The following is a 140,549-nucleotide window of genomic DNA, read 5'->3' on the forward strand; positions in this document are numbered from 1 at the left end:
GCAAACAGGACCAGTGCACTTGTTTGAATAGCAGTTGGCATGCCTTTGTTCCTTTGGGTGATGGATGGGGCCAATTGCTTTTTCAGTCTTGGCCAATGAACCGTTTGGGGGATCTGAATGTTCCTTTTGGCAGTGAGAGGCCCAGCAAGTGGCTTGCAGTTGCTCCTCTGCTGGCTCTTAGAAGGGGGCTTGGTCTGGCCACTTAAGGCATTGCCAAAAGGACACAAAGGAGGACGTGATCCTCTACAAAACCTGCATGTGCTTAATTTCTATGTATAGATTTGATTTGATTTGTTTTAATTTAAATATTTATGTGTTCAAGTATTTATAGCCCGGCCTCTGTTTCAAGATCTCAGAGCACCATATAATAAAATCAGCTTAAAACCATGTAAACAATGATATAATTTTTAAAGTCTGAAGCCACATGAAACAATTCAACAAGTTAAAAGCAGATTAAAATAGGTTATAATAAATTAAAACTTTTTAAAGCCATGCCTATTTGTGGATTTGTATTAAAACCAATTAGGCTTGAAAAACTGCAGTAGAATCAGATGCGAATTTAGCAATAGCCATTCTAATTTAAATAACAGCATCATACCTCTCACACCAATGGGATGAGGTGACACATGCCTGCCTGTTAAGTCTACAGTCAGCCCTTGTTGTCAAACATAGACCCCCCCCCCTCCAAAGGATTTAGAGTTTTCGAAGGACATTAAGCCAGAATGAAATAAAGCTGTGTCCTTTCTTTTGCACGAAGTCTTCCCAGCCCTGCAGTGGAACTGCAGCAGCTAATCTTTCTCAAGAAGTCAATTTTCCACCTTCACACTTTTTGACACAGTTCATTAACCTGCGCCAGTCTGGATCAGCATATAACTCAGGGAGCCCAGTCTCTGTCAGTTTAAAGGAGAAAATGACTCGCTCGCAGGATACTAGATTTTAAAACACCAATGTTTTAATAGTAAGTTAACTGAACTGATTTCAGTCTCTGCATGCATGCAAGATAGACAATTGCTAGTCTTTCACTTCTTGTTATATCTAAATCTCTATGTAGATTGTTGTGCTAAGGCTTTCCTTCCTCCTTTCTCAGCAGTTTCCTCCTCCAGTTAGAGAGAGGCAGTCACACTTGAGCTGAATGTTGTCTGAGCAAAGCAGCATGTGTTAAAGCCAACTTTAAGGGCTCCTGACACAATGCTTAGGTTACTATTTTGTCATGAATTTTTAATTTTACCTTGATATGAGCATTCATAGAAGTTATTCCTCTTTTTAAAAAAAGAAACACCATGCTAATAATGTTAGTTCTCTGTATTATACTAGTACAACATCAAATATGATTTCTATCAGTGCTCTAATATATTTGAGAATATATCCTGATTGTAAGGCATACTTTTTAGAGGCAATAACATAACATAACAAGATAACATTTTCAGCCAACACAAGTTTTTTTTTAGTTTCTCAAAGTTGTTTGGCTTTCAGCCAACACTGTAAAAGCCCCAGGGTTTTTTTTCCAGTTTGCCAGAGTTGGTTGGCTGTCATGTGTATTAAATATTTACCAATTCTGCATATTCTATATTGCTTTCTGAAAAGGCATAAAAGAGCATAACATTAGGAAAATTTCCAATAGAATAAGATGTTGAAGTGAACAGGAATGACAGAAGAGCCTAGATTCTTCAGGGACCAGTCTCTTCTCATTGAGATGAAAATAAATTAAGTCGAGACAGCAATATTATTTAATTGCTCCTTTGACATACAACAGACACTAAGCTTTCTGAAAGTATCATGTTTCCAACTTTATGTCGCTGGACATCTGTTATATGCAACCTTTTCAGTAAGGCATTTCAAAAAGCTGACTTGATTCATCACTAAGCATGACAATCCTGGCTGGTTTCACTCAGTGCATCCTTGTGTTAGTCTCCTCTGGCCCAGAGCCTGTGTGCTGCACCTGCTCTCTGCTTCGTGTCTGACGCACTAAGGCTAAGCTGCCAAGATCCTGCCACCATGTGAAGACTGCCCAGTTGTACTGCAAAGGAGCTGAATGCAGGCTTTCAGCCGAGAGACAGCTAGTCTGGCTGTCATCACCTGGGCACGGCCCATTTGTGCTCTTCCCTCCTCCCCAGCAGCTACAAAGCCATGTTTTTACCTGCCTACTAGATGCTAACACCAGGTATTCTAGGAAGATAATCAAAATTACCTTTGTGGACCGTAGCTTCTAGAATTCCCCCACCAGCACAGCCAAAGGGATGTGGTTCTTACAGTCTAAAATGTAATTTTTCAAAGCTTAATGTATGGGGTACGAGACTGGGTTAGACCAGTTACTATATAGTAAGAGTGGGCAGGGCAGTTCCATCCTGATTGGGAAAAGGTGGGAATTTCTTTTTGAGTTTATGAATGAAAACAAACTTCTAGGATTTTTTATTATGCATCCTTGTATGTCTGAGAACGGTCAATCTGGTGGTTTCCAAAGGGACTCTAAGTCCCATAATCCTGGCTATTAACGATAGCGATTGGGTTTTAATGGAGTTGTAATCCAACTCATCGAGAGATAGCAAGGCTAGTAAACTGAAGATGAGGAAGAGATAACTGAGAGCTGAGTGGTAAGATGATCTCGAATAAATATACTCCCCTTAATATAGCCAAGAGTGTGAGTTATTTTGCCCAGTTTAGACTCTTGACATTACTGTACTTTGCTCAGTGTCCTTGAGATATGGAAAGTTTTCAATCAAAGCAAACATGATTATGCAACTTTAGACATCCACTTAATGAACTACTGTAAAACTGGAAAGTGAGAATTTCTCATGAAACTCCTTTGAAAGCATGGAGGAGTCAACAGATGGGGACTGAGAATCTCCTTGCAAGTCAAGCATACTGTGCTAATCTGCCCTGACCTCTAGGGTATTTTAGGGCCTTGGCACAGCTAGCTTTGACACTGAGTAACTGAAGAAAGTACTAAAGCTGAGGACGCACTAATATTTCAGGTTCAGTTCTTGGCACAACTTGCACTAAAGCATCTCACATAGCATAGCTTGGATGGGCCTTTGCCGGCTTCTATCAATCAGCATAGTTTGGTGGAAGTGTTGGTTTGATGCAGTGCAAGGCAGCTGTGGATATATTTACATTGGAATTTGGAATTCTTTAGGTAAAAAACTTTTCTCTTGGCAAGGAGTTCTGCCCCTGAGTATTGCTAACATGCACCTTTGTAGAATGTGATTTTGAGGACACTAAGTTGGTTTCTTTCTTTGTGTAACATGGCAGGCATAGACACCAAAATTTCCTTGATTCCATGTGTGTTGGGAATTTTTGGAAACGGAAGTCTTTCTGTGATACAACACTGGTAGGATATTGAGTAACACTAAATGGCGACCATGTAGTAACACTATTGCAGCACTCATTCCCTCCTTCTCACTTAAAAGAAAAGCCAGAAAGAGTAGTTAAAATTTTACAACCCACAGCATTTGAGAGAGCAATAAATCACACCAAAGCCAGCTGTATTGGGGCATGACAGAATGACTGATGATTTAATGCTTCTTGAAGTTTTTTTCTTTTTTTGGTTTCCTTCCACAGGGCATGGCTTGAAAAATAACAAAATGAGGTAAAATAAATTAATTTTATGTACACTTTACATACACTCAGTGTCACATGGCATCTGCAGCAACGGTTACAAAGACATTGTTACAAAATAGAACGTTAACATGGCCACTGCAGGTGTTCAACACCCTGCAAATCACAATGTCGTCATCCTGAGAGTAGTTAGCACGTAATAATAATGGTGATCCTTTCTGTAAACAGGTTTAGAAGCATTTACGGTGGACAATGGATGGGCCGGCTTCATCGTATTCTTGTTTTGTGATCCACATCTGCTGGAAGGTGGACAGGGAAGCCAAGATGGAGCCACCGATCCAGACGGAGTACTTACGCTCTGGTGGGGCAATGATCTGTTGGAAGGCAGAAAGGAAGGTCAAGTTGGAAAGTGTGTGGCAGCAGGAGGAAGAGAGAATACAAAGAGAGCTGCTCAGTGACAATGGAATTCCCTAGAAGGAATTCTGAACCTTTTAACTAACGATTAAAGAACATCAGAGCTGTAAAGCAGTAAATCATATGCAACATACTCAGCTGTAAAAGATTATTCTTCTTTGTAGAAAAACCCAATAAGGAGGGTAAACATTTCACTACAAGATGAACAAACTGGCTACTTTAAAGAAGTATTTTAAAAAGAATATGTGAGGAATTGTCCACGTTTTACATCATTCTATAATCAATTATAGCATGGCTTTTAAAAATGAAAAAAGAAGCAGTAGCACAAGTTACTTTTAAAAAGTAATTTCTTGAGCTCTGATCAATACCTTTCTTATCACTAGAGAAGTAATTACTTGAATAAGTTTAAGAGAGAAATATGTGAAAAGTGCCCAGGAACACGCATCCACCCAGCTCCCTACAATAAAGCCCCCTCCTCCATCCTTTATTACCATAACTGATGGTTGCCACTAGTACTGTATTACAGTCCCATAGGAAATTAGGTGATATCACTTGGATTATGTTATTTTCCAAAGAGAGAGCATGTAAAATGAGCTCTCCCAGAGGAAAATTATATTTTGTAAAACATAAGGTGGTGGCTTGGGAACTCGTTAATTATTCAAAATAAATCCTGGTAAATTCAAAAACTAAAGTAGAAAACAATGGAGCCAGTCTAGAAACATAGAATTTAAATTGAGATCTCACAAAAAGCAATGGAATTGGTCAGAGTTAAGTTCCAAAGATTTTAGTGAGGCTTAGGTATCAGTATCATTGGCTTATTTGGGTTGGTTTCAGATTTAGTTAAACTGTATTTGTATTGATTTTGTTGGGTCTACAGTCTAGAAAATAGAACTCTTTAATGTTAGAAAGAATGAAACGGCTGTGTTCTCTTATTTTCCATATCTGGAGATTCCTTGAAACATAAAGACTGGCTGCATGTTGTTGCCTTAAGTTTTAAGTCTTAGTCATAATCCATAGGATGTCCAATGCCATTTATATAGATATCATGGAATGAAACTCACCTTGATCTTCATTGTGCTGGGAGCCAGAGCAGTGATTTCCTTCTGCATGCGGTCAGCAATACCGGGATACATGGTGGTACCACCAGACATGACATTGTTGGCATACAGGTCCTTCCTGATGTCAATATCGCACTTCATGATGCTGTTGTATGTTGTCTCATGAATACCAGCTGATTCCATACCTGGTGACATTAGAAAGATAAAACAGTAGAGATGAATGAAACTACCTGCAGCACATTTCTGCAGAAAAGTCCATAGAAAAGAGATCTTTGAGTGAGTGGAGGAAAGGCTTGAGAGGAACATACCAATGAAAGATGGCTGGAAGAGGGTCTCTGGGCAACGGAAACGTTCATTACCAATGGTGATGACCTGCCCATCAGGCAATTCATAGCTCTTTTCCAAGGAAGAGGAGGAGGCAGCGGTAGCCATCTCATTCTCGAAGTCCAGAGCCACGTAGCACAGCTTTTCCTTGATGTCACGGACAATCTCACGCTCAGCTGTCAGAGGGTAAAAGAAGAAGAATTTAGCAGTCTGCCAGAAGAGGAGCCTTCCCCTGAGCATCTAGTTGGGAGTGAAAAGATAGATGGATACAAATACCACTAGAGGGAGAATGAAGTCAACAGCGTGATCTGGGCTTTCTGTGAGTTTTGATTTTATGGTTCCATTGAGTAGCTAGCCACCAAGTGGAGATATGTTCAGACCCGGAGGCATGAGATTCCAGACTCATCTTGTGTTTGATAGCAGAGCCAAATGACTGCCTTAAAATACTCTATAGACACCCATTAAAGTCTAGGTTTAATTCTATTTTAGTGTTTAGAAGCTTTATGTTTTAAATTATCCATTCTATTTAGGACTGTTTGCCACTTTTAGACCTTTTTAAGAGAGAAAAAGTGGCTAATAATAATAATAATAACAACAACAACAACAACAACAACAATAATAATTTCTCCGAGAAACAAATACCAATTACAGGGTAGAATGACCTGTCTAAATCAATGCAAGGGAGAGCAAGGCCACCTGATAAAGATGGTGGAGGCTGCATTAATTACCAGTGGTGACGAAAGAGTAGCCTCTCTCAGTCAGGATCTTCATCAGGTAGTCAGTGAGATCCCGACCAGCCAAGTCCAAGCGCATGATGGCATGTGGGAGAGCATAACCCTCATAGATGGGCACATTGTGGGTAACACCATCACCAGAGTCCAGCACAATACCTACAGAAGGTAAAATGAAATTGACACAAATGTTAATGACAGAAGCAACAGACCTCTGGCACTCTCAGATGTACACACAACAAATGCAGCAATGAGGAGGATAATTGCTGATACATGAATTAGGCAAAATACAGACCGTGCCAACAGGCAACTTTTCTTTTTCTTTAGTGAGTGTTTCAGCTAATAATTAAGTGTATATATGTGTGTGGAGGGCTCCTTACACTGTATTAGAGATTGTTTTTCTTCATCTGATTGGTGGGCTATAATAGTCAGATAGTAGTGGAGGTGTGTAGGAGACATAGCGGCAGTCTGTATAAGAGTATGAACAATTCTTAACGTAGTGGGCAAAGCTGTCAACGATTACTATCTGAAATTCCCGAGAGTAACTGCCAGTCAATGTAGTTAATAAAAAGCTAGCTAGGCATTTGCACTAAGGCATTTTTATCTAGCTAAAATCCTCATTGGTGTGCATGTGTATGAGCCTTCAATTTGCCCATTGAAATATGGAGACCCCCATGACTTTCATAGGATTTTCTTAGGCCTAGGGAATATTCAGAGGTGTTTTGTCGTTTCCTTGGTGATTAGATCCCTCCTATTATGGTGGGACTGTGAGTGGTTCATCCTGTATGAGAGTAATGCTAACTTGTGGGGCTCCCTTGACACTCATACTTCTTCCTCCTTCCCTTCCTGATAATGGCACTCACCGGTGGTACGGCCAGAGGCATAGAGGGACAGCACAGCCTGGATGGCCACATACATGGCAGGGACGTTGAAGGTCTCAAACATGATCTGGGTCATCTTTTCACGGTTGGCCTTGGGGTTGAGAGGGGCCTCAGTGAGCAGGGTGGGGTGCTCCTCAGGGGCCACACGGAGCTCATTGTAGAAGGTGTGGTGCCAGATCTTCTCCATGTCATCCCAGTTGGTGATGATGCCATGCTCAATGGGGTACTTCAGGGTCAGGATACCTCTTTTGCTCTGAGCTTCATCCCCTACGTAGGAGTCTTTTTGACCCATACCCACCATGACACCCTGGGAAGGAAGTAGGAAAAGGTTCAGCCTTTCCCAAGGGGATGAGAAAGTGGCCAGTCTACTATCTGCACTATCTGGCTACTATCTGCACTGAGCTGTCAGGCTATTCTTGTTACGGCTCTGAGAACTTTCTTTCACTCTGAAGGAAACCACAAACAGAAGCTACACTGGACACATTTAGGAGGGCAGTTCACTAACCTCTCTAAAGCTAACCTTTCTAGAGAAGGGGTTGGAGAGCCTGGGAGCAGCTACAGAAAAGGTCTTCTACAAGGTATCTAACTCCTGGGGTACATTGTGACAGTCCATCTATGGAACCTGATGGTCCCTTTTTATCCAAAACAATATAAATGCATGAACTAGGATGGACTTTCCTGCCCAAGGAATGCCACTTAACAAAAATCACAGCTCTGCTGAACAGGACTAATTCAAGATATTTTGCAACCAGAGGCAAAATAAAAGACCATATTTTGCCTCTGTGTGTGTGTTTCTTTTAAATTTAGGATTTCAAAAGAAAAAAGGGAAAGAAAGTGGAATGCTATCGCTCAGCTAGCATATTCATTCCTTTATCCGAGTCAGAGTTCAGGCTCTCTAGGGAAACAAGAGCTCAAATGACATAAGCTGCACCTGTTGGCCTGTCTACCACTGGAGAGGGGCACAGCTGGCAGAAGGGTCAAAATACCTGATGACGGGGGCGGCCAACAATGGAGGGGAATACAGCTCTGGGGGCATCGTCCCCGGCGAAGCCAGCCTTCACAAGGCCGGAGCCGTTGTCGCATACGAGCGCGGTGGTCTCATCCTCATCACACATGGTGTCGGCTTTCTGGAGGGAGAATAGAAGCAAGAAGAAGAGTTCACAAGGGGCAACAGGCACCAGCCATGGAAGTTTATGAGCCAGAGGCGACTGGGAGAATTTTAATCGACAGAAGTCTGGCAGCCGTCTGCTGTAGCCAGAAAGGGCAGCCAAGGACAGAGGCACTGTGATTTGCCACTGCTTTTTCCTTTAACAGGCAAGGTAACCCCAGGGAATGCATTCCATGTGGGATACCAAATAAACCTTCCTTTGCTTCACCTTTCATTTATTTATTCTATTGATCATGAAACCTGGCAAACTCAAATACCACAAAACAGCTGAATCCTTAGCTCAGGCAGATTAAAATACTTGGGCTTGAGTAGCTTAAGCATCTTTATTCATAATTAAGTCCAATTTACTTCAATAGGGATAACTTCCAAAGTCAATAGGCTTAAAGATGCAGCTTTATAGTGCAAAGCAATGCACGTCCACTCAGGACTAAGTTATGCTCAGTTCAACAGGACTTATTTTTAAGCAAGTTTCAGATTTCAACTGAGGCGAAAGGCTGCTTGTGGGATCAGATTAAAATCCAATTTCCTTTTTAGAGTTGGATAGACCACTCATTTTTCCTAGATTCCTATATTATTTGGCCAACATGCAAATACCACATGTATATACCTAGATGTGTTTTCAAATACATTGCCTATACTTTCAAGGATGATCCAATGGTGATATAATTTGGTCCATGTTTGTAGCTTCACACCCAGTACAAAAAACACCGGAAGGTTCTCAGTCACCACATATCTATGTTATATAAGTTCGCAAAATACAGATAGATCTTTAATAACTTTACCATTCAATTGTAAACATCAGTGGAACGAAGATGTCTCAAATGATGAGATAACTTGTTAATTCCAGGGATTTACAATTTGCTTACATTCAATTCTAGCTCTTCCTCCTCTCACAAGACATTTCCTACATCAGGGTGGGGAGACCCGTTGGCCCTCTAAATGGTACCAGACTGCAGGTCCCAGCATTCAACCCCTATTAGTTATGCAGGTGAGGTCAGTTGGGACGTGGGCGTTCAGTCACATCTGGAGGTCTCAGGGCTTGGAACCCCTTCTGAATAAAGTTTAAGTTTTGAATGACTAAATGAAATATTCCTTTCAAAGACTTTTCACTGGTTACTTGGAGCCCTTGATGGCGCAATGGGTCAGACCCTTGTGCAGGCAGGACTGCTGACTGACAGGTCGGCGGTTAGAATCCAGGGAGAGCGGGGTGAGCTCCCATCTGTCAGCTCCAGCTCCTCATGCAGGACATGAGAGAAGCCTCCCACAGGATGGTAAAACATCAAACATCCAAACGTCCCCTGGGCAACACCTTTGCAGACTGCCAAGTCTCTTCACACCAGAAATGACTTGCAGTTTCTCAAGTTGTTTCTGACATGAAAAAAAAAAAAACCTGGCTACTTAAACTCTTCTGTGTAACTTAAAAAATAATTTTAGTGGGCTTGTTTTCATAATTGTAAGTTCTATTTATTTGGGGTGGAGGCCCAGACATAAATATTAAAATTTATTTTAATATTTCTTTGACTGAGGGCTTCAAACTTTTTAATGTTGTGAGCTGCTTTGGGCCTCGATCAAGAGAAGGAAAAAACAGAGTATAAGCACATATTAATAATTTGAAAAAGCGTTTCCCCACTTTAAGAAAATACCCCTTCGAAAAATAGTTGTAATAGCTCTGTGTCTAGTTTATTTATTTCATTTAAATACCGCATTTCTCACCCCTGTGGGGCATTCACAACATAGTAAATGGCAAAGATTCAATGCCTCACATCGTTATTTAATGTGTGTCTTAGGTGAGTGGGTTTGTTTTAGATTTACTTTTGTTTGATGTAATACGTTTAGAGTTAAATATTATTTTTTAAAAATGCTTGAATTGTCTTTGTTTTTGTCTGTTTGTTTTTTATCTTTGAATCAATTAAACAAAACAAAACAAAAACCAGAGCAGCTCCACGACAGAGATGGGCCGGGCAGCTGATTATCACTTCCTACGGAAAAGAGGCTGGGCTCTGTTCCCGCCTTTGGGATGGGTGGGTTGCTGGTTGGTCCTCTAGCCGTTTTGGACTACAACTCCCAGAATTCCAAGCTGTTGCTTCATTCGACCGCGGCTCCTGGGAGCAGAAGTCCAGAACACCTGGAGGGCTGCCGCTTGGCACTCCCCTCTGAGCGGCATTGGTGTCGCCCTCGCGGCCCATCTTCCTGTCCTCCCCTGCGGCGCCGGAAGGTTCCATCCCGCTGAGCGGCGGGGGAGTCACTCACCTTTTAGGTTCCTGCTCCGGCTTCTACTGCTGTGGCTTCTTCTCCCGGCGAGCTCGGCTGCACGGTGGGCTTCCCAGCCGGGCCGGCGGGTTTTATATAGGCTCTTCCCGGAGGGCCCCGTCCTCCCGGCCGGCGACCCACAGGAATGTCTCCATATTTGGGTGTGGGTCATCGCGCGGGGCCCGGGAGCCCCCAAGGCCAAAGAAGGAGCGCCTGGCCGGAGCCCAGGTAACGCGGGCCCGGCCGTATAAGGCGCGTCTGCCGAGAGGGACCGCCCACGACCCTCAGCGCCAGGCCCGGAAAGGAGAACCCAGGGAGAGGGAAGGAAGGAGGGAAGGAAGGCGGCCCTCTTGCCCTCCCTCCTTCCCTCGGGCTCAGCCTCACCTGGGCGCCTCCAAGGGGAAGCCCACCTTGTCAGGTGAGGCCCGTCCTACCTGGGAAGACCTACCAGCCACAACCTGCCCGCGTCCCTTCATTGAGAGGCACCTGGGCGCCGCAAAGGGGAAGCAAAGATGGAGAGGGTCCCCCCAGAGCTGCTTTAAGGCAGGGCTTTTCAGCCCCTTTTCCTCCTGATACATTTGTATGTGACCCCTTCACCACAGGTAGGGGTAAAGGTAGGTAAAGGTTTTCCCCTGACATTAAGTCCAGTCGTGTCCGACTCGGAATTACTGCTCATCTCCATTTCTAAACCGAAGAGCCGGCGTTGTCCGTAGACACCTCCAAGGTCATGCGGCCGGCATGACTTTATGGAGCGCCGTTACCTTCCCGCTGGAGTGGTACCTATTGATCTACTCACATTTGTATGTTTTCAAACTGCTAGGTTGGCAGAAACTGGGGCTAACAGCGGGGCGCTCATCTTGCTCCCTGGATTCGAACCTGTGATCTTTCGGTCCACAAGTTCAGCAGCTCAGCGCTTTAACATGCTGCACCATCGGGGGCTTCCCAGTACAGTAAGGTAAAGGTAAAGGTTTTCCCTGACATTAAGTCCAGTCATGTCTGACTCTGGGGGTTGGTGCTCATCTCCATTTCTAAGCCGATGAGCCGGTGTTGTCCGTAGACACCTCTAAGGTCATGTGGCCAGCATGACTGCATGGAGTGCCCTTACCTTCCCGTCGGAGCGGTACCTATTGATCTACTCACATGTGTATGTTTTCGAACTGCTAGGTTGGCAGAAGCTGGAGATAACAGCAGGCGCTCAGTCTGATCCCCGGATTTGAACCTGGGACCTTTCAGTCTGCAAGTTCAGCAGCTCAGTGCTTTAACACACTTTGCCACTGGGGCTCTGTACAGTAGAGTCTTCCAATACAGTAGAGTCTCACTTATCCAAGACTCGCTTATCCAAAGTTCTGGATTATCCAATGCATTTTTGTATTATTATTATTATTATTATTATTATTAAACTTTATTTGTACCCCGCTAGCATCTCCCGAAGGACTCGATGCGGCTTACAACGGCCAAGGCCTCAACACACAATATAACAATACAAAACAAAAGGCAAATTAAAACAGTATAAACAACAAGCAGTAAACAATACGCTAAAACACAATAAAACTGGGCCGGGCCAGAGTAATGGGTACAAGATTAAAAGTGCTGATGTGACAGGTGAAATATAAGGCTTATAGGGCAAGTGCAGAGTGCGATATGCAATCTAAGTTCTAATAAAGTGCTTATAGGACTTGGTATTGGAGGTTTCCTATTAATCTGGGAAGGCACATTGGAACAGCCAGGTCTTCAAGTTCTTTTTGTAGTCAATGTTTTCAATATATTGTGATATTTTGGTGCTAAATTCGTAAATACAGTAATTACAACATAACATTACTGCGTATTGAATTACTCTTTCTGTCAAATTTGTTGAATAACAAGATGTTTTGGTGCTTAATTTGTAAAATCATAACCTAATTTGATGTTTAATAGGCTTTTCCTTAATCCCTCCTTATTATCCAAGATATTCACTTATCCAAGGTTCTGCCAGCCCATTTAGCTTGGATAAGTGAGACTCTACTGTACATACAATACCACAGGTATATAGGTAAAGGTAAAGGTTTCCCCTGACGTTAGTCCAGTCATGTCTGACTCTGGGAGTTTGTGCTCATCTCCATTTCATAACCGAAGAGCTGGCATTGTCCGTAGACACCTCCAAGGTCATGTGGCCGGCATAACTGCATGGAGCGCCGTTACCTTCCCGCGGGAGCGGTACCTATTGATCTACTCACATGTGTATGTTTTTGAACTGCTAGGTTGGCAGGAGCTGGAGCTAACAGCGGGCGCTCAAGCCGCTCCCGGGATTTGAACCTGGGACCTTTCAGTCTGCAAGTTCAGCAGCTCAGTGCTTTAATGCACTTCGCCACCGGGGCTCCCACCACAGGTATATATTAGTCTATTAATACATATACTGTTGTACACCCCCCCCCCACCCCCAATGTGCAACGGGAAGTTGCTGCTAACTGTGAAAGAAATAAGGTTGAACGCTGTGAAAGCATGGCTATCAGCCTCCTCCCAGTAGACTCAATATTAACAACAATAATAATAACAACAACTACTACTACTTTATTCTTATATCCTGCCTCCATTTCCCCGAAAGAACTCTGGCGGCTTACATGGGGACAAGCCCGATCCAACAAAAATTAAAACCAAACATAGATTAAAACATATCTCAATAAAATCAGCATCATCAGCTGCCAATAGTCTGAGAACTAATAGGTACTGAAATTCCGGGGGAAGGGAATTGTGCAACAGAATTTCAGAACACGGCTGGTGGACAAAAATGCAAGTGCCAATCATAAATTAGAAGTAAAAGAGCAATGTCAATTTAAAACGCTAAATCTATAGGAGGAAGAACTAGGATAAAGTGTGGGAACTCCTGGTAGATATAGTCAGGGGCTGATTATCTTGTGAACTTCTTAATTGGAAGCAGTTCTTTAATTCCGCAAGTCAAGGAAAAGCTTCAAGAGAACCACCACTCCTCTTAATGTTCCTCCAGCAACAGCAAGAGTATCCCTCTGGGCGGCTAAACCAGGAAATTCCAATTGAATCCCCCCCCCCCCACATGAGGGTCTGCCTCCAGGGGCAAACCAAAAATGGGCAACTTGGAAGCCCCTAAACTCAGAAGCGCAGTGGGCAGATCAAAAGACAACCTGGCAAGGTGGCACTACCTGGATGAATCCTCCACCTTGTACGACTGTGGAGCAGAACAGACAACTCTGCATCTATATGCTTGTCCGCAGTGTCCTATCTCATGTACAGAGGAAGAATGCTTTGAGGCTACAGACAAGGCCTTCAACAAAGTCCCCCATGACCTTCTGGCAAACAAACTAGTAAAATGTGGGCTAGACAAAACTACAGTTGGGTGGATCTGTAATTGGCTAAGTGAACGAACCCAAAGGGTGCTCACCAATGCGTCTTCTTCATCTTGGAAAGAAGTGACGAGTGGAGTGCAGCAGGATTCCGTCCTGGGCCCGGTTCTGTTCAACATCTTTATTAACGACTTAGACGAAGGGTTAGAAGGCACGATCATCAAGTTTGCAGATGACACCAAACTGGTTGGGTTAGCCAACACTCCAGAAGAAAGGAGCAGAATTCAAAACAATCTTAACAGACTAGAGAGGTGGGCTGAAACTAACAAAATGAAGTTCAACAGGGACAAATGCAAGATCCTCCACTTAGGCAGAAAAAATGGAATGTAAAGATACAGAATGGAGGACGCCTGGCTCGACAGCAGTACGTGTGAAAAAGATCTTGGAGTCCTTGTGGACAGCAAGTTAAACATGAACCTACAATGTGATGCGGCAGCTAAAATAGCCAACAGGATTTTGGCCTGCATCAATAGGAGCCTAGTGTCTAGATCCAGGGAAGTCATTCTCCCCCTCTATTCTGCCTTGGTCAGACCACACCTGGAATACTGTGTCCAATTCTGGGCACCGCAATTGAAGGGAGATGTTGACAAGCTGGAATGTGTCCAGAGGAGGGCAACTAAAATGATCAAGGGTCTGGAGAACAAGCCCTATGAGGAGCAGCTTAAAGAGCTGGGCATGTTTAGCCTGCAGAAGAGAAGGCTGCGAGTAGAAATGATAGCCATGTATAAATATGTGAGGGGAAGTCATAGGGAGGAGGGAGCAAGCATGTTTTCTGCTGCTCTGGAGGAAGGGAGATTCCACCTGAACATCAGGAAGAACTTCTTCACTGTGAGAGCTGTTCGGCAGTGGAACTCTCTCCCCCAGACTGTGGTGGAGGCTCCTTCTTTGGAGGCTTTTAAGCAGAGGCTGGATGGCCATCTGTCGGGGGTTCTTTAATGCACTTCCTGCTTCTTGGCAGGGGGTTGGACTGGATGGCCCATGAGGTCTCTTCCAACTCTATTATTCTATGATTCTAGGTCGGTAATGCCTGGTTTTGGTCAAAAGATATTTAGTCGCTTGTGCTCCTTCTATTTTTGTGTTTTATACTAATTTATGTGATGTTTTTGATATGAAATAAATAAAGTATATTAAAAAGGTATTAAAATCAAGAATTAACTGGATTGTCAAGGTGATGCATGCCATATGCCTGCAAATATGGAAAACACAAGAACTGCCATCAGATTGGAAAAAAATCAACTCATATCCCCATACCAAAAAAGAATGCTCAAACTTTCATATAGTGGTACTTATTTCACATGCCAGTAAGGTAATGCTCAAGATCTTGCATGGTAGACTCCAGTAATACATGGAGTAAGAGTTGCCAGATGTACAAACTGGGTTTAGAAAAGGCAGATGAATGAGTGACCAAATTGCCAATATCTGCTGGATAATGCTAGCGAGTTTCAGAAAAACAGAAAAACATCTATTGACTATTCTAAAGCATTCAACTGTGTGGATCATAATAAACTGTGGCAGGTTCTTGGTGGTTTAGGGATTCCAAGTCATCTTGTCTGTCTCCTGAGGAATACATATAATGACCAAGTAGCAACAGTAAGAACAAAACATGGAACAACAGACTGTTCAAGATTGGGAAAGGAGTGGGTCAGGGCTGTATACTCACCTTACCTATTCAACTTGTACGCAGAACACATCATGCAACATGCGGGACTTGATGAATCCAAGGCCCGAGTAAAAATTGCTGGAATAAACCTTAACAACCTTAGATTTGCATATGATACCACTTTGATAGCTGAAAGTGAGGAGGAACTGGGGAGCCTTATAACCAAGATGAAAGAAGAAAGTGCAAAAACTGAGTTGCAGTTAAACTTCAAGAAAACCAAGATTATGGCAACTACACCTATTGATAACTGGCAAATAGAGGGAGAAAATGTGGAAGCAGTGACAGACTTTATATTTCTAGGCACAAAGATTACTGAAGATAGACTGCAGCCAGGAAATGTTTACTTCTTGGGAGGAGAGCAATGACTAATCTGCTACATGCAATGATGTCACTCTCCAGTTGTTACACTGCAATGCCCAAGAACTCCAACCAGAATTGTCTGGTGTGAGGATTGTTGGGAATTGTAGTTCATCACTGGAAGACTATGAGTGTTACTCCCTTACATATTACCATTTGCCTCCAAAACGAACCTATTATAGGGTTTTCTGGCATTGTGTGTAATTCATCCAAGGTTACCCAGTGGGTTTCAAGAGAGGGTAATCATCATTCAGTATTCAAACCACACTGAGCGCCCTTCCACACTGCCCTTTATCTCAGGATCTGATCCCAGATTACCTGCTTTAAACTGGAATATATGAGTCCCCACTGCCAGATAACTGGGGATAAACAGATACTTTGGGATCTGATCCTGGTATAAAGGGGCAATGTGGAAGGGCTCTGAGTCTCTCTTTACATATACTTTAATATTTTCAGTTCCCGTTTTCCTGCCAGAGTTCATTGGGAAATCAGGGAGCCCCCCCCCCCCCCCCAAGGCTGCCTTAGGTCACCATTTCATCGCAATGCAGGGGCATCATCTGTGCACCTTGAAGGGGAAACAAAGGTTTGTGGGGCAGGCTCAGTTCAGAGCCTATACAATCCGAGGAAGATTTGAAATCAACAATCCACCCATCTTTAAATATGCCACATACAGCATGTGGAAATGATGTGGTTTTCCAGATATTAGACAACAGTGCCCATGTGCCCAACCAGCATAGCCTGGTGTGAGGATTGTTGGGAGTTGTTTGCCCCTTTACTACTATTACTATTACTACTACTACTACTACTTATTGCTGTGTGCCTCCAAGGCAACCCTAAGGTGAACCTTTTGCAGGGTTTCCTGGGGCGGACAGTGTGTGACTCACCCAAGGTCAGCCAGTGTGTTTCAGCTGGTCAGGAGGGGAATCACGCCCTCGTCTCCAGAGTCGTCATCCAGAACTCAACCCATACCGATTCTCTCCTTACATATACAATATTTTTAGTCACTGCTTTCCTTGCCTCAAAACAAATCTTGTGAAGTTCAATGGGGTGCCCTCTCAGGTGCATGTGTCTACTACTGCAACTTAAAGAAGTTTTAAAAACCCACCCCATCCATCTTTAAATCTCCCACATACAACCACGCAGCTCTGCCATTGGACTACGATACCCAGGAGCCCCAGCAAGAAAAGTCCAGTGTGAGAAATGCTGGGAGTTGTAGCTCAACATCTGAAGGAAGATATGGGTCGACGATTTCCATGTTGTTTCTGTTTGCCTTTAAGGCTACTCTAAGGTGAATCATGAGGTTTTCTGTGAGTGTGATTCACTTCAGGAAAACCGGTAGGTTTCAGTTGATCAATAGGAGAACTGAACCCTGATTTCTAGAGTCGTAGTCCAACACACTAATATTACACCATACTGGCTTGTCTCGTACATATACATTAATATTTGTTTGTTTGTCTCAATCATACTAATTTTATTGCATTACAACGAATCAGTTAATCCTATCTAGGGTTCATGTTTTCAATTTTAATCCAGTTTAGGACACATCCATAACCTCATCAGTCACTGGAGTTAGTTGAGCTTGTTTAAAGTCAATAAATGTAGTCGACATTGCATTAGGGTACATATATCAAATCAAGCTTTGTTGGGTCTATTCTAGCAACTCCAGAACAAGCAGCATATTTAGTTACAGAAGTGGGTACAAAACATCTCTTCATCTAGGTTTGAAGATTCAGTGTTGATAAGTACATCTAAAAGGAGAAGCCTTAACTAAGATTGAAGTGATTTGCTTCCCCTTGTTTAGTAATGGAGACTTTAACGGGATGGTCATTAATCATACTGATGACAAGGATGGCTCAAGTTGGCTAGAAATTGTCAGAGACTGATGTAGTTGGATTGTGTTCCTAATAGCTGTGTCTATAAGCAGGCATGAGAGATTTTAAATTTTACAAGTTGATTTCTACAGAGTATAAGTGACTTTTTAGTCTATTATTTTTGCTTTGGAAAGTCTGCCCTCATCAATCATGGCTGAACTGGAATTACTAACTGTGGCCTGTTCTTCCTGCCCTCTACACCAGTTATGAAAATATTTGCCTGTTAAAGGGGCCATCAGGTAGGCTGGAGCCTGGCGAGTTTTACTAATGAAGAATATTCCTATCATCATGAAGGTTACTGAAGGGCTTGCAATAGCAAATCAGGACTGACTTCAAAGGAATGTGGTTTGGTGGTGGGTGGGAACTGCTCGCTACTAGAAAGGTACTTTTGAAGTACAATTTAAAATGCTGTGCAAAATCAGTTTTATATATAGATGATGATAAATATCTAAGGGGCTGGCTGGCTGCCAGACTGCACTGAAGAGTTATCTACACCATGGGACTGCCATACTTTCATGCTATTTATACTGCTTGGGTACGCCAACTTAAAAAAAACATGCTAAAGAGATTCACATCTAGTTATGGGCATGGAGGAGGTTAATGGCAGTTTTGGGATGAGGGGGAGCATTGGTCTCTCATAGGATAGGCAGAGGCAGCAGCTCCTTTTGGAGAGAGAAGACCCAACTGAATTGATACCTTAGGAGGAGAGCACCAATGCACTGCCAAGAGAGAGAGGAAGTAACAGCTACATTTGCAGCCGTTCCAATAGGTATGGATTATTTTCAATATGAGCAGGGCCAAGCAAATTAGGGACTGCAAACCTGTTTATGCAAATATAAATTAATCCACTTCCTCTCACCCTGGACAATAAATAATGGAAACTACTGAGCCTCAACTTCTCCTCTCAACTACTTAACTCCCTTTACAGCTCTTTGATATTTTGGCAAACCTAGTCCATGCAGATTTTCCTACCCAGTCAAAGATTAGAGAAGGCTTTAAAAAGTAATCACACCACAGGAAACAAGCAGGTACTTCTCCAGGTGTAAAGTGTTAGGTCCACTTGTATGTTTTCATTTCAGGTTAAACAACTCCACAGAGTGATAAAAAGAGTAAGTGTAATATTGATCTTCCATGTATCTATGATCTTCGGCTGAAATACTGCTGAATTCAATTAACATGTATATATTGCCTGAAAAAGAACTTTGGACTTCTGAGTCTTATCTTGAGGTTATAGATCACTCCTCTGCAGCATCCAGACTTGTCTCTTCCTTTCTGAAGACATTGCTTGGGAAACACCCTGAACTGAAAATTATAGTTTCATGGGACTTGCAAATGTGAATAGAATCACCGTTCACTGGTCATATTTCCAATAAGTAATGCAGAAATCAGATTTATAGTCTGTAGGATTTTATAAAGTCACACAATCTTCATAAGACATAGTGCCCGTAATTCCCATTTTCTTTAATACATATCTAAGGCAACAATAATATAAATGATATTGTAAAAAACAAACATAACTATATACATTTTTGAAGTCACTCTAAACCAGGGGTTAGTTTTCCTATAAACATTCCCAAAGACTATGATGCAGGAAGGCAGGCGTGAAGGACTAAATCAATATTTTGCTAGTACTCAGCCACAACAGAGACAAGTCAGGTCAAATTCCAGCAATGAGAGATGGGCATGAGTAAAGCCGATCTCCATAGGAGAAATTGCTGTAATTTCTCAAGTCTGTCTTGATATTTGTAACAACTTTACACCCCTGCCTATTTCAATCATGTTATGTTTTCAGGATTGCTTGGAAGCTGCAACATTCTTTTTTGGAAAAACAAATGGATATATTTCATCACTGCATCTGATAAAAACAACATTTTTAAGCGGAAGGTTTGCAAAATGCTGTAGAAGTACACATTTGTTCACGATACTGGCAGTAGTCATCGGCCTATTACTTGTTGCACATATTGCCCATTTTGTACATTCCTAAAACCAGGTTCAATGTGATTGTCAGCTGCTTTTTTTTTTTTTTAAACTCTAGAACACAGTTTAATCTCGGCTTCAACTACACAATTCAATATGTAGTCCTGATATGAGCACACACTCTTAATATATATATGCAATAGAATAAAATGGAATTAAAATTTAGCTGTGGTTGTATGTGAATAGATGGATATAAAACAGTTGTCTTGATCTTTATTCTTACCCATCTTAAATGCACACTGGTATTTCAATTATGTGTTTCTATGATAAGTACATATTTTGTTACATCAACAGCTTTTAGGGTTAAAGCAATAAACTGAAGTTCAGAAGTAATGGAAATGACACATTTAAGTGGCTGCTTTAAGTTAAGTTTTTATATTGTAATCCTATGCACATCTACTTGGTGGTAAACTCTTTGAGTCTATATTTTAGATTAACTTCATAATAAGATAGAACAGGGCAATGGTTCTCAACCTGTGGGTCCCCAGATGTTTTGGCCTTCAACTCCCAGAAATCCTAAGAGCTGGTAAATTGGCTGGGATTTCTGGGAGTTGTAGGCCAAAGAAAAAAAACAAAACAAAAAAAAACAAAAACAAAAAAACACCTGGGGACTCACAGGTTGAAAGCTTACCTCGTTCTGGCCCATATACAGACCCTGAGTAAATAATGATACAAGGGAAAACCCACTGGATGTAGAGAAAACGAATAGCAGTGTGTAATACTTTTTAATGTTAAATACAGCAACGTAAATCTGACAAAAATGTAGATCAAAGACTCCCACCTCCAGTCCATAATATTGGATGCAGTTATATGGCAGGAGGTTGGACTAGATGACCCTTGTGATCTATTCCAATTATATTATTTTGATTCTATAAAAGGTAGATAATACTTCAAAATGAAAGCTGATGATGCACTTCTCCTCTTTAAAAAAGTTGCATCAGTTGTAAAAATATCTAGTAATTTATTGATCCCAAGATGCTTGCTATCTTTACTGAATCAGAGCTATCTAGTATACTGAACTTCTGTTTGATACTCCTTAATTAAAATCTATTTCCAGAGGGGCATGTTTTTTTTTCTAAGTTGGTGTGAACATTTCCAGATAAGTCTATTCTTCCTAACAGATTCAGCTCTTCCACTCTTAGAGCCATATTAGCATAGCAAGAAGGGAAGCTATGGAATGGTAGCTGTACTTTTAAAACTAGAAATTGGATTCTCTTCAACTGATTTAACTTATGACCTTCTCAGCTGTTGGATCAAGTTCTTTTTATCAGGCATCCAGCCAAGAATAAAAGCAAAATGTTAAGGTAATGCAAACTGCTTTGCAGTCCATCTGTGCAGCCTGTAGGAAAGTGTCGCCTTCAATGCGTCAGATTAAACCAAGTAATTCTTAAAAGAATTTGAAATTACAATTGTATGGATTGTACAGCAAGCCATTAACCAGAACCAACTTGATCTCAAACGGAGAAGAGGAGATTCTTCCAGGAAAAGCTTTCCAAGGAGAACTACTTTCTAGATCTCACATCATTACTTAGCTTATAGTAAACCGTATTTTCAGTTATGTGGTGAGAACTTAAATGTCTAATTATTTATATATACGCATTTTAATATGTATTGTGTTTGTAACATGGGTATATTATTTAAGGTAAGATGCAAAATTGCATGACTGATTATATTTATTTAGATATAGAAGAGGTAGACATCAGAAGTGGGACAGTAAATGCCAGGACAGACAATATATTTTAAAATTCACTTGCATAAAACATTTTTCACAAGCATTAGAATGTTTGTTGGTGGAAGAGGCATGCCATGTAGTATTGTGTAGATATAAGCTCACCCAGTTCATTATCATTTAGAGACAAAAAGGTTTTAGAGTAAATATTTTATTGCAAAACACCATGTAAAAAATGAAAATGGTTTAAATTTACATTCAGAATTCTCATGCCTCCCTGTAGACATAAAGCTCATAGTTTGCTTTTAGTACAAATTCAAAATAAGTATTGGATTTTAAATGTTCAAGTTCATCTGCTTCCAGCAAGTCTTTCACATCAGGCAGATATTCACTGAGCTGAACACCTAACAGCAAATAGAAAGAAAGTTGTATTAGCTATGTTATTTTTTTGTGATTATGGAAATGCTATATACATTGCAGAATAACTTGTTATGAGTTCTGATACAATATATATCAAATGTGTAAGTTATATTCAAACCACATTTGCCAATTTCTTTTATAACTCTAGCCTTTCTTAAATGTTATCAGCTATATTTAAGTCTTGCTAGTTATGCTGTTGTTCTGACAACAGAAATACTGTTTGAAAGCACTGTGAAGCAAGAGGATTAAAGAGCAATGTATTTCTCACCATAATTTATATAAAAATATACCTTCTTTTAAGATCTTTTGTAGTATTTTCACAAATATGCTGTCTTTAGATGCTTCAATTGGATCATCATTACCTTCTGAACTTGACCACCTGTAATCCAAAAGTAAAGCGTCTAGTTGAATATAATATGACATTATAAGTAAGAACTCCATATTCTGCTTCAGAAATATGGAGAAGATTTGGAGGGAGGCAGAGATTGCAAGAAGCAGAATAAGGAATAAATTTGCTTTCATAATATTTGAAGATCAGTAAAAGTTTAATTACAACTAATATAATGCACTCCCAAAGTCTGCAGGACATATACATGGGGGTGCTAGTATCAGGCAGGAGTTTTCTGAGTACAGTAGTTATAATTGGTATTGTTACATTTATTATTTTTCTCTATTATTGTTGCTACTATTACATTTATTTTACTCTATTCTTATTATTAATACATTTAATTTTTCACTCTGATCTTATTATTATTGCATTTATTATTTTACTCTATTTATTATTACAATTTATTATTGTAAAGTGACAATGGATGAACTATCTCATTAGCGGATTAATTTAATTCTCAGGCAAAACTGCCAAATTGTCTTTGTTGCAGGATGTGAACCCAAGAGAATGTGAATTATGTTCTGAATTCCAGTTCAGATGAAAATCTGGTATTCAGAAACTTTAAAAAAAAATCAAATCTCTTTCCAAAAACAGTAAGACTAGGAAGAGATTCACTTATTATGGATTCTTTATTATAAGAATTGACTGTGTATCCGACGTTTTGTATTGTGAGTTGAATTAAATTACTGAGTATGCATTGGAAAATGACTATTTCATTCCATAAATTTCCTTTTACTAATTCTCTTCTTAAAAGTGTAGAAGTGAACAAAATGAATGAGAAACAAAATCCATTTCCACTTTCGGAAGTCATTAAGTGGTGTTCCACATGAGCCTTGGGATACTACCTAAGAATTCATTTACCTTATATAGATATGAAGCAGTAAAGTTTGTACATCTAGGGCAGGTATTTCAAAGTGTTGCTAACAAAGAGACCAACAGATGCCTTGATGTTCAGAAAGACATTTACTTATGAATAGATAAGACCTAAAAACCCATTGGTTGGGCAAACACCATAAGATTGAACATTCTTTTGAAATGTTCAACAAATGTTTGATCTATCTATTTAAATAAGAAGCATTGGCAAACTATTTAAATTATATTTGACATTTAATTCACCATAATACAATACTGTTTGTGGATTTGTATTAAAATGTTCAACACAAATCATCATTCCCAAATACAGTAGAGTCTCACTTATCCAACACTCGCTTATCCAACATTCTGGATTATCCAACGCATTTTTGTAGTCAATGTTTTCAATACACCGTGATATTTTGGTGCTAAATTAGTAAATACAGTAAGTACTACATAACATTACTGCTGCATATTGAACTACTTTTTCTGTCAAATTTGTTGTATAACATGATGTTTTGCTGCTTAATTTGTAAAATCATAACCTAATTGGATGTTTAATAGGCTTTTCCCTAATCTCTCCTTATTATCCAACATATTCACTTATCCAACGTTCTGCCAGCCCGTTTACGTTGGATAAGCGAGACTCTATTGTAGTACTATTGTCTTGTGGTATCTTCCCAATACGTTACTTTACATTCCCACAGCCAGAATGAATGTGACAATAATTGGTAGTCTATAGTATATCTAGAAATTGCTAAATTGGGAAACAATATATTAGTATTACACTGTTTTAGTATAAGTTTGGAAACAAAGTAACTCTGCAGTCCTATACAAGCTTACTTGAATAGCTTACCCCAAAGAACTGGAGACTGAATTCACATTCTGTAAATTTACAGATATTGGACTGGACTATGTTTCTAGATTTCTATATTACTTTAGCATTTGAGATATGTGTAGTTCACACTTTTATTCAAGATTTTAAATCATACGTGGGTTTAATAATTCAATTAAGCCATCTTGAAACAGAGTGTTGAATTATTCTATTATATAATTCTCTATTTTTTCAGAACTTTAGCATGGGAATAGGCAACTCTGGCAGGTCAAGGGCCTAATTCTCTGCCCGTGGAACTAGACTAACCAGGGTGTATGGGCTGCCAAAAAAAAAAAAAGGAGCAGAGCAAAGCAAAAACCTTGAGTACTCAGAAGTCCAATTCTAGTTACGAAGAAATATATTGAGGTGGGAGGATAGCTGTGACTTATTTGAAGTGTGAACTGCTGCTCATGGAAGTTTCCAGGAGAGGCACATCACTCTTTAAAAAATAAATGAAAGAATGTGGAGTAGTCAGTGGCCTCAGAAACAGTCTTGGATCTATATACAACCACGGCAGCACATTTGCTCAGCCGATTTTAGAGACTGGGTAAGAGCGATTTTAACACTGGAGGGCAGGGATGGCAGTTCTGATCTGCAAGCTATCTTAAGAGTAGTACAATCCGCAAATACGCAAAATCTAAACAACTGTAATCAATATTGGAGGGGTGCACTTTGCTAACTCCTACTATAGCAGGTGCCCTGGAGGTAAATTAAATATGCAACTAACAATCCTCATCTCAAATTGGAAATTAACTCAACCCCCCCACCCCCTGTTTTCCATAAGGCAACAAAAGTTGGCATGTTTTAATATTTAAGAACTACTAGTTAGCACATTCCTGTTTATCTTAGTTACATCTTGCTAGATAGCTTTAAGCAAGACATTGCAAGTTCTCACTGTATACAAGGAAATATACTTTTCATCAAACCAAATTCTTCTTGAAAAAATGTTACTGTTCTGAACCGTTATCATATCGTATTTGTCTAGCTTGTTAAATATGAGGAATGCTCATTCTCCTGTCAGCCTGCCTATTCTCTCAGATCAAACACCAAGACCTTTATCTATGCATCTCTTGCATCAGAAAGATGAAGACCACCCACAAGGAAGGGGCCTTTCTTCAAAGTGATGAACTAGTGATGGAACGCTTTCTCTCTGCCTTGTATCAACATTGCTGTTATTTAGGCATCAAACAGGGGGTATTTAAAAACCTTTTAGTGATTTAACTGAACAAACCTTAGTCTGTTTTAAGTTATCTATTATTTTCTTATCTTTGTTTTTATGCTGACTAGTGCCCTAAAACTTAATTTGGAAATATTTGAAGTGAAAGCAGTACATATTGCTTTTGATATTAAAAATTAGGAAAAGTCAGAGACATGAATTATAGTGAGGTGTCATAAAATGACTGCATACAGAAAGATGGGAAGCACAATTCTAAGAGAGCCACTCCACCCAGTTCTCCACAAAATGCTTTCATACGAGTTGGTTATCAGAGTAGCTTGAATACTTTAAGAATGTATGTGTTTCCTTCGTTTCCACTTGTGTTTTATGTCAAATCCTATAGACCAGTGGTGTCAAACATGTAGTTCTCCAGGTGTTTTGGACTTCAGCTCCCAGAATTCTTGGCCATTGAACAAGCTGGCTCGGGCTACTAGGAGTTGGAGACCCAAACACCTGGAAGGCCACAATTCTGACATCTCTGCTATAGATTGTAAGCCACCTTGTGTTCGCTGGTGGTCTCTTATCCAAATGCTAACACAACCCTGACCGTCCCAACTTTTGAAGTGGGATGTGATCACTTGTTAGAATAAGTTGTTCCAAAAGCATAAAAAACCAATTCCCAGAATTAAATAAAAAATTATATGCTTACCCATCTCTGAGAAGAGCTTTGCAAAGTATTTTAAGTTTAAGATCATTTATGTCCACTTCTTCATCCTTCATTTAGAAATATTACAATTAGACATGAAATTGCAGAAGAATATATTCATCCATTATCATTACATGCAAATTTCATAAGTTTAAAAGAAACACAATGAAAGCAACAATTTCAAGTATATTTGCCACTAATAATTATTCTGAAGTAAAAGGGGCTAAGATTTGATTAGGAAGAGGTTAAAGCCAGATCAGAGTACACATAAAAAAACCCATCAGATGTGGAAGTTGTTAACATAAAAAGAAATAGGCTCTAGCTGAAGCTGAATAGCATGGGGATATCAGAGTTAAGATTAACTTAGCCACAGGTAGCTTATGTTTCTCCATGAAAAGAAATACACAGTCAACCTTCCATATTCAGGACCCTGGCAGGAGTGGGAAAAACACAAATTAAAAACATCTTTTTAAATCTGAAAGAAGAACTTTCTAGTTATCTTAAGGCCCTTCAGTGTTATTTTACAGTCAACATCTGCTGGAAGATAACCAGAGTTGTGTTGGAAGGCCAAGAGATTCCTAGAAAGACCACGGCCGTCAAACTTACTAATGTGGAGAGCTAATCATAATATGATCCTAGCAAAGGGGGAGGAAAGATTTGAGCGAATCACCAAGGGGCAAGAGACATGAGACTATTCAGCTACTCAGGCATTTTGAAGTTTCTATAAGAGAAAGCGGATGGAAACCTCATCTAGAGGCAGCCTAAGCTTATAGAATGAGGTTCTATGGCATAGGGAATCTAACAGATTAGGAGCCTTAAGAAAAGAAATGCAGTGGTGTAGAAATGGAAAAGAAAGTAAGGAATGAGGCTTCAAGAAAAGCTTTGAGAAGACTGAGAACGAAGGAGGAGGTAATTAGTGAAGGGGCCCTAAAAGAAACATTATGCTTTTCATTCTGGGAATTTGGTAAAAAAGGAGAGCGAGAAAGAAAAAATGCTTAAGAGAGTCTAGTGCAGGGGTCCCCAAACTTTTAAAACAGGGGGCCAGTTCACAATCCTTCGGACCATTGGAGGGCCGGACTATAGTTGGCCACCGAGCAATAATAATAATAATAATAATAATAATAATAATAATAATAATAATAATAATGATAATAACAGCAATAATAATAAAAAGAGAGCTGGAAGAGACCCTTTGGGCCATTGAGTCCAATCCCCTTCTGCCTTTGTGCACCGAAAGCACAAGCAAAGCACCCCTGACAGATGGCCACCCAGCCTCAATGTTAATAATAATAATAGCAATAATAATAAAAAAGAGGTTTGGAAGAGACCCTTTGGGCCATTGAGTCCAATCCCCTTCTGCCTTTGTGCACCGAAAGCACAAGCAAAGCACCCCTGACAGATGGCCACCCAGCCTTAATGTTAATAATAATAATAATAATAGTAATAATAGTAATAATGGTTGTAAGAGAAGAAGAGACCCCTTGGATCATTTAGCCCAACCCCCTTCAGCCCTTGTGCCATGGGGGCCGGATAAATGGCTTCGGTGGGCCGCATCCGGCCCCCAGGCCTTAGTTTGGTCTAGTGGAAGGGCAGGAATGGTGAAAGGCAAACAAAGTAAAGCAAGAAACTGCTTGAAATAGTGGAAAAAACAGGGTGTTGAGGTATGAAAGTTGCCATGGGACTTCAGTAATCTAGAGGGTTGACAAAAATAATATATATAGTGTTTTAATCTAACAGAAAAAGCAGCTTTAGCTACTTCAAAAATAAGTCAAAGATCAGCAAAACTCATTCACTCTCATACCTCATCAATGTATTCCAACAGATCGAGTGCCTTCTTGAAGTCATATTCATTAGCCCTCTTGTTGTCACTGCATATGTATAACTATTGTAAGATTGAAATAAAATATTTTTAGATTACAAAAGAGTGTATCTTTAGACTAAAGAGCTCATTGTGGGGAGACCACCCCAGATTCCGAGTGACCTTTTAACTGAAATATCTCTCAGTTCAGCTGTAGGTATTTTTATAGTAATAATGATTGTAAAGGTTTTAGAAATGCATTCCATCCATATGACAGTGGAAAGACTACACTGTGTGTAAGATTGCTATATGAACGGCTTCAAATGCACATGCCATTTAAGGTTGTTACATTGCTTGTCTATTGTGCTAGGAATGCAACTCCACAAATAACTATAACTATTCTATATTTAAATAATTGGTTCCCAGTAACAAACAAACACCTAGAAAATCCAAAAAAGAGCCTTTTACGTTGACCATTTGAGTATTGCTCAATAGGTAATGGGGATTATGAAAGCTAAGATTCAGAGAAGGAAGTTTACAGGAGTACGTTTTCACATTCTCTTGCCAACTCTACAGCTACCATTGTTACATGAAAAGCCTGTCTGGAGGTTTGTTTCTCTTGAACTATCAAGGGCAGGATGTAAAGATAGCTGTCCAGAACCTGGATCCCATATTGTGAGAGCTATGACATAAACGCACACAAAAAGGGAAAATGTATGATTTTGGGAGATTTCATTCTTCAAGAGACCAACATTGTTCAAGGTAGTCCATGAATTGACAGTCTTTTCAGAGAAGAGGACAAAAAGGATGCATTAAAACACCCCAAGATCTTGCAGAACCCCAGTTGTTTCTGGGGAGGGGGCTTCTTTAGTTGTGAAATGACAAGCATCCATTTAAAATAACGACTACTTGTTTTAAGAACAGGAACAATGTAAGATTAAGATCCTCTAGAAAAAGCCAGTAGTCAATAACCAGGGGAAACATACAATCAAAGCTTTCCTGACTAAGGACGGATTTTCCATTATTGCAATCACCCCAATTACTTAAATAATCCTGGAAAAAAGGTTTGATAAGTAATCTTTAAATTTGTATTTATATCCTGCTTCCTCTCTCCCAAAGGAGAGTCAAAGCAGCTAACACTAAAAAATCATACAAAATGTAAATTAAAACCCAAAGCATATAAAGCATTAAAACAGAATTAAATACAGAACTTATTAAACATACATATTTCAATTTTTTAAAAAGAAAAGGCTTGTTAAACTACAGAAAACATAGCACCACCTGGCTTGATCTTTAAAAACATTCTTCTTTAAAAGAATGCCTGAAAGCAAAGGTTTTAGCCAGCCACTGGAAGGAGCCATTCTGGCTTCCCTAGGCAAGGAGTTCCAGAGTCAAGGATCGAGTTAAATATAAGAACTCTATATTATGGGTTACAGCAAGGATAAGCAGTCATGGTGCAAATTTCTTTCCATGTCCCTAGGACTCTCTAGAGATCATACAGCTTGCTAAAACAAAATATTCCAACCAAGAAACAATTGGAAGTCCACTTCTGCTTTTTAAAGGGGGAGGGATTTTTAATGTTCAATCTTACAAAAGGCACCTGTGACCTATTTCAAAGGTAATTTGCTATTTCCAGAGACTTCCCTTTGACAAGTAGTCTGGAAGAGTCAAAAGGCTGCAGAAAAGTCTGGTGTGTGTGTGAGAGATGGCCAAACTTGGAGGACACACTTACTTGGCCCACCAAGTTTCATAACGTTTGGGTCATCCCTTGATTTTTAGGAATTTCTTTTTTTTCTAGAAATAAAATCTCCTTTAAAAAATCTGAAAAAGTTATCCCCTGCTCACCCCATCCTGCAACTTCTCCAGAAGCAGCAGCAGGGCACCATTCCTTCCTTCCAAATGTCAAAGATGCACTTCCACATCACACGGCTCACTATTACACTTTCTTCTATATATATAAAAGAGTGATGGCATCAGGGCAGTGGACAAAACAACAAAAGTACAGGCCCCGCAACCTCGAAATTTGACAACACAACCCATCATCCATGCCTCCAGGTTGATACAACAAAAAGAAAAGAAAAATAAAGTCCTAATTAGAGGGAGAGCAATAATTTTTTTTATCCAATTGCTGCCAGTTTAGAGGGCTAATCTCTGCCCACTTGGTTGCCTAGCAACCAGCCAAGGGACAGCCAGGCTTCAGTTAGGGGACAGGCCGATTTAGGCCTCACTTAGACTTCTTCCACAGATTATCTGATTTTAACTGGATTATATGGCAGTGTAGACTCAAGGCCCTTCTACACAGCTCTATAACCCATTTATAATCTTACATTATCTGCTTTGCACTGGATTATCTTGACTCCACACTGCCATATAATCCACTTCAGTGTGCATTTTATCCAGCTGTGAAGAAGGGGCCTCATATAATCCAGTTCTAAGCAGATAATAGAAGATTATCAATATACAGTAGAGTCTCACTTATCCAACACAAACAGGCCGGCAGGATAAGTGAATATGTTGGATAATAAGAAGGGATTCAGGAAAAGCCGATTAAACATCAAATTAGGTAATCGTTTTACAAATTAAGCACCAAAACATCATATTATACAACAAATTTGACAGAAAAAGTAGTTCCATGCGCAGTAATGCTATGTAGTAATTACAGTAGAGTCTCACTTATCCAACACTCGCTTATCCAATGTTCTGGATTATCCAATGCATTTTTGTAGTCAATGTTTTCAATATATTGTGATATTTTGGTGCTAAATTCATAAATACAGTAATTACTACATAGCATTACTGTGTATTGAACTACTTTTTCTGCCAAATTTGTTGTCTAAGATGATATTTTGGTGCTTCATTTGTAAAATCATAACTTAATTTGATGTTTAATAGGCTTATCCTTAATGCCTCCTTATTATCCAACATATTCGCTTATCCAATATTCTGCCAGCCTGTTTATGTTGGATAAGTGAGACTCTACTGTACTGTATTTACAAATTTACCACTACAATATCACAATGAATTTAAAACACTGACTACAAAAACATTGATTATGAAAAGGCAGACTGCGTTGGATAATCCAGAACATTATATAAGTGAATGTTGGATAAGTGAGATTCTACTTTAATATGAAATAATTACTGGGATAGAATAATGCAGAACAATATAATCTCTAAAACCAGGACAGTAAATAAACAGGGGAATTCCACACAGGAAACAATCAGGGCCAGCTAACACCTCCCAACAAAGTATTCCCATCATCAAAGTCTGGAAAATCCTCTGTTTTCTCAGGGCCACAGACAGTAGAAGCACATAAAATATTGCAAACAACACCACTCTGAAAACAAGGGAATTCCAGACAGGAAACAATCAGGGCCAGCTAACACCTCCCAACAAAAAATTCACTCAGGGAGGAAGCAGCCAGGCTTTAAAGCTGCAAGGCCATTACATCCTAATCATTTTTCCTAATTGCAGCATTCATACTTGCCTCCAACAGACAAAAAAAACCAATCAGAAATATTGTATATTCACAACCTTTAGGAAATAATATCCCCTGATGGCGCAGCGTGTTAAAGCGCTGAGCTGCTGAACTTCTGGACCGAAAGGCTGCAGGTTTGAATTGGGGGAGCGGAGAGAGCCCCCACTGTTAGCCCCAGCTTCTGCCAACCCAGAAGTTCAAAAACATGCAAATGTGAGTGCATCAATAGGTACTGCTCTGGCGGGAAGGTAACGCCGCTCTATGCAGTCATCCCACATGACCTTGGAGGAGTCTATGGACAACGCTGGCTCTTCGGCTTAGAAATGGAGATGAGCACCAACACTCTGAGTCAGACATAACTGGACTTAATGTCAGGGGAAAACCTTTACCCTTTACCTTAACTACCACCAGTTCCTCAATACTTTATTTCCCATACCACCATATTTTGCCACAGCAACGCGTGGCCGGGCACAGCTAGTTACTAATAAAAAAACAACAGCAACTTCTCCTAAAGATTTTGCGTTTCTTGTTCTCACAACATACTGGAAGAGGCAGCAGCCCACCATCCATCCACAAGCAAGCAAATAGCATGTTCCCTTATTAGAAAAATACTCCTGTATGAACCAGAAATTTTGGGTATTGGTGGTAAGTTTAGGGACATAGGTAGGTAGGTAGGTAGGTAGTTTTTCTGAGAATGGGGTTTTGTTGTTTGCTGGAATTCCTATAATTATTAATAACAATAATTTTTTAAAAGTACTTTCTGAAGGATAGGAGGGGAGAGAGATAAGAGAAGAAGCTAAAGGCTTTAGTGAGTGACACAAAGCTCAGAGTCACCCTAAAAGAAAACCACAACTACACACAAGTCCCCAAACACCATGTACCCACTCACCCGCACTTTCCAACTCCCAGTCCCACTAAATAATCAAGAAAATCAAAGAAATTCAAAAAGATTCAATGTTAGACAGAGGTAAAGCCAAAAGCTAAAGCTGAGAGCGAGCAGCAAGGCAATCGGATTGAAGCATCTCTCTCTAGAGCCAGGACACAACTGAGCAATGGAGGTGCTCACCCCATTAAACAGACAGCTTGTGTAAGAGCATCACTATGGCTTTCTTCTATTCTGATTGACCCAACAGGCAGGGCTCACAGGGAAACCCTGTGCGAGCACACGGTGGCCTCTCCGCGCGCCATGTGGTCCTGTTTAGCATAAGGTAGCTGTAACTGGCAGCCACGTGGTCCTGTTCAGTCAAAAAATACATGACAAACCCTTGCTGTTACGGGCATCTGAAGAAGCCGAAGGCAAACTGCCAAAATGAATCAGTGTACAAGTCTACTAAAGAATATAGGGCTGTTTATTTTGAAGTTATTTGTGAGGACTAAAACAGGTTTGGGTGCTTATTTGCTAATGGGAAAAAAGAAAGTAATGGAGGAGAGGTATCACTTTATTCTTTTAAAGCAGTAACTGTGGCTGTTTCCCTGAGCACTGAAGGGCAAATGAAAAAGGAATAGAAATACTGCTATGCAAACTACAACTAGCTGGTTAAACCTCCAGGATTAACTATAGCATGACATCTGATTTTCCCAAAGTCTGCAGTCTATGTGGAAAGTAGGAATGTGCGATCCATGAAAAAAATGGTTTAATACTTGCTTCTAAAGTAGGGGCGCTGGTGTTTCGTTTCTGAAACTACTTTCGAATTTTGACCCCAAAATTTTTTAAACTTAATGAGTATTCGGAATATTCGTTATTAATTCGTTAATGGCAGACGCGCATGCAGTGTCCAAAAACAGCACCCGGGGGGGGGGGGGATTTTACAGGACTCTCCCGCCCTCATTTTTTGATCTATCCTCTTCAAACTTAACAAAATTCAGAACGTTTCCCTTATCCTCTGATTTTTGGCAATTTTTCATAGCTTATATAATTTTTTTTTTTAAATAATTGCAGAAATCTGTTCCTGGTGTGAAAGCGTTATTTCCTGTTTCATTGGGTTGTCTTTAGTTTGAAAGTCATTGTTCTACTTGATAAAATTTGTTTTTGTGGCTGAAACTCAGTGAAATTGGTGGACACAGTGTCCTAGGAAACCATATTGTGCTATCATAGCATCATGTCCCTTGCGCAAAGACAAAGTACAGGCAGTGTTTAGCCATGTTTCTATGACAGAACCAATTAGGAAATGACATTTATCACCCAGGAACAGAAATTATAGTACACCATCAAATCACTCCTGACAGAGGGCCATGAGCCTCTGAATAAGGAAATCTGTTCCTGGTTTGAAAGTGCTATTTCCTGTTTCTTTGGCTTTTTTGGGGCTGAGAGTGTGTGACTTGCCCAAGTGGGTTTCCATGGCTGAGTGGGGAATCAAGTCACAATCGGAGTCCAACCCTCAAACCTCTCCCTCCCTCCCTCTCCCTCTCTAAACTTCTCATACCTTCCAAGAATTCACACATGAAAGTTTGGTCAAGATGGTCAAGTGAGGACAAAAGGGGGTGGGGAACGTTAAGAGGAGAGAGGGCCTGGGACATCTGGGAATTGTAGTTTTAAAGCAGGCATAGTACTATTGGGGAAACGTCTGCTTCAGCCCAATGCTTTTTGGGAGATGTAGTTTCGTCCAGGCATATGGCTTCTCGCTTCCCCTTAAATAAATTGGGAAAATTCAGAGGCTCCATTCTCCTCCATTTTTAAAGCTATTGGGATGAAATTTGCCAGAATCGCAGAAAATATTTACTACTCTTTGCCTATCAAGTTTGATAATGTTTGTCCAATCCACTGATATTTTAGGAATTTTCAAAGTTTTTTAAGAAAACATTTTTTTAAAGGCTACAAGAACGACGGCCCCACTTCTCCCTCCCTCTTCTGTCAGCCCTGATTGGCTGAGAGGTATGCCAACATGTTTGGCTTCACCTCTCAGCGGGGCTTGGTCACAGCTACATCCGAAGACATCCGAGAGAGACGAAAAAAGGTGCCTTTTGATTCAAATTCTTAATATTAGGATGGCAGTGAGCAGGTGTGTCAAAACACGCTTCAAAAGTGCTTTAGATCCAAATTTGATACAAATTTAACGGACATACGAAAAATTCACCCAACCCTTGTGGAAAGTAAAGATAGCAACCAAGTTTTTTTAAAAAATATATATCAACTGCTTTGCAGTATTCATTTCCAATCATTTGGTCTTTACTTAGCAAGAAGTTTAAAATTGGGACCTGGTAATGACTCAAGATGGGAGACTGCTAGGAAACATCAGAGGTTTTTTGCTTTGAGACAGCTGTGAAGGACATTTGTTGCCTCTCTCTTCATTGAATTCTTCTTCGCTTGCCAAAACTAAACATGGATACATTCATGAACCTTTTTGTCTCCTAGGATGGTCTCCAGGGAATGGGGAAACAGGAGGAAACTTACTCCGTAACCATGATAGACAGGATTAATACTACTTTTTAAAAAATCTGACTTTTGATACTAGCAAAATTATTGTTATTAATAGATTCTTCAATATTTTGTCCTACTTTTACTGCTAACAAAGCAAACACAGATATTAGATAGTAATACTATTAAATGGTAATAAATCACAACCATAATTTCTTTTCTTTTTGGTATCAAATTTTATCCCACAGTGGCCTTGCACTAGCAAAAACAACATTCATAACAGAAGGCAGGATGCCCAAATTTTGTCAATCCTGCTGCTGTGTCTACCAGGATTCTCCAGAACACTCATGAAATGGTGGATTTACTAAACATGTCCTTTTATGAATGCATTAAGACATCCTCTTCAGTTTAGGTAAACTTGATATTCTATGTAATTTTGAATAACTGAATAAATTTTTATATGCTAAACTTTGAGGCAGCAAACTAAGGAACTCTTGGAACACAAGGTGACTCCTTCTGTTTTGTTTGTCACATATGAGGGAGGGTGGTCAGTTTAAATATATATAAAGGATTCATGGTTTGATTTGTATTTAGATCTGTTATAAATGTGCTGCTCAAGAGCACAGAATACATGCATTGCTGAGAGTTCTACTAGGTTGGATTCCTGCCTATCTAGGTTGATGAAAATTTAATGTTTTCTGTTTTGGAGAAAAGTAGTGCCTTTATTGTTAGGTAAAGGTAAAGGTTTTCCCCGGACATTAAGTCTAGTCGTGTCCGACTCTGAGAGTTGGTGCTCATCTCCATTTCTAAGCCAAAGAGCCAATGTTGTCTGTAGACACCTCCAAAGTCATGTGGCCGGCATGACTGCATTACCTTCCGGCCAGAGCGGTACCTACTGATCTACTTACATTTGCATGGTTACTAACTGCTAGGTTGGCAGAAGGTGAAGCTAACAGCAGGAGCTCACCCCACTCCCGGGATTTGAACTGCCGACCTTTTGGTCAGCAAGTTCTGCAGCTCAGCAGTTTAACCCGCTGTGTCTCCAGGGGCTCCTTGCCTTTATTGTTAGAGATCTAAATTCACTAATATAAAAGAGAAGCAAAAAGCGAAACACCACGAACTACAATTGAGATAATGCCAATATGGCCAGTTTCCAAATGTACACACAGTCTTCAAGGTACTTTTGTCCAAGAACATAACATCACTGAAAGGCAGGCACACAAAAACAACATTAGAACCATAATCAGCTCTTATCAGCCACAACTATTTTTCAAAACAACTGAGATTTTAGTCCTGTTCACTTTTGACGAGCATGTAATTCTCTGGAGAATTCAATTACACTGTTCCTACAACTGAAATGATTTGGACTGACATCCTATGACTAAGGCAATTATAAGGGTGCAGACCTGAGACTTAGAAGGGATTCAAACTGTGGTCCCACTGGGAGAAGGAACTCAGAGCCTTTGGGCCAATCGCTCTCAAATCAAAGCACAATGTATTTGCCTTAAGCCAGTGGCCACTGGAATCATGACAGATGCAATACAGACATTATCAATGCTTATGTGAATATTATTTTCAATACATATCTCTGGCACTATAACAGATGTAAATAGTATAACCAAAGACATTTATATCTATAGAATGATCACTTTATTTTAAAATGAATACAAGCCTTCTATGGTTCCATTTCATAGGGATCTAGTGAGGACAGTGAGAAGATGAGAGTAATGTACACTAGTGGTTCCCCGACTTTTGTCTTTTAGATGTGACAGACTTCAGCTTCCAGAATTCCTGACTATAGGCTTCCTGGAGCTGAAATCCAAAATATCAGGAAGGCCAAAGATAGAGCAACAAGTGATGGCACTACTTCAGAGAGGGTAGATAATTGAAAATAATAATACATTATAAATAGTTGTGAAACTTACAGTGAGAGAAAACAATACTTTAAAACAAATAGCAACACATACCTCAATCAGTTCAGGGGCACTTAATACAGGCATTTCATTGAGGTTTAAATTTCTCTCAACCAACAACTGTTCAGGCAGAGTTTCCTGGTGCAACAAAAAGCGTTCTTGCTCAGCAATTTCTGTAAACAGTAAAAAAAGCATGCATTATTCTAATCTCTTAACAATATAGTACAGTTAATGGGTCCATGGTCTATGAAAACGACTTGTTTTCCTAATTATTGAGCTTGCTATGGATAACTCAATTTCATCCAAATGACTGAACGTGCTATAAATAGCTCAATTTCGGCATAAATCAGAAAGAGCATTGCAATGTTTTATTTGGAACAAACCAAGTGTAAGCAGATTGTCCAAGGTGAGCTGAATTTCCAATTCATGGAAATAATTATCAACAAAACTGCCACAAGGTATTCTGAGATATTAACTAACTACATACATAGCAAAAGGGTAAAGGTAAAGGTTTTTCCCTGACTTTAAGTCTAGTTGTGTCCAACTCTGGGGGTTGGTGCTCATCTCTATTTCTAAGCTGAAGAGCCAGTGTTGTCCGTAGACACCTCCAAGGTCATGTGGCCGGCATGACTGCATGGAGCTCTATTACCTTCCCACCGGAGCAGTATCTATTGATCTATTCACATTTTGCATGTTTGCTAACAGTGGGAGCTCACCCTGTTCCCTGGATTCAAACCGCCAACCGTTGAGTCAGCAAGTTCAGCAGCTCAGCGGTTTAATCCGCTGCGCCACTGGGGGCTTCAAAAGAGCCTTGCTAATTCAAAGTTCAATTTTGCACCTGGAATTTAGATTCTGGACAAATCCCATTTGTTTACAAAAAAAAGCTTGTATTATTTTCTATAAAACTTTATTTTAAAACAGTGTACCCATGCTGAAATTGCATTTCTAATTAACACATTATATTTTATTACTCATTATTAAAGTGCCATGTGTTTTTTAAACGTTTTTGTCCAATATTAAAACTGATTTACATACAGTGGTTACAGGAGAATCTAACAATTTGTACAGCTAATTTTACTCTTTTCCTCCTTCTCCCCAGTTATGAAAACAAGACATACCTTCAGTTTCTTCATTCAGTATCACCTCTGATCTATCAGAAGCCAGGACACATAATTTGCTCAAACCAAGGAGAGTTTTCTTCTTTGCAAAGTACCGAGTTTCTGTATTGGCTAAATTCTGCAGTGTTCGGTGAGCCTAAACAATTAAATTTCAAGTTTTTACAAATTTCTGAAATATTGTGAAAAATGTATTCTTATATACTAATTACATGACATGTAGCTAGATATCAAATTAAAATTATTTGATATCTAACTACATGTAATAAAATTCTGAGACTACTGAGAAAAAGCTTCTTCTTGTCCTAAACTAAACAAAATATACATATTTATTTTGGGAACAATATCATACAAAAGACAAGTTAGTCATCAAGCTAGTCCACTAGGACATGGGTGGATAAAAACTGGAAATGAAAAGACACATATTACAGCAAACTATTACAGATGAGGATTCCCAATTAATCTTTCAGTGTTTGAATTAACATATAATGTTATGATCAAAATGAAAACATCCCGTTAACCTACCCATTGGTTCCATCATATTTGGAAGGAGACGATTAAAATTTTACTATTTTACCCATAAGACCTGATTCAAAATTATACACCCATTTGGAAAGGTATCAAGGAAAGAGGGTTATTTGTAGATTTAGATTTACATTCTGCTGATTATGTACCAAATATGCACATCCCAACTAGGCTGAAAGAAAATTAGCAATGTAGAGTCAATAGAATAATTCCAGTGACAGAAGGAGAAGGAGGAGGAGGAGGGGAGGGAGGAGGAGGAAGAAGAAGAAAAAGAAGATGAGTAGGTGGAAGTAGAGAAAAAAGGAGGAAGAGGAAGAAGGATCAACAGCAGCAGCAAAATCTGCACTTTTAGATACTCTATAAAAATTGCAGAGGTGACAAATTTCCTATACATAGCAAATAAAAGGGTTGCCTCATACACACATTCTGTCTTACTTTAGGAAACAGAGTTATCTTCCAGAGAAACACTAATAGAAGAAATTCTGGTAGTGGAAGTATTCTGCACACACTGTCATGGAAAAGGCATTTGGAAGGCTACACAGAACATCTTGTGAAATGCAAGCATATGTTTGCATGTTGATACATATCTGGTAACATTAGGTAACACAAACAAATGCAGAAGGGCAGAGTCTCAACCTGTGTTTAATGCTGGACAAGTGATTGTACAAAACCACTACTAAAAGAAACATGCCACTGGATGTCAGTTACATTTTCTCATGCAATAGCCCTTCTGTTCCTGAAGGACCTCAGCTTACAGGTTAATGCTAAATATATCCATAAATTTCATCAAGGACCCTTCATTCAGAAGACTCAATACTTTACAGGCACACACTTGACTTGGTTTTCTGTCAGGGATGAGAGGAAGGTGGCGGTGTGGAGGAGCTCACCATTGCTCCGTTGCCATGGACCGACCATCACCTGATCAGGTTTAGACTTACTGCACCCCCCAACCTCCGCAGGGGTGAAGGACCCACTAAAATGGTCCGCCCCAGGAGGCTTATGGATCCAGAAGGATTCCTGACGGCTCTTCAGAAGTTTCCCGCCACCTTGGCTGGTGATTATGTCAATGCTCTGGTCGCTCTCTGGAATAAGGAGGTGACTAGGGCAATAGACACGATCGCTCCGGAACGTCCCCTCCCGAGTACCCGAGCTAAACCATCTCCTTGGTTCACTGAGGAGTTGGCAGCGATGAAGCGAAAGAAGAGGGGACTAGAGGGCGTGTGGCGTTCAAACCCGAGCGAGCTAGACCAAACACGGCTATGTCTCTACCTCAGGGCATATGCCGCGGCAATAGATGCTGCAAAGAATGGTTCCTTTGCAGCTAATATTGCGTCTGCAAAGAACCGTCCAGCGGAGCTGTTCTGAGTTGTTAGAGGTTTGTTATATCCCGTCCCCCAAGAGGGGATCCCTGACAACTCGGCAGCCCGCTGTGAAGCATTTGCTCGGTTCTTTGTGGACAAAGTCGCTTTGATCCGTTCTGGCTTTGACACCATATTAACGGCAGTCTCCAAGGATGTAGCACGAGCACATGCTTGTCCCATTTTGATGGATTCGTTTCAATTGGTTCAGCCTGAGGACGTGGACAAGGTGCTTGGAGAGGCGAGGGCTACCACATGCATCCTAGACCCCTGCCCATCCTGGCTGGTGAGAGAAGCCAGAGGGGGATTGGCCGAGTGGGTGAAGATGGTGGTGAATGCCTCCCTTCAGGAAGGCATTGTTCCAGCAAGCTTTAAATTGGCTGTAATCAAACCGCTGTTGAAAAAGCCATCACTGGATCCGACTCAATTGGACAGCTATCAGCCTATTTCCAATCTCCCCTTTTTGGGCAAGGTCGTGGAACGTGCGGTGGCCGCACAACTCCAGGCATTCTTGGTAGATACCGATTATCTGGATCCGGCACAGTCTGGCTTCAGGCTGGGGCATGGTACCGAGACAGTCTTGGTCGCCTTAGTTGATGATCTACGCCGGGAACTGGCTGGACCTCTCAGCGGCCTTCGATACCGTTGACCATGGTATCCTTCTGGGATGCCTCGCCGGGATGGGGCTCGGAGGTACTGTTTTGCAGTGGCTCCGGTCCTTCCTGGAGGAGCATTCCCAGATGGTGTCATTGGGGGACACCTGCTTGGCCCCACAACCATTGACTTGTGGGGTCCCGCAGGGTTCAGTACTGTCTCCCATGTTGTTTAACATCTACATGAAGCCGCTGGGAGAGATCATCCGGAGTTTCGGGGTGCAGTGTCATCTGTACGCAGATGATGTCCAGCTCTGTCACTCCTTCCCACTTGTCACTAAGGAAGCTGTTCAGGTCCTGAACCGGTGTCTGGCCGCTGTGTCGGACTGGATGAGGGCTAACAAATTGAAATTGAATCCAGAAAAGACAGAGGTCCTCCTGGTCAGTTGTAGGGCCGAACAGGGAATAGGGTTACAGCCTGTGTTGGATGGGGTCACACTCCCCTTGAAGACGCAGGTTCACAGTCCGGGTGTTCTCCTGGACTCATCGCTGAGCCTGGAGCCCCAGGTTTCAGCGGTGGCCAGGGGAGCCTTCGCACAACTCAGACTTGTGCGCCAGCTGCGCCCGTTCCTTGGGAGGTCTGATTGGCCACAGTGGTCCATGCTCTGGTTACATCCCGTCTGGACTACTGCAACGCTCTCTACGTGGGGTTGCCTCTGAAGACGGTCTGGAAGCTCCAACTAGTACAATGGGAGGCAGCCAGATTATTAACTGGGGTGGCATACAGGGAGCGCACCACCCCCCTGCTAAGCCAGCTCCACTGGCTGCCAATATGCTACCAAGCCCAATTCAAAGTGCTGGTTATGACCTATAAAGCCCTAAACGGTTCTGGCCCAATCTACTTGTCCGAACGTATCTCCTCCTATGAGCCAGGAAGATCCCTAAGGTCATCTGGAGAGGCCCTGCTCTCGGTCCCGCCTGCCTCACAAGCACGGCTGGTGGGAACGAGGGACAGGGCCTTCTCGGTGGTGGCTCCCCGGCTGTGGAACATCCTCCCCAGAGAAATACGGCAAGCCCCAACCCTTTTGAGTTTTAGAAAAGCCTTAAAAACATGGCTATGTGCTCAGGCTTTTAACGAATAAACGACAAAGAAGACCCAGACTGATGTATGGATAAAGTACAAGGATATTGGATGAACGGATTTTAAGCATATGTTTTATATTTTATACTGTATTTAACTGTTTGTAATAGATTTTATATGCTGTTTGTTTTTAATGATGTGTTGACATTGAATTGTTGCCAATTGTACGCCGCCCTGAGTCCCTTCGGGTGAGAAGGGCGGGATAGAAATATTGGAAATAAATAAATAAATAAATAAATACAGGCAGATAACAAAATTAAGGTACAAGATACAGATATCTTTGATTGCTTTGTATATTACAGGAGGTGTGTACTTGTGAACAAAGACTCACGTTGACAAACCTGAGACAGAGTATGTGATAGAGAGAGCAAGGAAAAGCAGAGTAGTAGGTGCCTTGGACCGCAAGAAGATCCAACCAGTCCATCATCCAGGAAATAATGCCTGGTTGCTCACTGGAGGGAAGGATATTAGAGGCAAAGTTGAAGTATTTTGGCCACATCATGAGAAGACAGGAAAGCTTGGAAAAGATCATGATGCTGGGGGAAATGGAAGGAAAAAGGAAGAGAGGCCGACCAAGGGTGAGATGGATGGATGGTATCCTTGAAGTGACTGGCTTGACCTTGAAGGAACTGGGGGTGGCGACGGCCGACAGGGAGCTCTGGCGTGGACTGGTCCATGAGGTTACAAAGAGTTGGAAACAACTATGCGACTGAGCAGCAGCAGGTGACTTTTATTAATGACATTGTTAAAATATTTTAAAATTATAAAGCCTACCTTTTCAAAATCACTACTGTTGATGTCATGCAGCCAACTGAGATGCTCATGGGCTTGTAAGAAGCTGGCTAACTGACCGTGTTGAGCAAGGGGCTGAGATAACAGCTTTCCTCTTTTTCCTTTCTCCAAATACCATCGGAAAAGGAAATCTGAAAAATTCTAAAATTCACCTCTGTATAAGTAACAGTTTCTCAGAATTGAAATATGGGTTAAAAATAACAATCTTATAAAGAATGTTAAATATAAACATTTTATCTCGTCAGTATTTTAGTAGAGAAAATCTTAGTATAAATGCTATCAGTTATTAACATACATACATATGTTTACAATTCTGGAATGCTTCACTAGAGGATGAAGAAGCACTTACACATTTCCACTGTAAAAATAATAAATTCACTTTGCTCATAATGTTATTATTTACATTTGAGAATATAAAACACACTTTAAAAAGCACAACAGTTTTGAGATACTCTGTAGCTACATTAATGGAAACCCACAAAAAATCTTATATTGGAAAAGCAAGAGAAAAGGCAAACAAGTCAGGATAAAAAAAAATTACAGATAGCATAGAAAAGGCAATATGGTGAGAACTGCATCTTCATGCCTATCCTGTAATCCATAGTCTTTACATATACAATCTGTCTGTCTTTATCTTATTTGTATGCACTACTAATGGATGAAGAAAAAGAACAGATAGTACCAAATCATCCTTCCTGATATTGTTCTCTCACATTTTCTGGAGAAATAAATCAAATGTTTTTGTTCTCATACCAACATCCACTGATTCTCCAGGTTCCTGCAGTGGCAGCACATACGTTTTCAGTGTGTGGCTGACAGAAACACACTGGGATGGCAGCAGGACTACTTTTAAAATACATTACGTGAATGACTGTATACTCGAACTGCATACTGAAATTTGAAATTAAGGTTAGATATGATAGATGTCCTGCCTAACATTTGCAATTCTACTATGTATCAGTGGTTAATAATTTCTAAAGAAAAATAAGTTAAAAGGTTTTCCCCATAAACTACTCTTGATTAAGAGCAAAATAGCATTACCTGATCAGCAAACTGGGTCATATAACGTTGCAATTTGGCTTGGTTATCACTCTGTTCACACATCTGTATCAAAATGTCAAAGTCGCGGTATTTTTCTGCCAGAGTAGCAGCTAACTGGTACTGTCCAAGAGAAACTGGACCAAACAAGAAAAAGGCCTACAGTCAAATATTTTATCTTGTGATCCTTGCAGAATACATAATAAACATTCATTCATTCAATTTCAAATTGAGAATAAATATTGTAGAAAAACCTCAAATCATGGCAGAAAAACAAACTTGTGGTACTTCTTCAAAATACTATGCACATAGCATTGCTCATTAATGTTCTCTAAAATATCTAAACTGATTCAATGAAACCCAACAAGATGTATTTATTTTTATTTATTTATTTAAATTATTTATACCCACCCTTCTCACCCAAGGGGACTCAGGGTGGCTTACAAGTGGCAATTGATGCCGTTACACCAGTATACAATGAACTAAAACATTAAAACAATTAAAACAGTTATAAAATACAATACGCAAAGTTTAAAACAATGCAAAGTGCTTATGCCATTCATCCACCAGACCTTAAACAAGAGCCTTAATTCAGACCACGTCAAAGCCAACACATACTTATTCTTCAAACACCTGTGTACATAGCCAAGTCTTCAGTTTTTTTTCTGAATCCCAGAAGGGATGGGATTTTGTCATTACAGATCCTTTCAACTCATTCCAGAAGACTCACATGCCCCTTCCACCTTATAAAACTTTTTTTGCATTTTGTTGATTATTAAAGCCAGTTTTTCTTTTACTAAAACAAAGATGCTACCCCTATCCACCAATGCCAGCATGACATCCCATACAGATATAATAGAGAAATGTAAATAATTAACAGTCTTCCCTCCAAAATAGAAAGTCACTATCTGGAAGCATAACTCATTTATTAGTAGAAATATAACACTAATGAATTAGTACCTCTGGCTTTCAGTATGTATACTTTTACAAGGAAGAAATACCAGAATTCAACGCAACACATGAGAAAGGTATTTGTCTTCCATAAGAGGTGCAGTAAATTAGTAACATATACTATTAAAATGATTTTTTCCTGAAAAGATCTCAAGCAATCCATAAATATTAGTGTTCCCTCACTACTTCGCGGTTCACATTTCGCGGATTCACTGTTTCGCGGTTTTTCAATAAACTCTAAAAGCCTATTATAAATCATAAAAAATTACAATTTACAGCCTAAGGAAAGAGAATCCAAAGGGAGAGAAAAGGAGCCCAAGCAGCAATGGGAGGAGAAGGAGGCGATTTATCAACACACTATTGGTTGATAAAGACTTAAAATAGTGTATAACTACTAAAATAATGTATAAATATATAGCATCCCTACTTTGCGGATTTTCACTTATTGCGGGTGGTCCTGGAACCTAACCCCCATGATAGGTGAGGGAACACTGTACTGGTTAAAATCTCACAGTGAAATGGTCTTGCTATCACAAAAGCACCCATAAAGATAAACGAATTCAAACATTATCTCAGGTTTAAAATTTCGAACTGAAATGAAAAATGTAATGTCTAAAATAGAACTCGGTTATGAAAACTAAAAAAATGTTTTTAAAAATACAGGGAGTTTTGTGTGTGTAAAAAATGAAAGTATCTTTCCTATTCCTTTCTCTTCCCATTTCCTGTCATATATATGACATGTCCCAGTTGACCATTAGCACAGTTACCCATTATCAAAGATATACACAGTCCTTCATGTAATAATGACATCACTTACGTAGTGGTAACAGTAATTCTGATCTCTTCTGCGTGTATTCCATTTCAAGACTCTTGTGCCGCTCTCGATACTCAGGTCGGTCCACAGACTTCAGCTGAGAAACATAACCCTCCAGAAAGCAGTCTAATAGTGCCACCAGCTGTTCTGTCACTGTGCTACGAAGCTTACTGTTAACCTGAGGATAGACCTTCTTCAGAATAATTTCATGTTGCTGCATTATTGCAGTACGGACAGCAACAGATGCTTAAAAGGACCAGAAAAAGAAATATTTAAAGCCACTTGACATACAGAAGTTAATGCAAAAAGAGAAAGTATATACAAGCAGTCTCCAAGTTACGAACATACGACTTAGATATGACTCTTAGTTACAAACAGGAGGGAGACAACTGGAGATGAAAGGAAATCTACCTGTAAGAAGGGGAAATCACTCCTGGAAGAGTGATCATGGGGAAAAGGTGTCTCCAGTGAAGCTTTTATCACCAAAATTTTCAAATCCACTTGTTACATAGACAGAAAGTGAGGTGAAATCTTCTGAACGGGCACAGGCAGCAAAAGAAACACTACAAGGGTGTTAACACTTCCCAATGCTATACAACTTAAAAATGTTTTTTGGCTGAAGTTACATTTTTAAATGTTACTATTCTGACTTACATACAAGTTCAACTTAAGAACAAACCTACAGAACCTATCTTGTTCATAACCCAGGGACTGCCTCTATAAATGTTTTCACTATTTCCAGAACAAAACAGGCATACTCAATATAAGATGGAACTATCTGTGTGTCCAGGAAAGAAAGAAAAAAGTGGACATTACAAAATATAGGCAAGCCACAGTTCCACAAAACAAAAAGTAATTTCTAAAGTTCCGTGTGAAATATCTACCCATGTCACTATTTTTCTCTCAAACAACCTGAAAAGTTCAGAGAACATCACTGTTTTTAACAAAAGTAGCAGGAGTCTACTTTGCTAGAAGTTATCTTTATGTAATACTGACTTTTTAAAATACAATACTACAGCTCCCACTAATCGCAATAAAATCACTTCATATTTTAGAAAATTCTAAGCTGAAGGCATTTTTGAGATATATGTAGCCTGCATACAGGTAAATTATGTGTAACAACATATGTGCACATGCACTAGGGAGCTGTAATAAAACATACTCATTTACTCAGACGACTATGAGAGAAATTGTGCTGTTTGCTGCAAAATCACCTTTATAGTACATATTTTGGTTGCATTTCATATTCATTCAAGTAGTGATTCCAAGATACTGTAGTTACGCAATAATACTCATTGAACAGAAACAAATATTATAATTGGTAGTGAAGGTACTATGTCTGAAATGTATTCAGTCCTCCTCTGTTCTTCTCTATTTTCTCTCCAGTAAGAAACATATGAGTTCACATATGTATGCATAATGCAATGTGATTAACAAAGAGAACTTTATTAACTAAGCTCATAGTTTCTTCAGTCCTTAAACATTAATATGTATTTAGTTTATTTTAGGCAACAGAAAAAGGAACAAGCCAAAATGTTTTGCTACTTCATTTATAAACTTCTTAATCATTATAAAATTATTAACTGCACCCTTCCGTGATGAAGAAGAAACTTGTCAAGATGTATTTGTTTTTAAATCACACTAAACATATGAGTAATTTTTGATAAGTTCTAGAGCAAATCACACACGACAACCTATTTAAAATGATAAAATCCTAATAAATGTCCGTCAAAATCAATGCTTATACACCAGTGCAGCAACAGCTTCAATGACTTCATGTCATAAACCAGAGGGACCAATAGGTCGATCTCTGCGTGATCGACAACAGATTACGTTCTGAATATTTGATAATTATTAAACTAGTGTAGCAACAAAATAATAATAGTTGCTTTTATCACACTTTATCTCCCCCCAAAAAGACCCAAAACAGCAAACAAGAGAAGCAATACAATATATGATTAAAACCTAAAAAACATACAAACACAAATGGTCTTCATATACAATATTATAAAAACAAGGAAAACCTAGAGTGACTATCAACCAGTTTTTAAGTTGAAGAAATATGATACATCTTAGATTTGGACAAAATTATCCCTTGAGTTTAGAATTCTTTAATTCACAGTACTGCACCAGCTTCTAATGGGCTTCTTTTGGGGTTTTAGGTTTTTTGACGAGGACTGATCCTTTAAGTCTGAAGTGAGCACTTTCCTCTCACTGGCCTGCCACAAAGCAGGTATTCTACCCTAGACATTCAGGACAAAAATGCAAAAATAGATTCTTAAATCTATCTTCTGTAAAGTCTCTCAGATATTTATGAAACACAAAGCTATTGTGTTTATTCAGATATTTATGAAACATAAAGCACAAGCAACAAATTCAAAAGCTAATTCAGTGTTGGTCTTTAAGTAGGATATAAATAATACCGAAAAATACTGGTGTAAACCAGCAGTACGCATTTACATATTTTTTCCTGTTCTCACCTGTCCATGGAACATACTCTGGTTCTGTTTCAGGAGGTTCTCTTACTTTATACGAAGATGCTTTAGATTGGCGGTCTTGGAGAGCAGCTTGTAGCATATCCTAAAGAACATTGAAAAAGAAAATGCAGAATCTTACCAAAAGAAGATTTGTTTGTGAAGGAGCCTACTTATCAGCATTGCCATCTAATACAGTGGTTCCCAACCTTTGGGCCTCCAGGTGTTTTGAACTTCAACACCCAGAAATCCCAGCCATCTTACCAGTTGTTAGGAACTATGGGAGCTGAAGTCCAAAACACCTGAAGGCCCAAAGGTTGGGAACCACTGATCTAATAGTACAACTCAGATGACAAGCACTTCTAAGGCTGTAGACCAGTGGTTCCCAAACTTATTTGGCCTACCGCCCCCTTTCCAGAAAAAATATGACTCAGCGCCCCCTGGAAAGGCATGGCTTAGAGGGGTGGACGTGGCTCCTGCTCAAGAGGGCAGGGCTGAGCCTCTCCCCTAGTCCAAAATGCAGGGCTGGGAGGTGGAGGTGGGCAGGGCCACAAATGGGCGGCCAGGACTGGGATGGGCGGAGTTACGAGCTCTGAGGCAGGGCTGAGCTTCTATCTCTATCTTGTGGTGCCTGCCAGGACACAGGGGGTGGAGCTAGAGGAGGGGGTGGGGCCTCTTCCCGAGTGCCTGACGGGGCTGAACCTCTCTACCCCACCCCCATGTTCTAACAAGTGCCTCAAGGGAGGTATACAGAGGCTCAGCCCTGTCCCGTGCTCTTTGGAAGAGGCCCCGCCCTTTAGTCCTAAAAAGCCTCTCAGGAGAGGTAGAGAGGCTCAGCCCTGTCTCCGGCTCTTGGAAGGAGACCCCGCCCCCTTCCTTAGCTCTGAAAACATGGCTCTTTCGCTGTGCTTTTGGAGAGCAACCATTTTATATTTCTTTTCCGTTGCTCCCTCTAATATCTATCCTCCAGAATACCCCACTCCCTTATGACCCTATTCGCTGTGGTTTTTATTTTTATGTCTTTCTCACCCCGATTTTTAACTTAATGTTCATGTGGTCTGCCCTTGTTTTTATTGTCTCCTTGTTTTATTTTGTAATGGATATTATTTACTGTATTGCTTATTGTATTGTGTTGTGCTGTTCTTTTATATGCTGTTTACATTGTATTGTTTTGGGCATGGCCCCATGTAAGCCGCCCCGAGTCCCCGTTGGGGAGATTGTGGCGGGGTATAAATAAAGTTTTATTATTATTATTATTATTAGCTCTGCCCTCTGTGTCCCAACAAGCGTCTCAGGAGAAGTATAGAAGATTATCAGCCCTGTCTCCGGCACTTGGGAAGAGGCCCTACCTCTCCTCTGCCCCCGCCCCCATGTCCTAATAGGTGCCATCACCGCCCCCTGGATCGCTCCAGTGCCCACCGGGGCGGGGCGGTAGAGCCCACTTTGGGAATCACTGCTGTAGATAAAGAGGGCGACCGCGAAACTAGAGGAAGGCATCTATATGCTTGGAGGATGACTTTTTTTTAAAAAAAAGAAATGGTAAATCTAAAAACCTGAGATAGTTAGACTGGGATAGAGATTAAGGGAACTGGAATAATAGGTACCTGTTAAGCCAAAAGGGAAAAGGAAATAGAGAAACTCAATTATCTGCCAATGCAGGAAAAATAAAGCTGATGCAAAAAGAAAAGGAATCAACAGTTTCAATCAAAAAAGTAATCTGAATTCCCCTTCAATAACTGCCATAAAAAAATTAACTCGTGTGAACATGAATGGCTGGGTTGGCTATCCAGAGAATAACAGCGTATAGATACAATTGAGAGATTGTTGGTATTGCTGAATTTTTTTGTAAGATTATCAGAAACAAGACTTGTGTTTTTTCACAAGCCACTTTCAGCTTTTTACAGCTTTTCATTGCTTTTCTTTTTCACATTATCAAGTAATGTTGCCACCTTTTGAACGTATGTACTAAGAGATGGTTATAATTGTTTATATTTTTCATTTACGTATTCAATCCTGCATGCTAATTTGAAGCTGCTTTGTACATCCTACTCCTTTGTTCCTTTTGCTGTATGTAGTATTAGTTTTATTTGTTTGCTATCACTACCATAACTTCCTATACCAAGATTCTCTTTGTTAAATGCATGTCATACTAATCTTCCATTTCTTATTAATCTTGAATCAGGAAATAATTCATTTACATTTTAAAAAGTATTTTAATATTAAATAGTAGCCGCTGTCAAAACCCAGAAACACTGAACTAACCATTAATTAAAAACAATACAAATCAACATAGAAAAAGAAAAATATGTATTGTATACATTAAAAAGAACATGCAGACCAAGACACAAGTACAGTGGATAGAATTTTGTTTTTCAAAATTACCAAAAATCCTTAGTAATTATTAAAAAGGTGTTTTCCAATATATAATATGTGAAGGAAATGGGCAAATGAGAGAGGGGTTTTTTTGGAAATGAATTAAATAAAAGGCCAGGAAATCCCCTTTTCTTTAACATCCTACTTTAATATCCCACTGATTTTTCTTTTGGGGGTGTATATGTTGGAGTAGGAATTTATGGAACTATTTAATTTTCCTACTGAAATCAAATGAGATTCAAAAGCACTTAACTGGGTGAAATACAGCCATAGTTTTTAGGTCACTGGGTGAAATTGAATAGTTTGTCAGATAATGGAACTGACATTTATTGACAATAATGGATCTTCCTCACTGCTGCAGCCACTGGCAAAACCCTCAAACTTTCTGCAAAGGACTGGAGGACTTGCCAGAGTTGATGGTGTACTTTTTGTGAGCTGAAATCACCTTTCATAACAGTGGATAAAACACTCTACACTGCTGTTTACTCCCATGTTATTATTAAAATAAAATTTACTTTCATACCTTCATGATGTTATTTACATAGATAACTATTTCAGCCCATTCATCAGATTGAACAGATGTATCCTCCAAGATCTGTTTTTCTTTTTCCAGCAAACATTCAAAAATAGCATCTATTTGTGACACCTGAAAAATTGACAATGGCAAAATCAACACTTAAAATTCTTCTTGGGATATACAGCAATCGTTTAGTTCAGATTTTATGAAATCAGGAAATTAAATGTTCTACTTAATATTCTCTGAGACACCCGATATAGATGTAATAGGAAAAAAGATTTTGTACCCTGGGGCAAAATTGTATACACATAGAAAATATAGAAGTGTTTTAGCTTGTAAAGACTTTATTTTACCTCTCTGAAGAAAACATCAGCAGGAGTTAGACTTGGTGGAATGTCACTTTCTCTTTTCTCCAAAGCAAGCTGTATGGCTGCATTCACTACCTCTGGCAATCTGTAGTGATAGTTTTTGAGAGCAATGGCTGCAGCTAACTTTTCTGCATGTTCACTGAGTAATAACCGAGTTGCCATTGGTGCATTTCTGATTTGAACAACGTTCAGACGTCCCAACAGACCCATCTTGGAGAGAGATAACAGTAAATTAAAGGCCTGTGCAACACTGCATCATATCCATTTTTCTGCTTGAGAACTCTGGGAGCTTACCTTACGAAGGAAGTCAATGTAGAGACAATGTGCTTGTGACTTATTGTCCAACTGGCGAAGGAGGATGATGGAGGAGCTGGTGAAACCCGCTGCTTCTATACAGAAAATGTCATGGAGTATATATATTAGTTCAATTGTAGCTATTTTTTAAAAGAAACTGTCACCACAAATATATGTCTTTCTAAAAAAAAGAAGTTGAGATTCTGCACTCACTACAATGCTATGGCTACACTCTGCCTCTTGATCCCACCCCCTCCCCTTTACCCCATATTAAAGTCACTCCACTGAATGTCAATTAGTTTCCAGCAAAGTACAAAGTGTTGGTTTTGAACTTTAGAGCTCTGCATCAGGCATGGGAAAACTTCTGCCCCTCCAGGCTGTTGGGAATTGAAGTCCAAAACACCTGGAGGGCCAAAGCTTGCCCATGCCTGCTCTACATGGTTTGGGTTCAGGTTACTTACAGGATTGCCTTCTCCTATACAATTCACCCCGCAAACTGAGGTCCTCTGGAGAGCAGCTACTCCAACCAGCCAGAACCCGACTGTCGCCCAGATAACTTTAAATCGACTGCCCTGGGACTGTGGAATTACCTGCCAGAAGGGGGTCTGACAGCTGAATGACCTTTCAGAATTTAAAACACCACTGAAGACCTATCTCTTCCAGCAGGCCTACCCAATCAATTTCTATGAATTTTAAAAATCATGCCCTGTATTTATTGTGTTTGAACATGTTTCATCTATTTTAATATGCATACTTTTAATATATGCTTTTATGGTTGTATTTTAAATATGTTTTAATATGTGCCTTTATAGAGGCATTTGACTATATACTGTGCTCCACCTCAAGTCAAAAGGAGAGGTGGATAAGAAATAAAGAAAATATTATCATCATAATCATCATCCCCTGTCGCACTCTAAAATTCAGGTATTGATACTGAGGTAGGCAGTTCTACAGTGTTGGTCAGCAGGGCATCGCTCCTTCTTGCCAGTCAATGACAATGAGCTGTGGTTGTGTTTCTAAATATCTTTCATCCTTGAGGTATACAGAAGACATGACAAATATGAGTTTCTTTCTGAGAGAGATCCCTCACCATATAATCATTCCCACCCACAACATGGAGCACAGCCATTTTACACACAACAGTCCTTGCCTTCAGGAACTGATTCAGCCCATCGGGGATCAGATGTAGGATAATCATCCACCAATTCCTCACTGAGTTGAGTCACAGCACTATCCAGATCAGAAGATGGGCCTAAATCTACATGTTGGGGAAACAGTTCAGCAACTATGGCTTGTGCATTCTTCACATCATCCCTCAAATAAAAAGATAAGATACAAATGAGTCAACTCTTCAAAGGGAACCATGCCCAAAATCCGACATGTGTAACAGTCCATTAGCATACTTTTACCCCTGTTCCCTTCCACTCCATTGCAAATGACTCCTAAACATCAGAGATCTTTCCCACCTTAGATTATGGAGTGGGTGCGAAGGAATGCCTGAGAAAGAGACACTACTCTCCCAGATCACCAGTGAATTCACATATATTGGAGATTAAGGGTGATGATATATTATCAATATTCTGGCTACAGAATACACAACTAAGCATTGCCCGACTGACTTCTCCCTTCACCATTAAGCAGCTGTGGGGGCACATTCTGAATCTAGGGGTGTTGCTTGAACTTGGGTGTGGGGTGTAATTATACAAAGGTTCTAAATATTTCTCGGCACCATGAACTCAAAAGCACAAGTGCTCTTGTTTGTGTTCCATTTTAGATACTGGGTTGGTGGCAATGCTATATGACATTATTAAAACTGATCACTAAAATCTTAGGTATGTCTCTAATAACTTCTCAACACTATTTAAATGTTCTGTGCTAGTTGTCCTACTAAAGAACCCAACATGCATTTTGTAGATAAGAATCATCGTCATACATGTATTATTTGCTGTAAATCACTCAATGAGAATCTTAAGATGATTATGTGTAGTTTGCAGAATGTAAAGCAGAAATATACTTATATGTGAGTAATAATAAGTTGTATGTGATCTGTATACTCCAGTAACATCCCAACTGATCTTGGAAGTTAGGCAGGCTCAGACCTGGTTAGTACTTGGATGGGGAACCATCAAGGAATATATAATGCTGTAGGATGTATTTCAGAGGAAAGCAATGACAAACTACCTCTGAGTATTCCTTGATGAAGTGCATGGGATTACTATAAATTGAGAGGCTGCTTAAAGGCACATGTATACATACATATATGCACACATATATACTGTACCCATAGAAATATCCATGTTTACTATAGGATAATGTCTTTAACGTATTATCCAACAAACAGAAAGCTCACTAAATACGTCAGTCACTGATGCTATACAAAGACAATGTATTTCCTGGAATGAAACCCATTCAACATTAAATTTACATTTATTTCATACCTGCAATGCTGCAAGAAAGCAGATTTTAACAGTTTTATCTTATCCTCTGGCACTACGATATCCATTCTAGAAGAAGGCTCAAATGCAATACTCTAAAACAGAATAAAAAGAAAAATTAAGGGAGGACTAGCCTTTCCACAAAAACCAAAGGTTAGCTGCAGAAATTTTATATCCTTAAGATGAACACAATTAGTATCGGATGCAGTGTGTGCAATCCATGAAAACCTATGCTCATTTCTAAGACACTTAGAATGTTTTAATTTGTCATTATTACCTCATCATTTGGCTCAGCTATAGAGGAGGCTAGAGAATCCTCAATATCTTCTGGAAGCACAGAAATTGTTTCCTTGGAATATACAGCTAAAATACCACTTTTTCTAGCAAAGAAAATGGGAAGTCCAGCACAAGAACCTGCTCCTAAAATTCTATCACCTGAAAAACATAAATGAAACCCACCATTACCACCATTCACCAATGCCGTAGAATGCACATCTGAATTATACTGGAAACATGTATACAGCCAGTCCCCAAGTTACAAACATCTGACTTAAAAAAGACTCAATATTGTTCTTATATTTTATTATCAGCTACCTCACTGCTAAGTCATATACTTAGTCAATGGAAAGAAGAATTAGAATGGCTAGAGACATTTTTTTCTGGGAAGGTCTGAAAGCACCTTCCTTGGCTTACTGAGCACCTGTAAAATGTGCAATTTGGATTCACTGGAGTTCTTACCTTGCGAACAAAATGTAATTTTTTCCTGGGGCAAGGAAGGTCTTCCTGTTCCAGTTGAACAAGCAAATACAACTTCTTCTGTGTAAAGACAAGCAGCTTGGCTGGAGAAATCTGGGACCACTAAATGACCCACCGGTTCTTCAGCCTGAAAAAATGATCGCTTAAAGATTACAATGAACAACACCTGACAGTAAGACACACAAACACACACACCCCAAACACACTGTGTCTTGCTTTGATTTCTTTCCCCCCCCAGTTATTTCAATTCCAGATTCCTACTTTGTAAATAAAAAATGAATTAAAAAGCAGGAAAGACACTTTTGACACACAAAAAATCAACAACTGCTACTAATTTTGTGAACTTTTGCATACTACACCTTCTGCCCCAAAGACTGAGACTTGCAAAGACAACTTTGATCATAAAGTAATTGCACAGATTTTAAAGCAATATTAGAAAAAGGAAAACAACAAGAGAAAAAAAGAATTTCATAAAGACATTATTTCCTCCACCAAAAAAGAATCCCATGCTTGTTTACTTGTTTGAAACATTTCAACATTTCAACAATTCAAACATTTCAAACAATCGCTTACTATCACCAATGGCCAATGTACTATCACACCATGCCTTCCTAAATAATATTCATAAGTTCAAGAGTAAACAGAAGGTAAAAACTGTTTAGTATTATGCCAGTTACCTGAAAAGGTGGGTTATATTGGGTGACCTCTACAACAACATTATCAGATGTGGGATGACCATTATCTTCCAGTGTTACCAAAGCATAATAGATGAGGCACGGGCTGTCACCAAGATGCCAGGCAGCAGCCAAAATCACCAGGCCATCACTATTCATTCAGGGATATAAGAGTTAAACAGACATCGAACTTACAAAAGTCTATTAAAACACAAGTAGCAAAACAAGGGTTCCTAGCTATTCAGCTCCCATGACTCCACAGCATTGGGCCATGGCAATTAACATGGTGTGAAAATGTGTAGATTGGGGTTTGCCCAATTGTAGTCCTCTACGTGTTTTGGACCTTAGCTCCTAGAAGCCTGAACTGCCTTGATCAGTGAACAGGGATGGTGTAGATGCATCCTAACTGCTCAATGCCCCCTAACGCATCTCACTGGTTTATTCTTCCCTATCCTCTCATAATCCTAGCTGGACTTAATTGTCCTAAACCAAACTAAACTCTATCTTCATCCCACAAGTACTGAACACCTTAGCCTTTTTAATATTTCTTCAAATGTTCAGAAAAAACACACATCACCTCAATGCTCTTACCTATTTCCAAAGGAGCACTTAATTTATTCTGCATATGAAATATCACTTACATAACCACACTCAAGTCCTCCAATTAGTGAATCAAAGAATATTAAGAGTGGGAAGGGCCCACAGGGGCCATGTAAATCTAACCCACAGCCATGCGGGAATATACAGCTGAAGCACCTCTGAAATACGTCCCTACTGCCAAAAATAGTGTCCAGCACCTCCAAGGTTTAAAAAGTGTAATGTTGCGGTGGAATATCTTGCTTATGACCGTAACCATTCCTTTTTGTTCCTGGTCCTTACCTCTAACTGACCCCATCACTTGACAGTTTAACAGCCAAGACACTCCTTTTATATATATTTTTTCCTCATAGCCCCCTTCTCAGCATTCCAAGGCCAGTGATTGGCTGGTTCCACTAAGGAAATGCAGACTAAGGATTTAATCCTTCTTTACTATGTTTAGCTGTGAAGCAAAATTGTCACAATGCAGCATTTTTAAAAGAATATTTCATCTGCTAATTAATATAAATATATGTATACATTTCCAATTTTTTTTGTTTTGTTTTGCTTTTGGCTGGGAAAGAGGAATTTAACAAAAGATCCCTGATTAAATTACAGAAATGGACAACTTTTTAAGCTGTTAAATCAACAAATTAGTAAGAACTTTAAAAAGTTTGGTATTACCAATCCTATTTGTGTTGTCATGGATGTAAAAAGAGATGAGCACACTATGAAATTGTTCACCATTGTTTTACTTTATGAATCTTGCTGTATTTATCCTTTTAGCTACTTTCCCACTGTTTGTCCTAAACGCTCAGTAACAACTCTATCATACCCATAACACTAAATCTTTAGTACAGTTTTCCCCAAACTCATATCCTGCAGATGTGATTGAACTGCAGTTCACATTCACTATACTGGCTGAGAATGATAGGAGTAATAGCCTTACATATCAAGGAGGTTAGCTAGATCTGGCAGGTTTAAGAGGAGACTAAATTCAAAGACATAGCACAGTTCAGGTCTTCCAATTCAAGCAGAAAGGATCTAGCTACAGATGGAAAGATCCAGGCTTTTTACTACCACCTACACCAGTAAATTGTCCACTGTGAAAATGCACACGTGCATACTTTAGTGCATTCAATTTTCTGGATTACATTTTTTGTAAATTCCAGTAAACAATGCTCAGAGGTTCTGGGAATTACAGGCCCAAGATATTGGAATGTGGCAGAATGTCTACTCTTACCTAATATTTTAAACAAGAACTTACCGATTTTGCTGTAAATCCAAGTACTGAACATTGACCTCTCCCTTAATTTCTCCATAGTTACTTTCAGATCCCTGTTGAAACAAGAGATATTAAAGTACCAGACATAAGACAAACATTTAGTGCTATATTCCACATGTACTGCCACTTACCCATATCGATTCCATGATACTTTCTTTAAGTAGTCTATTTACATCCCAACTGAGAACCTGCCGTTCTGCAGTTTCATCGACTTCCCACTTGTGAAGATTACAGCTGGTTAATGCATAAAATCTTGAATTGCTGTTGTTCCAAAGAACACTAGAGAGCTGCATTAAAGAAAAATTATGGATAACGTATTTGATTTACTTCTATATTTGAAGGTTCCAGTAGAATGAAACAAGAGTTTACTATCCTAATGTTAAAAGTGATCAGCTTATTTGCATTTTTAAGACCCATCAGTTACAGTTCCCATATAAGCCTTCTTTTTCTGAAAATAAGCATGGAGTTAGAATCACAATATTGAAAGCACAAAGAAATGTGTTTGAGGGCCACCTATAGACTACAGGTTTCCCAGTTTGGCTGTAAAGTATTTAGACTTACTGCTGCATCATTACTGGGAGACAAGATGCCCAGCAGAGAAGAAACTCTTCGACCGATTCCTGAAAACATGCCTTGTCCTTGTGGGAGGCCATGCTGATGAATCTTTCCAGAGTTATCTGGCGTCAGTCGGATAAACTGGCTCCGTGATGATGATAAAATAAAACTTCCTCCCTAGAAGATGAAAAAAAGTTCAGTTTGGTCTATGACATTATTAGGTGAAAAGTTTTTGTTGAAAAGGAAAATGCACATCTATTGTCAGTGCTGTTGTTGCTATTTGCTATCAAATTGGCTCCAACATATGGCAATCTTATGTATGAGAGAACTCCAGGACGTTATGGCTTCTTCAATTAAACCAATCTTCCTGCAATTTGGTATTTGTCTTTCCCTACTGCCCTCCACTTTCCCCAGTGTTGCCCCCCCATCCCCAATGAATCATGTCAGCTCATGATACATTCAAAATATAATAGTTTTCCTCAAAGTAAAATTCTGCTCTCCTATTTTAAATATATATTATGGTGCCCCCGATGAAATCAGAGACAGAATAAAATAAAGATTTCCCAGAGTTGTTCATCTGCAACATTAAAATTTCATAAAATTGATTTTCACATTGAAGTTTCTATTTTACCTTTACAGCTGTGAGAAAACTGCAGAGAGAGCCTCCAAAATCTGTGCACGTCTCAGTGTAGGAACTTTCATGCACAAGACTGGGCCAATATCTTATCGATCCTTCACTTGTGGTAACCATTACTGATAGAGACTTGTAAAGACAGCAAATTAGATTGTTAGCTATGCAATCTGTATTGACATGACAAATGTAAATCATTTCAATATTTTAGTTATACTACCTATACTATGTGATTATGTGAAAAAATAAGGAATTGATTATTTAAGGCTGTTAAACATCGTGCAATGGTTTCAAGGAAGAATTTAGACATATGCTGTTTAACAAATACAAATCCTCCCATGAAAAATTTCTGGTTGAATGTTTTCCCCTATGTCTATCCCCCCCCCCCCAAAAAAAACACATTTTATCAATTTAAACTAGGCATCACAAAATTAAATACAAATATTTATGAAAACGGTGTTTGCATGGCTGGCATACTGACTAATCACTACACCATAAAGTTCTGAACGATTCAATGACCAAAGATATTCTAATTACTTTTGCATATTATATAATGAAAAACACTGTTACATTCCTCACCTGTAAAGAAGATGCCTCACCAGGAATGTTAAGACAGGCTACTGCTACTAAATCTGCATTCCCTTGAAAGTCACTGGGTGGCAATTGCAATTCCTTGCATACAGACAGCTGAAACACACAAATTTGGTACTTCATTTTGTTTGCCAATTTTTTAATTTAAAAGTATGCATTTGTGTTACTCTAATTCCATGAAAACACATTTTGAAGAATATTTATCAAAGATCAGAACAGCTTGGGCACACATCAGCAGTTATCTCCTTTAAAACAACACATAAGATAGCTTACTATTATGAGCAATCTTTCTGAGTCTAACAGACTGAAAATGTGTTTTTACTTTAAAGCCCATGCCCAATATAAAATCATTCATAGTCTAAACCAGGTTTATTCAAAGCAGTGGTCCACAGACTGGTACCATTCTAGAAGCCATTGACAACCAGTACATAGTAAATTTCCAGGAACCTACATGCAAATGATAAAAGGTACAAACATGAGACTGGTCTCAGGCTCATTGGAGAAAAATGCCCAGGCTGACACATCAGTTAATTTGAAAAGCACTGGTCTAAATTTTTAAATGATGCAAAACTGATGCATAGCCAGCTTAACATCACCAATACAATAGTTCTGAAGTTGCCCACTTGTTTTCTATATTTTTCTTATGAAAATGTCCATTATTATTTTTAAGAGTCTATATTTATGTACCTACTAGCTTGGGGACCTGGCAGTGCCTGAGTTATTAGATGAAGGCATTGTTTGTTTTGGGATGTTATGTAATATCACTGAAGTTTGGTCCAGATCCATTGTTTGTTTGGGTTAACAGTGCTCTCTGGATGTAGGTCAAGTATAATTCTTGTAAATAATGGTGAATTCTCCCCAAACCTCTTGTTCAGTTGCTGATCAATTCCTCTGTTAACTGTGTGCCGCAGGAAAGGGTAGTAAATGGTTAAAGTAGAGGCAGTGGGCGGGGTCATGCGAATTAAGGAGCCCTGGAATGTGCATTCTGGAGAAAAAACAGAACATCTAGGATGAAATTATCCCCGCATGAAAGCCTTCATTTGAGTGCGGGGCAGAATGGTGTTTGTGGAGGACACTGGCAAGGTTTGGGCTACATGTTCATGACATTCACTATAACCTGCATGTCAGTGGAGGGAGGGCAATGGGTATCTCCTACTCAGTGGGAATTATAGGTGTTTGTGGAGGCGGGAGGCTGTCTGTGTAATGGACACCTCCTCCACATACACATTATTCACTTTTATTATGTGTATAGATAGATAACTGACTCTTACCTTTGCAGTTGGTGATCGACCAATTTTCCAAATAATCAGTCTGTCTCTGTATACTAGCCAAGCCCATCCACTTCCATCTATTTGCACACTCAAGTGGTCCTCAACTGCAAGAAAGTACCAATTCTTAAACAAATCCTATCAGTTTTTTAAAATTCTATGCAGTGCATTTGGGAGTAGTCAATTAATTACCCACTGTTTGTAGAGCTTAAAGACAACTTGCTAAAATCATTACCTTTATCTTTGTGTATCAAGTCAAATTGAAAAGAAAATTCTCAGCAAGATCTCCAATAAACTGCATGTATTTATTTTATTTCGATTATTTTACCCTATCTTTTGTACAACTGCTCCACATAAATACTTTTTTTCTGAAGATTGTTGTACACCTGCAAATCTTAGGTTTTCCCTGATATTTTCAATATCAATTTTGCAGTGGGAAAACTGAGACCATCACTGAAGATATTTTATTATTACATTCATGATGTCATAGTAGCTAGCCACTGGTGATCAACCTTCCAACTATTTCACCTGCATTTTCTGCATGTTCTTTATAGGAAACCCCACATAAAATATGTTCTTATAGTCTCACATGGATGTTACTGGAACAGGAATAATTGTGGGAAAACTATTTCCCTCCAGGAAAAGTACAGATTAAGCATCAGCTAAAGTTGACAATAGAAACTTGCATATAAAAAAGCAGAGGAATCTAAGGCCCCTCCCATGCTGCCCCTATATTTCAGGATCTGATCCCAGATTATCTGTTTATACCAGATTATCTGGTAGTGGAGACTCATATAATACAGTTTAAAGCACATAATCTGGGATCAGATCCTGGGATATAGGGCAGTGTAGAAGGGGCCTAAGAATACTCTCATATTCAGCACTATCAAAACCACACGTTAAAAGTATCATTTGCTTGGTTTGATAAACAAACCTATTTTTACCTAAACGGAAATAAGCAGTATCTCATGTACAAGTACAAAAACTTTAAAGTTACATCTTTCTATCTCAGTCTTCAAACCCATGCTTTCCAAAATAGTTGTAGATATAAACATTAAAAGGGATTGGCAATGTTCCTGGGAATATTACAAACCTAACAGGCAGCTTTTAGGCTATTTTCCATGTTATGTTGTTTGCATAGAAAAAGTAAAATACTTACCACTAGCCATTCTTAAGGCCTCCATAACTTTTACTGGTAGGGGTGAGCCAAATCCTTTCACGTCATAGTTAATGGTTTCACTTCCTGTTGGATGATGTACAACCTTTGTGGGAGTACACCTAAGCAAAAAGAACGGCAATCAATATTTCCCATTATTTCTGTTTCAATTAAGTGGTAACCTTGTCAAGAGCAACGCTTCACTGACTGATGCTAATTTCATTCTTCACTACACATTCACACTGACCTCTCTCACCCTAGACTTTCCACAGATATATATTAACCTCTTTGCTTAGTTTTCTCCATACCTCACAACCTCTGAGGATGCCTGCCATAGATGTGGGCGAAACGTCAGGAGAGAATGCTTCTGGAACATGGCCACACAGCCCGAAAGACATACAACAACCCAATGATGTACAAGGTTTTCCACCTAGCCTAGTGGTTCTCAACCTGAGCCCCCCAGATGTTTTTGGCCTACAGCTCCCAGAAATTCCAGCCAGTTTACCAGCTGTTAGGATTTCTGGGAGTTTAAGCCCAAAAACATCTGGGGGGGCCCAAGTTGAGAGCCACTGCGCCCTAGCCCCTTCATTCCCATCTACACTACATAATGAATGTAGTTTAATACCGATTCAATTGCTGTGGCCCAGTGCTGTAGTTTCCCTAGGCCTTTCGCCTTCTCGCCCCAAGCGGCGCCTCCGGGGCCTGGGGAGGCCGCCCCTCACGCACTCACCGTGCCGACAGGGAGCTGACGTTCCTCCGGGTCACCGGCGAGAACAGCGCCGGGGAACTGACGGACGCCTGGCCCTTCCTGCCGCCGAGACGGAGGCCTCTTCGGCCCGACCCGCCGCCGCTCGGGGTATGAGGAGAGCCCACAGGAGTCGTAAGATACATCGCTTCACCTCAGGTCAGGACGCCAAGACTCACGGAGTTCACGGAGCCTTAGGAAGTACACGAGTTCCGCGGGCGACTCCCGATGACGCAGACTTGTGTCTCGCGCGCGCTCTAAATACGTCATCCGGATCCCGAGAAAAAGATTGGCTGGAACTCTTGAGAAAGGCAGAGTTGAAGGGCAGCCTCGGAAGAGCGGGGTTTTTTTTAGTTTTTGGCGGGAAGGGTCACACCCGGTGCCAAGCTCGCGATGCTGTTAATCGTTACCGACTTCCTTATTCAGCTTCTCATGGACCTTAGGGCAGTGGTCGTCAACCTGTGGGTCCCCAGGTGTTTTGGCCCACAACTCCCAGAAATCCCAATCTACCAGCTGTTAAATCCAATTTACCAGCTGTTAGGATTTATGGGAGTTGAAGGCCATAACATCTAGGGGCCCACAGGTTGAGAACCACTGCCTTAGGGGAAGATCAGAACGTGTTGTCGAAGGCTTTCATGGTCGGAATCACTGGGTTGCTGTGAGTTTTCCGGGCTGTATGGCCATGTTCCAGAAGCATTCTTTCCTGACGTTTCACCTACATCTATGGCAGGCATCCTCAGAGGTTGTGAGGTCTGCTGGAAACCAAGTCGGGTTTATATACAGTAGAGTCTCACTTATCCAACATAAACGGGCCGGCAGAATGTTGGATAAGCGAATATGTTGGATAATAAAGAGGCATTAAGGAAAAGCCTATTAAACATCAAATTAGGTTATGATTTTACAAAAGAAGCACCAAAACATGTCAGACAACAAATTTGGCAGAAAAAGTAGTTCAATACGCAGTAATGCTATGTAGTAATTACTGTATTTATGAATTTAGCACCAAAATATCACGATATATTGAAAACATTGACTACAAAAATGCGTTGGATAATCCAGAACGTTGGATAAGCAAGTGTTGGATAAGTGAGACTCTACTGTATCTGTGGAATGTCTAAGGTGGCAGAAATAACTTTTTGTCTATTTGAGGCAAGTGTAAATGTTGCAATTGGCCACCTTGATTAGCGTTGAATAGCCTGGCAGCTTCAAGGCCTGGCTGTTCCCTGCCTGGGGGAATCCTTTGTTGGGAAGTATTAACTGTCTGTGATTGTTTCATGTTCCTTGATTAATGTCTGGGCAATGCTGCGTTTGGTAGTTCCTATGTAGACTTTTCTACAGCTGCATGGTATACGGTAGACTCCTGCAGAGGTGAGAGGATCCCTCTTGTCCTTTGATGAACATAGCATGTGTTGGATTTTCTTAGTATGTCTATAAATAGTTTGTAGGTTGTGACAGGAACATGAAAGGCACTGCGGACTAAATCAACCAGAGAGGTCAGCCATTGCAGAGCACTTGAGCCAACCTGGACACAGCATATTATTTCAAAACACAGAAATGTTGGACCACTCTGACAACAACACAGAAAAGCCATTGAAATCCACAAACATGTGGACAATTTCAACAGAAAGGAAGAAACCACAAAAATGAACAAAATCTAACCACCAGTATTAAAAAACTTATAAAATCAGGACAGTAAATAAAGAGCAACACTCTAAAAGCAGGGGAAATCCAGACAAGAAACAATCAGGCCCAGCTAGCACCTCCCAACAAAGGATTCCCCCAGGCAGGAAGCAGCCAGGCTTTGAAGCTGACTTAATGCAAATTAAAGTGGCCAATTGAAACATTTATATTTGCCTCCAACAGGCAAGAGTTCTTTCTCCCACCCTGAACATTCCACAAATATATAAACTCCACTTGCCTACTTTCCAACAGTCCTCACAACTTCTGAGGATGCCTGCCATAGATGTGGGCAAAACATCAGGAAAGAATGCTTCTGGGACATGGCCATGTAGCACAGAAAACCCACAGCAACCCAGTGGCAAGATTTGTTCAGAAGAGGTTTAACGTTGGCTTCCTCTGAGACTGAGTCCCCTTCTACACCGCCATATATGATCCAGATTATGTGCTTTGAACTGGATTATATGGCAGTGTAGAAGGGGCATGAGAGAATGGGATTTGATGATCTAGTGCACAGCTTTCCCATGTGTCAAGACACCTTGTTATGTCCACTGCCCTGTTGTGTAGGTGTGTCACAAACGTAAGAAAAAAAAACCTCTGAGCCTATGTGAAATAAGCAATGAAGCCTACATCTATATATATAAAAGAGTGATGGCATCACGGCAATTTACAAAACAACAAAAGTACAGGCCCCCCAACCTCAAAATTTGACAACACAACCCATCATCCATGCCTCAAGGTTGATACAACAAAAAGAAAAGAAAAATAAAGTCCTAATTAGAGGGAGAGCAATAATTTTTTTTATCCAATTGCTGCCAGTTTAGAGGGCTAGGTTTCAGTTAGGGGACAGGCAGATTTAGGCCTCACTTAGGCTTCTTCCACAGATTATCTAATTTGCACTGGATTATATGGCAGTGTAGACTCAAGGCCCTTCCACACAGCTATATAACCTATTTATAATCTTATATTATCTGCTTTGCACTGGATTATCTTGACTCCACACTGCCATATAATCCACTTCAGTGTGCATTTTATACAGCTGTGAAGAAGGGGCCTCATATAATCCAGTTCTAAGCAGATAAGCAGATAATTTAAGATTATCAATATACAGTAGAGTCTCACTTATCCAACGTAAACAGGCCGGCAGGATAAGTGAATATGTTGGATAATAAGAAGGGATTCAGGAAAAGCCAATTAAACATCAAATTAGGTAATCGTTATACAAATTAAGCACCAAAACATCATATTATACAACAAATTTGACAGAAAAAGTAGTTCCATGCGCAGTAATGCTATGTAGTATTTACAGTAGAGTCTCACTTATCCAACACTCGCTTATCCAACGTTCTGGATTATCCAACACATTTTTGTAGTCAATGCTTTCAATATATCGTGATATTTTGGTGCTAAATTCATAAATACAGTAATTCTATATAGCATTACTGCGTATTGAACTACTTTTCTGACAAATTTGTTGTCTAACATGATGTTTTGGTGCTTAATTTGTAAAATCATAACTTAATTTGATGTTTAATAGGGTTATCCTTAATTCCTCATTATCCAACATATTCGCTTATCCAACGTTCTGCCGGCCCGTTTATGTTGGATAAGTGAGACTCTACTGTACTGTATTTACAAATTTACCACTAAAATATCACAATGAATTTAAAACACTGACTACAAAAACATTGATTATGAAAAGGCAGACTGCGTTGGATAATCCAGAACATTGTATAAGCGAATGTTGGATAAGTGAGATTCTTCTTTAATATGAAATAATTACTGGGATAGAATAATGCAGAACAATATAATCTCTAAAACCAGGACAGTAAATAAACAGGGGAATTCCACACAGGAAACAATCGGGGCCAGCTAACACCTCCCAACAAAGTATTCCCATCATCAAAGTCTGGCAAATCCTGTTTTCTCAGGACCACAGACAGTAGAAGCACATAAAATATCGCAAACAACATCACTCTGAAAACAAGGGAATTCCAGACAGGAAACAATCAGGGCCAGCTAACACCTCCCAACAAAGTATTCCCGTCATCAAAGTCTGGAAAATCCTCTGTTTTCTCAGGGCCACAGTCAGTAGAAGCACATAAAATATCGCAAACAACACCACTCTGAAAACAAGGGAATTCCAGACAGGAAACAATCAGGGCCAGCTAACACCTCCCAACAAAGTATTCCCATCATCAAAGTCTGGAAAATCCTCTGTTTTCTCAGGGCCACAGACAGTAGAAGCACATAAAATATCGCAAACAACACCTCTCTGAAAACAAGGGAATTCCAGACAGGAAACAATCAGGGCCAGCTAACACCTCCCAACAAAAAATTCACTCAGGGAGGAAACAGCCAGGCTTTAAAGCTGCAAGGCCATTACATCCTAATCATTTTTCCTAATTGCAGCATTCATACTTGCCTCCAACAAACAAAAAAAAACCAATCAGAAATATTGTATATTCACAACCTTTAGGAAATAATATCCCCTGATGGCGCAGCGTGTTAAAGCGCTGAGCTGCTGAACTTCTGGACCGAAAGGCCACAGGTTTGAATTGGGGGAGCGGAGAGAGCCTCCACTGTTAGCCCCAGCTTCTGCCAACCCAGAAGTTCGAAAACATGCAAATGTGAGTGCATCAATAGGTACTGCTCCGGCGGGAAGGTAATGCCGCTCCATGTAGTCATCCCACATGACCTTGGAGGAGTCTACGGACAACGCCAGCTCTTCGGCTTAGAAATGGAGATGAGCACCAACCTCCAGAGTAAGACACGACTGGACTTAATGTCTGGGGAAAACCTTTACCCTTGACCTTAACTACCACCAATTCCTCAATACTTTATTTCCCATACCACCATACTTCACCACAGCAACGCGTGGCCGGGCACAGCTAGTTTTTATATATAAATGCAAGGTTTTCATGGGATATGTTGTGTCCCCATATATTTCATTATTACAATTTATGAAGGTCTCTATCTCATAAGGGGTTGGTTTAACTTCTAGTTTGCTAGAAACACTGAACTACTGTCAGAAAACTATACAAGTCTAAATACTGTCAACAACACATTAGGGAAGCGCTGGCCTAGTGAATCAATCCCTTGTACATAGACTCATAAAGCCTGAAATAAAAATCTGAGATCAGTTTCTACATTTCTGAAATTATAGTAGTCTTCTGTGTTTTCATTAGGCCCCAAAGTCTTTTGTCTGCTTCTTGTTAATATAACATCCCACTGAGCCATAAAAACATTGACTGCCTGTTTTGTACATTTCTACTTGACTCTATAAAATAATTTTCCTTGTTTTGTATATTTATTTACTCTATATACCACCTTTCTCTACCCCAAAGGGACTCAAGGTGGCTAATAATAGTGTTTGTATCAGTAATAAACATTTTGTAAGTAATTGATGGTAAGGGATCTCATTTGAATACTTAATTTTTAATTATTTGCCCATCTTATGGTATGTCAGTTTGAGAATACAGTAGAGTCTCACTTATCCAAGCTAAACGGGCCAGCAGAAGCTTGGATAAGCGAATATCTTGGATAATAAGGAGGGATTAAGGAAAAGCCTATTAAACATCAAATTAGGTTATGATTTTACAAACTAAGCACCAAAACAAAATGTTATACAACAAATTTGACAGAAAAAGTAGTTCAGTACACAGTAATGTTATGTTGCAATTACTGTATTTACAACTTTAGCACCAAAATATCACGATATATTGAAAACATTGACTACAAAAATGGCTTGGATTATCCAGAGGCTTGGATAAGCGAGGCTTGGATAAGTGAGACTCTACTGTAAAACTTTAATTTATACGTCAACATGATAAGTCTTTTAAAATATGCATCGTTTAAAACATGCTTTAGGGATTTTATAGTGTTTGCAAAATGGAAGTACTATATAACTGGCCCAAGAACTCAGAAAAATTACCTACTATCATCTACTGCTTTTGCTGTAACATGTTTCTAATCCCTTCCAGTCCTTTCTCCCAGAGATGTTATACAATTTCAGTTTATTTAGATAAGTTTAGCAATATTTCAAAGCTTATCCTGTTTGATAAAGTCATGCTCATTTGCTGTGTATCATCAAATCAGCTGTAAAGCAACCTTAAGATCTTAAGGCAGCTGAATAAGCCAGATTTTTCTGCATAGTTCAATAAAGATCCTAAAACAGAATACGTGGAATTAATGCATTTCTTGGACTGTTATCTTGATTTGGGCTTATGCGTACCTTAATAAAGAACTGTAATCTTCAATTTAAGTACTCTAATTTTCTCAAAGTTCTGATGCCCATTTGATGAAATGTATTATGTGGTAAAACTTTTATAACTATCACAATTGAGATGGCGAATGGAGGAATGTATTATCACACAAATCTGAAGTGGAGAATGGACACTGAAATGCTGTCTACACTGCCATGTAATGCAGCTCCAAACTATATGATCAGTGTAGCGTTTAATGGCTGTTTAATGGCATTGAACTGCATTTTGAGTCTACAACAATGGTTCTCAACCTGGGGTCCCCAGAAGTTTTTGGCCTGACAGCTGGTAAATTGGCTGGGATTTCTGGAAGCTGGAGATCAAAAATATCTGGGGACCCCAGGTTGAGATCCACTGGTCTACAGTGACCATATAATGCAGTTTTATTTTGAATTATATGGTGGATATGATGGAGGCCTAAATTTCATCTGCTATGAAGAAACAAGTGCATATGCCGAAGAGACAGAAATATTTCCCAAATGTATATAGATCCCCATCCTGCTGGCATTTGGCCAATACGTAGCAGAATACTACACTGGTTGGCAAACATTTCCTAAAGTTTGATAACAATGCTCACATTATAACTTAATGAGGTTCAGTGGAGAGACATTTATAAATGCTAAGGAGTGTTATTTCTGTAAGGTCACTCAGTGGACTGCCTTGGTTGAGCATGGAATCAAACCATGATCTCCAGAGCAGTAGGTCCAGCACCCAAAACACTACACTACACTGGCTCTTTACTTGCCTTTGTCTTCCTCTGAGACTGTGTGACTTGCCTAAAGTCACCCAGAGCCATAGTCAAAGGTTCAAACCATCTCAGAACAGACATCCCATTACTATGTATGTTGAGGGAACATTTCAAAACAATCTTCTTCTTCTTCAATCATATAGTCGTTTCCGACTCTTTGTGACCTCATGGACCAGTCCACACCAGAGCTCCCTGTCAGCCGTCGCTGCCCCCAGTTCCTTCAAGGTCAAGCCAGTCACTTCAAGGATACCGTCCATCCATCTTGCCCTTGGTCTTCCTTTTTCCTTCCATTTTCCCAGCATCATGATCTTTTCCAAGCTTTCCTGTCTTTTCATGATGTGGCTAAAATACTTCATCTTTGCCTCTAATATCCTTCCCTCCAGTGAGCAGCCGGGCATTATTTCCTGGAGGATGGACTGGTTGGATCTTCTTGTGGTCCAAGGCACTCTCAGGATTTTCCTCCAGCACCAAAGTTCAAAAGCATCTATCTTCCTTTGCTCAGCCTTCCTTATGGTCCAGCTCTCGCATCCATAGGTTACTATGGGGAATACAATTGCTTTCACTATGCGGACCTTCGTTGCCAGTGTGATGTCTCTGCTCTTCACTATTTTATCAAGGTTGGCCATTGCTCTCCTCCCAAGAAGTAGACGTCTTCTGATTTCCTGGCTGCAGTCTGCATCTGCAGTGATCTTCGCACCTAGAAATATAAATTCTGTCACTGCCTCCACGTTTTCTCCCTCTATTTGCCAGTTATCAATCGGTCTGGTTGCCATAATCTTGGTTTTCTTGATGTTTAACTGCAGCCCTGCTTTTGTGCTTTCTCCTTTCACCTTGGTGATAAGGCTCCTCAGCTCCTCCTCACTTTCAGCCATCAGACTGGTATCATCTGCATATCTAAGGTTGTTAATGTTCCTTCCAGCAATTTTAACTCCAGCCTTGGATTCAAAACCATAGAAGGGATTTACTTCTAATGACTTGGATTCTGTTTCAGAAGATTTGCAAATCTAGTAGAGGAAATTTTTAATTTTTTGCTTTTTAAAACAAAAGCAGAGTTTCAGAATGTAAGAGTTAAAAGAGCCCTCCTTCTGTAAGGAAAATGCTCTCTGAACTGATCTCCGGTATTTCTTAAACGAAATACCAGAATTACACATTTAATTTCTCACCATCTATTAAATGGAAAAGGATTGTGCTTCCAAGCTGTCAGATTTAAAAAAGAGTAAACATCCATATTCATAAATCAAAGCAGCATAAAATATTTACATTGTAAAAACAATTTACTGTTTTATATCTTCACAAGAATAGAATTATAATTAGATTCTCTGAATAAAAAGTTTAGTACAACCATGTTTTAAAATACACAGGAAAAATATAAACACATTTATTATACATGAATTGAAACATAATTTAAAATTACTTGGAAATGCGTTACATTTCCATTTCTTATATTATTTCATTTTTAAAGTCTTTTTTTTTTCAGGATTTTACATTTAATGCAACATTTTCACTGTGCTGGATAAAAGACTGTTTCTTCATTAATTTGCTGAAGAGTCCATTTGGGTTTGCAAGCAATGTTTCATGTTTTCCACACTCAACAATTCTTCCTTGATCAAGAACTGCAACAGAATTAGCATTCTGAATAGTGGACAGACGATGGGCAATTATGAGAACAGTCCTTCCTTCCATGAGTCGATCTAATGCTTCTTGGACAAGGAATTCATTTTCAGCATCCAATGCACTAATTCATGAACAAAATGATGAGAAAGCATATATTATTGTCCTACATCGCACTTTAGAACAGTTACGTTTACTAATTTTCTTTCATTTCAGGTTTTTCATAACGTGACAATATGTTAAGAGTATTTACATACATTTCTTTTTTAAAACAACAACTTTATTTCTGTGTAAAAATACACTTTCTGATAAATCAAGTCCCTGCTGAAATCCAGGTAAGCACACATATTTTTAATCTGCAAGGTAACATACTTCTTTACACTTTTGTTTCAAATCTGTTCTCATATTAGACTTTTTACTAGCCCCAGAGTGAATCTACATTGTAGAATTAATGCAGTTTGACACTACTGTAATTGCTAGGGATTGATGTCAATGAATCATGGGAGCTGTAGTTGGCTAAGGCATCTGCACTATCGGGCAGAAATGGCTAAAGACCTTGTAAAACTACAACCTCCATGATTCTATAACATTCAGCCATGGCAGTTAGAGTGGTGTTGAATTGCATTAATTCTACAGTGTAGATGCAGCCCACAAGTCCAGCTTGATTCTGATTGGCCCACTTTTCAATTCTGTCCGTTTTGTACACAGATAGTTTGAGAAATGCATAACCAGTCGAAGAAGTAGTTCATTATCTCACTAAACAATTATCCCTTTCTAAAACTGACTGACCATCTCCAAGTCATCTATCAGGAGCAATTGTTTTGTCATAGCAATCATTTATCCCCTTGATAGATGAGTTTTTGCTGATAACTGTGATTGAACATTCTAAATATTGTAGATACAGTGGCTAGATTGAACTCAATTAGTTTTCTCCTTGTAAGTGGTTTTCTGTATTATAGAATCATAGACAAAAACCTTGATTTTAATATTCCAACAATATTTCTTATCTCTCACACAAAAATGATACCCACTTATAGTTGTTAATGATGAGTTTAGTACTTCGGCATTGTTTGTGTGTTTGGCAGCTTATTAAACTATATTCAAGGATTTCAACAGAGGCAATATTTTACTGGGAATTTCATGCTTCCAAGAAAATATCATGCCCAATGGGAACCTTGAATTCTTTCTGCAATGTGTTAACAAAGAATATGTAAACTCCTTTGATGCAAATTCACAGAGACAGTAAAAAGTGACAGTGTTCAATAGTTAACAGATAAGATCGATAGTAGAGATGCCAATCCATCCCTACTGTCTTGGACATGGTTGCTTTTCTTTTAAGTAAAATATTTTCCACTTTGTTATTATATTGTGTCACTTTTATTACTTACCTTGTCGCTTCATCAAGAAGAAGGATTTTTGGATTCTAGAAAACAAAATTAATTTGATTTTATATGGACAATATTTTTGAGAGGGAAGTTTTAAGACTGCAAAATTTAGTACAAGAATTGGAATGCAAATCAATTTATATCATCAGGAAGATTAATCTCAGCGATTTAGGGGCCCCTGGTGGCACAGTGTGTTAAAGTGCTGAGTTGCTGAACTTGTGGACCAAAAGGTGTTAGGTTCAAATCCCGGGAGCAGAATGAGCACCCCAGCTCCTGTTAGCCCCAGCTCCTGCCAACCTAGCAGTTCGAAAACATGCAAATGTGAGTAGATCAATAGGTACCGCTCCAGCGGGAAGGTAATGGCGCTCCATGCAGTCATGCCGGCCACATGACCTTGGAGGTGTCTACGGACAATGCTGGCTCTTTGGCTTAGAAATGGAGATGAGCACCAACCCCCAGAGTCGGTCACGACTGGACTTAATGTCAGGGGGAAACCTTTACCTTTACCTATTGATTTACTATTCATGTGAAAACTGCACTGTGTAGAATGGCGTTAATTCGACAGAGACAAAAGTGGCAGGTGTACCAATACTGAGAAAACCAATGCAATATTGAAAGTGATTGTGGCAGAATGATAGTTTCTCAACTACCATGTGCGTTTCTTTAAGGATATTATTTCCCACTTTGATAATGATAATGTTAAAGCCAACGTCATTCATAACTGGTACTGGCCACAGTTAGATACTGTTTCAATTCATTCGTTAGATGAGAAAAAATGTGATTTAAAACAGATTTTCATGAATAGCAGGGAGTCATGATGAAATCACAACATTCAGAAGATTTTTTTTCCTAAAGAAATGTTTCCTTAGTTTTCACATGTCATATATTTTGAAATGGTAGTGTCACATATTCTCTCTTAAGTTTCGTTGCGTGTACTCATGCATGCACTACTTGAAAACTGAATTTCTTTGAGAAGGCATGTAGCTTGAGTGGCTTTAGCCCCCCCCCCCCCCCCCCCGGCCGAAATTCTCAGGGTGGTCTGCGAGAAGGCCTTACATTTATTATTTAAACTGTTATGTTTATTCATATCATGATCTGATCACCATGCACAATATATCACATTGGGATAACGATACAAAAGGTTTGCTGGGTAGATACTCTCCCACCCAGGCTCAGACCCCCCCCCCCCTCGAATCAAAATCCCCCCCCCCCAATCAAAATCCTGGCTACAGGCCTGTCTGAGGTTTCTCAGCTAGAAATAATGTACAAGATAATAATAATAATAATAATAATAATAATAATAATAATAATAATAATAATAATAATACTTTTATTTTTGTATGAAGCCTTCATCTCCCAGAAGGGATTTGGAGCGGCTCACATGGGGACAAGCCCAACCAGATCACAACATCATAAAATAAGCAATTTAAAGCACAACCATCATACTTAAAAACAAAATAAACAGACCATAGTTTAAAATAGCATAAACTATAAAAACATAAAAAAACCCGATCTTAATCAAATAAATAAGGTGTATGGGTCAGATAAAATGCATGGGGCAGGCAACACAAGGTGGGGGAAATGATCTTGGGGTGGAGAATAATTGTGAGGTGCCAGAACAGATTTCAGATCTGAATAGGAGCCAGGATATGGAGAACTTGTCTAATCGAATGCACAGCAGAACATCCATGTTTTTAATTGTTTATGGAAGATAGAGGGGATATTATTGACTAGGGACAGTTAACTTTATTCGATGTTTAAACAAACTGGGGAGAAAGGAGGCTGCTGTACGTCAACTTTAGTAAAATGAAGAATGTGCAAAACAAACATTTTCAGAAGAGTGCACTGTGCTGCATGTTCTTTTAAAAAATAAACAGACAAAAGTATCTAAAATTTGTCAGAATCTTTCTCCTCTCATCAAAAGACAATCCCCAGGTTACAAACAAGATAAGATGTGTAGATTTATTCTTGTTGAATTTGTATGTAAGTTGGATCAGGTATATTTTTAAAGTCTAACTCCAGCTCTCTCTGTGTGTGTGTGTGTGTGTGCAAACTTTGAATAGCATAGGGAGGGGTTAACACTCTTGTAATATTGGTTTTGCTATCTGTTCCCCTCTGTTCAGGAGATTTCACCTTACTTTTACCCTGTGACAATTGTATTTCAAAATGTTTGGGTTGTGGAAACAAGGATTGGTGATAAAGTTTCAGTGGAAACACATTTTTCCCATGATAACTCTTCTAGGAGTGAATGTCCCTTTCTAGGGGTAAATTTCTCTCACTACCTGTTGTCTCTCCCCCGTTTGTAACTAGGAGTCGGATGTTTGTAACTTGGAGACTGCCTCTATACAGATAAGCTTGAGGTAAATATCCTACTTAGATGGCATTCCATACTAGATATTAGGATTTCTCTGACAAAAAATCCTAATATCTGAAAAAAGGACAATGCATTATTGTTTGGTATTTGAATATTACCAGGATATGATCACAACCAGATTACAGAGAAGATAATACATTCAGCAACAGAGGGTCCTTGAAGTGTCTTCTACTATGTAAAGTCTAGAGATTTTACTACTAATATGCATGAAAAATAATCAACAAGCTGTAATTATTGTTACCAAAGAGCTAGCTATTGTTCTTAGGGCAAAAAGTATAATACTTTTGACATCGTGATTAAAATTACTGGTAGTTACTTAACAGGCCCATTAGAGGCTGCTCTCCGCAGAACTGGCTGTTCTAGAAAAGGCTGTAGAGCAGGTTCCTGATTTTTAACTCCTCAGAAATGGCAGCAGATTGCAGAGTAACACATTCTCTCATTCTCTCTATATATCTCAAACATGATATTATTATAACTACAAGATTTCCAATTTAAAAAATGCAACTCCGGAGAAAGATTTTTGACAGTATTATTCTCATTAGCAAAATAGGCAAAACAGGCTTACCTTGAGAAGAGCTCGGGCAATTGCAATTCGTTGCTTTTGTCCACCTGTCAATAAATAGAATATTTATTTATTTACCCTATTTAAACCCCGCCTTTCTCACCCCAAAGGGGACTCAAGGTGGCTTACATATGGCACAATTCGATGCCTTTAAACACATATAAACTATAAACTTAAAATATTTTAAATTTAAAACATATAGACATTTAAACATTACAATCAGTTAAAATCACGCCATCGAAGAAATCGTGGTCTAAAGCCATTCCATGGTCATTATACATATTAGACATCTATTATTGCACTGCACAGATTACAATTCTTTTTAAAATACAAAAACCTAACACTTTCCCTTGTCTTAATTAAACTTCCAGCTTAAATACTGTAGAGATTCTATGCTCCCCACTAATTTACAGAAAAAGTTAAATATTTATAGATAGAATCACAGAATTATGAAGTTGGAAGAGACCTCAAGGACATCCAGTCCAACCCCATTATGCCAAGCAGAAATAAACAATCAAACCATTTTCAACAGATGGCCATTCGGCCTCTATTGAAAAGCCTCCAGGAAAGGAGCTTCCACCACACTCCCAAGCAGCATATTCCACTGCCAAGAAAGTCTAATGGTCAGGAAATTCTATCTAATGTTTAGGTAAAATCTCTTTTCCTGTATTTGAATCCATTGTTCCGTTTTCTTTCTAGGGCATCAGAAAACAAGCTTGCCATCTTCTCAATGTAACATTCATCCATATAGTTTAGCATATTATCATTTGAAAGCATTAACCACATAAACACATTTTCAAAATGGCAACCTCTTACCTGAAAGAAGAACTCCTTTTTCACCAACTAAAGTATCAAATCCTTTTGGAAAATTTTGGATAAAGCTAAAAGCATTTGCAATCTCTGCAACTTTTTCAATTTCTTCCATAGTAACTGCAGAGGGGTTTTCCGCACCATAGGCAATGTTTTCAGCGATAGAGCATGAGAACAGAATGGGTTCCTAGCATGTGTGAAAGCACAGAGAAAAGTCACAATATATAGTTAGGGAGTACAACTACATGCAACAAACAGGATGAAAAAGTAAGCACAATATTCTTTAGTACACACTGAACTGTTCAAGTGTGACTTTCAAGAGATGGAATTCAAATTGATAATGCAAAACAACCCTCCAATGTTTCCAAAAGTCTGTCCAGTGCTTAGAATGGCAAAGTACAGTAAGAGGTTCTTCGTATAAAGAGAAAAATGAATGAGAATAAATAAATACTACAACAAAGAAACACAACTTATCTAACTCGGGCAGCTTACAGGGAGGTTACTACCCCCTTGTTAAGCCAGCTCCACTGGCTGCCGATATGCTACCGAGCCCAATTCAAAGTGCTGGTTTTGACCTATAAAGCCCTAAACGGTTCTGGCCCAATCTACTTGTCCGAACGCATCTCCTCCTATGAGCCAGGAAGATCCCTGAGGTCATCTGGAGAGGCCCTGTTCTCGGTCCCGCCTGCCTCACAAGCGTGGCTGGTGGGAACGAGGGACAGGGCCTTCTCGGTGGTGGCTCCCCGGCTGTGGAACACCCTCCCCAGAGATATACGGCAAGCCCCAACCCTTTTGAGTTTTAGAAAAGCCTTAAAAACATGGCTTTGTGCCCAGGCTTTTAACGAATAAATGATAAAGACGACCCAGATTGTTATATGGATAAAGTTGGAGGATATTGGACGAACGGATTTTAAGCATATGTTTTATGTTTTATATTTTATACTGTATTTAATTGGTTGTAATATATTTTTATATGTTGTTGTTTTTAATGATGTATCGGCATCGAATTGTTGCCAATTGTACGCCGCCCTGAGTCCCTCCAGGTGAGAAGGGCGGGATAGAAATATTTGAAATAAATAAATAAATAAATAAATAAATCTTCTTACCTGACTCACCGTTCCAATTTTAGTCCTGAACCAGAGTGGGTTTAGCTGACGAATATCAACACCATCAACAGTGACCACGCCTTTAAAAAGTTAAAAGGATCTTGTTAGGTAAAATTTCAGATTCCAAATTTGCAAAGGAAAAAAAGAACAGGAAATATAGAATGAAAAACAAAAAACACAGATACAAGTGTTGCAGTGGTTTATAACAATACATTTCAAGTAGCTTTATGAAATAAAAAGATGGGGTCTTTCATGTCAATGTGAGATTTGTGTAATGAGAGTGTTTAAATGTAATTTGTGCCATGCTTGTATTGCAGTCAGATTGCATCATCCAGAGTGTGTTATAGTGTGTAAAGAGTTAATCACTAATGAGCTATGATGACCTTGGTGTGTGGCTGGAACTAGGGAGGATCCAGACACAAGAGTATGTGCATATCTATTGCGTCAGTTCAGTCTGTCTTGAGTTCGAGTTGAGTTTGAGATCTGTTGGAGAACAGATTAGTCCTGTGTTTGTTTGTCGTCTGCAAGTAAAGCTTTGTATATTGCTTTTACTGACGTCTCAAAGTGTCGCTTCATTCTGCGCTCCATTGCTTTTCATACTACTACCGCTGCGCTGCAATACTCTGACATTTCATACATTTTTATATTTCCAGAAAAGAGAATATTTTTCTCTGCAGCAATGTGAACTTCTATAGAGGTCTCTATTTAATATGATTCAGATAAATATGTGTCATATCCAATTACCATATTTGCTCGAATAATGAGCACCTCAATTTTGAGATGCACATTACAAAACAAGGATTTGCCAAAGAAGAAAGGAGAAGCAGCACCCTTTCACCAAGCAGAGACTGTTGAGTTTGAGGAGAACGGGGCTTGGGGAAGGAAGCTACTGCTCCTCCATCAGGCTGAGGCTGGTGATGGAGGGGCACAGGTACCTTTAGGCCTGCGAGTCTACGGCACCATAGAATGTAATGCGCACCTTCATTTTGGTGAAGCAATTAAGCCAAAAAAGATGTGCATTACATTTGAGTAAATACGGTGATTTATAGGACTGAAGGGATGGCAAATCTCACAAGAATATACAGAATCCATACTATCACTTGAAATGAACCCCTCAGAATACGTGTAAAAATACTGGGTGAACCTAATATGTATCTCTGAAGCTTTTTCATACAGTTCTTCCTTATTCAGGAACAGAAATGAGTTTCATCTATCTCTTCAAAAATTAAATAATGGTTATTGACCTTTTTATTAGGTGCTACTCCTTCCACAACACCCTAACACTGCATTTTCCCTCAGTAGTCACTGCCTTGAGCAGATACACAAAACTCCTACATCTTGTCGTTTGGAATTCATTGTGGAACTGAAGAATGTATTTCTTCCCTCTCAGGAGGAAAGTTCTACTCAAGTAGTATGAATCTATAGTCAGGCTCCATATACACCAGTGGTTCCCAACCTTTTTTGACCAGGGCCCACTTTGACCAGGGCCCACTTGACTGCGAACCACTCTCCAACATTTGTACCAAAAGGATTACCCATCAGTTTTTGATCAACTTTAGATTGGGTTTGGTTATTTGGGATTTGGACAGACCACATCAGATCTAGTTTCTGGTACAGAACATATGCCATCCAGTAGTCGCCATCTGCTTGCAGAAAGAAGTCTCTCGGGACTAAGGAGGCTTATTGGGTGGGAGGGGCTGGGAACTACCTCCAAACACACATACACACACACACCCTCATTTCTGGGAGCAAAACCACAGTGCTTGGGGCCAAGTGGGGGGTGGGGAGGGGGCTTTCATACAGTCCCAGGAGGAAAGAGGAGGGAGGCACATACACACAAACCTGAAATGCCAATGGCGGTCAAATATCCCCATCTGCTGCTGCCCCTGATGCTCTTTCTTCCCTGACCTGCCTCTTTCGCCTTCCCTCTCCTTGGAGGCAGGCTTGAGGGCCTTCCTTCCTTCCTTCCTGCCTGCCTGCCTGCCTGCCTGCCTTCCTTCCTTCCTTCCTTCCTTCCTTCCTTCCTTCCTTCCTTCCTTCCTTCCTTCCTTCCTTCCTTCCTTCTCTCCCTCTCCTCTCCTCTCTCTCATTCTCCAACAGCTCCGGGGAAGCCGCGAGAGGGGCAATGGCACTGGCCTTCTTTCTCTCCCTTCTTCTCTCTTTCACTCTCCAATGGCACGAGGGAAGCTGTGAGAAGGCAAGGGGCAGCAGCACTGGTCTCCTCCCTCCCTCCCTCCCTCCTCTTCCTCTCCTCCTCTCTCTCGCTCAGTGGCACACAGCCCTGGCCGTGGACCTGATTTTAAGTCTTGCAGCCCACCCGTGGGCTGCAGCCCACGGGTTAAGAACCACTGGCCTACACTGACCATTTAATGCAGTTCAATGCACACTGCTTGAGCAGAAATAGCTTCAAACTGCAGTGGCCAAACAGCAAAGGTGCCTTGAATCCCTATTACTAGAAAGATGGGATAGAAATAAAGATAAAGATGATGATGATGATATTCCACAAAAGCACTCAAAAGAAAACCCTTTTATGTGCACCAGTGTTTTGTGGTTTAAGTCACCATCCAGCCCACAAACTGGTTCCAGGGTGTCCTGTATAATCATCGGCACAGCAAAGCCACTTTCTTCAATACAGTTTTGAAACAGCATTTTATGGTTAGTATGGATGGCCCCAACATTACATACAAATTCTTACCTGAGATGGGATCATAAAGCCTAAGCAGAAGAGACACAACAGTAGATTTGCCAGAGCCGCTTGGGCCAACCAAGGCCATGACAGAGCCCGCTGGGATGGAAAGGGTAAAGTCTTGGAAAATTAAAGTTTCTGGACGAGTTGGATAGGCAAACTGGATATTTTTGAACTCTAGAGCACCTTTGAAAGCATCCTGGTTTAACATAATGCCCTCTAAATGGGGTGGGGGTGGAGGTGGGAAGAGAGACAAGAATAGAAATTTTCAAAGATATCCACATATAAATACATTTTGAATGAAGAAAGACCCATTTGTCCAAGTAGCCTTCATTTTAGTACCTTGACCGTTTTATGTTCAGTAACATCATTGTTAAGCCAAAGGGTTTGCTTTCTGACATGATAGTGTCTTATAGATCTGGGCGTGTGAGTCTTGTTGTATTTTCAAGTTGTTTCTGATTCATGGTAATCCTATCATAGGCTTTTCTGAGGCTGAGAGTGTTGTGGCTTGCCCAGGATCACTTAGTAGGTTTATATCGTCAAGTGGGGATTCAAACCCAGCGTCATATTCCAATGTTCAAACTATTACCCACTTTCATAGAGTTGTCATGATAAAATGGCATGGAGAATTATGGACGCTACTTCATGTTCCATTCTTTCAAATGGGGTTGGCAGACAAGAGGGCCCTAAATATATAATAATAATAATAATAATAATAATAATAATAATAATAATAATAATAAAAACTTTATTTCTAGACTGCCCTCCCTCCCCAGAGGGACTCAGGGCAGTTAACATACATATAACTGGCATACATTCAATGCCACAATTTCTTCATTAATATCAAAAGTATAAAATGAGAATAACACACACATTATAATAAAAATTCCATATTAGAAAAAACAATAAATTTAAACATGAAAGTCAGTAAATGCCTAATAATGCAATTAAGCAATTGTGTAAGTCTGATTTTAGGCAACTGTGCTCCCCAGGAATTCCCTACTCAGTTCAGAAAGATGAAAGTACAAGAAGCTATGCAGACTCTTTTTCCTTTCTTTTTTTTTACATGTGTTTTCCCACAAACCAATGTTTCACTGTTTCTGCTTTTGCATATCACTATTTAATTTTGTGTTTATTTTTTAATTTACTCTAAGCCTTTCCTGAAACCTATCATTTCTTTGGGGAACCTATTCTTAAAAAGACTACATCTATACTATGCTATTCCACTCTTCCTCTTGTTAAAAATAATGTAACAAAATGCTGGGGGTGAATGTACAGTGGTTGTCTTGAGAATTACAGTGGGATTCCAAAGGAAATAGCCCCTGCTATAGATCCCTGTGGAATACCTAAGTAGGGAGCACTGAAATCACATCTATGCCACACCCACTATGTTCCCACTTGCAGCCAAGTAAAATGAGACTTTCAGCACTAAATCATAGTGGGATAGGGGTTTGTTTTGATGATTTATTTCTAGTGGGAAAAGAAATGATTTTTCAATGTCCCAATAGTGGCCCGGCACCGTACAGCATCAAGAAAAGTACAATGTCATGCAATAAGATCTAGACAAATATGACACTAACACAATCCAAGTGTGGTATAGCAGTGGCAAGCTTAGCAGGTGTTTTCAGCAGCAAACATAAAGCTGCAACGTTTGCCTTTGAACACCTCATTGCAATTTTATTCCAAATCACTTTGGGAAACCTTTAGCCTCCAGATATTTTAGATTACAATTCCCACAATAATTACACATCACCTTTGTTGGCTGGTACTAATGGGAGGTGTAGTTCAAAACACCAAGAGGGTAAAAAGTGCCTTGTTCTACATGATAAATATTTTTTTTCCTCTGGAATGTCTTAGTGTTTTGGACTTGTTTTGTAAAAACATTTCCTCACCCCATCCTTCTATCTATATTCAACCAATCCACGGAGGCTACCTCTTCATGTATCTGATTATCTATTCAGTACCATAAATAATTTTATTCAGTTCTGTTGCATCAGACTAATATGGCTACTTATACATCTGGAATGACTCATAAGATATTATTATAATTTAAGCAAAATACTTATTGCATTCTGATTTAAAGTGCCTATGGATACCATGTCAGCTTAAGCAACTGCAAATTTTAATGAAAACAGAGAACATACCATTAAAAGGAAGTTCTGGCTTTCGATCAATGAGTTCCCAGAGACGCCCTCCTGCACCTAATCCTTTCATTAGTTCAGAATAGAAAGAGCTCAAACCTAAAAAAGAAAATGTATTGTTATGCATGAATGATATAGAATATATACTTGTACTTGAAAAATGCACTACTGAATACTCATTCCAATGATTCCTGTCAACACACAGCCTGAAAAACAAGTTCTGTACATTTTACAGAATATACTCCTCCAATGCACTTTAAAACAGTAGATTATAAAAAAGAACATTCTTGACAGGAACAGTTCATGTAATAGCCTCCCTCTCCCAGTTCAAGAGGGTAAGTACACCCCAAGACTGAAGACAGTTGCATGTAATACAGTTGTTTCACTTCCTCTCTTTTAAATAAAAGGCAATTTTGAAATGGCTGGCAGTACTTCAGACATGAAGGAGGAAATCTTCCTTGTCATCACCTGAACTTTTGATCTGTGTAGTTTGAAAAGCTAGATGGGTGTATCTGCTAAGGTGCTCCTGTGTCAAGTAGAGAGTCTCCACAAATTACATTGAGATGCTATTTTCAAGAGTTCTTTACAGCTTTCATCAACATGCTCATGATTTTGTCACTGTGTTTAACCCTTCTCTGTGGTCTCCATTGTGAAGTTCCATTCTGTTTTATTTCTTTATCCACTCCTTGTATATGCTGTTCAGACTAAGCAAGCTTCTCCACCTTTAAGATTATGTATCCTTTTAAACTGTAGATCCATTCACATATACACCCATATCTAATTATATACAGTGGGACACTGGTATCTGTTGGAGCTTAGTTCCAAGACCCTCAGTGAATACCAATCTGTCCCATTATATACAGTGGCTCAGTAAGATGGGGTTCTTTATATAAAATGGCGTACAATGAGTGTCAAAGAGAGCCTGAGGATCTGTGAAACAGAAGGGCATGCCTAGGTATCAGCTTAGTGTTTGTTGTGTGGCAAAATCAAGGTTTGCTTTTTGAATTTTTTTCTAATATTTTCGAGCTGCAGATGTTTGAATCCATGGATACAGAACCTGTGGATATAGAGGGCCAACAGCATTTTTCTTTGTATTAGAACTGTACTTGACTTCAGGACTGTGGAAATGCACACCGTTCTACTCCTGTTGTTTCTTATGCACTCATTCTACAATACTGTTCATCTATTTATGGAAAGTTCTAGTTGCCTCCTTCATGGTTGCTCTAGGAGAAAATAAATCACCTTTAACACTACAGATGTAGAATGAATATAATACTTCTCATAGGCCCAAGATGTCTTCCTGTTCAGAATGTTGAACTTAAGAATCACATTTAGTGTTTGGCCATGCCAATTTCACTATGATTGCAGGTTTTTTAAGAGTAGACAGTTTAATCTTGGCAAAAAAAAATTGAGACTATAACAGCTCAAAATGGAAACACAACATGGAGGAGAAATTTGGAAATTATAGCTTGTATCTCTTATTAGTGAGGAACATGACTGGTTTAGTGAAATACGGTAATTGTGGATAGATTTCCTAATTAACTTAGTTAAAAAAACAGTTTCATCTGAAATCATTATAGAGAAAAATTAAGCAAGAATATAGCACTGGTCACCAGTATTATACGATCTGTGTCTGAATGCCTGATCACCATCTCCTAAAGTAGTTACTTTACTCTCAGGTCAGGAACAGAAAACAGAATGTTGGTGGACAGCAAAAGAGATCTAAAGATGGGCTTAAAGCTAACCTTAAAAAATGTGGCACGGACAGCGAGAGCTAGGAAGTCCTGGTCCTTGAGTGTTCTTACTGGAGGTCAGCTGTTACCAACAATGCTAGGGATTTTGAAGAGGCACAAATAGAGGGCGAAAGGGAGAAACGTGCCAAGAGGAAGGTGTGTCAAGCAAACTCTTGTCAGAGCCGCCTTCTATCTGGAAATGTATGTCCTCGTTGTGACAAACCATGCAGATCCAGAATAGGTCTCTACAGTCACTTATGAACCCACCACCAAGACTCTACCCTTGGTAGAGGGTACATTCATACTGGGCCAAGAGTGATAGCCTATGAGGATCTATACAGTCTATACAGAATTTGGGATTGTAGCACTCTGAGGGGGGGGGGGGGAGAAATAAATATGATCATGTTTCTCAGAATACTGCTATCATCTGAAGCTAGGGATTTCCTACATTATATGGGGAAAGCTACTTGGAAGTCTTTGTAACAGATATGCTAATCTTAAAAAATGATTTGGAGGTTTTGAGCTGATACAACAAGTTTCCTGGTGAAACCCCTGCTCTGAAAAGTTCATAGAGAAATGCCTTCTCTTAACGCAGTTATTCCATGAAAACTATTGTGTTTTTATTTTTGTCCCACTGAAAGCCTGTAAGTCAAACACCGTAGGCAAGCCTTTGATACATTAATAATAATAATAATAATAATAATAATAATAATAATGAAATCCAGCATATCTATCTTGTTTGCTGTGTCATAATAATAATATAATAATAATAATAATAATAATAATAATAATAATAATAATAATAATAACAACAACTTTATTTTTATACCCCGCCTCTATCTCCCCAAAGGGACTTGGGGCGGCTTACATATGGCATAAGGTGCCTAAAGCAACGCATAAAATAAATACACAGTACAATACAAAATAAAACCACTAGTATATAAAACAACAATTTGAGATCAGAACAGTGCCAGCAACCTAAACTGTCATCTATCGTAAAAACATGGCCAACTGTAAACAAGAAGAAAGGAAAGGGATAGTGCAAGTTGTAGCTAAGGAACAAGGGAATGGGATGAAAGTGCTGTGCTGTATCATAATTGTGGACTATTGGGCTTGACATTCTCAGAGGTTTGTCTAAACATCCAGAACTGACTCAAAAAGATCATTATAAATTTTAAAAAGTTATAATGAATGAGTTTTTCTGAGCATGTATATTTTATAACTATAATAAGCAAAAACCAATTCTGATTCCTATATCATAAGGCAATGTATATCCATGTTAAGACATTACCATGTTAACATATTAAGACATGTTAAGAATGCACCTTAAGATGGTTTTTTATGCACTGGGCATTTTAAAGTCTTTTAAAATAGTAGTATAAATATATAGGCCACTTGGTGTTTAGAGATCAGACCATAAAGAAGAGAAATAAATATTTTTGAAACATGCCAGGTTTTGAGTTTCCTGAATCTCATCTTGTATTCCTAATGTCCCTTTTTTCTAATCAATGAATGTACATAGCACAGTCAATAAATGCTATTTCTCATTATTTTCACGTTTTCTCTACACCATTTGCTAAATAAACAACTAAGCAAATGAGTTCAGATCAATTCACTCACAGTGCACACTTGGGGACTGGTCTGATTTCATCTGGCTTGAGCAGATGGGTTGCCAAGCATATTTTGAGTGGATTACTTTCTGATACCTGTTACATCTGTTATTTGAACTTGCTTTATCTGTAGCACAGCAGTAAAGATAACAATGATGCATCTGAAGGCTCTATTTATTTCCCAGTCAAGGTTTCAAACATGCACTATCCTAATTAAGTGGCTGTATAGAGGCTATGGATAGTCTACCCCCCACAAGGTCTGGCTCCAGGTATATTAATTGGTTTAATATCAGTTATGAATATATTTGAAATTCCTCAAAGAACTGCCATGCTAATCTTCCTGTTCCATAAGACCATTACAGACCATTATTATTATTATATAGACCAAAGTATGCAGGCCAGTGTTGCTGTACTGGACATTAATGATAAAATATATAAAGCTACATCTTTTAAAGGTAAAGGTAAAGGTTTCCCCTGACGTTAAGTCCAGTCATGTCTGATTCTGGGGTGTGGTGCTCATCTCCATTTTTAAGCCGAAGAGCCGGCATTGTCTGTAGACACCTCCAAGGTCATGTGGCCAGCATGACTGAATGGAGCGCCGTTACCTTCCCGCCAGAGCAGTACCTATTGATCTACTCGCATTGGCATGTTTTCGAACTGCTAGGTTGGCAGGAGCTGGAGCTAACAGCGGCTGCTCACGCCGCTCCCGGTGCTTGAACCTGGGACCTTTCGGTCTGCAGCTCAGTGCTTTAACGCACTTTGCCACCGGGGCTCATCTTTTATAGGACATAATTATTTTGGTAAAATTTAACACAAGTCTTTTAATTCTCTGTAATTCTATTAGTTAGAAATATAGTTTTTCTGCAACTATATAGCTAGGCTAAGAATATCATAAGCTAAAATTATTAACATTCTGCACCAAAAATATTAAGGGGAGGTGAATTCTGCCCTATATGCATTATGCAACGTTTACAGATTTGCACACCTTTTTTGTATAATCTGTACTTCCCTGTGTAGTATTTAACAATTACCCAATGTATTCCAATTTCCTAGTGATGAAGGGGGACAGAGAACTATGCAGTGCACAAAGAACTTATGATACTCTTACTGGTAGAAACACTGTTCAGCTGTACCTGACATTTTGAGGATTTATGTCCACACATTTTTAATCTTTGCAACCAGAGGAACAATAACTGGATTTGTTTTTTTTAAAAGTCAAGACTCCTTAGCAGCCAAATTATATGATCATTATTTAATTTTGCTGACTTTCTGTACTGAAATCATGGTGTTCACATAGTCATGATATTTACCAGGTAACTGATACACTTTAAAATACCTTTGGTCCTTCAAGAGCCATTCATACCAGTTACTTTCAAGGCCTTTAAATTATTTTTATTATCAAGTATACATTTTATGATGCATACCTCCAATGCTTATGCCAACCCAGAAGGCATACATTAAGAAAGAAGACAGTTCACCAATAGTCATGTGGGCACTGCCCATCAGTAATCCTCCTTTGTATAAAACAGAGAGCACAATCAAATTCCCAGAGAGCCCAGTCTGAGGAGGAAGAAAAGAAAAGAAAACGCTGAAAGAGTAACATGTATTTCAATACAATCCTTCAAGCTGCATCTTCTGAAATGCTGTTATATTTAAAAAAAAACAACACCTAGGCCCCAAAGTCTATCCCCTATCTAATATAGTAACTGGGAAAAGCATCCTAAGGGAATGCCTGAATGGAGCAACACTTTCATCTCTGTTATTTTAAGCAGGAGGATCAACACCGGAAGAAACTCAGTTACTTCTGAGAGATATTTTAGGAATCCCGATTTTATTTTTGGTATTTTCTAAAGACAAAATACTTCGAAAAGTTTCCAAGGATAGCTAAATACATGTTAGCCCCCAAAGTGCCCTAGACCTGTGCTTCTCAGGTGAAACTGGTATGGTGGGCTAGCAACTGTAGCCCTAGAAATTTGCTGGGGAATGGCAGAACTTCTAAGGGATCAGCACCAATCCAGGGTACACCATGTTGAATACACTACTCAAGCAAAACACATTTCTGCTACAATCTACCTGTAATTTTCATTTATTTCCCCAACAATTTTGCCCTGGTACACATCAAACTGAAGGTTCCCAATGCTCAGGAATTGCTACTTTGATATGCCAGACAAGAGGCGTGAAGCAGAAAGCCAAGATGGACATGTTTACTGGAGTAATTATCATGCAACCAATTGCATGATTTACTGACCTGGTGACTAATTTATTTGCACACCCATTAGAGCATAGCTCTTAAAAGCATCTTTGGTTAAACATTTTTTTAGAAGTATACCATTAACCTCCAACTACATTTGAAGAGCAAAGACTCTCTCAACTGCCATAAGAACTGCTTAACGGAAATATTTATGTCACATTGATCCAATTTCTATTTAAAAGGCTTCAATATCCAATCTGCAAATTTGCTTTTAATCAGATAAGTTTCCAAAGAGGTTTTGAGAGTTTTAGGGCAGCTATTGGCAAAGAAACTCTCTGACAGGTCTGGATGTGATGACCATAGTTAATACTGACAAGCAAATCCTCAATAACACACACATACATGCACACATTCCATGTTCTGAGGTGTAACTTATACGGTTGCAAATAATTTTCTGTAAAGGAACTGTAATATATTAGCTTACAGGGAAAAATAAACATGGCTATGTATACAACCTAAGAACATTTTAAATACTCCAAAAGCAAAAAAATTTCCAGGTGTGTTTCAAAAACACTTTACGGATTCCTCACCTTCTCCTTATACTTACTGCTCCAAAGAATCCTGCTCGAGCTATGGCTTCCTTATTGGCCAACTGTAGCACATAGTCAACTTTGTTCCTATATTTCTCCATTTCATTTAACTCGTGTCCAAAAGCTCGAACAGTCCTTAAATTTCCAATCCGTTCTTCTGCTAACTATAGGAGGGGAAATCAAGGAAAACTTTCTAATACATCAGGAATGTTAAGAGTTCTCTCATTAAGCAAACACAGATGGAATGGATTTCTGCTAAGGGATTTATATAAGATAAAGCCATTTTCCATATGTATGAAAAAGACACAGTAGTATAAGGGTTTGAGCACTGGAATGCGATTCTGAAGACCAGGATTTTAATCGCCAGTCAATCATGAAAACCCACTGGGTGACACTAGGCAACTCAGACACTCTCCGCTCAAGGAAAACCTGTGATAGATTCATCTTAGGAGCACTGTAAATTGATAATGCCTTGAAGGCACACAACAACAACGACATAAAAGGCATGTCTGAGGTTCTTCATGGTTCAAAGAAAAAGGAAACTGATAACAGAGATGAGTCTATTTCAAATCAGTGGCATGTTCCTGAATGTCACTTTTAATACATACTGCTTCTTGTTGAATAGATGTGGGTTTTTTAAATGTATATCTAAAGATATATTTTTAGTGGGGGGGGGTCCTCACAAAATGTGCAAAATTCAGAGATATGTAAAATGAGAACACATACCCTGTTTCCCCGAAAATAAGACAGGGTCTTATATTAATTTTTGCTCCCAAAGATGCACTAGGTCTTATTTTCAGGGGATGTCTTATTTTTCCATGAAGAAGAGCTCACATTTATTGTTGAACAACAAAATGAACATTTATTATATACTGTAAAGTAGTTGTCATCACAAACCAGCATAACCAGACAAACTATGAATCCTATCAAGAATTTCTTGTTACTACCATTATTTACATGTACAACAATCTATGGTACCTCTTGCAATTTAGGTTTCACAAGGTTTCCACGCTGATTTCTCTCTATTCTAGTTTCGATGTAGTCATGAATGATGAATAATATAATATACTATAATAATAATAATATGATAATATAATAATAATATAATGATATACAATATATTAATGAGATAATATAATATAGGATATAATAATAACAGAATATGATAATAATATGGTATTAATAGGATAATATAATAATGGGATATAATAACAGAATAGCATAATAATATAATAATAATAGGATAATATAATAGAATAATAGAATGGAATAGAATGATATAAAATATATTAATAGGATAATATAAAATGGAATATAATAATAATAACAGAATATGCTAATAATAAAAATAATAATATGATAATATAATAGAATAATAGTATAGATAATGATATAAAATATATTAATAGGGTAATATAAAATGGAATTTAATAATAACAGAATAATAATATAATAATATGAAAATATAATAGAATAATAATAGAATAATAATATAATGATATAATAATAATAGAAAAATATAATATAATGATATAAAATATATTAATAGGATAATATAATAATGGGATATAATAATAGTAACAGAATATGATGATAATATTATGGTAATAGAATAATAGTATAAAATAATCAGTTTCATGGCATAGGATAGGAATAAGGATGAGAGGAAAATCCCAATGCGTCCTGTACCTTTAAGGAGCGAAGCCTTGGGGAAGAGTGGAAAGCCCTCTTCCTTCCCTCCCTCCCACCCTCCCTTGCCCGGGCTCCAGGAGCCAATCAGAAGCCTCTGGGAAGCAAGGCAGCATGGCCAGGAGGGAGACGGAAGAAACGGCAGCAGCAGCAGCCACGGAAGGTTCTTCAAGCCGTGGCTGGGGGAACAGGAAAGGCAAGGCCAGCCAGGGAGGGAGGGAGGCACAGAAAACAAGCACTTTCCCTCCCTCCCTCCCTCCCTCCCTCCCTCCGGTGTGTGTATGAGGAGTGCTGCTTTAGCCCTGCAGCCATGCTTCCCAATGGAACTCTGCTGCAGCCTTAGTTGCTAGGTCTTACTTTCAGGGGAGGCCTTATATTTGGCAATCCCCCCAAACCCCTGCTAGGTCTTATTCTTTGGGGAGGTCTTATTTTCGGGGAAACACGGTAGATAAATTTCAGTCTGTGCATTAATTTAAGTAAACCAGATCAGTTGAAATGCAGATAGATCAAATCCTGTGTGCTTACTCAAAAATAAGTTTAATTGAGTTCAATGAGGCTTACTCTCAAGCAAACAAGTGTAAGACTGTAGCACACAGTGACTTCAGCTTGGCATCAGGCAAGGTTGACTGTACTGCACTGATTACTTTAGATAGTTGTGCAATGACACAAGACCAGGATAGTGCAAACAACAGAGAAAGAAAACTTCTTTATCCCACAGTAACAAGAATTAAAAAACAAAACAGAAGTGTTCCACACTTATGTAATCCAATGTTCTTTGATTCTCTAACTGAACATCAATCAGGACATAGCTAGGTGCTTGGGGAACATATATAAACACAGGGGAATTTTGCTGATTTTTTTTTTAAATTATCTTATTTAGCTTAACAGACAACTATTTTGTTTTGACATTTGAGCACTCCCTCTAATATGCTGTATCGTCATCTATAATGTAATTTATTGTTGTGTGTGTTCAAGTCCACTGGCAGCCCTAAGGTTAGTAGATCGATCACAGGGTTTTCTAGTCAAGATTTGTTCAGAGGGAGTTTGTTTTTGGCTTCCTCTGGGGCTAAGAGAGTGTAATTTGCCCAAGGCAAGCTGAGTTTCAAACCCTAATTTGATAATGTCCTAGTCCAACACTCAAACTACTACACCACACTGGCTGTCTCTCTTGCATAATTACTTCTCATTATTCTTTAATAGCAGTTACCACCCTGCTGCATTATGTTATGTTCTGCTTTAAAATAAATAATTACAGAACTCACCTGTGTAGCATCCGCAAGAGAATCCTGTGTCATTCTAGTAAGTTTTCGTAAATATCTTCCATACAGCACAGCGATAAAAGCCAGGGGTGGCACCACACTTAGAACAAATGTGGCCAGTTTGGGAGATACAAAGAACTAGAAATAAAAAAACAACAACTTGATTTTAACATTTGAGTACAATTAAACAGATCCTGCTATTTCTATTTACTGGGGTGAAAAACATTTAATGCAGCATAATATGCTTCCAACATTTCACAGGGGTTTTGCAATGTATTTACCACCACACATAATGGAGGAGGAGACATAGAATATCCATGGAGAGGAAATGGCCAATCATCCTGGCTGCCGACTACAACAATTTTTAAAATTTTAACTTTTATCTGGTTTTGTTTAGATTGTCTGTTTCCCAATGTATGTTGTGATACCATATATCTGCTATGTTATCATTTAATTTTAATAATGTGTTATTATTTTTGATGTAGATGTAGATCTGTTTTTGGGATTTGGGTGGATTGGTATTTTGTCTTTGTCCAGTCTTTACGGCATTGAATGTTTGCCGAGATTTGTTGTAAACTACCCTGAGTCCCTTTGCGGAGATAGGGCGGGATGTAAATAAAGTTTTATTATTATTTTATTGGAAGTACTGCAGTTCTTCAGCTCTAAAAAGTGCTAGACAGGCGATGGTACAGATAAATGTTTCACTCCTTGTTGCTGGATGAGTCCTTTGGAGTCAAACTGCAAATGTTATCACCACTGATAGTATTTGTACTAAAAGTGGGAAGGTTACAGCTCTAAACACAGATGCTGCTTAGAGTCATGAGTTAAACCTATTCCAAGTTGGATGATAGAATTGCATCAGGAGTCACAGACAACTGCCAAAAACCTATGCAATTATGTCTACATGTTTTATTGGATTATCTCCCACGTATGCTTTGATCTCCACATCACCTGTCATAAGAGAAATTACACTTTCACTGCCACGTATACATGCATTTTAGAGCAAAGGTCTTTGAATATTAGCACATATTACAATGCTATCTTTAGAGAAAATGAGCACAAATTATTTGGATCTGCTTTGGGGGCTACTAGACATAGCCGTGTTACCACTGCTGTTTCCAGCTACAGTAGAGTCTCACTTACCCAACATAAACAGGCCAGCAGAACGTTGGATAAGCAAATATGTTGGATAATAAGGAGGGATTAAGGAAATGCCTATTAAATATCAAATTACGTATGATTTTACAAATTAAGCACCAAAACATCATGTTATACACCAAATTAACAGCAAAAGCAGTTCTATACATGGTAACGTTATGTAGTAATTACTATATTTACAAATTTAGCACCAAAACATCGCACTGACTACAACTGACTACACTGACTACAAAAACATTGGCTACGTTAGATAAGCGAATGTTGGATAAGTGAGACTCTACTGTATATGCAGAGATTCTCGTGAACTCATGGCCATCATGGGTGTCCCAATCATCAGAACCATTAAGGGAAGGGGGGAATCCCTCCACCTTCTTCCTGGTCACCTCTGTTGATGCCAAAAAGGGGCACCTGCAACAACCCGAATCTCACACAGAGTTTTGTGTCTCTGGCAGTGGTTTTCTGCACTTATTAATGCACGGAAAGCAAACTCTGGAGTATCCACCAACTTTGCCTGACACAGAATAAAGAATTTTGATAGGAAGTTTAACCCAGGGAAACCCACACTATTCCCCATATTTAAACATCATGAAGACAGCCAGAATTCAATTCAGGATAAGTCTTGGTTTTCTTACTCAAATAAATTGGCTCCTGGTTCAAACTGTGTTCTCTGTCTACTGAACTACATTGCTCTCCCCACACATAATTAAAGACTTCCTTATTACAGTATCTTTGCACAATGGCTTTGCAAGTGGAATCCTGAATCCTTTATAATATCAACCAAAGTATTTTGGCTTTTCCAAACAGAGGAAAGGGGAGAAATAGAAACAGACACATACCATCATCCCAACTGCAACTGAGGCCTGAGCACCAGCTCGAAGTCCATCAGAAAGGTTTTCAGTGACTGAACGGCCCAAGAGTGCTGTATCTGAAGATAAGCGATTAATCAGCTCTCCAGTTCTAGTTTTGTCAAAGAATGCTATCTCTTGTTTCAAGAGAGAAGAGAACATTGTTGCTCTCAGACGTTTCACAATTCGTTGTCCTGCAAGGTTCAAGAGGTATGACAATTTGTGACAAAAAAGATTTTACAAATATAAAAAAATTATTTCATGTCAAAAGCATTGCATAACAAATACATTTTAAAATAATGAGAAAAAAAGGAAATCACAAGCAACTAAATAGTTTTAGACCAAAAGCAGGCAACAGCAACCGCATTGTCCGTAGCTTTAAACAACTCCTCCTCTGTACATGAGGCAGGACATTGTGGGCAAGCATACATATGCAGAGTTGTTTGTTCTGCTCCACAGTCACACAAGGTGGAGGATTCCTCCAGGTAGTGCCACCTTGCCAGGTTGTCTTTTGATCTGCCCACTCCACTTCTCAGTTTGTTCAGGGACTTCCAAGTTGCCCATCCTTGGTTTGCCCCTGGAGGAGGACCCTCATGGGGGGCCATCCAGTTAGAATTGCCTGGTTTAGCTGCCCAGAGGGACACCCTTGCTGTTGCTGGAGGAATTATCAAGAGGAGTGGTGGTTCTCATGAAGCTCCTCCCTGATTTGAGTCTACTGGGAGGAGGCTGATGCAGTGGATGGCTTTCACAATGTTCGACCTTATTAAAAATGAGCTAGCAATATAATTTGATTTAAATGGCTGCAGCAAATCCTGGGAAAATGTGTTGGGCAAAAATGTGGTTATGATCATTGTGTTCATAGAGGAAACAGAAGTTTAAAATGGCACAAGATTATGAATAACAATTTTGAATGGCAATAGCAACTGTCCCTGTGGAATTACTAAATGATAGTTAGTCTAAATTAATCATTTCTAAAGCAAACAACAAAAACTTTAAATGTGGAAGTTTTGGTCTGGTATTTATCTCAGTCATTCTGTTAATTACACACACACACACAAAAGGTGACTTGGCATTTTACCCAATTACCTGCTGTCTGCATGAGGTAGACACGGGTTGCATTGGCAGCAGCACCACATAAAAATATTCCACTTAACAAGGCACAGAGGTTGGATAGGTTTTCCGTGAGGTCACCACTGGGATTTGTGTAAATGACATCAATAACTTTTCCCAAGAAAAAAGGAGCAGACATAGTGATCACACTGGAAACAGTCAGAAAGCCAACAGCAGCTAGGGAAAACAAAAACAACTCTTTTAAATAACTTATTATTTGATATATGCTTTATATTTAAACTGAGAACAAAACAAAAATTCAGCTCTATACAGCAAATGTCCATAATATATTATTCATGCTTTCAAGAAGGATAGCCTTTTCAGTTTGCTACATGTGTTTCTTGACACAGTATTATGTGATATTATGCAAATGTATTCAAATGTAGCCAGTATCATGCAGTGGTTTGAGTGTTGGACTAGGTTTCTGGCGAATAGGACTTAAAGTTTCTGCTCAACCATGGAAACACACTGAATGAGTTTGTAGAAGTCATATTCTCAGTCTCAGAGGAAGGCAAAGGCAAACCTTCTCTCACAAATCTTTCCAAGCAAACCCCAGTAGAGGTTCGCCTTAGAATTGTTCTAAGTCAGAAGTGACTTGAAGACACTCAATGAATTCAAATGTAATTCCCATACTTATTCCCTGAAAAGTGTGAGCAAGAGTACACACTTAAAAGAGTAAATGAATCTCTTATTATGGTAGGTGTTTATGTGGAAGACAGTTCATCAGATGCACAAAATATCTTTTGGAGTGCCCAGATAACCAAAGAAATGGGTGTAGTGATAAACTGTTGAGGTTGCACATCTGGCTTTTTACTGAAGAAAAGACTATGGGAAACCCCACCCCATCCTACTGGCAACTAGATAACTTTATCTAGAGCACCCCAGAGCAGAAGGCACAGGGCAGCTTGCAGTTGCCTCTCTCTGACCAATGGAAATACCAGCCCTGCTGGCAGAACAAGAAATACTGAACAAGATGGACAAAACAAATCTGTTATGGTTCAAAGCAGCTTCCTAGCTAATAAGGCTGCTTGATCAGTTTATTTTTCTTTCTTAAAATCTTTAATTTACAAAACCACTGAAACCACTGAGTCAGGTAGTAGACAACTGCAGGTCTGTGCAAAGTTATGTACCAAGGAGAAAAACTGTTGAGGGGATTTCCATCTTATTTAGAAATACAACCTCCACATGTTGGAGAGCATATCTATTTAGTGGCTTTTGCATGCAGAATGCCATATACATTTGCAGCAATAGGCCAAATACATGATCCATACTCTGGGCTGTACAGGCCATCTGCATAGCCACAAGGAAGGCATGATCTTTAACATGTGGAGGTTCCAGAGCTTGGTCATGTTGACGCTAATATTATAACCCCTGAAGTCATACAATGAAAGACAGAGAACTTTTCTAAGCTCTAGGATATTCAACATGCAAGGCCAATATTTTTCCACCTGAACATGTTGTATTACTGAGGGAAGAAACAAGGTAGGTAAAGCAGTTCTTTAATGCATGGGGTTGTAGCTCAGCAAAATAATTCATGCAGCATCTTCATGTTGAATCCCTGATGTCTCCTGCACATCAGATGGGGCTCCTAGTTTAGTATACTAAACTGTTAGAAGTGCAGCTAATTATTGTCAACAATATTAGATTAAATTGACCAATGCAATTTTTAAGTACAATATATAGCAGCTTTGTATATTCCCAATGGTTTAAGGAAGGTTGATCCTAAGAAGGGGTTATTACAGCATTTATAGGTAAGATAGCATAGAAAAAGGGCACCACTGAAAAGCAGATTACACGACTACTAACAAAGAAGAGAAACACAGAATGTATAGTGATCCTCAAAATTCTACACAAAGAATTATACATGGAGTGAGAAATGGCAGCTGTCCAAGTTGGTTTCAACAAAGGAAAATGTACTAGGAACAATATTATAAACAGACTAGCTTTGCCCGGCCACACGTTGCTGTGGCTTATGGGTCTCATTTGTTGGCCAGGAGGAATAGCAGGGAATAGCCTTGCAGCCTCAAAGCCTGGCTGTTTTCTTCTTTTGGGAATCCTTGTTTGGTGAGCTGGAATGCAACGGAATAGGCTTGCTGCTTGGAAGCCTGGGTACTTGCGTTCTCGGGGAATGTTTTTTTGGGCTGCTAGAATTGCAATGAATAGCCTAGCTGCTTCAAGGCCTGGCTGCTTGCTACCTAGGGGAATCTTTGGTTGGTCAGCTTCAATAGTACAAAGTAGTATCGCTGCTTCAAAACCTGGCCGCCTTCTACCAAGGTTAATCCTTTGTTGGTCTGGTTGAATTGCACTGAATAGCCTTGCAGCTTCAATGCCTGGCTGTGTTATACCTAGGGCAATCCTTGTTTGGCAAGCTGGAGTAGTACCCTTAATCAAAGAGCCGCTTTGAAGCCCGGCTACTTGCTTTGTAGGGGAATCATTTTTTGGTCAGACTGAATTGCACTGAATAGTCTTGCAACTTAAAAGCCTGGCCGCTTTCTACATAGGGCATCCTTGCTAGGCCAGGTTGAATGGGACAGAGTAGCCTCGTGGCTTCAAAGCCTGGGGGTTTTCCACCTAGGGGAAATCTTGGTTGGCCAGGTTGAATAGCAATTAATAGTCTTGGTGTGGCAGGTATAAATGCTGCAATTAGGCACCTTGATTAACATTTAATAGCCTTGCAGCTTCAAAACCTGGCTGCTTCCTGCATGGGGAAATCCTTTGTTGGGAGGTGTTAGCTGGCCCTGGTTTTTTCCTATCTGAAATTTACCTGTTTTCAGAGGGTTGCTCTTTATTTACTGTTCTGATTTTAGAGATTATATTGTTCTGTATTATTATACCACAGTAATTATTATATATTATATTTATAATCTTATATTATCTGCTTAGAAGTGGATTATATGAGGCCCCTTCTACACAGCTGTATAAAATCCACACTGAACTGGATTACATGGCAGTATGGACTCAAGATAATCCAGTTCAAAGCAGATACTGTGGGTTATGTGCCTTGGCATTCTGGGTTATATAGCTGTGTGGGCCTTGAGTCTACATTGCCATATAATCCAGTTCAAATCAGATAATCTGTATTTTATAAGCAGTGTGGATGAGGCCTAACTGAACACTGCCTGTGCCCTGGGTGCCATTTTGGCTGAGGGAGTTGCTAGGACATGAAGGGGGAGGGGCCTAAAGGCAGCAGGACCTACCTTTCTGACTGGCAGTTAGGGGGAGAAAGGCTCTTCTTCATCCTCTGTAATTTGGACTATTTTTCTAGGTTTTTTTATTGAAAGACATAGTTTGGATGCCTATGTCTTTTGTGGCCAAATTTGGTGTGATTCGGTTCAGTGATTTTGTTGTTTACTTCATAGTAAAATGAACATTACATTCTTGTATATATAGATTTTAATTAATAATGTGCATGAAACACAGTGTGTATTGGAGATATTGGATAATGAAGTGCACCACAGAATTTCAGAAAGTCCAACACAGGCTGTAACCCTATACCCTGTTCAGCCTTATGACTAACCAGGAGTACCTCTGTCTTGTCTGGATTCAATTTCAATTTGTCTGCCTTCATCCAGACCATCACAGCTGTCAAGCACCAATTCAGGACCTGAACAGCCTCCTTAGCAGCAGGTAGAAAGGAGTAGTAGAGCTGAACATCATTTGCGTACAGATAGCATTGAACTCCAAAACTCCGGATGAGCTCTCCTAGTGGCTTCATGTAGATACTAAACAACATGGGGAACAGCACTGAACCCTGTGGGATCCCACAAAACAATGGCTGCAGGGGCGAGCAGATGTTCCCATCAACACTTCTTGGGAACGGTCCTCCAGGAAAGACCAGAGCTACTGAAGAGCAGTGATCCCAAGCTTCATTCTCATGAGGCATCCCAGAAGGATACTGTGGTCTACTGTATCGAAGGCCTCTGAGAGGTCCAGGAGAGCCAACAGGGACACAGATTATCTACTAAACATCTGGAGGGAAAGGCACTGCAAGTTGGATTTAGGAGTTGGATTAGGTGGGTTGCTGTATCCTTGTCTGTCTTTGTGGTGGGGCACTGAATGTTTGCCTCTATGCGTTTTTTAGTGCAAGTCCCCTTGGGGAGATAGGGCGGAATACAAATAAAGTTTTAGTATTAAAGTAAGGTTTTTCCCTTGACATGAAGTCTAGTCATGTCCGACTCTGGAGGTTGGTGCTCATCTCAATTTCTAAGCCAAAGAGCCTGCGTTGTCCGTAGACACCTCCAAGGTGATGCGGACAGCATGATTGGATGGAGCGCCGTTATCTTCCTGGTGGAGCAGTACCTATTGATCTACTCGCATTTGCAAGTTTTCGAACTGCTAGGTTGGCAGAAGCTGGGGCTAACAGGGGGAGCTCTCTCTGCTCCCCGAACTCGAACCACCAACCTTTCGGTCAGCAAGTTCAGTAGCTCAGTGGTTTAACCTGATACACCACCTGGAACTCCTAGTTTTAGTATTATATATTATTATTATTCTCTGTGGACACCAAAATTTGTTTGGTGCTCAGGTTCAATTATACAGAATGGCATAGTAATGGCACACACTGGCATAGTAAAATAGCACCCCTTATTTTTTTTAAAAATGGCTTAAGTGGCGGAAGGGGGAAAGGAAAGGGCCTGAGGCTGTTAAGAATGGTGGGCGTTGAAGTCCAAAACACCTGGAGGGAGAGCCCAAGTTTGCCTCTACTGTCAGTCCCTCCAGCAAAGGACAGCTCCAGGAGCGAGTGAGCTACGGCAACCCAAGGGCTCAAGGCGCGTTAGTCCAGGAAGGCGCTTTAGTTTACCTGCCAGGCGGCCCCTCTCCGGCTGCGCCAAGGCCAGCAGCCTCTGGGCATCCGAGGCGCCGCTACTCTGAGGAGGAGGCCGGGCTTCGGGGGAATCCTCCGCCTTCTTCGGCAGGGCTGCCCAGGAGGAGGACGAGGCGGGGGGCGGCGGCAGGCGGCAAGAGGCGGCGGGCGAGGCGAGCGCGGCCCATCCCGCGCAGAAGGGCGCCCGAGGCCGCCGCCGCCTCAGAAGCAGCAGCAGCGAAGGGAGGCGCGGGGCCAGGCCCGCCATAGAGAGCACGGAGGAGGAGGAGGAGGAGGAAGAGAAGTCGGTGGCGGCGCCTCACGGGCTCCAAGGCGGCCGCCCCATGAAGAAGAAGAGAAGAGGAGGAGGAGGAGGAGAGGCCCCGGCCGGCCCCGCCTGCCGCCTGCTGATAAGGCCCGCTCCCTCCCGCCTTCTTCCTGCCCATCGCCCTCAGTGGAGAGAGGGAGCCCCACAGCACCCCCTGCCGGCTCCCGGCGTCACTGCTGATGAGGAAGCAAGCAAGGAAGGAAGGAAGGAAGGCAGGCAGGCAGGCAGGCAGGCAGGCGGCCCAGGCGTGTGTCAAATCAAATACTGTACAGGCAATGTATTGTCGAAGGCTTCCATAGCCGGAATCACTGGGTTGCTGTGAGTTTTCAGGGCTGTATTCCAGAAACATTCTCTCCTGACGTTTTGCCCACATCTATGGCAGGCATCCTCAGAGGTTGTGAGGTCTGTTGGAATGCCCAGGGTGGGAAAGAGAACTTCCAAGTCCAAGACGCCTGGAGGTCCAAAGGTTGGGAACCACTGGACTACACAGAGAAACCATTGAAATCCAGAAGCATGTGGACAATTTCAATAGAAAGGAGGAAGCCATGAAAATGAACAAAATATGGCTCCCAGTATTTAAAAAAATTCTAAAATTAGGACAGTAAATAAAGAACAACACTCAGAAAACGGGGGAAATCCAGACAGGAAACAAACAGGGCCAGCTAACACCTCTCAACAAAGGATTCTCCCAGGCAGTAAGCAGCTAGACCTTGAAGTTGAAAACTATTCAATGCTAATCAAGGTGGCCAATTGCAACATTCACACCTGCCTCAAACAGCCAAGAGTTCTTTCATCCACCTTGGACCTTCCAGAGATATATAAACCCCACTTGCATAATTTTCCAACAGACCTCACAACATCTGAGGATGCCTGCCATAGATGTGGGTGAAATGTCAGGAGAGATTCTGGAACATGGTCATACAGCCCGGAAAACTCACAGCAACCCAAATACAGGCAGTCCCCAGTTACAGATATCCTGTTTACAAACGACTCGCAGTTAAGAATGAGTTGCTTAACAGTTGTCTGGACTGAAGGAAGAATGCATCTCTCCTTGTTTTGTCATGAATTATAAAATACTCCTGTATTTCCCAGAGATAAAATGCCTACAGAGATCCTCTGAAGAAATAGCCCTTCTCTATGCCATCCAAAGGTTATTTATATTTGGCTGGAGTTACATTTTAAAAAGTACCTGTTCTGACTTACATACAAATTGAACTTAATTATAAACCTACAAAAGTTATGTTTTTCGTAACTTAGGGACTGCCTGTATGACTCTACATGTCATCTTGTGACCCTTCCGATACTGGGCTACAACTGCTGTATCCTCATCATTAGACATCAGAACTAGAGCTGATGGGAGTTGTGATACATCAACATCTGGAAGACTGCCCTTTGTTCTGTTTTGGCAGGAGAGCAGGGTTTGGATTTAGATACAAGGCTTTTGGATATTATATCTGACTTTAACATGTCCTTTTAACCATTCCCCAACCACAGAGCCACAAGTGCTGTTAGGTTGCCATTCATATTACCCCAGTCCGCATGGCAAACCATCAAAAGTGTTGAGCAGGGGTCCCCAAACTAAGGCCCGTGGGCCGGAGGTGGCCCTCCAAGGTAATTTACCGGGGCCCCGCCCTTAGTTTTAGACTTAGGCTCGGCCAAAGTCTGAAATGACTTTAAGGCACACAACAACAACAACAACAACAACCCTAATTAACTTGACTATCTCATTGGCCAAAAGCAGGCCCATGCTTCCCATTGAAATCCTGATAGATTTATGTTGGTTAAAATTGTTTTTATTTTTAAAATAAAATACGCCTCTGTTTAAGGAGCTCCACTGGCTGCCGTTTGTTTTCCGGGCCCAATTCAAGGTGCAGGTTATCACCTACAAAGCCCTAAACGGTTTGGGACCCACCTACCTTAGAGACCGCATCTCCCCCTATGAACCTGCACGATCTCTTCGCTCTTCGGGGGAGGCCCTCCTCTCACTTCCACCACCTTCGCAGTTGCGGCTGGTGGGGACGAGAGAGAGGGCCTTCTCCGCTGTGGCCCCCCGCCTCTGGAACTCACTCCCGAGGGAGATTAGACAGGCCCCCACCCTCCTTGCCTTTCGAAAAAGCCTTAAAACCTGGCTTTTCCAGAGGGCCTTCGACGACTAATTTTTGGGGGTTGATTTGTCTGCCCATTTAATTTAATTAGAGAGTGTTTTGCCATGATTATTGATACCTTGCTGAGTACTTCTGCCACGAAGCTACAGAAGCCCTCTATTTCGGCCTAGAACTGTTTTATCTCCTTGTTTTTAACATGTGATGTATGTATTGATTGTATGACTGCTTTTCATGTTTGATTTTACAATGTGTAATTTGTCACTGTTTTTATTATTGTTGTGAGCCGCCCCGAGTCCCCTCGGGGAGATGGGGCGGGATATAAGAATAAATTTATTATTATTATTATTATTATTATTATTAAATATTATATTGTTCTTTCATTTCTTTTGTTTTTTTGCACTACAAATAAGATATGTGCAGTGTGCATAGCAATTTGTTCATTTGTTTTTTTTCAAATTATAATTCGGCCCCTCAACAGCCTGAAGGATTGTGGACTGGCCCTCTGCTCTGAAAGTTTGAGGGCCCCTGGTGTTGAGAATTTGGGTTTATGTGCAAGGATTGTGAGTATGATGTCTGACTGTAAAACGCCCTTAACCTCTTCCCAAAAAATGCAGTTGGTTTGCAGTTCCAATTATCCCCAGTCCACATTGCAGATCATCAAAAGCAGTGGGAGTTGTCATTCAATAACATCTTCTGGGGACCCAAATGGTAAAAACTGAAGAGCATTGACCACCGTGTAAAAGAATTATAGTTGGCCCTCCGTATCCACTGATCCTCCATCCATGGATTCACTGGCTGCTTGAAGGCAATCTTAAGGCTGATGTGACCCTTGATGGAAATGAGTTTGAGGCCCCTGCAGAATTAATTCTCTTTGGCACCATTTTAACTGCTATGGCTCAAAGCTATGGAGTCCTATGTGTCTTATCAAACTACATCTTCCAGGACTGCACTGAGCCATGGTAGTTAACACAGTGTCAAACTGCATTCAATCTATATCATAAATACACCACTAATGGGTGTTTGACATTATGACACCTTTGCTTTTCTGATGGTTCAGTGTATACACACTGTGTTTCATGCACATTATTAAGTAAAATCTGTATATACAAGAATGTAATGTTCATTTTACTATGGAGTAAACAACAAAACCACTGAACCGAATCACACCAAATTTGGCCACAAAAGACATAGTCATCCAAAATATGTCTTTTAATTTAAAAAAGCCTAGAAAAATAGTCCAGATTACAGAGGATGAGGAAGAGCCTTTCTCCCCCTAACTGCCAGTTAGAAAGGTAGGCTCTGCTGCCTTTAGCCTCCCCCCCCCCCCCCCGCTCTGCCTTAAGGCTCTGCCCCCTTCGTGTCCTAGCAACTCCCTCAGCCAAAATGGCACCCAGGGCAGAGGCAGAGTGCACTTAGGGATCCACACTGCCTATAAAATACAGATTATCTGATTTGAACTGGATTATATAGCAGTGTAGACACAAGGTCCTTCCACACAGCTATATTATCCAATTATAATCTTTTATTATCTGCTTTGAACTAGATTATCCTGAGTCCACACTGCAATATAATCCACTTCAGTGTGGATTTTATACAGCTGTGTAGAAGGGGCCTCATATAATCCACTTCTAAGCAGATAATATAAGTTTATAAATATAATATGAAATAATTACTGTGGTATAATAATACAGAACAATATAATCTCTTAAACCAGGACAGTAAATAAAGAGCAACACTTTGAAAGCAGGGAAATTGGGAATTCCAGAAAGGAAACAATTAGGGCCAGGTAACACTTCCCAACAAAAGATTCCCCCATGCAGGAAACAGCCAGGCTTTGAAGCTGCAAGGCCATTAAATGCTAATCAAGGTGGCTAATTGCAGCATTCATACCTGCCACACCAAGACTATTAATTGCTATTCAACCTGGCCAACCATGGATTCCGCAAGGTAGAAAGCAGCCAGGCTTGCAAACAGCAAGGCTATTCAGTGCTATTCAACCTGGCCAACCAAGATTTCCCCTAGGTGGAAAACGCCTAGGCTTTGAAGCCACAAGGCTACTCTGTCCCATTCAGCCTGGCCTAGCAAGGATGCCCTATGTAGAAAGCGGCCAGGCTTTGAAGCTGCAAGACTCTTCAGTGCAATTCAATCTGGGCAAACAATGATTCCCCTACAAAGGAAGTAGCCATGCTTCAAAGCAGCTCCTTGATTGAGGGTGCTACCCCAGTTACTCCAGAAGACAGCCAGGCTTTGAGGCTGCAAGGCTATTCACTGCTATTCCACCTGGCCAACAAATGATTCCCATAACGCGTGGCCGGGCAAAGCTAGTATTATATAAAATCAGCTTAAAGTTACATGTATAAGATACATATGAAACATAAAGGCATTCCATAATTATATACTTTGGTCCCATCTCCAAGATGTCTCATTATGTACATGTATTGCAAAATATGAAATCCGAAACACTTCTGACATCAAGCATTTCAAATAACCTTTATTCAACCTCTATAATGATTTGTTAAACTTTGTTTCTGACTAACATAGCCTTAAACAAGTATGTGAAAAAGCTTTTTATATTTCAGTTTTGTCTTGCAAACTATCCCCATTCTGTGTTATAAGCAAAAAAAAAATTCAGATCAAGTGCTTGAAGAGCCTCTTAGTGCTTGAAGAGTTCAAATCCTTCCTTGCAATTCAAGAAACATACTACAGTTATACACCAGTTACATGCTGATAGCTTATCTCCAACCCATCCCAGCATGCAGGCTGAAATAAGTGTAACCCCTCAGCAAGACAGAAAAGTACTTGATGTCTTCTCTAACTGTATGCTTCCTAGTAACGGTGTTTGCATGTGGAAACATTTAAATATTGAGAAATACAAGTGATTGTGCACTCCAAGTATTTAAATGAAGAAAAAAATACAACTGAGTAATACCAGCACTAGCTTATCCCAAATGTTTCCTTTCCTCTGTCATATAAAACGATGCATCCCAGGCTTCCTTGTACACAGACCAGAGAGACCCCTGGTGGGAAGAGTGAAGAAAAGCACCGTAAGACAACTGCATAAAAGACCACCATTTCAAAAGGAAGAGTGACATTAGTTTTACATGTCATTCAGTCTTACAATACCCCACATTGGGAAGTGGAAGATGTATCTTCTTCATACATTTTCTACAAATCTTCCTAAAATTTTCTCTGTGAAATGTTACACTTAGAAACGAAATGTGTCGAAGTCGAGTTTTACAAAAAGTATATGTACTATGTCTATTTAAATATTTATATTCTTAAATTGAAGAACACTGGTAGCTAATTGTCAGCCAAGCCATCTAGTTATCTTTTCCACTACATTTGGATTTGCAAGAGAAAATTATATATGGAAAAAGTATGCTTTAATCATAATTTGTCTAATATTTGCAGCCATGATGGTCTCTTAGAAGTTTATTTCTCGTGTCAGAAGTGAATTGAAAATATAATTATAACTCTTAGAAGTGAGAAGATGGTAATGGTGATGATGATGAAAACATGGACAGGTTGTTTTTTTTTAAATTTATTTATGACAAAAAGTTACAAATTAGTTAATAACCCTCCAGGATTCTCCATCTGGAAACTGTTAAGCAAAAGTTGCAAAGCGAACTGTGGTTCTTGAAGAGATTATTGCTCATCTTGGAAAGAAGAATGCAAATATCACTTTAAAACCTCAAATAAAGGAGAGCAGTGTTGCATGCTCTTTTGTTGCAGCACTTTGACATAAGCCTGCCCCTTTCACCCCTGAAATTCCTTTGGGCATGGAGTGAACATGACCCCTTTATTTGCTGTCAGCACAGAAATGGGGGAGAGGGAAAGTATGTAACCAGTTTATTGGAGAAGCGGGCTGTCTGCAGAAATCAAGAGCTGCTTATTCAGTGTATGGTTAGGCTTTGACTCATTTTGTTAATAAAAAAGTGTTACGAACAATTAGCCTTTTGAATGACACTTCTCCTTACTTCTAGGAATGTTCAGGCAAGTAATAGGATCTGAAGCAATGTTCAGGCCCTGCGTCGAGTTTATATTTCTCCTTGAAAAACACAGGAAATAGGGACTAACTGGGCAACTACAGGGAGCAATTTCTATGCTAGACAGGGAAGAAAGTGAACAGGAGGAAAATTAGCTCATTGGAAATGTGCTTAAATAGAGTTCTTACAGATACCAGACAAAAGGACAAGTAGTTTCAAGAGGAAATCAAACCTGAACTCTTATTTGAAGTCAAAATGACTAAATTGAAGCTATTGTACTTCAGACACATTATGTGATGACATGACTCACAGGAAAATATAATACTGGCTAAAGTGGAAGGCAGCAGGAAAAAGAGGAAGACCACAGTAGAGGTGGATAGACTTGACCAAGGAAACCATGACCCTGGAGGGCCTTCTTCCTCACATCTGGAGTGGAAACGAATTAACTCCTCTTTTTCCAATTTGATATGCTGCTATATATTATAACTCCCAATTTTCCTAACTCTATCTATATTGTCATATATTTCCATTAGAATAAATGAAAAGTCACTATGGAAGAACACATTACATTAAATTCTCTTGAAAAAAGATACTTTCTCCCCAGATTTAAAAAAACCAGTGTCCCTTCTACAGCATGAAATAGCATATCTATCATGCATTTTTCACATTCAAGTGCTTAATTCAATGTACTGTTATTATCAGTTTCACAATCTAGCAGACACTACCAACTGGAATAGTGGACCATTGATGGAATGTATTCTAGCCAACGATCTAGGAATCAGTGAGATATCTTTGGATAATGTAGCACTTACCAAGCAGTGTTGCTTTTTTGTAATCATGATATTGTCCATGTGGATATAATTCAGATGTTTTGATGGTGATGGTGATAAATTATGTAATTCACTTATATTCTGCCTTTCCTCGAAGGTAATAGTATGTATGCATAAAAGTTATTTATAAACAATAACAATCCACACACAGAGTTAACTGCATAAACAGTTAACTGCTTGTACTTTCAGCTATTGGTCACATTTTTATGAAGTCAAGAAGTTTCTAATTGATAGGATGGACATTTCTATTTTCAGACCTTCTAAACTTCTGAGTTTAGAGTTTGTGAGAATATATAGTGCTCTGCTCCAGAAGAAAGAACAGTTTTTCAATTCCAAAGGGAACAGCAGACAAGCTTCTTTGTTATGAAAATCAGTTTGCCTTCTCTTTTATGAAGCCATTCAAGACTGCTCATGCCAACAATTACCGGTAATTCATTTTTGGTAATTACTCTCGCTTTTATTTATAGGTTGCCTAATGCTATCTCAAAGTGTTTGGAAAAATGTCACTATAGGACATTATTTATGGTCATTTAAGGGATATGTAAGTCATATTGTTCAAGATGCAAAGAAAGAAATATGCAGATTAAGACTAATCTTTGGCTGATTGGAAAAAATAACAGTATAGTCAGGAAACAATAAACCAGATAAGGAGAAACAGAATTACAGTAGTGGCACCAGTACACTGCTTTTATCATTTTGTAATTACAACTGAATACTTTATTAAGGGATGGGTTTAATTTGGAATGTGGATACATAACAAATGTAACTATTACCTTTATACATATGAGTGAGCATCCATGTGCACAAATGGATGCCCATGGACACAAATAGCTTGGTTTGGAACAGTATTCTAATTCTGGAAACCAATAGAATAATAAAATCAGAGTTGGAAGAGATTGTATGGGTCATCCAGTACAACCCCCTGCCATGCTAAAAAAGCACAATCAAAGCACCCACGACAGATGACCATCCAGCCTGTTTAAAAACCTCCAGAGAAAGAGACTCCAGTACACTCCAAGGCAGTATGTTCCAGATAGGCAAACACAGTGAAGAATCATGATGCCACTGTAAGGCCAACTTGCCCTTTTTAAAAATGTTCCTTGGCAAAATAAATATAAAGAAAATGATTTTTAAAAAGTTTTACACCTGGAATGCTCTTAATTGGCAAGTAAGTACACAGCTATTGGGCTTCTGTTCTATCAAAAATAACTTGTGCTTGAGTTCTATCCAAAATGCCTAAGAAAATCCCGATGGTAGACATTGGCAGGGCTTATTTGTGCATTTAATGACACTGGCACAGGAGAATCCTGTATAGTACAGTTTTAGATCTTGGCTTAGGACAAACAATGTGACATCTAAAATAAAGGCAGCCATTTCACATAGCTCAAAGAAACTCAATAGCTGTTAATGGGGCAGAATTGTGTCCTAAAAGCATTGAATACATTTGTATAAACAACCTTGCCAGCACATGAAAAATATGGTTCAACCTTGAGTCATTTTTAAGTTTTGTGTGGTGGCATTACTGTATTTACTTGATAATGCACCATTGAATTTAATGTGCACCCCAGTTTTCAGAACTCTGAAACCAAAGAAAAGTATTTGCTGGTGAATGTAATGAGCAGTGGCAAAAAATAAATTCTTTGTATTTGGCCAAAAAAGGTGTGCATTACAGTTGCTGCCTGCTTAGAATTCCTTCTTTAAAAACAAAATAATTAAAACTCCAAAGTTTCCAGCAGTGGAGAAGAAAACCTTGGTGTGCATCTCCGCTGTAAAATGAATTCACTTTAACTGTCCAGGCTCAATGGTATGAAATCATGTAGTTGAGCCACCTTTGCCAAAGAATGCTGATGCCTCACCAAACTGTAAATCCCAGGATTGCATAGCACTGAGCCATGGCAATTACATTTGAGGTTATGTCCCTGAAATAGTAGCTCCAGATGCTCCTGAAGCAGTTTTTTTCCTTTGGCTCAGCACTAAGATTACCATATTATGCTAATCTAATGCACATTGTAATTTTGGTGAAGTAATTTACCCAAAGGAGTTTCCGGTGGTGCAGGGGATTAAACCGCTGAGCTGCTGAACTTGCTGACTGAAAGGTCGACCATTTGAATCTGAGGAATGGGGTGAGCTCCCTTTGTTAGGCCCAGCTTCTGCCAACCCAGTAGTTCAAAAACATGCAAATGTGAGTAGATCAATAGGTACTGCTCTGGCGGGAAGGTAACGGCGCTCCATGCAGTCATGCTGGCCACATGACCTTGGAGGTGTCAACGTAAAACACCAGCTCTTCGGCTTAGAGATGGAGATGAGCACCAATCCCCAGAGGGACACAACTAGACTTAATGTCCGGGGAAAACCTTTACCTTTTAATTTACCCAAAAAAGGTGAGCATTAGATTTGAGTAAATAGTATTTTGCAAAAGTTTGGTGAATTCAGATTACTAGATGTGAATCTGAAGAACTTTGAAATATAGATAAGTACCAAATATAATACTTATGATCATTAAATCCTTATAGAAACATGACACTGATTGGTTTTTGTTTACAAAACATTTATTTCTGATTTTGCTAAAGTTAGGAACAATGTGATGGGACTCTTAGCTATCTCCATTTTTGCAGCGCATATGAGAAATAATATAAGATATTTATTTGATAAATTCATATTTCTGTTTTTGAATAAGGAGATAAGAAGTAATGCATCCTTATATCTGAAGAAAGCCTGGATAAAATAAATAAAATAAGTTATATCCCAATAAAGAATAACTTTCTTCCTATTTTTTGGCTTATGCATGTCATGTATGTATTTTATTTTGTTTTATTGTATTGCCTAGGCTTTGCCACATGTTAGCTGCCCTGAGTCCCTTTGGGGAGATGGAGGCGGGGTACAAAAATAAAGTTGTTGTTGTTGTTGTTATTAATCTTGAGATCTTGTCTCAAAACCTTCAGTCTTTAGATATAACAGCCACATATGGTTCCAATCTCCTAATGCAGGGGTCCTCAAACTTTTTAAGCCGAGGGCCGGTCCACAATCCTTCAGACTGTTGAGGGGCCGGATTATCATTTGAAAAAAAAATACAAACAAATTCCGATGCACACTGCACATGTCTTATTTGTAGTGCAAAAACAACAACAACAACAACAACGAAAGAACAATACAATATTTAAAAATAAAAATAATTTTAACCAACATACATTTATCAGGATTTCAATGGCAAGTGTGCTCCTGCTTCTGGCCAATGAAATAGTCAAGTTAATTAGGGTTGTTGTTGTTGTTGTTGTTGTGTGCCTTCAAGTCATTTCAGACTTCAGGCGAGCCTAAGTCTAAAATGTATTTATTTATTATTTATTTATTTACTGCATTTATTTACTACATTTGTATCACACCCTTCTCACCCCAAAGGGGACTCAGAGTGACTTACAAATTATATGTACATACAATATATTATATTATTAGCATAGCACAATATTAGCATTATATATTACTTTATTGAACTATACCACTATACTGTAATATTATTAGTAATATTATATGTAATATAGAATATATAATTAATATTATTATATGGTATTATTATTAGTGTTATATTGTATTACATTATAATATTATTATCAATATTATATGTATATACAATATATTATATTATAAAACTGAGGGCGGGGGCCAGGTAAATGACCTCGGAGGGCCGCATCCGGCCCCCGGGCCTTAGTTTGGGGACCCCTGTCCTAATGCATGATCTCAAGCATAATTTCAACATGACATTACTGTGCATTTACAAATAATTTTCAATGTTATAATTTGAGCTGATATTGATTTATATGGTACTCTTTTCCAAATTGAATTCCATTTATTTTCAGCTGTTAGGGTTGCCAAATTTAGCCTCATGTATTATTGATACTTTTGTCTTATTTTGTATTTCTTACACTATTGTTACATATAAATTCAAATATTGTTACAGGTCTTGATGCACCTATCATTCGATTCAATTTAGCTTGAAAGGCACTATTTTTGTTAATTATAACCATGATGGTTTCATTTGTTCAAATTAGATTTTTGGTCAGATTGTATAGGTTTACCCACTGGAAGTAAATACATTACTTCTTTTTCTTTCCATCCCTTAAATTGATTATATATATATTTGTTTAAATAAGGAATGTTCTAGGAGTGGACAAAGGGGTGCTAGTGCTATTGACTTTTGTATTGAAACCATACCATAAACACACTTCTGTGGACAGGTTGCCTATCCTTTCTTGTTATTTTTTTACCTTTATCTTAAAAAAGTTTCTACCAGATGATTAAATAAGGTATAAAATTACTAACCTCTTATTCACATAATCTAAAATATTCCAAATGAGAAGCACAACATTCAGGTTGGGAGGAAAAATTGAAGATGACCTGTTTTTTGAAGCCAAGCATTTCTCATTCGCAATGCCTCATATTTCACAGAAGAGCATTTATGGAAATTGGTAGTACAGGGACACAAATCCAGCATCCAGAACAGAAATATTTAAATATCAGTGGGAGAACACATTACTTTCCTAGGATATGTTCAAAAGCCATCCTGGAACAAGAGCTAAGTAAGAATTCATCTAGAGAGGTTGAATTATCTTCTGTGGCCCAGGTAGGGGCAAAGGTTTTCTGACCTTTTGCACTTTATTGCACCAAGGTCGCAAACTGGCATTGTAGGAGGAACATCACCCTACTGCACATCATGGGCAACCCATTGCCAGTTGGCCACCACCCTGTGATAACCCTGTCCCCTGCTACTGAAGGAAAAACCTGTCAATAATCCCAAACAGTCCTCTTCACTTACCTCATACAATCAGCCCTACCTGTTTCCGTGCTGGCATTCCAGAATAGAAGTGACATTGGGGCAAGATTGTCCTTCTCGCCAGTTCTCCCACACTAATTCATCATTTAAAGCTTGAAAAAAATTCAAACCTAATCTTCGCTAAAATTGTACATTTGCTTTTACAAAACTGAAGAGTAGAACTGGGAGAAGCCGGAGTTACGAAACTCACTGAGAGTATGGCCATGGGATCAAAGTGTTGCAAATGGAGAGGTTTAACAGTGAGAGTCACCATCCTGGCAAGTTACCACAGAATGCCATGGGATAACAGTTTTGTGTGACAATGTCTTAAGTCTGTTAATTAGAATATCTATACAGGGATGTACCAGACACTATTTAGGCAATTTTTACTGCTTGCAAGTTTTTTTAGTTCCTTTTTCACTAACCCAGCTCATTACAATCCCTTACTCTCTGCTGTTCACCCAGAAGTTAAATTCTGTATCTTATACTTGGATTAGAAAAGACCTTTCATCAGAATGCTTATGTTGAATCTTATCTTTGCCTGCATATCCTTGAAACTCTGTCTATTAGAACCAGAGCCATAAACTTCAGTGGACAATCAAGACAGATACATTTCAGTGGATACTCATGGGGATTTGGTTAATCAGTTAAAATTCATGAGTAAACCAGGGTTTTTTTTAACCTGAAAAAAAGGGGGGGGGTTGACCCCCCCGGCTATAGCCCTGATTAGGACCATGTTTAAATAATAATTTATTGGGTTTTTTTGCATTTCTCTGTTCCCGCCGTCCCACACCCAAGTATCTGCCAAATGAGATATGCTAAAATGGGATATGGTCCTGAAAGCTTATAAGAAATACAACTTATTTGTCTTCAATGTGTTGATTTTCAATGTCCTTTATTAACTACCCACTTTGAATTAAAAGTCTACTAAGGTTTATTTCACTAAGCTAGCTGCACTATATTTCAGTTCAACCATTTGAACTGTCTGCATGAAAGAGACATGCAGAAAATGCAAATCTTTACTCTATCTTGGCAGCAGTGCTGGACAAGCCAGTTGGTGTTTTCCAGAGATTATCTGACTTAGTCTTTATGAACTAAGGAAAGGCAGTGAAATAGCTGTCTTTACCATAAAAATTAAGAAACATACCAGTTATACTTTCGTCTTGATGGAGGGCACTGAATCACATGATTTATCACCTGCAATATACCTGCCTGTGCGGGAAAAGGGGTTTGTCCTCCAGAGACTGGTGGACTACAGTTACCATGAATCCCAGCCTTCATGGCCAATGGCTAGGGATCATGGGAGGTACAAACTAACAACTTCTGGAAGAACAACAGATACAAGAACATCTGCAGAAGATGTCCTCAGTGTTCAAAACAATACACAAAAGCATTTAGTGATACAAAGGTAGTTTGATCTGCCTAAAGGAGCCTAAAACCTGCTCAGTTTGACAAAGAGACACCAAGCTTCTCTTTAAACTAAATGCTTTAATAGAAAAAATTACAAAACCTCTTTCCTCAAAGCAGAAATATTCCATCTTCTCTTAGAATGAAGTAATTAAAGTTGCTTTCCCCACCATTCCCTGCCTCCCCCCATTTTTGCATGCTCTCACTTTTGTATAAAAACTTCATGAAATCTATATTTCCATATTTAGTGGAAAACACCAGAAATTGGCAAATTGTGTCTTCTTACAATTAATAATTTACTAATACAATTCTCCATATACCTTTGTCCATATTTATCATCAGAAAATATTTTTGGTGAGATGAAATGGGTCTTTTCCTATTTTAAGTTGAAACATGCTATGTTACAAACTCAGGCATGTTTTTGTGGGTTATTTTCACGAGGCAAGGCACCTCCAACCAATTATTAGTATTTTGTATCTCCATCACAGTGCAACTAGATTTAGGGGTAAAGGGAATCCAAACTTCTGACCTAATAGCAGTTACATTCTGTATTAAGAAATGACATCTCAATTTATGTTCTTACAGATAGTCACTCCAATTCTATCTCCATATAGAGATGGCCATTGTCACATATGTTCATTAAAAAAACCACCATGACTTTGATTCAGTCTTTGTCCTTGCCCATGAAAGGGCAGGCAACTTTTAGTAATCTTCCTTTTGCTGAAGCCTGTTGCACCCTCTGAAAATCTTTAGAGGATTTCAGATTTTCTAGAAAACTATAGGAAGTGGCTGGCATTTGCCAATGTACTTACTCTTCATCCCCTTCACCAATATAATTATTTTCCAAATCAAAAGCCTTCTGTGGATGAAAACTACCCTTCTGTTAACAAAGGATGACATTTGGAACCAAATTCAGGTCTTTTATATTAACAAGCTGGAAACCTGTCTCAGCTATAATAAACATTATTGTAATGCTAATTATATTTGGGAACATCTGTAGAACACAGTATGTTTTTTTCCCCTCCAAACTGGCAATGATTCAGGTCTTAGAAAGTGTCAATTTAACCAAATAGTTGATATAGCCAGAAAGTGTCAATTTAACCAAATAGTTGATATAGCCAGACTCAGAAACCTCTGGTAACACTATATAGGATGTGCCCATTAAAGATATTTAAGTGCAAATACCCACTTGTGGATTTTAATTATTTCCGTCAGATTTTGGGTTATCCTTATAACAAAATATTCTGGATTGCTGGCTTTCACCCATTGCTTCCTGCCCCTGCGCTACTAACAAACAATCACAATGATGTTCTCTGTTGCTCTGTCTTCTCCATCCTTCTGCGACAATACAAGACATCTTCAAGTACAGTATTTCCATCATTCTGGGCATTTTCGCCAAATGTGACAAAAAAATCACAGTCAATTATATATAATCTCAGTTTATAATAGACTCTGGCTTTCAAAACCCCACCATAACCCACCCTATTCTTAAAAAAAATATTAATGTTCCTGATTCTCTTGTGCAATTCCAGTCACTAAAAGGAGGTTACAGGCCATGAACTGTACACTGAGTACATTATTTATCTGTCCAGTATATACACCAACTAGTTCACTGGAAGAGCCATCTGCAGGAGCATTGCAGTAAGTGTTTCGAATGTCCCACACACGAACAGAGTTGTCCATTGACGCAGAAGCAACTAAGCTACTGTCCGGACTAAAAGTAAGGCTGGTGATATTGTCTGTGTGTCCTCGCAGTTCTTTGTAAAGTGTGCCAGATGCCAAGTCCCACAACTTTAACCGCTGGTCTTCACCTGCTGAAGCTAAATACTTACCATTTGGAGAAAACGCAAGCGACAGCACTGGACCCCGATGGCCTGTAAACAAGCGCACTGTGTTTCCTTGCTGGGTGCTCCAGAGCCTGACTGTTTTATCTGTCGATCCTGTTGCTAAGTAATTAGAATTGGGATGAAACTTAATGCAGTCCACGTCTGCCAAATGGCCTGCGTATATGCGCAGGGGATACGTCCGATCAAATGACCAAAGCCTTGCTGTGCGATCATGGGAACCACTGGCAAAATACAAGCTGCAAGGACTGATGTCCAGATCCCATACAGGGTAGGCATGCCCTTGGTACAACACTGTGTTGGTAAAACTGCCCAGGTCCCAGTATCTGATAGAGGCGTCCTCTGAACATGACAACAGTCCCGAACTGTCTGAAAGAAATCTTGTGCTATACACTGGTCCACAGTGTCCTCGAAGTATCTTCATTTCTGTACCCACATTATCATCTTCTTCATCCTGCAAAGAAGAACACAGATGAGAGTTTTCCCCTTCATTCTATTCAGACAATGCATGGGTGAAAATGGAGATACACTCAGTCAGGGTGTCAATTGCCAAATCTGCATAAAAACAGTATGACTACTACTAGATTGCCTGTGCACAGCTAGTTCATGGTATCCGCGCAAGTATATTGGGGAGGGCGGGGGGGGGGGGGGGAGAGAGAAAGATTAAAGTCTGATGTTGTCCAACAAAATAGATTTGTTATTCCTCAAGTAACTGACAGCTCTTTTTCAAAAACTATAAAGGAGATAATAAAAAACCAAGGAGAAAATAGGACAAAACATGCTAACAATCTGAATAAAAAACCACATAGGTAAAGGTAAAGGTTTTTCCCGACATTAAGTCTAGTTGTGTTTGACTCTGGGGGTTGGTGTACATCTCCATTTCTAAGCTGAAGAGCTGGCATTGTCTGTAGACACCTCCAAGGTCATGTGGCTGGCATGACTGCATGGAGCACCGTTACCTTCCCGCCGGAGTGGTACCTATTGATCTACTCGCATTTGCATGTTTTCGAACAGCTAGGTTGGCAGAAGCTGGAGCTAACCGCAGGAGCTCACCCTGCTCCCTGGATTTGAGCCGCCAACCTTTCAGTCAGCAAATTCAGCAGCTCAGAGGTTTAATCCACTGTGCCACTGGGGGGCTCATAAACCACATATAACCAATAACCACATATAAATCCACAAATATTGTAATTTAAGCTATAGTATAGAAAAATACCATGTTTTACTCATTCTAAGTCGGACTTTCCCCCTCAGAATTGAGGCTCAAAAAAAAAGGTGCATCTTAAAATCTAAAATACTCTTTCTCCCAAACAGGAGCTCTAAAATCAGGCTGCATCTTAGAATAATTGGTGTCTTACACTCAGTGAAATATGGTATTAGGAAGCTCATGCAAGTTTAAAATATATGTTATAAATAGGAGTCAGGTATTCATATATTTATAATTAGTATTTGATTCAAGAGAGCCAGCATTGTGTAGTGATTTGAGTGTTGGGCTACGACTCAAGAAAACCAGGGTTTGAATCCCTGCTTTGCCATGGAAACCCAATGGGTGACTTTGGGTAATTCACTCTCTCCCAGCCTCAGATGAAGGCAAAGGCAGCCCCTTCTGAATACATCATGCCAATAACTCCCTGTGGTAAGTTTGCCTTAGGGTCACCATAAAATAGAAATGGCACACAACCTTTATACCATCTGCATCTCCTTTGTAGCCCATGGAGGCATGAAACAGTTTCCCTGAAACAGATCAACTATTTATAATAAAAAAGGTATAAATCCCCACAACTTTCCTGGACAAGCCAAACCTTGGTTCTCTATTTTTCTGAATGTGTAACAAGCACTATTTACTGTTCTTGTGACTGCCATAACATGCTGGTACCAACTTAAAACTCAGCTGCCAGAAAAATGGCAATAAAATTATATTTATATTAGCAAAATACCCAATTGCCTGTAAATTCAAGATGACATGTTATGGTATAAAACTGTTACTCATTTCTGTGGCACAGTACGATCTTTTCAGATAATGTGTAGCAGTGAAAACATCACCTAACTTTGTAAAGCAGCTGGAGGACAAAATGAAAACTTTGCTTTCCATTCCACTTCACTGCTTCATATCTCTGTATATTAAAATAATAAACCTGCTTGTTATAGCTACCATGGCTCAGATTCTTTTATTGGCTTCGGAACCGCTGGGTTAAAATTACATATTAATTTTAATACTTTCAAAAAGTAGTGTGCTCTCTCCGGTGCCTCAATTCTATCCACAACAATGTCCTTGGCTTAGCCCAGCTGGTGGATAAATGGCCATAAAATTATATTTATATTAGCAACTGGTTTGAGTCTGGTTAACGTTGTAGACTGAAACCGAAATGCTGAACTCCAGGTATATAAGTAGAAGAACAAAGACTAAATGAATTATACGCCTCACTGAGAGCAGATCTGTTTACATCAAACTGCTTTCTGTGTCAGGTCAACGTTCCGGAGACACTCAAATATTATGACAGAACACTTTTTCACAGTATGCTATAATAGCGCTATGATTCCACTTTAACTGCGATAGCTGCATCCAATGGAATCCTGGGGTTTATAGTTTAGTGAACTGTAAATCCCAGGATTCCATGTCTGTGAAAGTGGAAACATATTATTCTAACTGCGTAGTATTAAAAGGCACAGAGCCAACAACGAGACTTAGAGCAGGCATGAGAATCATACAACCCTTTAGGTTAGTGTTTCCCAAACTTGAGTCCTCCTGATGCTTTGGACTTCCAACTCCCAGAAACTCCTGTCACTATTGCCAATGACTAGGAATTCTGGGAGTTGAAGTCCCAAACAGCTGGAGAATCAGAGTTTGGGAAACACTGTTTTGGAAGATGATAGGCTGCAACTTCCAGCACCCTTCCCTGTTGGCTATGCTAGCTAGGACTAACAATGGTTGCAGTGCAACAATATGTGAAGAACCACATGATTTCTATTTCAGTTTATTAGCTTATGTGAGTTTTATGTGCTTTGTTCATCACATTCATGTGATGAAAAAATGTTACATAACCATGGTCCAAATGGAGATTCCAGAGGAAAATGACCTCCAATTCAAGCTTTCATGCACCTGTTTTATTTTTCTATGAATGCCACAATACAGTGGCACTATGGATGTTAAACCCAATATTCTAGGCAATTACCAGGTTGCCTAGAACATCAAAAGACAACAAACAGTAAAGGAAAAACTGGGTGGCATCTAGCACCACTGCCCATGTATCTCCTAAAAGTGTTCCAAAAAGATGGGCTCCTCCAGAGTAGATCTAAACTATGAACACAGAATGAGAGAAGGGAGGTTGCACAAGGGGAAGGAGGCCACAATATATGCTATAAGGGAGTCAGCAGAAAAACAGAGGAGTCAGAGTTGAACGTTTGGAATGCTGACTCCACAGCCCTAAATATAGTGAGTTTAGATTATAGTATGCTGGTGCTTTTTTATTTTAAAGGCTGTAGTATTTTTGTTTTCACTAATAGTTTTAGCTTTATTATCTGCTATCTCCAATTAGTATTTACATTTCCAGTTGCTTCCAATGGTTAATGCAAAACCTAAAAAGCCATGCTGAGCCATTCTGAGGCATGTATTGAAGGTAATGTCAACATTTTGATGATGATGTAAGATTTTTGAGAGATTAACAACCACATTATCTTGTCAGTCTTTCGCTTCCTACACTTCCTCTGACCTCTACACAATTTATATATTTAGCTTCTGCCTTTTAGCAATTAGGATGCATTACAAATCATACATATGAAGGATGAGGCAATTTTCCAATTGCAAAAGATGTAAATTTTAGGCATTTAATGGAGGAAAGCAAGATAAAGCAGATCTGCCATACTCCAGTTACTGCAATGGAGACTTGGGCAGGATCAGCATTTATCAAAATTTTATCCAGATATAAAGTTTGTACCTCAAACTATATCCTAACTGCCTTAACCATTATGTCTGATGAGCAAAAGGAAAGCACCATTCGAGCAATTTGCTCAGGGAGAGCAGTTGATATAAACCATTCATTACACAGCCCAATTAAAAAATGTATTTTTATTGGTGTCTTGGTTTTTAGGCATGTTCCTGGGCTTATTTGGAGTGCTGATTCAGAAAATTACATTGGATAGACTGTGTCAGCTCTAGTTTCTTAGATATGGCTATCATGATTTTCAATAGGTGAGAAGATGCTGACTGGAAGATGGCATATGTTTTGTATCTCAAAAACTAGAGTTGATGGGAAAACTGGTGCCATTTTTGGAATCAGCAGGTCAAATATACCCAGAAACGGTCTAACATATGAGACACAAAAATGTGTGTTGGCCAGTGTGATAAAAATAAAGTACAAGTGAATTCCCACACATATAATGATGGAAAGAGTATCTGACCTCCTCATCCAAGACGTCGCAAGCCAGGTGGATTCGGGACACATCTACTAGATGAGGCTCAGATTTCAGCTTCTTGGACCGCAAGCTCCATAGTTTTACACAGGAATTGTCAAAGCCAGAAGCAAGCAACTTGCTATCCGGTGAGATCTCTGCTGTGTTTAACAATTGCTCAGTGTTGTAGAACGCATAGAAACATATGGTTGTTAGCGAAGGCGGGCCGTCCTTGACTCTCTTAATGCTATCCTGCAGGATGTCCAAGGCTGCCTCGTTTTGCAGGATGGAAGTAGGCATGTCAGTGGGTTCAAGGCCATTGCTCTCACTGCGTGAAGAGCCACCACTAGCATACAGCTGGTAGTCCATCCTCTTGGCTGGCTGCACATCTAAATGGATGTGCAAGGAGAGGACCTTGCAGAGAGCACAGTTGTTATCACTCTGGAGGTAGCGAAGGAGGAAGTTGTAGCTGTCTTCTTGAAGGCGGACGACATATTTGTTGTCCAGAAATGCCCGGAGCTTGAAGTTAGACAGGATGTCCTGAACTGATAGTGTAGTCTGTAATTGCTCAATGATGTCTTTCTGGGAAGCATTCTGCATGAACATCCCATGGAAGCGACTATAGAAACTGTCCACTGTGCTCTTTAGGCCATTTTGGACCATATTAAGATGGAGGTAGACAAAAAGGGGGTACAGAAGAGGCATCACTTCATGGCTGTGCTGGGAGTCTGAATCTAAACACAAAGGCAAGGACACATTACTTTTATTTCACTCAGTTCTCAGCAAGGATTACAATGAAAATAATACAGATCATCTTATGGGGAGGGATAGGATGACTCCAAGCTTGTGAGATCTATTTCATCTTTTTATAGGACCTCACAAATTCACCAATAGGATAGTATAAGGGAAATGCACTTACAATTGAAGAATTGTGAACTCAATCATTTGTTCTGAATACCAGAACTATACAGAGCACAAAATTATTCAACAAAACAATCCACTCTTGGTTATCCTAAGCTTTCTTTGTTTCATCTAAAACATCAAAGTGACTTCTGATACATTAATAATTTTGATTTGGCTGAGACTCACTTCAAAAGAGACATAAAATGTATTTTCCATTATCATTACTGAAGTGTTTATCCAGTATGATATAAAAATTTACATGCTTGATTAGAAGCACTAGACATGATACACTATCTAATGGGACCAAAGCAAAGACTGCAGTAAAGTATTGAGCCTGTTTTCTAACTATTTGAAGCATTTCCTGGCAATTTGGCTTTCTGTACCTACAATTTCTGTACAATTTTTGGCATTTGTAAGAAATTGCCGTTCTTTATCTGTTTTACACAGAGATTGATGTGCAATTTTAAGGACTCGAGGGGATACCACTAAAATGTTTTCTTTATTAACTTCATAATAAACATCTTCAACAACCTGAGCATGTTTACTAGTGTTAAATGAAACTTACCTGAAATGTGCCACTACATTCTTTATTGGTTTTGCTCCAATAGGCTATCCCATCTACCCCACCAGAAAATCATTTCAGCAATATAATTTAGGAAGTATGGGGGATGATGGGGGATTGTTGCTCTTCTCAAATAGCTTCCAGTTAGAAAATTTCACTGATCTATTGCAAATCATCAAGTGCAACTTCAGAGATACCTTCTACTCATCTGTTTCAAGGTATTTGAAATAACTCATTATTTACACAGTAAGTCACCCAATAATAAATGTGATTTTCAGCTCACCAATTATTAATATTGTTGTTTTCTTTATTTATATCCTGCCTTTCTCCCGTAGGGACTCAAGGTGGTTAGATACACAGCAATTCCCAAACTCATGTAAGAGACCTCACGCAAATTACAGCTGTATTTTCTTTATATCCGTGCATAGTGTTCTAATTTATACGACTCGAGGCATATTTTTATGATAGCCTATCCCTCCACTCTTTTATCACTAAGACCAGAATACACATATTAGAAGAGTTTGCTTTCAAAGCATTCTCGAAGTATCATGCTTTGGTTTTATTTATGTTGTGACTAGTCTACTTTTAGCTCCAGGACCAAAGTGAATCCCAATGGCTATTTCAAGAACATGCTTCTGATTAGGAACACACTGTTCTTTGCAACCTGATGAACTATCTCAACCAATTCTCCTCCGTTCATAGAACTTCTTCCTCTATTCAGTTTGCGACTACCACAACCATAAGACAGAATGTACTCTTGATTCCTTTCTCTTCATTTCATTTCTGTTATTTCTTCTGAGGGTCTCTGTAAGCATTTTATATCTGGGAAATATAGGAGTATGTTATAATGCATGACAAAACAAGGGGAGATGCATTCTTCAGTCCAGCCATCTGTGTAATAAAACATGACTAATTTTTTTGTATAATGCTTGTCTGTTTTTCTTTTTCATTAGCCTACTATGGTGCTGTATCCAAATTGGGACAATGCATGGAGAAGCTAAAATTGTATTTCTTGGCCACTTAAAACTCAAACAGCTAGCCAGAAAAAATGTAGTGCTTTTTACATCTTATGAGAAATCTAATACTGCAGCATTCTTGTTATATAGTCCTAAGATCTGAATTTTAGGATGGCAAATACAGGTTTTCCCCAAATTACAAACAAGATAACCAGCTTTCCCTCTCTCCATATCTACACACACACACCTTTGAATAGCATAGGGAAATGTTAACACTCCTGTGGTATTTGTTTTGCTGTCTGTGCCTCTGTTCAGAAGATTTCACCTCACTTTCTGTCCCTGTGATAATCTTTGGAAACAAGGATTGGTGATAAAGCTTCAATTGAGACACCTTTCCTCATGATAACTATTTCAGGGGTGAATTTCCTTTCCAAGAGGTAGATTTTTCTCACTTCCTTTTGTCTCACCCCGGTTTTTAGTTTTGAGTCGTTTATAAGTCAGATGTTTGTAACTCGGGGACTGCTTGTATACCAAAAAAAGGCAGCACTGCATTTTCCAGGACTATAATGAACATTTCAAAGAACTACTTGGTAGAGGCAAAGGAGAGGTAGGTAAGCAGACCTGCAGTTGGTTGTGGTTATGCTATACAGTAAACTCTGCATTTGGGTATGGTGCTTTGCTTTCCATGTCTGTTCTTGCAGTGGGGAATAAAATTTCACAAGAGAAATGACCAGTATTAGGTAGGATGCAGAAGTTATTGAATGCAAAATCTAATGTACAGAACTAAATGAAAGGAACAGTTGGAAGACATATCCACAAAAGCTTTTTAAATGAAAGATATCTTTTTTAAGGCTCTGTGGACAAAGATGACATGAATGTTTCTGTTTTCTCAATTGACAAGCATATAGTTCCCATTGAGTTGCTACCCACCTGTAAGAAAGCTGCATAGCCGCCCAAACTGTACTTCATATTGTTGTGGCTCTGCTAGGCAAGGTGCAGCAGATATGATGTTTGCACAACCTGATTCAGATTGGACTACAGTAATAAACAAAGATTAAGAAAATTAATTTCCTGAAGGCTTTGAAAACTACACACACTACTGTAATCATACACAAATATCTACATACAAATGATTTTACAAGCTAGCAATAAAATGAAAAAGCTTACACGTCTCCAATACTGTATTATCACTCAACAAACAAAAGAGTTTCGGCAAAAGTTGGTAATTCAGGACCCTGCTACCCATACATCAACCTTTACATACAATATGACATTTTATAGGTTACTGTAAGTTATGTGATAGTTCGCAACAACAGTACAAATTTCAGCCACATTAGGAATATATCTGCAATAAGTAACATGTATTGTGTAATCCTTATAACGGTTTAAATTCTAGTACAGTAGAGTCTCACTTATCCAACACTCGCTTATCCAACGCATTTTTGTAGTCAGTGTTTTCAATACATCATCATATTTTGGTGCTAAATTTGTAAATACAGCAATTACTGCATAGCATTACTGCGTATTGAACTACTTTTTCTGTCAAATTTGTTGTATAAAATGATGTTTTGGTGCTTAATTTGTAAAATCATAACCTAATTTGATGTTTAATAGGCTTTTCCTTAATGCCTCCTTATTATCCAACATATTCACTTATCCAACATTCTGCCGGCCCGTTTATGTTGGATAAGTGAGACTCTACTGTAGTTGCAATGGAGTGTTGTAATTTGCAGCAAAATACTATTGACATTTTTCATGGCTGTCCTCATTTTCTTCACTGATAGTTCTGAACCCTTCAATGATCTAAGGAAAATTAATGACCAGTTTTCAGTATCTTATAGAATCATAGAGTTGGAAGAGACCTCACGGGCCATCCAGTCCAACCCCCTGCCAGAAGCAGGAAGATGACATTCAAAGCACCCCCCAATAGATGGCCATTCAGCCTCTGCTTAAAAGCCTCCAAAGAAGGAGTCTCAACCATACTCGGGGGCAGAGTTCCTCTGCCGAACAGCTCTCACAGTGAGAAAGTTCTTTCTACTATTCAAGTGGAATCTCCTTTCCTGCAGTTTGAAGCCATTGTTCCACATCCTAGTCTCCAGGGCAGCAGAAAACAAGCTTACTCCCTCCTCCCTATAACTTCCCTATCTTTATACTTAAATACACAGTAAGCAAGTGCAGTAACTGCTTTTCTATGCAAAACTACCTGCAAAAAGTAACTCTTGAATTATCACTTTAACCCACTTGCAATGTATAGTCAGTTACTCTTAACATTATTTAATTGGAAATGAAAACATAATTTAGCGTAACTGTAAAGCAGGGAAGTAGCACAAAAATAAATTTGATAGCAAAGATGAGGTGGAGGGAGTAATCTATTAGCTGTTGTTAAATATTTAATATCTTCCCTAGAATTACATTGACCCTGGTATGTAGGCTGTGCACTAGGAGTCACTTCTGAGTAGACCCACACAGAAATTGTGCTGTGAATGGTTGGTGGGGACATGTCTAATTTTGTAAGAACTAAATGTTTCAAGCATGGTTTGCTTTGTCCTTCTGAACATCACTGGCTGGGCCCAATGCTGGAATGCAGCCCCTTCCCTCTCAATCTTTCCTAAACTGGAATTAGGGCCATTGGCCAAGAAGAGTCCCAGCTCCTATTCTTTAGAATGTCTGCATGGCTATTCCCCCCACCCAAGGTATGGAAACTTCAAAGTGCTAAAGTACTAGGTATCTATGAGCAAAATGATCTATAATTTTGTTCAACACTACTTTTAAATAATTCAGTATCTTTTGTCTCTAAATTGAGCTAACATTGCAAGCAAAAAGCAGCCAATTAAAAATAACATGGTACACCAATGCTTACTCTAAAACTCCCACAACAAATGTTGCCAGATTTATCATAGGTTCTATAAAAGCCAAATATGCTATTTAAGAGTAATAAACTGTTGACCTGGTGAAAAGAACAGCTGAGGAGAAACCAAGATAATTTAGTTCTTTTGTCATGAAAGTAGAAACATTGATAAAATTCCCCAGTTTAACCACATAGTTCTCAGATGAGTCACTTTAGACACCTGGGAAATGGCAGCATGCCTACTGTGTGCTTCACTTGGACTGTCTTGTTTGAAGAGCCACAAGTCACAAATCTATCACTGAAAAATATAGCTTTCAGTATTTGGACACACCTTGTCACCCACTTGTGTACTACAGAATCATGTGATCATTCATTTTCCAGTCTTTTCTCAAATGATTTCTTAGAGGTTTCACTCTGCTAAGAAGAGAGTTGCATAGTTTCTATTAAATGATTTTACTTGTTAGATTAGTTACCTGTTAGATTAGCTGCCATTTCTTCTGCAGTCTGGCATAAGCGCAACCCTTGCTTCAGAGGACCTTCCGAATCTACATACTGCCTGCGTTTGAGGTAGCAGGAAACTGCCACCTGAATCTGTTCTGTGCGTACACGTTTCATGACCTCCAAAAGAAAAGAAAACATGTTTCAAGACAAAAATAAAAACTAAAATAATGGTAAAATTATCACTTTCTTACAGTATGTTTGGTACATTAGTACCCTGTCAGACAGTAGCATTCCCATGACTGTAAAATGCATTCCTTAACTATTGACTAAAAAAATCTATATATCCCTGGAAGTAGACACATCAGAGAGCCTTTTGAGATACTCAAAGAGTCTCAAAAGTTTTTAGGACTTTTGTGTTTGCAAGAAACCAGTGTGAGTTTCACTAGTCACAGCTTCAAGGCTACAATTGACATCATGATTCCTTTTACATTTTCTTCTTTATTCAGTAATCTCAATGGGATAGTACTGACTGTGGTACTTCCACCTTAAGGGACTATGAAAACTCTGTGTTCTGTGCATTAGTGCTTAATATAGATGGGACTTATATGACTCTTTGTACTATTAATATTATTTCCTTAACCTAAAAATTAGGGGTTGGGTTCAGTTTCACCATTGGCAAATGTATCTCTTTTGGTGAACTTTTAAAGTTTCATAGATAAGCTGTTAAATGTCAACCTTTTATGTCACTGTAGTTCTTCTAGTCAAAAGTACATAAGAGCCATTCTTATGTGAACTTGGGAAGTTTCTAACTGTTTCCTGAAACATGGAGTCAAAAGGCACTGCACAAAAACTGTCAGCAAATTAAAGAAATGTAAGTATGGAGTTCCAGAGTATATAATAAGGAGTATGAGGTGCCTACAAATAATTACAAATTCTGGCCACCAACTCTTAAGAAGTTTGCATCCACCCACAGTGAGCCGCTTATTACTTGTGTAGCCTTCTGTTTATAGCCTCAGGCTGCCATACAACAGTACCCTAGTTATTTCCTTGCCATCATCCATCCAACTACAACAGACCCCTCTCTACTTTATTTTAGCAAGGTTATTGTATAATGTAGTTTGGGGCCATGGTCCAAGTCAGATTTTATGAGAACACACAAATGCCAGGATTGAGTGATCGATCGCTCTATGGCTCATGCAGTTAAGGAGCAAATCAGTTTTCAAAGCAGTCTATAAAACTGGGTGAAGTCTCATCAACATAACTTACTGCCAATTTCAGCTGTATTTATTGAACGGCTTTGCTAACATAGTCTTTTAAAATCAGGAACATTACAGGGATATTTGAAGTGTTTCGGGCCAAGACAGTTGCATTAGCCTCTGCACAATTCCAACCATCATTTCTATTCAGTTTGCAAGTACACAAATCATTTAACACTCCGCTAACTATAGTCCTGATCACGTTGTGAAAATACCTCAAATAAGTAAATCTGAATCAAGAAAGCATCCACAACCACTCCAGAGTTTAATCTGAACTTGCAAGGGTTATAGAAAGATAACCTGTTACCAGTAAATTAAGGGCAAATCTACATTGTAGGATTGAAGCAGTTTGACAGCATTTTGACAGGCAGGGCTGAATGCTATGTTATATCCTGGGAATTACAGTTTGTCTTCCCTGTCAAATAGCGCTGGTGCTTTACCAAACTACAACTCCCACAATACCAAAGCATTGAGTCATGACAGTAAAAATGATCTCAAACTGCATTAATTCTACAGTGTAGATCAGTAGTTCTCAACCTGTGGGTCCCCAGGTGTTTTGGCCTACAACTCCCAGAAATCCCAGCCAATTTACCAGCTGTTAGGATTTCTGGGAGTTGAAGGCCAAAACATCTCAACCTACAGGTTGAGAACCACTGATGTAGATGAACTCATGGTGTAACAATAGTAGTAAAGTCAGTTCTTGGTTGGGAAGTGTTAGCTGTGGATATCAAAATCTGTGGAAGCTTAAGTCCTATAATATATATCGTAGTGTAACGAAATTGTGTCCCTGATAAACATGGGTAAATTTTATGGTTTGATTATTTGGAATCCTTCCAAGCCATGGGTGGTTGAATCCTTGGATGCATAACACATGGATACGGATAGCTGCCATGTGATATCCTGGCTCATACATGGAATGGATTCATGCACAGGGCTGCATGCTGCTACTGCAAGCTACAGTTAACTGGTACCCATGCCAGATAAAAAGTAGTTTATGGTTGCTTGAGAGTTACTATTAAAAAAAGGCCAAATTAATACTGTACCCTATACTATACCACAAACTCCATATTGACTCGATATTGATGTTGAAATATAGTAATTAAAAGCAAATCAAGACAAACTTAATGTAACAAAGTTTTGGTGTATCACAAAAACAGCTTTGTGAATGCAATATGTTGTAGAAGGCTTTCATGGCCGGAATCACTGGGTTGTTGTGAGTTTTCCGGACTGTATGGCTATGTTCCTGAAGCATTCTCTCCTAATGTTTTGCCCACATCTATGGCAGGCATCCTCAGAGGTTGTGAGGTTTATTTATCTGTGGAATGTTCAGGGTGGGAGAAAAAACTCTTGTCTGTTGGAGGCAAGTGTGAATGTTGTAGCTGATCCCCTTGATTATCATTTAATGGCCTTGAAGATTCAAAGCTTAATTTAGGTTTAATTTGATGTTAGGTTTTTAACGCTGTATTCATATGTGGGGTCTTGTTGGGATTTTATGCCAATATTTCTGTTTTTTGAAGACATTAAATGTACGCAGTTGTTTGTTGGAATCTGCCTTGAGTCCCTTCAGGGAGAATAGGGTGGAATAGAAATAGAAAAACTATTATTATTATGCTTAGCTGCTTCCTGCCTGGGGGAATCTTTTGTTGGGAAGTGTTAGCTGGTCCTGATTGTTTCTTGTCTGGAATTCCCATTTTTGAGTGTAGTTTTTTATTTACTGTCCTGATTTTATGGGTTTTTTTAAAAATACTGATAGCCAGATTATGTTCATTTTCATGGTTTCCTCCTTTCTGTTGAAATTATCCACATGCTTGTGGATTTCAGTGGATTCTCTGTGTAGTCTGACATGGCTTTCAATGATGAGCCAACCTGGACACAGCACATTATTTGAGAACATAGAAATGCTGGACCACTTAACAACCACCATGTCAGACTACACAGAGAAGCCACTGAAATCCACTACGTTTGGCAGAAGGAAGACAGACTTTGAAGCTGTAAAGCCATTCAATGCTAATCAAGGTGGCCAACTGCAACATTCACACTTACCTCATACAGACAAGAGTTCTTTCCCCCACCCTGGACCTTCCACAGATATATAAACGCCACTTGCATAATTTTCCAAGAGACCTCACAACCTCAGAGGATGCCTGCCATAGATGCGGGCGAAGTCAGGAGAGAATGCTTCTGGAACATGGCCATACAGACCAAAAAATCACAGCAACCTTTGTGAATGCAGTTTGCAATTTTAGTGAAATTACAGTCAATGAACTTTTGCCCATTTGCATGAGTTATGGCTAACTACAAATGCATTTACACTCTAAAAGAAGTATAGGCAAACTTTGGTCCTCCAGGAGTTGGAAGTCCAAAACACCTGGACGATCAAAGTTTGTCCATACCTGCTCTAGAATGGATCCAGCTTGACACCGCTTGAACTGCCCTGGCTCGATGCTATCCGATTATGGGAAATGCAGTTTTAGAATGTCCTTTAGTAACCCTCCAAAAAAAAAAAGCCCCATGGCTGAAATATGTCATCTCGAAAAGACTTGCAGAGGGGTAAAGCCTGGAAAAGGAGGGACGCTAAGGAAGAACAGAAGAGAGAAGGAAGACGAGAAGACAACACGAGAACTGCCCCCGCCTTTCCCGCTTCCTTCCTTCCTTCTTTCCAACCCGGGAAGAAGGGCCCTCGCTTGCTCCAAATGTTGGAGGGCAGAAAAAAAGAGAGAAGAGACGAGAACTCACTCACTCAGTCACTCACTGGAGCATGGCAGAGCAGCGAGAGAAAGAGAGCTCCAGTGTATGTGTGTGCGCGCCTGCGCGCGCGCGCGGCACGAGACGGGGATTCCTGGGCCGGCGGGCGGGCTGGCTCGCGCCGCGGTCCGTCACTGCTGAGCCCAGTGGCGCGAGACGCCCAACGCTGTTGCTGCAGCTGTCGCCGCTCGTGCAGAGCCGCCCCGGCGCGCGCCCGCCTGGACTCGCCGCTGCTGCTTCTCCTGCTCTTGCCTTGGACGTCCCTTGGATAAAATTGCGGCGTCTCCTGCGAGTGCTCCGAGTCCCGCCGCAGCTCGGAGCACCCGCTCCATGACTGACGGAGACTGACACACAGAGAGAGAGAGGGAAGGAGGCGAAAGCGGCGGTGCTTGTAGGGAGGAGAGAGAGAAGGGGAAAGGCGAATGCGCAGGCGCGGTTGCCTCGACCAATAGCGAGGCTGCATTTTTTTCTTCTTCTCGGCGCTCGGCTAGGAATGCCTGCGTCACCCGCCGCTCGGCTTTTCTCCCTTCGGATCTTTTCGACTCGCTGGTTCGGGGAAAGGTTAGTTAGGCTGACAGAGCGGGAGCGAGAGAGAGACGGAAAGAGGCGCACGTGCGCGAAGGGGGCGGGGCAGGGCAGGGCTCAGCGCGTGGAGCCGAACCAGGAAGGAAGGCGGGAGGAAGCTGTCGCTGAGTGACCGAAGGGAGAAGCGCCGAGGACTAGAGAAGATCGCCCATCGCTCAGGTAGTCTGGTCCCGCCTGTTGCCTTTGTAAGATTTTGGACGAAAACTTCCAGGATGTCTTGTCGAAGGCCGGACTCACTGGGTTGCTGTGATTTTTCCGGGCTGTATGGCCATGTTCCAGAAGCATTCTCTCCTGAAGTTTCGCCTGCATCTATGTGTTGTGTTGCGAACTAAGCAAGTGAGGTTTATATATCTCTGGAATGTTCGGAGTGGGAGAAAGAACTCTTGACTGTTGGAGGCAAGTGTAGATGTTGCAACTAATCACCTTGATTAGCATTTAAAGGCCTTTCAGCTTCAAGGCCTGGCTGCTTCCTGCCTGGGGGAATCCTTTGTTGGGAGGTGATTAGCTGGCACTGATTGATTCATGTCTGGAATTCCCCTGTCTGCAGAATGTTGCTCTTCATTTACTGTCTGGATTTTAGAGTTTTTTAAATACTGGTAGCCAGATTTTGTTCATTTTCATGGTTTCCTCCTTTCTGTTGAAATTGTCCACATGCTTGTGGATTTCAATGTAGTCTGACATGGGAGTTGTTAGAGTGGTCCAGCATTTCTCTATTCTCAAATAATATGGTGTGTCCAAGTTGGTTCATCAAGTGCTCTGCTATGGCTGACTTTTCTGGTTGATATAGTCTGTAGTGCCTTTCATGTTCCTTGATTTGTGTTTGGGCAATGCTGCATTTGGTGGTTCCATGCCTGCATGGTGTACGGTAGACTCCTGTGGATGTGAGGGGATTCCTCATGTCCTTCACTGAACATGGCATTTGTTGGATTTTCTTTGGTGGATCTGTAAATAGTTGGTAGGTTGCGTTTCTTCATCAGCTTGCCTATGCGGTAAGTGGTTCCCTTGATGTATGGTAAGAACACCTTTCCTCTGGGTGGATCTTTGTCTTTACTCTCATGGCTTGTTCTTGGCCTTCCAGCTCTTCTTATGTCTGTGTTGGAGTATCCTTTGGCCTGTAGAGCTCAGTTTAGGTGGTTCAGTTCCCCTTGAAGGAGGTGGGGTTCACAGATTCTTTTTGCACAGTGTGTCAGGGCTTTAATTGTTTCTTTTTTGTCTTGAGTGATGGTTGGAGTTTTTATGTAGGTATTTATCGGTGTGTGTAGGTTTTCTGTAGACTGTGTGGCCCAATTGTTGATTTGATTTATGGATGACTAGGACATCTAGAAATGGCAGTTTTCCTTCATTTTCTTTTTTCATGGTGAATTGGATGTTTGGGTGGATGCTGCTGAGGTGGTCCAGGAACTTTTTTAGTTCTTCTTTTCCATGGCTCCAAATGGTGAAGGTGTCATCCACAAATCCAAAACATCTGGAGGGCTGAAGTTTGCCCATGCCTGGATGATAATGAACTTCTGTGGCTTTCTGCCCACTCCTTCAGATTCCTTTATGGAATAGTTTACTGGCTAGTCCAGGAAGCATGTCCTTCAATCTTTCCACATCGGTTAGATTAGGAAGGATGCATCCACACTGCAGAATTAATGCGGTTTGACACCACTTGAACTGCTATGGAATCCTGGGAGATGTAGTTTTGCAACATCTTAGGCCTTTTCTGCCAAGAAGTGTTGGTGCCTCACCAAGCTACATATTCCAGGAGTCCATAGCATTGAGCCACGGCAGTTAAACTGGTGTCAAACTGCATTAATTCTACAGCGTAGATGTGCCCATTCTGTTTCCAACCTAAGGAAAGCCTGTCGCTGAGTTTTCTTGGAAAGCTTTGTTCAGAGGCAGTTTGTGTTCAGGTCCAGCCTACTTGAGGAACTGCATCTCGTCCTATCAGCCCATATGAGCCCTCTCTCAGTCCCTTTACAAGTACAGTTGGAGGGAATGAGAGAGAGGGCCCGCAGCTCTGGAAGTCCATCCCCAAAGAAGGCTTGGTCCCCTCTTTATTGGCCTTTCGCTCCCAGGTGAAAACCTTTTTATGGACGCAGGTCTTCCCCGACAACATACAGTAGTAGTTATCTCTGCCAGACAAGGCTCATATGGCCAAAGATTTGGAGCTCTGAGACGTTTAGTTTAATGTTTTCACATGTTAAGACAATCCCAGTGGCCTGAGGTTCAGAGATTTTAATGCTAATGATATATGTAATTATTTTTATGCTGATTTATATTCATGTAGGTAAAGGTTTTCCCCTGACGTTAAGTCCAGTCATGTCAGACTCTGGGGGTTGGTGCTCATCTCCATTTCTAAGCCGAAGAGCCGGAGTTGTCCGTAGACACCTCCAAGGTCATGTGGCCGGCATGACTGCATGAGGCGCCATTATATTTATGTAATTGTGTTTTATTATACAATGTGTTAATTTATTGTCAATGGTTTTCTTTACTAAGTAGTTGTTTTCTGTTCTGTTTGCTGCTTTGAGTCCCATTTGTGGGAGAAAAGCGAGATAAAAGCAAATAATAACATTAATTTGTTTTTCTCTGAGGCAGAGAGTGCAACTCACCCTGTGGATTTCCAGGGCTAAGTAGGGATTCGATCCAGAGTTGTATTCCAGTGCACAAACTGCTTCCCCTAACTATTCACTTCAGATGTTGTTAATCTCACAATCTCCATATCACCAGTAAGTCTAACCAAAGGTGATATGTATTCCGTCATAAGTACTTACAAGTTCTGCTAATAAGTATTTATAATTGAACTCTACTGTTTTCAGTTGGATTTTCTGAATGTGAGATTAAGAACATGCAGTCTTTCACTGTGTGAAGTGTCCTCAGCAAAGTGCATTCTTTGTTATAGGGAGAGGAAGTTCAGGTTTCCTTTAATGGATAGGATCTTTTCACATTCCTCTTTATTTTTAGCAGCTACAGAAAGGATAGCTTTTTCTCCTATGTGATGATGGGGATGCCCTGTGTGTATAGCCAAAGGGCAGATCTGTATCAGCATTTCCACAATGATGTGAAGCTGACAGGAGAGTTTCTTAGCTTTGCTAGAATTATGCAGCAAGACCCAGTGAGAATTGGGAGCAGTTTCAGACCTGTCTGGAGCTGGGAATAGTTGGTATTCTCACCCAGCACAACTGATAGAAAGGAATTCATGAATGTTTTGCTTGTCTTGTGTTATGCTTTGAACAACAGCCTTGAAGGTTTCTGTGTAAGAATTCCTCATTCTCCCAATTCATCTTTAAATCAGAAACATGGAAAGACACATCTTGGATAATAAAAATGCTTTTCATTGCAGGAATATCCCCCCATCGTGATGCACTTTGTGTAGTGCAAGCTGTCGCATTATTACTCTTAACATATGCTCTTTGATGAAGGCATGGAAGTTATAGGCTGTTATAAGAAGGATATGAGGCTCAGATAATGAGCTAACCCTCAGTTGAACAGAGACTGCCATGTGTCCTTCTGGGATCAGCCTCTCTGAGGATTCCTATTTCTAAAAATTCCCATGTGCTTTTATGATTGAATGATCTCTGCCATGGCATAAGCTCAAGTCTATATTATAATCAACAAGGAGGAAAGTCTTTGAAATATACCTTTGTTATGTTAGAGCATTTACAAAGTTGTTATCTGCACCAATATGATGCTATATCTTTCTTTTTTGTTTTTTAATTTTAGGCAACCTTATCATTGCCTGGTTTAACTCCTTCATCATCTACACACAAATACCATTTTATAGCATAAAATGTGTATAGCATATCTTATGTATGGTACATTGTCTAGAGCTTCACCACAGAACCCTTTAAAGTTGATCAGCAGCTATATTTATTTTTGACTTAAAATTGCAGCATGTCTGCATATTGAGGTATAGCTTGCATAAGGCTACCTGAACTGGGAATTTTTTTCATTTACAGTGTTTTGTCTTAATTCTACATTAGTTTGTGGTTTCAGTGTAAAAATAGGGTGAATATAATAACAATTTCTTCTGTAATAAGAATAATTTTTGGCACAATGTGAATTTATATGATCTTACTTTTTTTTTAAAAAAAGATACCTCCATGGCAGCAATTTACTCGGGTATTCACCTGAAGCTGAAAAGTCCAAAGACATCTTGGGAGGACAAGCTTAAGTTGGCTCAGTTTGCATGGATCTCTCATCAGTGTTTTCTTCCTAACAAAGAACAAGTAAAGTATTTTCCCAAGTATTTTCTCCTGTATGGTTTTCCTTCTGTCATACCCTTCCCCACCCATTTTTGCTCTAAAAATAACCAATAATATTCCACAAAAAAACCATGGGGTCTAGTTATGGGGCATTTTTAGAGTATATGAAATATGACTGTAGTAGTAGGGCTAGTAGGAGGTTAAACAGTTTCTATTGCTCTCCAAAAACTGAGCTTTGAGGAGCATTTTTGTGTATCAAAAATTCTGGGAATTTTTTTAAGGAATGTGAATATGAGATTTTGCAGAAAAAGCCTCAGTGAAGGTTCTGTTTATTCACTATTATGCACTTCCAGTAACAATTCCATCCCAGACTCAAAGGCACTTGCATACAGTTTTTAATGGGCCACTGCTCTAGACAATCCATAGAGAAAGCTCTACTTGGCTTTAGCAATAGAAATAGAAAGCTCTACTTGGCTTTAGCATTTTGTGCCTGCATGTTTTGTTTCTATGTCCCATGTTCCCTCACACCTGTCCCTAAAAGATCTCAAATTGTTGTCATTAATCGGTCTATTCATCTTTTGGGAACACAGGTCTTACTAGATTGGGTGAGTCACACCTTGGTTTCATTTTACAACAAGAAACTTGAATTGCCAGATGAAATTACTGAGAAGCTTTGGGTGTACTTGGACAGCATTCTTCATAGCAGAAAACTGCAGGGCCTTTTCAAGGATGGAAAAGCCATAACTCTCCGTTTCTCAATTGCACAGGTAACTTGGTGTTTGGTATGCGAGTATTAATGGGACCATTTCATCCTCTAAGTCTATCAATACTAAATCTTACTCTCCTCACCCTTCTGTGATCATGATTTCCAAACACAGACATAATGCTTAGGTAATCTTATTCATGTCTGCCATGTTCTTTTATGACCCCGCAGATGCGTACACTGTTGTGTTTTGTGAAGTGAGGGATCATGACATATATAGGCTCCTAATCCTTTCTTTGATGCCCTTGGTGTATCCTTCCCTGAGAGGTCTGATTGATACCAGCACATTATTTTTTTAAGTACATCTGCCATTTAGAGACAGTTGTGGTGGCAGCCATGTCCTGATTCAAAGCCTTCAGAATGAATGTCTTTGCCTGTCAACAGGAGTAGAGCAAAGAAGGGGCCCTTCTGGACTCCTATCAGAAGAAGCCAGACCTTCCTGTGTTTTATGTCATATAGGGTTTTATCTGTCTTAACCAATACATTGAATTTTGACTGATAGCAAGTACAGGTATTACGACAAGGGATTTCTGAGCTCCTTGTAAAGCAGTGGTTCTCAACCTGTGGGTCCTCAGATGCTTTGGCCTTCAACTCCCAGAAATTCTAACAGCTGGTAAACTGGCTGGGATTTCTGGGAGATGTAGGCCAAAGCACCTGGGGACTCACAGGTTGAGAACCACTTCTGTAAAGGGTTCTATACAACACTCTAGTTGTATCATCTTGAACCTCGTTGAAGTGACCCAATACTTTCCAAAGGCAGCCCCACATAGACTAATTTTCAGTGATCCAAATAAGATGTAATCAAAGTATGTGCCACTTTGGCTTTAATTCTATTGCTCAAGGAGGAAAAGAAATAGAATTTACATGTAGTGACTTGGCCCATAGTAAATAATCTAAAATACATGGTTTTAGCTGCACAAGAAGACACTGTTTTTTTTTTGGGGGGGTTTTAAAAAAAAAACCAGACTGATTTAGGGAACTAACAATTCTTTTTTCACAATATTCCAGATGCTGTATATGTGCGCATTAACTACTATAGTTTTGTTCTTTCCTGTAAAGTCATTCTGGAGGGCATCACTTCAAGTAGCACTGTTTTAGCAGTACTTAAATTATTTCATGTGGGGGATCGTAAAGATCTCCCCCTTCCCTCATATGTCAGAGACTAGCACCACATCTGCACTCATTGGCTAAAATTCTTTCTTTATGGTAAACTTGCCTGCTTTGAATAACATTAGTTTATAACAGGGATGTCAAACTCATTTTCATTGAGGGCCTCATCAGGGTTATGGTTTCCTTCAAAGGGCCATTGAATCCATGGATAGAGAATCCATGGATACAGGTTGGTGCTCTTTAGTTTTTACCCAGTTTGGACCCCCAAATGTTATTGAATGACAACTCACATCACTTTTGATTATCCAACAGCACTTGTGGCTCCGAGGTTGGGAAACAGTTAAAGGGCATTTTAGAGTCAGACATAATATCTACAAGTCTTGCATCTAAATTCAAACGCACTCTCCTGACTAAACAGAACAAACAGCAACCTTCAAGATATATCACAACTCCCATCAGCTCTAGTCATGATGCCTAATGATAAGGACTATCATTGTAGAGCAGCATCTGGAAGGCTACATAAAATGTCATGGCGGGCCAGATTTAGCTCACAGGTCTTGGGTTTGACATATGTGGTTTAGAATATAATTTCTATCTAGAATGTTGATTGTTAACTTTCTTTTGTTTTTTCTTTACTTTTCAGGTTATTAATGAAAGGCTTTCTATTTTTTACACTCAAAAAAAGTTGAAGAACCTTAGCACATTGCTAAGTTGTTGTAGTGGCATCCTTTCCTCATCTCCTCTCTCAATAGTTTATACTACAAAATTTGAGCTACTGGTGGATCTTCTGAGTAAGTTGTCCAACATAGCATGTCAGCAGTTTTTATCAGAAGACATTGTGTCCTCCCAGCTGTTTGAAGTCCTTCTACTGACATTTGGGCAATATCTTCTAGCCCAGAAGCAGCAGGCCAATGCAAATCGTGTATTTGGACAAGTGACTAAGCGCCTGTTCCAACCATGTTTGCTCCTGAGACATTTGCTCACAACTGGGGTGCAGCCGCGGACAAATGATGATGGTCATACACAGCAACATCTGGGTAGAGAGATCCGGAACCATGTAGAGGCCTTGTTGCGAGTTGCTGTTTTTCCACCAGAGCTCCTGCAGTCCTACACAGAAGAGTTGGTGCCAGAGAAGGACTCTCATAACATCAAAAAAGGGGGCTTGAAGCATCTGCTGTTGCCAGTCAACACAATCCAGTCTACATTAGCGGATCCTAATATTTGTCAACCCACAATTCATGGGAAAGTAGTTGCAAATTCAGTGCCTTTGCTTTTTAAGCTCTTTTTAGAATCTTATAACAAAACTGAGAACCATCTTCTTTGTTTTCATTTGCTCACCAAACTTTTTCAGTGCCTTAAGATTTCCCATCTGCAGGGAGATCATTGGAACAATGCACTTTCTTCAGCAGAATGGAGTTCAGATCTCCTTGCCATGGAACAGCTTCTACATTTGGTACTAAGTAGCAACATCTATAATGTTGCCGCTGATAGGATTCGGCACAAGGAAGTCCAGTTCCATTTTTACCAACAATTGGCACAGTTACTGGTGAATCATCCACATGCTGCCATCCCTGCCTGGTTTAGGTGCCTCAATGCTTTGATCTCTTTAAATCATTTGATTGTAGAACCCGATTTGGATGACTTACTGGCCTCGGCTTGGATTGATGCGGAGGTCTCTGAGCCACGTACAAAAAAGGCCCAGGAGTCTCTCGTTGGTGCTCTTTTCCACTCTTACACCAAGTTGCGGCAGTTCCAAAAACTTTTTGAAGAGGTCCTCGATGTGGTGTGTCGTCCAGCTGCTGAAGAATTAAGGCTCCCGATTCTGCCTGCTGGCATCAAGAACAAGTTGTGTGAGTGCTTGCAGGATCTACCACCCAGTCAAATACTGGATGTCATATCTCTCATATTGGAGAAGTGTCGTACTGTCATTATTCCTGATCTCAGAGGTGATTCTGACATGGCCTTGAAGCTTCATTCTATGAGCACACTTCTGCATTCTGTTCTTTTCCATATGACGAGCTTGGATGATTCCACTCCATTACCTATTGTGCGTCGGACTCAGAGTTTGTTGGAGACAGTGCAGACGGAGGTCATCCAGGTTTTGTTCAATCTGCTCAAGAATGTCCATACAGAAAAAGCAAAACTGGAAGTTTGGGCAGAGAAAGTTGGTGACTCATTGCTTCTCCTTGCTTGCACTTGGGTAGCAACTGATACACTTTTTGAGTTGAATTGCAGACATTATATTTCTCCCCTTGCCAAAGCAAACTTTACCCTTGCTGATTCCACTGTAGATATCTTGGATTTTTCAACCATTCTTCCTGGGCTGGATGTAAAGTCTTGGAAGAAGATTACCAAACTTCTAAGTTGTGTCTGCTCCACAAGTAGATATTGCACAGAATGGCTGATGCTCCAAAAAATGAAGAACATATTGATGCACACCGCCTATAATGCTGAGCCATCACATGAGATTTTGCAGCATGCTAGTGCTTTCATCCTGGAGTCTGGACAGCCTTTCTTCAGTGGAGAGGAGGCTGAGCCTTGGGATGGCAGCGCAGGCTCCATAAATTGTCTCTCTTATCCTACTGCACATTGGCATCTTGTAGTTTCCAATCTTCCAGTTTTGTTTCCTTACCTTTCTCTGAGCAACACACAGTATGTTGCAGGTATGCTTCTGAAGACCTTGTTAGTGAACAAAATGCAGATGTCATCAGATGACGAGAGTTCCTTCATCACAATTGAGAAGGTGTCCAAAGACTTGCTGTGCAGTTCTCTTCTTCCAGAAATGTGTGTGCTGCACTCCTCTTTCTTCAGCCATATCATTCAGCATTCTGCTGGAGTGCTCTTGCCTGTAGGACAAAGTATTGTCAACCAGCCTATTCAACAGCTGTCTGCAGAAAATATCCCATGGTGTGATAGTCCCCCTTCCAGCCAGATTGTTAGTACAGGGCCTAGTTATGACCCTTCTGTGTGCTGGGCAGCAATGGAGAAAGTTGCTCAGAATATACTATCACTAGTGAAGAAGAGATCTTTCATTAATTTGGAAGAAGACCACATTGAAAGGCTTTTGGATTTACTAGAGATAATTTCAGCATTGCATTTAGATAGCCTTTTCCCTCTGGACCACACACGGTGCTTCCTTTTGCTGGTCTCCTTGGCTGTCAATACCAGAGCAGCTTGCAGTGAAACTTTGTCTTTGAAGTTCTTGACAACCTGCTTTCATCTCCTAGCACAGCTGCAGACCAGCAGAAATGCAAACTCATCCTTTAAGGTTTTCTATGCTAGTGATGTTCTTGAAGCTATTCTGACCTCTATGTTTGCAGCCTGTGAGACCTTTTCCAGCATATTTAAGACCAGTGAATGGGATGAATTTCTTCACAGCATCCAAACCTTTTTGGAATACTATCTTCAGCTCATGTTTGAAAGAAGGCGAAGTGTGAAACTAAACCTGGAAAAGTTCATGTCATTCTTAGCAACTTGCCAGCCATATGCAACCAACATCAAACACTCCAAATGTTGGAGTCCTGCAGCTGACCAGCTTCTTCTAGTGGCCCTGACTGCTCAGTGTCATACTCTAACTTTACACCTCCAGCAGCAGCATGGGAAGCCCCAGGTATTGGAAACACGACTCAATTTGCTTGAACAAGCAATACAGCAGACGATGGCCACCATTGTGCTCTGCCTTCAGAATAACCCCAGAGGCCAACCTTTGCCTGTTACATTCATACCATGCATTACGACCCTCCTGAAAGCAGATTCCTCCTATGTGCATTTGGTAAGCCTTGTGCCTGGGGAGAGTGAGTCGGAAAGTCCAGTGAAGCCAGACAAAGCCCAGAAGCTTTCTCACAGTGAACTGTACAAGCAGTTTTATGTTCAAATATTAAAAGAACTTGATTTGGCAAGTGGCAATGTCCAGTTCCTTCACTCTTCACTTCAGTTCTTAACTGTTTTCTGCTCCATGCCAGAGATGTATTCTGCACAAGTTACTCCTGTTGCTGTATTTCACTCTATCAGAAAATTACTATTGGGTAAGTAACTTTAATATTTTGTAGTCTTTCATTCCTGGATTAAATACAGAACTGTGGTGGCACATCTAATAAATTATGGCAAGCAGTGGCTAGTAGTGATTTATATCAGCATAGGTGATTACTGCATATTGATGGTTGGTTGGATAAATAAATGGTTTCCATTAGCAGATCTTAATGATTTGTCTTCTGTAGGAAAGATCCAAGTAAGTTTTTCTATGACTGATTTGTCTCAAAAACCAACATGTCCTATCACAGGCAGCAAATTATGTCCGCTAATGCTAAAACTCAGAGAAATCTGGAAATACTTGAACTTGCCTTTTCTAAAACAAAGTCAGGTCCTGCCCCTTATGATATTGATGCAGCAGTGAATAAATATGTGATTTCAAATGAAATTGCGCTGAAGTTAAAATGTGGTAAGGTTTTTCAGTAGAAAGGTAGTTGTATCTCTTCAGTAAGGTTAACATTTAGTGTTTGCCCTCTTCTTTTATAAATCATATTCTCCAAAATAGATATTTTCTGTCTCTTACCTCTTTTGTCAACTAAAATGTTGACGTCAGTTTTTCCGTGTCACAAGGAAATTAAGCCATTTTAAGTAACTAAATGAAAATAATTATTGGTCTATTTTACTAAAATAAAGCTAGCTACAAAATTTTAATTTTGTTGTTGTTTATTTATTTGTTTCATATCAATACATTGTTGTTAAGACAGCCAGCTTTTACAACTTACAAGAATTTCCCAACTTTTAAAAAAATTTAAATAACTGGTAGCTATGGACCACAGCAGTTCTCAGTTGACTCCTCACACAACCTCCTGAATTATGAAAATATTATTTTCCTATTACTGTTGAGCCTGTAGAATATTTCTTCCAGTTTCCCTAGAGCTTGTAAAGTTTTGTTCTTTCCAACTTCACTTTATTGTATAAAATTGCAGTAATATGAATGAATGAATGAAAACTTTATTTATAGCCTGCCCTATCTCCTCGAAGGGACTCAGGGTGGCTCACAACAAAATAAATAACGACAAGCATTAAATGCTGTCAGCAGTACATAAAACAGGTTTAAAAAATCAATAAATTATACAAACAACATGAATAAGCAAGACTATACATAGCACAAGCAACATAATTATAAACATTAAATCCTTAAAATTCCATTAAAATTTTCTAAAATTTGGCTAAAATAGTTGGGAGGGTGATGGTGAACTGCGAATTGACAGGTAGTAGCAACTAGGCGAGGGTGCATGTAGATGCACTTAATCCTTCTCCTCTCCATAAGCTAAATTGCAAATATGTGTTTTCAATAGTTTTTTGAAGGAGAGGAGGTCATTTTTAATACTTTAGGGAGGGAGTTCCAGAGGTGTGGAGCGATCACGGAGTACTAGTTAAGGATAATTGTCTGAACTAAAACTATAGGAGATTTAAAAATCAATTACATATTGCAGGAGAAATGGAACCATACATTCCTTTCCAATATATAGGGTTCTAAAATGAATTAGGCTTCTGTTTTAAAAGCAGGTCCTTATGTTGTTTGGTGGAAAAAATTTTCCCTGACTTTTCTCTGCCACTCTCTATCTCTCTGTGTATATGTGTAAGTACATCAGTGCAGTATTTTAAGGTAGGTAGCCTCCCTTTTGCTTATATGTGTTTGAAAAGCTTTGAGATTTATACATACATTTTCCTCTTAAAATGATTCAGTATCCAACCAAAATTAAGGTGCTGCCAAGATATTTACCTGAAAGTCTTCAAATTCTTCACTGAATGTTACCTAGAATTTCTGAGATTTGGATGATTTAAACACTTCTAGTAATAGGTTTTTTTAAAAAACAATTTCAGGTCCTGGAATCCAGTTTATTCAAGATCTAGAAGTCCAACTGACAGAACTGATGACCCAGTTGATGGAGAAGTGTACTACTGACAACTTTTGTACTATTTTGAGGCTCTTGCTTGAAGATCTAGACATTAGCAACATTTGGAAACAAAATTCTAAAGTAGGAGGATTTATATTATTTAACTTACCTTACAAACCTCTTCTATGAGTTAATGATTTACTCCTTTACTATGTGCTGCTGTCCATGTTGCCATCTTTCTTTCCTCTTGCTCAAAGTCACAACCTGTAACTTTGAGCTTTATTTATGTGGATGTACAGTGGGGGGGAAAGTATTTAGTCAGAAACCAATTGTACAAGTTCTCCCACTTAAAAAGATGAGAGAGGCCTGTAATTGACATCATAGGTAGACGTCAACTATGAGAGACAACATGAGAAAATACATCCAGAAAATCACATTGTCTGATTTTTCACGAATTTATTTGCAAATTATGGTGGAAAGTAAGCATTTGGTCACCTACAAACAAGCAAGATTTCTGGGTCTCACAGACCTGTAACTTCTTCTGTAAGAGGCTCCTCTGTCCTCAATTACCTGTAGTAATGGCACCTATTTGAACTTGTTATCAGTATAAAAGACACCTGTCCACAACCTCAAGCAGTCACACTCCAAACTCCACTATGGTGAAGACCAAAGAGCTGTCCAAGAACACCAGAAACAAAATTGTAGCCCTGTACCAGACTGGGAAGACTGAATCTGCAATAGGTAAGCAGCTTGGTGTGAAGAAATCAACTGTGGGAGCAATAATTAGAAAATGGGAGACACAAGACCACTGATAATCTTCCTCAATCTGGGACTCCACGCAAGAGCTCACCTCTTGGAGTCAAAATGATCATGAGAACAGTGAGCAAAAATCCCAGAACCACACGGGGGAACCTAGTGAATGACCTGCAGAGAGCTGGAACCTATGTAACAAGGGCTACCATGAGTAACACACTACGCTGCCAGGGACTCAGATCCTGCAGTGCCAGACGTGTCCCCCTGCTTAAGCCAGTACATGTCCGGGCCCGACTGAA

The 140,549-nt window shown here is 39.6% G+C and overlaps 5 protein-coding genes and 1 long non-coding RNA gene across 11 annotated transcripts; 2 read left to right on the plus strand and 4 right to left on the minus strand.

The window, feature by feature from the left end:
* Positions 1–3,483: 3,483 nt before the first annotated feature.
* acta1 (actin alpha 1, skeletal muscle) lies at positions 3,484–10,534 on the minus strand. Its single transcript, XM_003215815.3, has 7 exons — positions 10,382–10,534; positions 7,950–8,090; positions 6,946–7,270; positions 6,080–6,241; positions 5,336–5,527; positions 5,031–5,212; positions 3,484–3,929 (listed from the first exon to the last, which is right to left on the minus strand). The coding sequence occupies exons 2-7, from the start codon at positions 8,076–8,078 to the stop codon at positions 3,786–3,788; spliced, it is 1,134 nt and encodes a 377-aa protein (XP_003215863.1). The 5' UTR covers positions 8,079–8,090; positions 10,382–10,534; the 3' UTR covers positions 3,484–3,785.
* Positions 10,535–10,618: 84 nt separating this feature from the next.
* Positions 10,619–37,494, plus strand: LOC103281964 (uncharacterized). Its single transcript, XR_507789.3, has 4 exons — positions 10,619–12,746; positions 19,415–21,161; positions 34,544–34,707; positions 37,308–37,494. It is a non-coding gene; the product is annotated as an uncharacterized LOC103281964 (long non-coding RNA).
* nup133 (nucleoporin 133) lies at positions 21,464–61,480 on the minus strand. 2 transcript variants are annotated; one of them, XM_003215867.4, is made up of 26 exons: positions 61,219–61,480; positions 60,492–60,610; positions 59,336–59,439; positions 58,053–58,160; positions 57,474–57,605; positions 56,849–57,019; positions 56,419–56,574; positions 56,270–56,340; positions 54,430–54,577; positions 53,735–53,879; positions 53,274–53,431; positions 53,000–53,091; positions 51,712–51,875; positions 50,562–50,656; positions 50,253–50,477; positions 49,906–50,028; positions 47,016–47,115; positions 44,539–44,781; positions 42,774–42,907; positions 41,715–41,873; positions 37,327–37,462; positions 36,263–36,381; positions 27,466–27,546; positions 25,668–25,732; positions 21,979–22,067; positions 21,464–21,672 (listed from the first exon to the last, which is right to left on the minus strand). In XM_003215867.4, the coding sequence occupies exons 1-26, from the start codon at positions 61,377–61,379 to the stop codon at positions 21,536–21,538; spliced, it is 3,435 nt and encodes a 1,144-aa protein (XP_003215915.1). In that variant the 5' UTR covers positions 61,380–61,480; the 3' UTR covers positions 21,464–21,535. The 2 variants fall into 2 exon arrangements, with proteins under 2 accessions (XP_003215915.1, XP_062831724.1); XM_062975654.1 differs by lacking the exon at positions 61,219–61,480 and adding an exon at positions 61,114–61,217.
* Positions 61,481–69,175: 7,695 nt separating this feature from the next.
* Positions 69,176–98,031, minus strand: abcb10 (ATP binding cassette subfamily B member 10). The gene is made up of 13 exons (XM_003215868.3): positions 97,579–98,031; positions 92,757–92,957; positions 91,662–91,864; positions 89,671–89,805; positions 86,737–86,883; positions 85,363–85,498; positions 80,599–80,694; positions 78,464–78,673; positions 75,769–75,848; positions 74,669–74,849; positions 73,856–73,899; positions 70,920–70,954; positions 69,176–69,655 (listed from the first exon to the last, which is right to left on the minus strand). The coding sequence occupies exons 1-13, from the start codon at positions 97,847–97,849 to the stop codon at positions 69,394–69,396; spliced, it is 2,001 nt and encodes a 666-aa protein (XP_003215916.2). The 5' UTR covers positions 97,850–98,031; the 3' UTR covers positions 69,176–69,393.
* Positions 98,032–111,102: 13,071 nt separating this feature from the next.
* Positions 111,103–127,378, minus strand: taf5l (TATA-box binding protein associated factor 5 like). Of its 3 annotated transcripts, none has more exons than XM_008124407.3 (5): positions 126,990–127,378; positions 123,014–123,158; positions 120,623–120,727; positions 117,281–118,005; positions 111,103–113,339 (listed from the first exon to the last, which is right to left on the minus strand). In XM_008124407.3, exons 2-5 carry the CDS (start codon positions 123,153–123,155, stop codon positions 112,542–112,544), a joined length of 1,770 nt encoding a protein of 589 aa, XP_008122614.2. In that variant the 5' UTR covers positions 123,156–123,158; positions 126,990–127,378; the 3' UTR covers positions 111,103–112,541. The 3 variants fall into 3 exon arrangements, with proteins under 3 accessions (XP_008122614.2, XP_008122618.1, XP_003215865.1); XM_008124411.3 differs by having other exon boundaries at positions 126,978–127,122; XM_003215817.4 differs by having other exon boundaries at positions 126,974–127,110.
* A 97-nt stretch (positions 127,379–127,475) lies between these two features.
* Positions 127,476–139,638, plus strand: urb2 (URB2 ribosome biogenesis homolog; the record flags this gene model as incomplete). 3 transcript variants are annotated; one of them, XM_062975675.1, is given in 5 exon segments in its annotated part: positions 127,476–127,726; positions 131,645–131,778; positions 132,345–132,521; positions 134,271–137,652; positions 139,484–139,638. In XM_062975675.1, coding segments are annotated over 4 exon segments (3,840 nt in total), but the record flags the coding sequence as incomplete, so codon positions are not given.
* Between the last annotated feature and the right edge of the window lie 911 nt (positions 139,639–140,549).

This window comes from Anolis carolinensis, chromosome 1, assembly GCF_035594765.1.
Source record: "Anolis carolinensis isolate JA03-04 chromosome 1, rAnoCar3.1.pri, whole genome shotgun sequence".
NCBI lineage: Eukaryota > Metazoa > Chordata > Lepidosauria > Squamata > Dactyloidae > Anolis > Anolis carolinensis.

Bases quoted from the DNA above. Each gene is read 5' to 3' on its own strand.
- nup133 (XM_003215867.4), bottom strand. From the start codon at position 61,379: ATGTATCTTACGACTCCTGTGGGCTCTCCTCATACCCCGAGCGGCGGC. The intron at 53,432-53,734 runs GTAAGAACTCCA...TATGTTTTTCAG, and splicing joins AATTACATTTTGTTCGCAAG to GTGATAGAATTTTAGGAGCA. The intron at 41,874-42,773 runs GTAATGCTATTT...GGTGAATTTTAG, and splicing joins TGACCCAGTTTGCTGATCAG to AATTTTTCAGATTTCCTTTT.
- abcb10 (XM_003215868.3), bottom strand. From the start codon at position 97,849: ATGGCGGGCCTGGCCCCGCGCCTCCCTTCGCTGCTGCTGCTTCTGAGG. The intron at 85,499-86,736 runs GTAAGTATAAGG...CTTCCTCCTCAG, and splicing joins GAGCAGGATTCTTTGGAGCA to ACTGGGCTCTCTGGGAATTT. The intron at 73,900-74,668 runs GTAAGAGGTTGC...ATTTATTGACAG, and splicing joins AAAAGGAGTTCTTCTTTCAG to GTGGACAAAAGCAACGAATT.
- acta1 (XM_003215815.3), bottom strand. From the start codon at position 8,078: ATGTGTGATGAGGATGAGACCACCGCGCTCGTATGCGACAACGGCTCC. The intron at 6,242-6,945 runs GTGAGTGCCATT...TACCTTCTGTAG, and splicing joins TGCCTCTGGCCGTACCACCG to GTATTGTGCTGGACTCTGGT. The intron at 5,528-6,079 runs GTAATTAATGCA...ACCCTCTGACAG, and splicing joins CTACTCTTTCGTCACCACTG to CTGAGCGTGAGATTGTCCGT.
- taf5l (XM_008124407.3), bottom strand. From the start codon at position 123,155: ATGAAACGTGTACGCACAGAACAGATTCAGGTGGCAGTTTCCTGCTAC. The intron at 120,728-123,013 runs GTAACTAATCTA...TTATTACTGTAG, and splicing joins AATGGCAGCTAATCTAACAG to TCCAATCTGAATCAGGTTGT. The intron at 113,340-117,280 runs GTCAGATACTCT...TCTTCTTTGCAG, and splicing joins GCGACGTCTTGGATGAGGAG to GATGAAGAAGATGATAATGT.